Source organism: Theropithecus gelada, chromosome 10 (genome assembly GCF_003255815.1).
Source record: "Theropithecus gelada isolate Dixy chromosome 10, Tgel_1.0, whole genome shotgun sequence".
NCBI lineage: Eukaryota > Metazoa > Chordata > Mammalia > Primates > Cercopithecidae > Theropithecus > Theropithecus gelada.
Window position 1 is genome coordinate 46,025,999 of NC_037678.1, and position 120,735 is coordinate 46,146,733.

General features: G+C 46.6%; 4 protein-coding genes and 1 non-coding gene across 8 annotated transcripts; 1 reads left to right on the top strand and 4 right to left on the bottom strand.

Moving 5' to 3' along the window:
* Positions 1–41,739: 41,739 nt before the first annotated feature.
* LOC112633340 (protein FAM209B-like) lies at positions 41,740–45,375 on the bottom strand. The gene is made up of 2 exons (XM_025399918.1): positions 44,690–45,375; positions 41,740–42,090 (listed from the first exon to the last, which is right to left on the bottom strand). Exons 1-2 carry the CDS (start codon positions 45,173–45,175, stop codon positions 41,824–41,826), a joined length of 753 nt encoding a protein of 250 aa, XP_025255703.1. The 5' UTR covers positions 45,176–45,375; the 3' UTR covers positions 41,740–41,823.
* Positions 45,376–57,126: 11,751 nt separating this feature from the next.
* Positions 57,127–120,327, bottom strand: RTF2 (replication termination factor 2). 4 transcript variants are annotated; one of them, XR_003121414.1, is made up of 11 exons: positions 120,147–120,322; positions 114,985–115,079; positions 113,588–113,681; positions 110,928–111,067; positions 103,538–103,616; positions 72,951–73,064; positions 69,178–69,232; positions 68,966–69,061; positions 67,833–68,059; positions 62,308–62,324; positions 57,127–57,138 (listed from the first exon to the last, which is right to left on the bottom strand). XR_003121414.1 is itself a non-coding variant. In XM_025398347.1 (9 exons), exons 1-9 carry the CDS (start codon positions 120,213–120,215, stop codon positions 67,881–67,883), a joined length of 918 nt encoding a protein of 305 aa, XP_025254132.1. In that variant the 5' UTR covers positions 120,216–120,327; the 3' UTR covers positions 67,267–67,880. The 4 variants fall into 4 exon arrangements, 3 of the variants coding, with proteins under 3 accessions (XP_025254132.1, XP_025254131.1, XP_025254133.1); XM_025398347.1 differs by lacking the exons at positions 57,127–57,138; positions 62,308–62,324 and having other exon boundaries at positions 67,267–68,059; positions 68,966–69,058; positions 120,147–120,327; XM_025398346.1 differs by lacking the exons at positions 57,127–57,138; positions 62,308–62,324 and having other exon boundaries at positions 67,267–68,059; positions 120,147–120,327.
* LOC112632598 (protein FAM209A-like) lies at positions 59,591–61,367 on the bottom strand. Its single transcript, XM_025398349.1, has 2 exons — positions 60,683–61,367; positions 59,591–59,941 (listed from the first exon to the last, which is right to left on the bottom strand). The coding sequence occupies exons 1-2, from the start codon at positions 61,166–61,168 to the stop codon at positions 59,678–59,680; spliced, it is 750 nt and encodes a 249-aa protein (XP_025254134.1). The 5' UTR covers positions 61,169–61,367; the 3' UTR covers positions 59,591–59,677.
* Positions 86,328–93,054, top strand: GCNT7 (glucosaminyl (N-acetyl) transferase family member 7). The gene is made up of 3 exons (XM_025398345.1): positions 86,328–87,234; positions 88,877–88,972; positions 92,397–93,054. The coding sequence occupies exons 1-3, from the start codon at positions 86,328–86,330 to the stop codon at positions 92,621–92,623; spliced, it is 1,230 nt and encodes a 409-aa protein (XP_025254130.1). The 3' UTR covers positions 92,624–93,054.
* LOC112633909 lies at positions 112,621–112,721 on the bottom strand. Its single transcript, XR_003121668.1, has one exon. It is a non-coding gene; the product is annotated as a small nucleolar RNA U13 (small nucleolar RNA).
* Positions 120,328–120,735: the final 408 nt, after the last annotated feature.

Genomic DNA, 120,735 nt, shown 5'->3' on the forward strand with positions numbered 1-120,735 from the left:
TTTTTTTTTTTTTTTTTTTTTTTTTTTTTTTTTTTTTTTTTTGAGACGGAGTCTTGCTCTGTGCCCCAGGCTGGAGTGCAGTGGCGCGATCTCGGCTCACTGCAAGCTCCGCCCCCCCCGGGTTCACGCCATTCTCCTGCCTCAGCCTCCCAAGTAGCTGGGACTACAGGCGCCCACCACCTCGCCCGGCTAATTTTCTTGTATTTTTAGTAGAGACGGGGTTTCACCGTGTTAGCCAGGATGGTCTCGATCTCCTGACCTCGTGATCCGCCCGTCTCGGCCTCCCAAAGTGCTGGGATTACAGGCTTGAGCCACCGCGCCCGGCCGAAGTCCTGCATTTTGAACAGAGCCTTGAGAAGTCTTGCTTTCTTTCTTTTATTATTAATTATTATTATTATTATTATTATTATTTATTGAGACGGAGTTTCACTCTTGTTGCCTAGGCTGGAGTACAATGGCACAATCTCAGCTCACCACAACCTCTGCCTCCCGAGTTCAAGTGATTCTCCTGCCTCAGCCTCCCAAGTAGCTGGGACGACAGGCACGCACCACTGTGCCCAGCTAATTTTGTGTTTTTAGTAGAGACGGGGTTTCTCCACCTTGGTCAGGCTGGTCTCGAACTCCCGACTGGTGATCCACCTGCCTTGGCCTCCCAGAGTGCTGGGATTACAGGCGTGAGCCACCGCGCCCGGCCCGAGAAGTCTGGCTTTATACCTTGTTTTCTCTGAGCCTCAGTTTCTTCCTCCCTAAGATAAAGTAGTTAGACATTTCCTTATTTATTATAATTTTTTTTTTTTTTTTTTAATAGAGATGGGGGTCTCACCATGGTTCCCAGACTGGTCTCAAACTCCTGGCCTCAAGCAATCCTCTTCCAAAGTGCTGGGATTACAAGTGTGAGCCACTGTACCCAGCCCCTATTTTTTTTTGTGAGATGGCGTCTCAGTCTGTCGCCCAGGCTGGAGTGCAGTGGTGCGATCTCGGCTCACTGCAACCTCTGCCTCCCCGGTTCAAGCAATTATCCTGCCTCAGCCTCCTGAGTAGCTGGGACCACAGGCACACGCCGCCACGCTCAGCTAATTTTTTTTTTTCTTTTTTTTTTTTAAGAGATGGGGTTTCACCATATTGTCCAGGCTGGTGGCAAACTCCTGAGCTCAGACAACCTTCCTGCCTCAGCCTCCCAAAGTGCTGGAATTACAGGCTTGAGCCACTGTGCCTGGCCTTTTTTTTTTTTTTTTTGAGTCTCGCTCTGTCGCCAGGCTGGAGTGCAGTGGTGCAATCTGGCCTCACTGCAACCTCCGCCTCCTGGGTTCAGGGATTCCCCTCCCTCAGCCTCCCAAGTAGCTGGAACTACAGGCACGTTCACCCACACTGGGCTGTTTTTGTTTTGTTTTGTTTTGTTTGTATTTTAGTAGAGACGGGGTTTCACCATGTTGGCCAGGATGGTCTCAGTCTCCTGAGCTTGTGATCGCCTGCCTCGGCTTCCCAAAGTGCCAGGATTATAGGCATGAGCCACCACGCCTGGCCTATTTTTTTTTAAATTTTAAATTTTAAATTTATTTTTGAGACAGAGTCTTGCTCTGTTGCCCAGGCTGGAGTGCAGCAGTCAGATCTCAGCTCCCTGCAACCTTCACCTCCTGGGTTCAAGCAATCCTCCTGCCTCAGCCTGTCAAGTAGCTGGGACTAAGGGAGGTCAGACTTAACGATCCCCCAAATCTAGGATTAGGCATCCAAACTACCTGGGCATCTTATTTTCTTGTTTTATGGTAACAGTGAAGAAAGGTGTTCTTATTTATTCCTCAGAAAAATAATACCCACCCACCAAACAGGAGTTTTTACCAAATGCCGTGACAGCCGCCATTTCTTTTCTTTTCTTTTCTTTTTTTTTTTTGAGACGGAGTCTCCCTCTGTCGCCCAGGCTGGAGTGCAGTGGCGCAATCTCGGCTCGCTGCAACCTCTGCCTCCAGGGTTCAAGAAATTCTCCTGCCTCAGCCTCCCAAGTAGCTGGGACTACAGGCTCCCGCCACCACGCCCAGCTAATTTTGTGTATTTTTTAGTAGAGACGGGATTTCACTGTGTTAGCCAGGATGGTCTCGATCTCCTGATCTCGTGATTCGCCTGCCTCGGCCTCCCAAAGTGCTGGGATTACAGGCGTGAGCCACCGCCCCCGGCTGACAGCTGCCATATCTTACTGGGTCTTCACTGTGAGAGATGAGTGTGTTGCTGTCCCCATGAGTCGGAGACAGAACCTGAATCCTCTTTGGTCATATGGCTGGGAGTGCAGGAACCGGGACTTGAACTCGGGCCTGTAGACCCTGGACTTCGGTGGGAGGAGAGACCTGGATCCAAATCCTGTCTCCACAACTACATGGAGCCCTGGGGAAAGCAAGATGGAAGATGTGCAGTCCTTAGGTTTGGCCACACGATGGCAAGCTGACCCCAGGCATGCGCTCCTAGGCCTTGCCAAAGAGGCACAAATGCATGTCACAAATGTGTGTTGATCCCCCAGCCCATACCTTCCTTTCTCTCTCCAGTCCTGGATCTGGTTTTGCAGGGATTGCAATGATCTTAAAAGAAAAGAAAAGAAAAGAAGATCAGGCATTATGTTAAAGTCTCCCGGGACTTCTCATCGTATTGAGAATAAAATCAACAAGTCAGGTAAGACCTGGTCCCTGCACACCTCTCCTCCTCCACATTCTTACATGCTACAGGCAGCCTGCCTGCTGTGGGTGAGCAATGGCTTAGCTGGCTCAACTGATAAATTTGGAGGTTGGGCCCTGCGTGGTCCAGGGATTCTCCCATCCTGCCATCCTATAGTTCCGCGATTTAGAGACTGAGAGTCTTGTGTGTGCTGATAAAATTAACCACTGGCCAATAACATGAAACTCAAAGCTCTGGTTTGAGAGTGATTTCATTCGTTCATTCATTTATTCATCAAATTCTTTTTTTTTTTTTTTTTTTTTTTTTGAGACAGAGTTTTGCTCTTGTTGCCCAGGCTGGAGTGCAATGGCGCAATCTCAGCTTACTGCAACCTCCGCCTTCCAGGTTCAAGTGATTCTCCTGCCTCAGCCTCCCAAGTAGCTGGGATTACAGGCATGCGCCACCATGCCTGGCTAATTTTGTATTTTTAGTGGAGATGGGATTTCTCCATGTTGGTCAGTCTGGTCTCAAACTCCCGACCTCAGGTGATCTGCCCACCTCAGCCTCCCAAAGTATTGGGATTACAGGCATGAGCCACTCTGCCTGGCCTAATTTTTGTATTTTTAGTAGAGATGGGGTTTCACTATGTTGGCCAGGCTGGTCTTGAACTCCTGACCTTAGGTGATTCACCTGCCTCGGCCTCCCAAAGTTCTGGGATTACAGTCATGAGCCACCACGCCCAGCCATTTATTCATCAAATATTGCTCTAGCTCCTCCTCTGTGCCCAGCACTTGGGATACCATTAATAGTGGTGCAGAGAGATGTCAAGAGGAGGTCACAGCCACACTCCAGCTCCAGCCGTGTCCTCAGGCCACCCCAAATAACTGTAGTGATAACAATAATATAAATGAAACAAAACTAGGCAAGGCTGCGTTCAAACTTCCAGGAGATGGGTTATGATTTAATTTGTGAAAGGCAGAAGCCAGTTCTGTAATCTATCATTGGAATAACTGACCACTCATAGAAGAAGGAGGAAGAAGGAGGAAGATGAGGTGGGGGAGGAGGAGAAGGAGGAGGAGGAAGAGGAGGAGGCGGCCAGGTGTGAGCCACCACCCAGCACTTTGAGAGGCTGAGGTGGGTGGATCACTTGAGGTCTGGGGGTGGCACTGGAGGTGGGAGAGGCAGGCAGGGGCTGGCTGGGAAGGGTTGTGAAAACCGAGTTAAGGAGGTTAGCTTCACCTGAAGAGCAATAGGGAGCGTGAAATGGTTTTAAGCAAGGAACTGGCTTGATTTGATTTTTATTCTAGAAAGATCTCAATGGCAGCAGCATGAAAAATGGGGGACGTTGATAACTTAGAAGGCTGTCACAGTGTCCAGGCAGGAGCTGATGGTGGCCTGGCCTAGGGTGACAATGCGAGGATGAAAAAAGTGAGGTCTGAGGAGGGGAGGGTTTTGGGAGGAGGAGGAGGGAATCCAGCTTGGCAGTCGGGCACCGGCTGGAAGGTTGGCACCAGTGCCTGCTCCAAGGGAGACTGGGAACAAACCAATGTGGAAGGCCCTGGATAGTCTGGTTTAGGAAACGCCAAGTGTGGAATGCCCAAGAGACAGAACAGGGGTATCCAGCAGGCCACAGACATGTGAGTTGGCAGCGAGACCAGAGTTGCAATACGGGAGTCTCAGCTTCTAGACTGTGTTAAAAACCTTGGCCACGGATGAGATCATCCCGTGAGAGTCTAGCTAGAGGGGGACCCAGGGCCAAGCCATGCAGAAAGCCAACATTCAGAGAATAGAAAGAAGAAAATTCAGAAATGAAGATTGAGAAGAGGTGGCCAGGGAGGAGGTGGGAAAGTCATGAGCGTGTTCCAGGAGAGGAGGGAGGAGAGCATCCTGGGTCAGAGGAAGGAGGCAGGAGGGTCAGAGGGAGGAGGCAGGAAAGCCATGCACGTGTCCCAGGAAGGGAGGGAGGAGAGTGCCCTGGGTCAGAGGGAGGAGGCAGGAGGGTCAGAGGGAGGAGGCAGGAGGGTCAGAGGGAGGAGGCAGGAGGGTCAGAGGGAGGAGGTGGGAAAACCACGAGCTTGCCCCAGGAGGGAAGGGAGGGGATCGCCCTGGATCAGCTGTGTCAAGTGCAGCTGGTAAGACCCATCCCGCGAGGACATGGAAGTGCCTGTTGTACTGTGCACGGGGTATTCCTGGTGACCTTGACAAGAGTGAATCTGAGAGGAGGGGAGGGGAGGGGAGGAGAGGGGAGGGGAGGAGAGGAGAGGGGAGGAGGGGAGGGACCACAGGTGCCAAAGCCAGCTAGAAGTGGGCTGGAGAATGGACGGGAATTTAGGAAAGGAGGCAGGGGTTGCAGAGAAGTTTGTCTCTGAGGGAAAGCAGGAAAAAGGGGTGGAGGGGGTGGTCGGAGGGGTTTCTGTTTTTGTTTTAATCTGGAAGCAGGTCTGTAGGCTGCTGAGTTGCAAGGGAGAGGGAGAGATGGATGAGTCAGGAGAGGGAGAGGATCATTAGAGACTTGAAGTCCTTGAGAAGGTCAAAAGGGGTGGGATGAGGGCGCCCATGGAGGACTGGCCTTGTGTAAGAGCAGGTGTGCTGTTTCTTCACAAGGGAGGAGAAACCAAGGCGAGAAGGGAACACAAAGGGAAGAGAAGGCTGGGTTGGCTATGTGCCTGCAGCCTTGGGCCCTGGAACTGGGGGGAAAGCCTCTCGGCGTGATGTGGCTTGTCTCTGAAGTCTGAAGCAACTCGCCCAAGAGGTGAGTTGATTTGGCCCAAGAATGGAGACCCAGCCCAATGCAAATGCCATAGCTCACCTGCTTCAATGCTGGCAGCCTTCGGCCTACCTCCCTGCAAAGTCTGCACACAGGGGGTTCCACCCAGCCAGAGGGAAGCCAAACAAGGCCCTGGTGAAACAGTTGTTACCAAGGGCATTCTTTAGCAACCCTTCAGGTCTTGTCCCTGCAGACGGAAGATGAGAAATTGACAAAGGGCCTTAATCCTCCCTTAATCCTGCCCACTGCCAACCGTGAGCAAACTGCCTGTCTTGCTTATTGAGTTACTTAAGAAAAGGTATCAACTGACTTTGGGTATTTAAAGAAGAAAGGGAGGGAGGAAGGGGGGCAGGGAGGACAGAAAGAGGAGCAAAGGAAGAAGATTCCTTCATGTCAATATGTCTTAAGGGGAGAAGCTTCTGGAGTGATCCTTGTCCCATCCATCCACACACAGCCAAGCTCTGCAGCAGAGGGAGGCACTGGCAGCTGCTCGCTGGCATGGGACCACGGGCTTACCTGGGCTCAGCTTGGAGATGCATCAGTAATCAAACCCTGGCGCAGTGCCTGCCTGAGCGCTGCTCTAAGTCGGGAGTAACTATCACAAGTTCCCTGTGTTGAGCACCAAGAATCAGGTGCTTCAAATGCTTCTCAACAACTCTGCAGTTACCCCCATTCTGCGGCAAGAAAACCAAGGCTCTAACAAGGCCAATGCCTAGGCTTGCCCAGCTAGTGAGAGGCAAACCCCGAATCTGAGCTCCTCTGAAGCAGAGGGAGGCAGCTTTGCAGAGCGGTTATGTGACTCTCTGCGACGAGGCTGCCTGGGTTTGAAGCGCTCACACTTGCTGGTGTGTGATATTAGAAAGGCCACTGTGTCCTCACCTATGAAATGGGGGTATTAAAAAAACCTGCCCCATAGGGTTGTTAGGAGGTTGAAATGAGTTCACGCTGATAAAGTTCACAGAAAATATCACAAGTGCTATGTTGTGTTTGGCTATTATTATTGGGAGGATATTTCTCTGCCTCCCAATCTCCATCAGCACCCCCATATCAAGCCACACCAGATAAGCATACAATCTAAATAAAAAATGTATGCTTTCTGGCCAGGTGTGGTGGCTCACACCTGTAATCCTAGCACTTTGGGAGGCTGAGGGAGGCGGATCACTTGAGGTCTGGAGTTCACAACCAACCTGGCCAACATGGTGAAATCCCGTCCCTACTAAAAGTACAAAAATTAGCCAGGCATCGTGGTGGGTGCCTGTAATTCCAGCTACTCGGGAGGCTGAGGCAGGAGAATCTCTTGAACTCAGGAGGCAGAGCTTGCAGTGAGCGGAGATTGCACCACTGCCCTCCAGCCTGGGTGACAGAGTGAGACTCCGTCTCAATAAATAAATACATAAATAAATGTATGCTTTCTAAGAAGACATGGTTTTAAGACAAATTCCCAATAGTACAAGTAGGTTGCCACCCTTAATCCCTTCTTCCTTTACCCATAGAATTTCTAGAACAGTCAGTCTATTTGTATTCTCTTCACTTTATTGGCTTCCAGCCTTCTATCCAGTCAATACTGCAAGATCCATTGAAATAATTTTTTTTCTTTTCTTTGTGTTTTTTTGAGACAAGATCTCGCTCTGTTGCCCAGGCTGAAGTGCAGTGGTATGATCATGGCTCACTGCAGCCTCAACCAGGCTTAAGCAATCCTCCTGTCTCAACCATCCAAATAGTTGGGATTACAGGCACGCCAATACGCTTGGCTATTTTTTGTATTTTGTGTAGAGATGGTTGTGGAGGGGGGGGCAGTCTTACTACATTGCCCAGGCTGGTCTTGAACTTCTGAGCTCAAGATATCTACCTGCCTTGGCATCCCAAAGTGCTGGGATTATGGGCATGAGCCAATGCATCTGGCCCAGCTGTTCTTTTAATTGTCTCTCTCTTTTTTTTTCCCCGTAAGGGTCTGCCCTCTTTTCTCCACTTTTCAAATACATCGTAGAGATCATTTCAGTGCAGAGCCATCAGCCTCGTTCGCTCTTTCTTTTTTTTATCTTTTTATTTTTTTACAGAGTCTCACTGTGTCACCCTCAGGCTGGAGTGCAATGGTATGATCTCGGCTCACTGCACCCCCCACCTCCCAGGTTCAAGTGATTCTCATGCCTCAGCCTCCCGAGTAGCTGGGATTACAGACACGCATCACAACATCTGGCTCATTTTTGTTTTTAGTAGAGATGGGGTTTCACCATGTTGGCCCAGCTGAACTCAAACCCCTGAATCTCAGGTGATCTGCCCACCTCAGCCTCCCAAAGTGCTGGGATTATAGGTGTGAGCCACCACGCCCGGCCAGCCTTGTTCTTTCTTAAAGGGGCATCCTATTGCCCCATTGACTGGATGCTTTGCAGCTGGTGGAATTTAGGTGGTTTCCCGCCTTTGCTATTACAAATAGCATTGCAATTAATATTGTTGTAAGTAGAGCATCTCAGGCTTTGGGGGAACTGTCTTTAGGACAAATTCCTGTAAGTAGAACTGTCTGGTAAAGAGCTTTTGTAATGGGAATTTCACTTTGGATTGGTGTTGCATTTGTATTTTGGTTTGTATTGCTTCGTATTGCATTTTGCTTTGTAATGGGAATAGAGTGGAAGCCAGCTGTGAGCACACCCATCTCTGCTAAGTCTCTGGTTTCAGTCACTCAGCAAAACTGCTACTAACAGACATAAAATGGGCACTTGCCATGTGCAAAGCATGGTCCCAGCTTCTGGGCAGAATATCAGGACAAAGGGAATGAGATATGAACAAGCAAAGTGGCTCAAGAAAGGTACCAAGCTCACTAAAAACTTCCATTTTGTTCAGCCATGCACACAGGTCACCTTCTTAGTCTTAATTTCTCAGCAGCCTTTGGAATTGTGGAGTGGCACCTCTTTGAAACAATAACTTCACTTGATTTCTTAGCATCTTTCGATCGTTTACCTTTGTTAGTTCTTCGTCTGCCCAGCTCTCCTAAATATTAGTACTCCTCGGAACTCCTTTGCACAAAGTTTTTATGAGCGTCAGGTGAGATAATGAAAGAAAGTAAGATTTCATATAGGTGTGAGCAAATTTCTAGAAATGTCAGAGCATTTTCCTCTTCATCTCATCGCCCATAATTGCATTCTGTTAAAGTAAATTCGGGCTGGGTGCAGTGGCTTACACCTGTAATCCTAGCACTTTGGGAGGCTGAGGTCAGGAGTTCGAGACAAGCCTGACCAATATGGTGAAACCCCGTCTCTACTAAAAATACAAAAATTAGCAGGGCGTGGTGGCATGTGCCTGTAGTCCCAGCTACTCGGGAGGCTGATGCAGGAGAATCGCTTGAACCCGGGAGGTAGAGGTTGCAGTGAGCTGAGATCATGCCATTGTACTCTAGCTTGGACAAGAGTGAAACTCCGTCTCAAAAAACAAACAAACAAACAAAAAATAATAAAAGTGTGTGGTGGTTCCTCCTTCACTATCTCTTTCTACTGCCGCCATTGTGAAGAAGGTGCTTCCCCTTCACCTTCTGCTGATTGTCAGTTTCCTGAGGTCTCACAGTCATGCTTCCCATTAAGTTTGCGGAACTGTAAGTCAGTTAAATTAATTTTCTTCATAAATTACCCAGTCTCAGGTAGTTCTTTATAGCAGTGTGAGAACAAACTACACAGAAAATCTATACCAGGAGTGGGGTTTTACCATGTTGGTCAGGCTGGTCTCGAACTGCCGACCTCAAGTTATCCACCCACGTTGGCCTTTCAAAGTGCTGCGATAACAGGTGTGAGCCACTACTCCCAGCCTCCATTAGAGACTTCAATGTAAAGCTAGCTGGGGAAAATTTCTCCCTAGAAGCAGATGGTGTTCTAGACCTGGATGGCTTTTCCAAGATCAAGGCTCCTCTGCCAATCAGAAAAGCCTTATTCCCTCCCTCCCTCCCTCCCTTCCTTCCTTCCTCTCTCTCTTTTCTTTCTTTCCCTTTCTTTCTTCCTTCCTTCCTTCCTTCCTTTCTTTCTTTCTCTTTCTTTTTCTCTCTCTCCCTTTCTTTCTCTCTCTCTCCTTCCTTCCTTCCTTCTTTCCTTCCTTCCCCCTTCCTTTCTCTCTCTCTCTCTCTCTCTCTCTCTTTCTTCCTTTCTTTTTTTTTTTTTATTTGACGGAGTTTCACTCTTGGTTGCCCAGGCTGGAGTGCAATGGCATGATCTCAGTTCACCGCAACCTCTGCCTCCCGAGTTCAAGCAATTCTCCTGTCTCACCCTCAAGTAGCTGGAATTACAGGCATGCGCCACCATGCTCGGCTAATTTTTTTTAGTAGACATGGAATTTCTCCATGTTGGTCAGGCTGGTCTCGAACTCCCGCAACCTCAGATGATCCAACCGCCTCGGCCTCCCAAAGTGCTGGGATTACAGGCATGAGCCACCGCACCCAGCATTCTTATTCTTTTCTTCCTCATTTTTTGCTGTCTTAATCTTTTCCTTTACTCTCGAGGCAAATCCATGGGACCATACTTTATGAATGGCCCTAGCTAAGGTTTATGCTTTATGGAGCAATTATGGGGTTTACGAAGACAAGTTAGTTTCCTCGATGAAAGAGTCCAATGAGGTTTCTGGAGGCTCACCCTTGGCACTTGTGGGGTACTAGTAGTATAGAATTTGAAACTGATCTGTAAATTGGGGAAACATCTTGGATCTTGCAGTCAGCCAGACCTCCCCACTGTTCAGAGGGGTAGAAACCACTTTCTAAAAGGTAAGTGATAATACATATATTCAACAAAAACACCTAACAGAGCATCCTGCTTTAGATCTCCTTTAGATCTCCTTCTCAAGTTGGAGCCTTGTATTTGGTTTTTAAGAAAATGGAATGTTGTATCTATTTTTCTTTTGATTTTCCTACTACAGAAAGCTTAATTAAAAAGGTGACTGAAGGCCGGGCACAGTGGCTCATGCCTGTAATCCCAGCACGTTGGGAGGCTGAGGTGGGCGGATCATGAGGTCAGGAGTTCGAGACCAGCCCGACCAACACGGTGAAACCCCCATCTCTACTAAAAATACAAAAATTAGCCCAGCATGGTGGTGTGCACCTGTAATCCCAGCTACTCAGGAGGCTGAGGCAGGATAATTGCTTGAACCCCAGAGGCAGAGGTTGCAGTGAGCCGAGATCATGTACTCCAGCCTGGGCGACAGAATGAGACTCTGTCCACACCCCTCCCCCCAAAAAAGGTGGCTGATACTGTTGTTTCTTTAGACACTGCTACCAAATACACCAAGAAAATTTCTCAAGGCATGACTGAGTGCAGTGACTCATGCCTGTAATCCCAGCACTTTGGGAGGCCGAGTTGGATCACTTAAGACCAGGAGTTCAAGACCAGCCTGGCCAACATGGGAAAAACCTCGTCTCTACTAAAAATACAACAATTAGCCAGGTATGGTGGTGTGCATCTGTAATCCCAGCTGCTCGGGCCGCTGAGGCATGGGAATCGCTTTAACCCGGAAGGCAGAACTCGCAGTGAGCCAAGATGGCATCACTGTACTCCAGCCTGGGCGACAGAGTGAGACTCTACCTTAAAAAAAAAAAAATTAAAAAAATAAAAATAAAAATAAAAATAATTTGCCAATGTAACCACAACAATAAGAAAGAAAATTTCTCAAGGAAAAGGAACAGATGATGTGTTTATGGTCTCTGGGCCTCCTGGGCGGTGGATGGCCAGCTTGGCTCTTGCAAGGTTTTCTCATCATGTTCTTTTGGTAAGTCTCTATATTATACAGCCTATATTATCAGGCTAACAACAAAAACAGATACCTCTTTAAATCAGGCCGTTTTATACCCAACTATAGTCCTTCATTGCCATCAAATCCGGAATAGACCATGGCCAACTGGACTCAAATACTGATGAGCTGTCTATGTTGCCTGAACTTTTACTTGGATTAGTTCAGTTCCTACAGGCTTTTGCTAAGGAGTGCACTTCAGTCTTTTTGGTGTAACCCTCCTGACAGCCATTTTATTTTATTTTATTTTATTTTATGTATTTATTTTTTTGAGACGGAGTCTCGCTCTGTTGCCCAGGCTGGAGTGCAGTGGCCAGATCTCAGCTCACTGCAAGCTCCGCCTCCCAGGTTTACGCCATTCTCCTGCCTCAGCCTCCCGAGTAGCTGGGACTACAGGCGCCCGCCACCTCGCCCGGCTAGGTTTTTGTATTTTTTAGTAGAGATGGGGTTTCACCGTGTTAGCCAGGATGGTCTTGATGTCCTGACCTCGTGATCCGCCCGTCTCGGCCTCCCAAAGTGCTGGGATTACAGGCTTGAGCCACCGCGCCCGGCCACCTGACAGCCATTTTAATAGTCTTCTTGGTGTGCCGTATCCTCTCAGGTCTTAAATGGTTTTTTACAATCATTCATCAAATGTTGAACGGTCTCGTTTGAACTAGATCTGCAAGAAGAATTGTTCAACTGTTGTGACTTGTGGATTGTGTACGGAGACTAAATAAGTTCCGTATTTAGTCGGATGATGGTGACAGAGAGTAGTGTCAAGGTTTTGGTCAGTCTCTTAAAATTGAGACTGACCAAAAGGGAGGAAATGTTAAATTAAACTAAATTTGGCCTGAGGAGACTTCCATACTTTTGGCCTTTATGTAATGAACTGTAACCTAACTTAATACATAAATTAACTGAGAGCCTAAATTAGGAGCATATTCTTTTAACAAATAGCAGGCTGAGCTTCAGTTAGTCGCAAGCAGCCACATGTTTAAACTGTGTTCAAATAAGGCAAATGCTGAGGTGTTTCCAGCTGGGCTCTCCTTGTATACAGAAAATTTCCTTTTCCTGTATAATCATTCCTTGGTATCCCTGGGGCAGTGGTTCCAGGACCCACTCGTGGATACAAAAATCCTTGGATTTGGCCAGGTGCGGTGGCTCATGCCTGTAATCCCAGCATTTGGGGAGGCCTAGGCAGGAGGATCACTTGAGCCTAGGAGTTCAAGACCAGCATTGGCAACATGACAAAACCCTGTCTCTACAAAAAATACAAAAATTAGCTGGGTGTGGGGTTGTGTACTCCTGTAATCCCAGCTACTGGGGAGGCTGAGGTGGGAGGATTGCTTGAGCCCTGGAGGTCAAGGCTGCAGTGAGCCATGATGGAACCAATGCACTCCAACCTGGGTGACAGAGCAAGACGCTGTCTCAAAAAAAAAAAAAAAAAAAAGGGTGGGGGCAGGCACAGTGGCTCATGCTTATAATCCCAGAATCCAAGCACTTTGGAAGGCTGAGGCGAGTTCATCACTTGAGGTCAGGAGTTCAAGATCAGCCTGGCCAGCATAGTGATATCCTGCCTCTACTAAATTACAAAAATTAGCTGGGCTTGTTGCACGCCTGTAATCCTAGCTACTTGGGAGGCTGAGGCATGAGAAGTGCTTGAACCCAGGAGGCAGAGGATGCAGTGAGCCGAGGTGACACCACTGCACTCCAGCCTGGGCAACAGAGGAAGACTCCATCTAAAAAAAAAAAAAAATGGAAGGGGAAAATTTGCCCTATGGTGTTATTTATTCTCTAATGATCATTTAATAATAAAAATTATAATATTATTTTAAAGGAGTTGTGGCTATAACTCCAAAATTAAAGATTAAAAAGGGCAGCTCTGTACATTTAAACAATTAGCATAATGATCATCTTCTATCTCTTTCTGGCTTACCAATGTGTCTAAAAGTTCATGGGGAGGTGACAGCTGCATTTGACACGTCTGAGGCGATAAATGCAGGGGTATAACTAGGTCTGAAACTCCCAAGACTCCTAGGAGAAGTGCTCCTAGGAGCAGAAAGGCTCCTATTTTTCAAGTGAAAATACCACCAAGAAAACTTGGCAGTAGTCCAAGGTTACAGGGCGCAAAGACAGTAATCCTTCTTTTATAAAAATAGAAAAGCCTGAGAGGCAACACTTTCCAAACAATGACTGACCCATGGGCCCCAGGGGATTCTTGGGTGACAAAGAGCTCCGTGTCATTTGCAAATCTAGGTAGGGTTTCTACCTAAGAAAAGCAAACCCAGAGAAGAATCCGGAGAGTGCCTGGGAACTAGAAAAACTGGTTCGGAAATAGCCTCTGTCTTGAACCCTCCTCCCTGGGCATCAAGGAGACCCCCTAACCCAGCTTGATCTTTAATGGCCCTGGGCAAGCAATAAATTCTTTGCTTTCAATAAGACCAGCTGTAAACTATAATTAAAGGGAGAAATAGATTTTAGGGAGCTTTTTGCAAATAGCTGAAAAATAGCATCATGTGAACCGGACCAGGTTACAGGAAGAGACTGTGGGAGTCGTCTTAGGACAGGGCCGGCAGGATTGCACAGCAGGTGGCCTCATTTACAAGTTTGCAAAGTTGCAAGATCTTGGATCAGGAGAAATGACTTAGAAAATGCCCATTTTTCAGCCTGTCAGAGCTTAGACGCCAGGGCAGGGCTGGTAGAGAAGTCAGGATTTGCAGACACTTTTCCTATTGCTATTCAAAAGGCATCTTCTCTTGGCAAAGTCTGTTTCAAATGTCGTTACTAAGACAACTTTGGAAGCATCGGTGGAAGGGAAACAAAATGCAGCCGTTAAAAATGGTGGTAACAGCCTGGCCAACACGGCGAAACTCCATCTCTACTAAAAATACAAAAATTAGCCGGGCGTCGTGGCGCACCCCTGTAATCCCAGTTACTCGGGAGGCTGAGGCAGGAGAATCGCTTCAACCTGGATGGTGGAGGTTGCAGTGAGCTGAGATCGCACCATTGCCCTCCAGCCTGGGCGACAGAGTGAGACTCCATCTCAAAAAAAAAAAAAAAAAAAAAATTGGTGGTAAGCGGTGGGGCTTGGTGATGCGCCTACAGTCCCAGCTACTTGGGAGGCTGAATGGGGAGGATCTCTTGGTCCCAGGAGTTTGTTTCCAGCCTGGGCAACATAGCAAGACTTCATCTCAAAAAAAGATGGTGCTAAGAAAGATGTTCCTACTATATGACAGGGTTGGCAAACGTCTTCTGTAAAGAACCAGATAGCAAATTTTAGGCTTTGTACTCCATATGGTCTTAAAAGCTGCCACAAATAATATGTAAACAGTATGGCTGCTGTCACTACAACAAAGTCTAGCACTGTGGTAGAGAACAGATGGCCCACAGAGCCTAAAATATTTACTATTTCTGGCCAATTACAGAAAAAGTGTGGTGAGAAGCTCTCTGAGTACACTGGGTGGATCACAAACCAATGAAGCAGCCACCTTGAAGAAGCCCAACCCTTTTGTCATCATCAACGTGAGGGAATAAGCTCTCCACGAAGACGGAAACTACAGAACGGTGAGCCACCCAGCCTTCACCACCTGGACCAGGCATCCCCCGCAGGTGCTCTTTCTGGGAGAAAAGCCTAGATTCGGATCCAGGAGACCATGGTTCCTGATCCAGTGATTTGCTTTCTCTGGGGCTTGGACCTGGAAGATACGGGAAATGTCAGCCCATTTCCCTCAGTTGTGTCTAACTGCAAGTTGGTCTCCCTTAGAGCTGGAGGAGTTGGTTTGCTTTTGTGATCCTCCCTGATCCAGCCCCACCCGCCTCCTGAGCCTTACTTCTGCTGCTCCAGCTTTCACTTTGCATTCTCATAATCAGAGTATTTAGTGTGGTTTGTTTGTTCGTTTGTTTGTTTGAGATGGAGTCTCACTCTGTCACCCAGGCTGGACTGCACTGGCGCAATCTCAGCTCACTGCAACCTCCGCCTCCCGGGTTCAAGTGATTCTCCTGCCTCAGCCTGCCGAGTAGCTGGGATTGTAGGCGTGCACCACCACACCTGGCTAACTTTTTGTGTTTTTAGTAGACACAAGGTTTCACCATGTTAGCCAGGCTGGTCTCAAACTCCTGACCTCAGGTGATCCACCTGCCTCAGCTTCCCAAAGTGCTGGGATTGCAGGCGTGAGCACCGCGCCCAGCCTCCTGGTTTTAAGGAGCAAGACCAAGAGGCCTTTGTGTTGAGTGCTTGGGCTCAACTGTGTTTGGCCCTTCATTCCTGAGTCACATTTCCAGGGGAGCATCTGACTGGCTGCCCTGAACACTCAGCCACCTCTGATGGGACTGAGCATAGCATTCTTTTTTTTGAGACAGGGTTTTGCTCTTGTTGCCCAGACTGGAGTGCAATAGCGCGATCTTGGCTCACTGCAACCTCCGCCTCCCGGGTTCAAGCGATTCTCCTGCCTCAGCCTCCTGAGCAGCTGGGATTACAGGTGCCCGCCACCGCGCCCAGCTAATTTTTGTATTTTTAGTAGAGATGGCGTTTCACCATGTTGGCCAGGCTGGTCATGAACTCCTGACCTCAAGTGATCTGCCCGCCTCGGCCTCCCAAAGTGCTGGGATTACAGGGGTGAGCCATCGCACCCAGCCTACTCATTGTTTTTCAAAACTGAGATTATATTAAGCATTCCTTCTTACATCTTACTTTCCTTAGTTAACACTACCTTGTGGAAAGCTGTTATGGTCAGCTGATAGATAACCCTAGGTTATTTTTCCTATCCTGCAAAATATTCTAAGATACAACATTCAATCATTTCTCTATTTATAGGATTGTGTGCTTAGAAAACTGAAAACATACTAGTTAATTTTTTTAAACCCTGGAATAAATAAGGAAGTTTGATTAGGTGGCTAGTCTCAAGATAAATATACATCAAACAAGGCTGGGCGTGGTGGCTCACTTCTGTAATCCCAGCACTTTGGGAAGCGGAGGTGGGTGGATGGCCTGAGGTCAGGAATTCCAGACCAGCCTGGCCAACATGGCAAAACCACATCTCTACGAAAAACACAAAAATTAAACAGGCATGGTGGTGGGTACCTGTAATCACAGCTTCTAGTGAGGCTGAAGCAGGAGAATCACTTGAACCCAGGAGGCGGAGGTTGTAGTGAGCCCAGAATAAGCCACTGCCCTCCCCTGGGCAATAGAGCAAGACTCCATCTTAAAAAAAAAAAAAAAACCAAAAAACACACACAATAGTTTTCCCATACTGTAGCAACAAACACCTAGAAATTTAAATAAAAAAAGTTGTTCATTCAGCATGCAGACAGAAACTATGAAACACTTAGAAATAAATTTGGCTGGGCGCGGTGGCTCACGCCTGTAATCCTAGCACTTTGGGAGTTGGAGTGGGTGAATCACCCGAGGTCAGGAGTTTGAGACCAGCCTGGCCAACATGGCAAAACCCCGTCTCTGCTAACAATACAAAAAATAGCTGGGCATGGTGGCGGCCGCCCATAATCCCAGCTACATGGAGGCTGAGGCAGGAGAATCACTTGAACCTGGGGGATGGAGCTTGCAGTGAGCTGAGACTGTGCCACTGCACTCTGGCCTGGGCAACAGAGTGAGACTCTGTCTCAAAAAAAAAAAAAAAAGTAATAAATTTAAGAAGAAAGTCATGGGCTTTATGAGGAAAATAATAAAATCTTACTGAACGACATGACATAAACTAGAAACAAAAAAAGAGACATAAGAGTTCTTGAGTAAGAAAAAGTCAGAGGCCAGGCACAGTGGCTCATGCCTGGAATCCCAGCACTTTGGCAGGCTGAGGTAGGCGGATCACTTGGGGTCAAGAGTTTGAGACCAGCTTGACTATTCTGGTGAAACCCTGTCTCTACTGAAAATACAAAATTAGTCGGGTGTGGTAGCACATGCCTGTAATCCCAGCTACTTGGGAGGCTGAGGCAGGAGAATCACTTGAATCCAGGAGGCGGAGGTTGCAGTACACCAAGATCACGCCATTGCACTCCACATTGGGCAACAAGAGTGATACTCCGTCTTAAAAAAAAAAAAGGAAGGAAGGAAAAAGTCAAAACCCCATCTCTACTAAAAATACAAAAATTAGCCAGGCATGGTGGCAGGCGCCTGTAGTCCCAGCTACATGGGAGGCAGAGGCAGGAGAATTGCTTGAACCCGGGAGGCGGAGGTTGCAGTAAGCTGAGATCGTGCCACTGCACTCCAGCGTGGGCGACACAGCAAGACTCTGTCTCAAAAAAAAAAGTCAAAGTCTCCAAATTATGATATAAATTGTTAAATTGAATACAATTCCAATTAAAATTTCAATAAGATTGTTTTTCTTGGAGAGGTTGTGTTAGGCATTGAATAGTTTCCCCCAAAAACCTATGCTGAAGTCCTAACCACCAGTACCTATGAGTGTGACCTTATGTCTTTGAAGATGTAATTAAGATATCATTTAAGTTGAGGTTATACTGGATGAGAGTGGACCCATAATCCAATATGACTGGTCTCCATAGAAGAAAAGGACTATAGCACTATTCACAATAGCAAAGACAAGGAATCAATCTCAATGCCTATCAATGAGAGACTGGATAAAGAAAATGCGCTACATATAGACCATGGAATACTATGCAGCCATAAAAAGGAATGAGATCATGTGCTTTGCAGGGACAGGGATGGAGCCAGAAGTCATTAGCCTTAGCAAACTAATGCAGGAACAGAAAACCAAATACTGCATATTCTCACAAATGGGAGCTAAATGATGAGAACACATGGACACATAGATGGGAACAACACACACTGGGGCCTGTCAAAGGGTGAAGGGTGGGAGGAAGGAGAGGATCAGAAAAAATAACTAGGCTGGCTACGGTGGCTCACGCCTGTAATCCCAGTACTTTGGGAGGCCGAGATGGGCGGATCACCTGAGGTCAGGAGTTTGAGACCAGCCTGATTAATATGATTAAACCCCATCTCTACTAGAAATACAAAAATTAGCCGGGTGTGGTGGCACACACCTGTAACCCCAGCTACTTGGGAGGCTGAGACAGGAGAATTGCTTGAACCCGGGAGGCGGAGGTTACAGTGAGCTGAGATCACGCCATTGCACTCCAGCCTGGGCAACAAGAGTGAAACTCCATCTCAAAAAAAAAAAAAAAAAAAAACAGAAACAACTAATGGATACTAGCTTAATACCTGGGTGATGGGTGATGAAATAATCTGTAAAACAAACCCCCATGACACAAGCTTACCTGTATAACAAAGCTGCACATGTACCCGTGAACTTAAAATAAATATTAAAAAACAAAAGCAAAAACAAAATAACAACAACAAAAACCGAACAAACCGGAAAAGAGAAGGAGGGCCCGGGCCAGTGGCTCATGCCTGTAATCTCAGCGCTGTGGGAGGCTGAGATGAGTAGATCACTTGAGCTCAGGCGTTCGAGACCAGCCTGGACAACATGGTAAACTGCTGTCTCTACTAAAAATACAAAAAATTAGCCGGGCGTGGTGGCAGGAGCCTGAAGTCCCAGCTACTCGGGAGGCTGACATAGGAGGATCACTGGAGCCTGGGGAGGAGGAGGTTGCAGTGAGCCGAGACTGCACCACTGCACTCCAGCCTGGGCCACAAGTGGGACCCTGTCTCAAAAATAAAAAAAGAAAAGGAGAAGAGGCACAGTGAGGAGAGAGCCATCTGACCCCAGGGCAGGTGCTGCAGTGATAAGCCTACACCCAAAAAGTGCCAAGAGCTGCCAGCAACACCAGCAGCGAAGAGAAAGGCATGGAAACATCCTCCCCCAAGAGCATGTGGAGGCAGAACATGGCCCTGCTGATGGTTTGAGTTCAGACTTCCGGCCTCCAGAACTGTGAGAGGATGCATGACTGTTGTTGGTTGTTTTCTTTTTTTTTTTTTGAGGTGGAATCTCACTGTCACTGCAACCTCCACCTCCCGGGTTCAAGCAGTTCTCCTGCCTCAGCATCCCGAGTAGCTGGAATTGCAGCCGTGCGCCACCACCATGCCCAGCTAATTTTTTTTTGTATTTTTAGCAGAGACGGGGTTTCACCGTTTTGGTTAGGCTGGTCTTGAACTTCTGACCTCAGGTGATCTGCCTACCCACCTAGGCCTTCCAAAGTGCTGGGATTACAGGTGTGAGCCACCACCGTGCCTGGCCACGTGTCTATTGTTTTAAGCCACCCAGTTTGTGGTACTTTAGGGTTACAGCAGCCGTAGGAATCTAGTAGAGAATAGAATCAAATAACTGTTGAATGAAGTTAAATACCTGATTTCTTTGGGCGGATGCAAATTTTCCTCGCCAGAAAAGAGAATACAGTTGGCAGATCTTCCCCAAACCACAAAAAATTAAAATTAAAATTAAAAAAGCTGATCGGAGGGGATTATCAGCATTCTGATAATCCTGGGCTCAGAGTGGGATCCTCCCTTCTTCCACAGGATAACTGTAAAAACTGCTGCAAGAGGCCAGGTGCGGTGGCTCAAGCCTGGAATCCCAGCACTTTGGGAGGCTGAGACGGGCGGATCACAAGGTCAGGAGATCGAGACCATCCTGGCTAACACGGTGAAACCCCGTCTCTACTAAAAAATACAAAAAACTAGCCGGGCGAGGTGGCAGGCGCCTGTAGTCCCAGCTGCTCGGGAGGCTGAGGCAGGAGAATGGCGTAAACCCGGGAGGCGGAGCTTGCAGTGAGCTGAGATCCGGCCACTGCACTCCAGCCGGGGCGACAGAGCGAGACTCCGTCTCAAAAAAAAAAAACATTAAAAAAAAAAAAAACTGCTGCAAGATTTGCATCTTGGTGGGACCAGCAAGTTTCAGGAATTCATTCCCAGCAACAGTGGCTCCTCCTGCCCTGACTTCCTCGGCCACCCCAACACACCCATTCCCACCTTGTGTTCCAACACCTCCCTTTTACGTGAACGATTCAGAGAAAGATAAAGTTGATTATATGATTATCAAAGCAGAGGGAGCTGTGACCAAGAAGAATGCAGCGTCTCACAGCCACACCAAAGGATTTTTCCTACCTGGAAATTACCAGTTCTTTCTTCTCCCTGAGATTACTATGCCCTTGTTTCCCAGAGGCCTAAATCAAGGGAGCAGGTGTGTCTCCAATCACTCATTCACCAGCTGTGAGCGGGGCAGACAACCAGTGGCAAGTCAGACAAAACTCGGTGCCTGCATGGAGCATCCAGTGCACTGAAGAGTCCAGTGGGCTGAAGAGGGACACGGATTTTCTGTAAATAAACAGTATAATATCCTAATCTGATCAATGTGGAGAAAGTCAGGTGGTGTGATTAAGAATGAGTGGGGGCAGCCGGACGCGGTGGCTCACGCCTGTAATCTCAGCACTTTTGGGAAGCCGAGGTGGGTGAATCACCTGAGGTCAGGATTTCGAGACCAGCCTGGCCAACATGGTGAAATGCCATTCTACTAAAAATACAAAAATTACCCGGGCATGGTGGCGGGCGCCTGTAATCCCAGCTGCTCGGGAGGCTGAGGCAGGAGAATTGCTTGAACTTGGGAGGCGGAGGTTGCAGTGAGGCAAGATCGTGCCACTGTACTCCAGCCTAGGCAACAGAGCAAGACTCCATCTTTTTTTTTTTTTTTTTTGAGACGGAGTCTCGCTCTGTCGCCCAGGCTGGAGTGCAGTGGCTGGATCTCAGCTCACTGCAAGCTCCGCCTCCCGGGTTTACGCCATTCTCCTGCCTCAGCCTCCCGAGTAGCTGGGACTACAGGCGCCCGCCACCACGCCCGGCTAATTTTTTGTATTTTTTAGTAGAGACGGGGTTTCACCGGGTTAGCCAGGATGGTCTCGATCTGCTGACCTCGTGATCCGCCCGTCTCGGCCTCCCAAAGTGCTGGGATTCCAGGCTTGAGCCACCGCGCCCGGCCAAGACTCCATCTTTTAAAAAAAAAAACAAAGAAAGAAAGAAAGAGTAGGGGCTAGGCATGGTGGCTCGCGCCTTAGCGTGTTGGGAGGCTAAGGCAGGAGGATTGCTTGAGCCCAGGAGTTTGAGAGCAGCCTGAGCAACATAGTAAGACCTTGCCTCTACAAAAAATAGAAAACATTAGCTGGGGGTGATGGTTCAGGCCTGTGGTCCAAGCTGCCGAGGAGACTGAGATGGGAGGAACACTTGAGCCCAGGAGGTTGAGGCTGCAGTGAGCTGTGACCACACCACCGCAAAAAAAAAAAAAAAAAAAAAAAAAAAAGGGAAAGAAAAAGCCTGCACTCCAGCCTGGGCAACTGAATGAGACCCTGTCTCCAAAGAAACATGTTCATCACCTTAAAAAGAACCTCAGGGCCATTAGCCCTTCCTCTCCTAAGCTCTTGGCAATCACCATTCTACTTGGCTGCTCCATGGATTTGCCTCTTCTGGACATTTCACACACGTGGAATCATCTAGTATGTGGCTTTTGTGTCTGTTGTAGGTACCAGTACTTCTTTTTTTTTTTTTTCTTTTTTTTGAGACGGAATCTCACTGTTGCCCAGGCTGGAGTGCAGTGGTACAATCCTGGCTCACTGCAATTGAGTAATTGCTCAAGCAATCCTCTTGCCTCGGTTTCTCAAAGTGCTGGGATTACAGGCATAAGCCACTGCACCCGGCCTACACAGTGCTTGAATAATTATTCTGGCAGTGTCTCACACATCCCAAGAAATATGGAGTTCTAGGGATAGTTCATGTTTGACACATGAATGACTTTGGTTGCTGAATGAAGACTAATGTAGGGTTTCTAAATCCTGGCAAGCTTTGCACTCTGAGGAAATTTTTGTCTTTCTTTTTTTGAGATGGAATCTTGTTCTGTCACCAGGCTGGAGAGCAGTGGCAACATCTTGGCTCACTGCAACCTCCGCCTCCCAGGCTCAAACCATCTTTCCACGTCAGCCTCCTGAGTAGCTGGGACCACAGGTGCACACCAAAACACCTGGCTAATTTTTGTAGTTTTTTAGAGACAGAGTCTCACTTATGTTGCCCAGGCGAGTCTCAAACTCCTGGACTAAAGCGATCTGCCCACCTAGCATCCCAAAGTGCTGGAATTACAAGCGTGAGCCACCATGCCTGGCCTGAATATTTGTCTTATGAGACATGATCTTGCACCATCAAAAATGTTAAAGGATGTTCAGTCTATTCTATTGAAAAGGCAGGATAATACACAGTACAGTTCATAGTGCAGTTATTGTTGTATTGGCTCTTTCTTTTTTTCTTTTTTTTTTTTTTTTAGAGACAAAGTGCTCTGTCACCTAGGCTGGAGTGCAATGGTGTGATCTCGGCTCACTGCAACCTCCGCCTCCAGGGTTCCAGCGATTCTCCTGCCTCAGCCTCCCAAGTAGCTGGGATTACAGGAACCCGCCACCACGCCCAGCTAATTTTTGTATTTTTAGTGGAGACAGGGTTTCACTATGTGTTGGCCAGGCTGGTGTTGAATTCCTGACCTCAAGTGATCCTCCCGCCTTGGCCTCCCAAAGTGCTAGGATTACAGGCATGAGCCACCGCACTTGGCTGTATTGGCTTTTAAAAATATTTTTTCTTTGAGGTTGGTTGAAGTCGAAGGCCTGAAACCCGTGAATACGGAGGGCCAACTGAATATGTTGTTTAAGCCACCTGGTCACCTAAAATGATATTTTGTTACAGCAACCCGAACAGACTAAGACAACCTTCATTAGAGAATATTTTCTTCCATTCCCTTAGTTGTTGTTTCACTTTCTTTTTTTTTTTTTTTTTTTTTTTGAGACTGAGTCTGGCTCTGCCGCCCAGGCTGGAGTGCGGCGGCCGGATCTCAGCTCACTGCAAGCTCCGCCTCCCGGGTTCACGCCATTCTCCTGCCTCAGCCTCCCGAGTAGCTGGGACCACAGGCGCCCGCCACTTCGCCCGGCTAGTTTTTTGTATTTTTTAGTAGAGACGGGGTTTCACCGTGTTAGCCAGGATGGTCTCGATCTCCTGACCTCGTGATCCGCCCGTCTCGGCCTCCCAAAGTGCTGGGATTACAGGCTTGAGCCACCGCGCCCGGCTGTTTCACTTTCTTTCCATTTCCTTTGAAGCATAAACGTTTTCCATTTTGATGAAGTCTAATGTATCTATTTTTTCCTTTTTGATTTCTTGTGCTTTTTGTTGCATTGCTTTGTAATAAGAAAAAAAAAAAGGAACATTTTATGGAAAAAAAAAAAAAACCCGGCCCAGACGTACTGCAGCCTTTTCATGCAGCGACATTTCTGTCCACGGGGAGCTAACACTCAGTCGGCATTCCCACGGGGTTGACCCCTCCGTTTGTCTTCCTCTCTGGCCTCTTTCCAGGTTGCAGGAGAAGTCTTTCATGTTCTGGTGAGCCAGATGGCACAGCAAACAGCTTGGAATTTAAGTGGGATGAGTCATCACTTACAAGTACTTAGAAATTCCAAAATTAGTCCAGTGTAAGCCGTTTCTGCTTTCTGTTTTCAGTTTCTCTGACTGGCTGTGCCAACAGTGTTTGCTGACTGTAGAATAAACCCCAACACTGGCAGATGGTGGTTGCGCCGCGTGAAGTGGAGATCAGCAAACCCTGCCCGATCTAGAAAAACGTGTACCGTATGTGTTCGTAATAACAAAACATCGGGGAAACCTAGACATCCACCAGTAGGGAACTGGTTAAGTTAGGATACATGTAAACCTGAATAATAACAGCCAAATATATTGAGGGTAGAGAGTTGAATATGTTAAGCAGAAAAAACTTTTCTTCTACCCTCTTTAGTTCAGCACCTGGGATCTGCAAATTAAAGTAACAAAAGACAGATTAACAGGAGAAAAAACATATAATTTTTGTTAATATTTACATGCATGAGAGTTTATAGAAAAGAAGTAAAACTCAAAGAAATGGTTAGATTCAGGCTTATATAACTTTTTTTTTTCCTTGACACAGAGTCTTGCTCTGTTGCCCAGGCTACAGTGCAGTGGTGTGAGCTCGGCTCACTGCAACCTCTGCCTCCCGTGCTCAAGCCATTCTCCTACCTCAGCCTCCTGAGTAGCTGGGACTACAGGTGCCACCAACATGCCCAGCTAATTTTTGTATTTTTAGTAGAGACAGGGTTTCACCATGTTGGCCAGGCTGGTCTCAAACTCCTGACCTCAGATGATCCACCCACCTCGGGCTCCCAAAGTGCTGGGATTACAGGTGTGAGCCACTGCACCCGATCTTATATAACAAAGGAAATAAGGTTTGGGTTTCAAGCAATGATACATTGTAGGAAAGTAACCAGGAAGTGAGAGAACTAATGGAAGATAAGGGCTAATTTAGTAAGGTTGGCATATGCAAATTCATATCTTAGTTTAAAAAATGTATTGAGTGGCTAGGTGCAGTGGCTTATGCCTGTAATCCTAGCAGTTTGGGAGGCCAAGGCAGGAGGATTGCTTGAGTTCAAGAGTTTGAGACCAGCCTATGCAACAAAGTGAGACCCCTGTCTCTCCAAAAAATTTAAAAATTAACCGGGTGTGGTGGTATGCACCTGTAGCCCCAGCTACTCAGGGGACTGAAGTTGGAGGATCGCTTGAGCCTAGGAAATCGAGGCTGCAGTCAGCCAAGACCACATCATTGTACTCCAGTCTGGATGAGAGATTGAGACCGTGTCACCAAAAAAAAAAAGAAAAATTTGGTTAATGTTTTGAGGTCACATCACCAAATTATTAGTTATATTGGTTATATTAGTTATGTAATATATAAAACTAATATATAATATTAGTTATATAATAAACGAGTTATTATAGTAATTCATTTTCATATTTTTGTATTATAGTAACTCATTTATTAAGCATTTACTGTGAGGCAGGCATTGCCTAGGCTTGGCAGTGGAGACCCAATGGTGGTGGATTCTGCCCTCCTGAAGCATCTCCTTTAATGCTGTGACTCAGATAGAAACCCCGTTGCAATGGTAACAAATGCGTCATTAAGGGCAGCGTGTACCCTTGGTGGGAAGGAGTGGAGCTCTGGACCTTTGCACATGCTGTGCATGCTTTGTTCCAAAGTGCCCTCTTAAAGGTCTTCCCTGACCGTGAAGCTCAGGAGCCCCCTCGTCCTGGTGCATCCTTCTTTCTAGGCCGATCCTCTGCTGATATGCTATTGTATAGTCACGTGTCATTGCTGTTGTCTGCTCCCCGTTGTCTAACAGCCTCTAAGAGGCTGACAACTCATAGGATTCTATTACCTCTGCATGCTCAGTGCTGAGAGCCTGCTTGGCTCATGGGAGTCAGTTAATATTTAGGGAATGAATGGATGTCTGGCAAGGTAGGTGGGCTGGGACCAGACTGGGTGGGCAGGGTGGGGAACCCAAAGCTATGCCCACTGTCTAAGTCACACAGTTTCTGTTCTCTTGTTTTCTTTTCTTTTTTTTGAGATAAAGTCTCACTCTGTTGCCCCGGCCAGAGGGCAGTGGTGTGATCCAAGCTCACTGCAGCCTCCACCTCTCTGATGCAAGTGATTCTCCTGCCTCAGCCTCCCAAGTGGTTAGGACTGCAGGCGTCTGCCACCACACCTGGCTAATTTTTGTATTTCTAGTAGAGATGGGGTTTCACCATGTTGGCCAGGCTGGTCTTGAACTTCTGACCTCAGGTTATCTGCCCACCTCCGCCTCCCAAAGCGCTGGGATTACAGGTGTGAGCCACCACGCCCAGCCTACAGAACCACTAAGTAGCTCAAACACGATTGCAGGCTGAGGACCCCCTGAAGGGCACCCTGCACAGGCTAGTTTTCTGCCAATGGCCTCCACAGACCTTCCGGTCCGTTTCAGAGCAGTGCACAGCCTTTCCTGACTGCACGCGTGCCCTTTCTGTGAAGGAAGGCTTGTTGCCCACCACCCCCAGACTGTCAGAGCCCGCTGGGTCCAGAGTCCAAGGGTTACAGGAAAGGGGTCCCGATCCAGACCCCAAGAGAGAGTACTTGGATCTTGTGCAAGAAAGAATTCAGGGTGAGTCAGCAGTGCAAAGTGAAAGCAAGTTTGTTAAAAAAGTAAAGGAATAAAAGAAAGGCTACTCCATAGACAGAGCAGTCCGGAGGGCTGCTGGTTGCACATTTTTATGGTTATTTCTTGATGATATGCTAAACAAGGGGTGGCTTATTCATGCCTCCCCCTTTTAGACCATATCCGGTAACTTCCTGATGTTGCCATGGCGTTTGTAAACTGTCATGGCGCTGGTGGGAGTGTAGCTGTGAGAATGACCAGAGGTCACTCTTTTTGCTATTTTGGCTTTGGTGGGTTTTGGCCGGCTCCTTTACTGCAACCTGTTTTATCAGCAAGTCTTTATGACATGCATTTTGTGCTGACTTTCTATCTCATCCTGTGACCTAGAATGCCTTCACCATCTGGGAATGCAGCCCAGTAGGTTTCAGCCTCATTTTACCCAGCTCCTGTTTAAGATGGAGTAGCTCTGCTTCACACTCTCTCACGCTCCTCTCACGATCAAATCCTGGAATCAGGTCTGGCCCGTGGTAGCCATCAGTAAGTACCTGGTGAATGGGTGATCTGTGGCGAGGGGAGTGAGCTGAAGACAGCCACCTTCTGGGCTTCTGAGGGATTTGATTTACTCTCCCACGGCTCTCCTTTCACACGAGGACAAATCCAAAGTCCTTTCAGTAGCCTACGGGGCGTCTATGGTCCACACCCTGCTCCATTGCTGCTCGTGCCTTCTTTCCCTGCACTGGTGCCTCCATCATGCCAGGCTGCTCCGGCTGCAGGCTCTCTGCTGGCCCATTCCTCCTGCCATACACCCTTCCCTCCCGGTTTGTCCTTACAGTTTCCTCTCTCAGTCAGCTGCTTCTCAGTGAGCCCTTCCCTGATCACATTGTTTAAGGTTGTAAACTAACTGCCCTGCTCACCACACGCACACACACGCACACACATGCACGCTTGCACACATATGCGCACACATGCGCACATACACGCCCTATTCCCCTTCTACACACACACACGCACACTTGCACGCATATGCGCACACATGCACGCACACACGCCCTATTCCCCTTCTCCACACACACACACGCACACACGCACACACATGCATGCACACATGCCCTATTCCCCTTCTGTGCTCTTTCTCCATAGCACCTCCGCCCCCCGATAGACTACGTATTTGGCTTTTGTATTTCCTGTCTCTCTCTCTCTCCCAGGAGAATGAAAGCTCTATGCAGGCTGATGGTTGTGTGTGTTTTTAAATCTCTTCATCCCAGTGTCTATAACAGCACATAGAACAAATATACACTTATTGTATGAATAAATAATCAAATGAAAAATGTTACTTGCTAATGAAAATAATGTTACTATTACTACTAGTATTACAAATGCTAGTTGTGGCCAGAGCGGTGGCTCATGCCTGTAATCCCAGCACTTTGGGAGGCCGAGACAGGAGGATCACTTGAGGCCAGGAGTTTGAGACCAGCCTGGGCAACATAGTGAAACCCTGTCTCTACAAAAAATTAATAAAATTAGCTGGGCGTGGTGGAACGTGCCTGTAATCCAGCAACTTGGGAAACTGAGGCAGGAGAAGCACTTGGACTCAGAGGTAGGTAGAAACTGCAGCGAGCCAAGATCACGCCACTGCACTCCAGCCTGCGCAAGAGAGCGAGACTCTGTCTCAAGAAAACAAAAAACAAACTCCAAAACAGCTAGTTGTTGTGTTATTAGTCGTTTAGAAACATTCTATTACTTCAGCTTACACAACTGCTATCACAGGTCCGTCAAGCAAAATCTGGAAAAAGGTGTGCTCACTGTTCTCTGTGATGGGCTGTATCTGCCATCTAGTGGCTCTCTCTAGTAACTGCAAGCCGCATAAGCATCGGTTCTAACATTGATGCTGCGAGGTGAGCTGTCTGCCAACTCTCCAGCCATCTAGCCACCCATCAGTCTCAACACTTGTACTAGCATCTCTTGTGAGAATGCAAATTGGCACAATCCTTTTAGAGGGAAATTTGGCAATACCTAACAAAACTGCATGTGCACTTACCTTTCTAACCTACAATCACTCTTCTAGGTATCTACCCTGAAATTACAGCTTCAGCAATACCAAAATACATAGGCACAAGGTTAGGCGCTGCACCATTGTTTGTAATTTCAAATGTTTGGACACTCCCTGCGTGTTCACATCTGAGAGCACAGCTGTGTAAACTATGACACGTTCACACAACGAAGTTCTGTAAAGCTGGAAGAAAAGAAGAGAAAGACCTCTGCGAGCTGACATGGAGTAACCTCTGGACATACTGCTAAGTGAAAAGAAGCAAAGTCCAAAAGAATAGCCATAGTGTCTACTCTTTTTTTTTCTTTTTTCTTGAGATGGAGTCTCACTGTGTTGCCCAGGCTGGAGTGCAATGTTGAAATCTTGGCTCACTGCAACCTCTGCCTCCCAGGTTCAAGCAATCCTTGTGCCTCAGCATCTCAAGTAGCTGGGATTACAGGCGTGTGCCACCATGCTCAGGGAATTTTTGTATTTTTAGTAGAAACAGAGTTTCACCATGTTGGCCAGTCTGGTCTTGAACTCCTGACCTCAGGTGATCCACCCACCTCCGCCTCCCAAAGTGCTGGGATTACAGGCGTGAGCCACAGCAGCAGGCCCATAGTATCTACTCTTCATGCAAGAAAGAAGGAAATAGAAGAAAATGTATTTGTATCTGCTTGTTTGTGAAACACAAAAAGTACAGGAGGAAGAAAGCAGAAACCAAAGAGACTGGTTACTTACACTGGCTGTATGGGAGAGAGGTGGGAAGGAGGGAATGGTACGGGGAGCAGGAATGAGGAAAGAGACACTTCTCTGGATGTATCTCTCCCTGACTCTTAGGCTAATCATGATACTTCACATAACTTCACATATCCAAAAGGAACCCAAAATGAAATACAAACACTAACAAATGAACCTAACAAATAAATGAAATGAGACCCCACCTCTCCAAAAAAAAAAAAAAAAAAAAAAAAAAAAAGCTAGGCGTGGTGTTGCACGCCTGTAGTTCCAGCTACTCAGGAGGCTGAGGTGAGAGGATAGCTTGAGCCCGGGAGGTCAAGGCTGCAGTAAACTATAATCATACCGCTGCACCCCAGCATGGGCAACAGAGCAAAACACTGTCTTTAAAAAACACACAAAACTACAAACAATAACAAATAAGTAACACAACCACCTGAAGGGGCCAGAGAAGGAAAAACTCACTAACTAACTTTGGTTTTTTTTTGTTTTGAAACTGAATCTCGCTCTGTCACCCAGGCTGGAGTGTAGTGGCATGATCTCGACCTGCAACCTCCACCTTTCGGGTTCAAGTGATTCTCCTGCCTCAGCCTCCTGAGTATCTGGGATTACAGGTGCGTGCCACCACGTCCAGCTAATTTTTGTATTTTTAGTAGAGATGGGGTTTCACCGTGTTGGTCAGGCTGGTCTCAAACGCTGACCTCAAGTGATCCGCCCCCCTCGGCCTCCCAACGTGCTAGGATTACAGGCGTGAGCCACCATACCCAGCCACACTGAGTAACTTTGGAAGACAACATCATGACTGGATACTGTGAGGCTCAAGATGAAATGAGCTGTCCCCAAATATGCAATCTAGTTAATATATGTGTTCTTAATGGACTATGGGTCTGCAGTTCTTTATGTGTGTACTAGAATTGAACACTGTTTTAGGATTGCTATAAAGAAATGCCTGAGACTGGGTAATTTGTAAAGAAAAGAGGTTTAATTGGCTCACAGTTCTGCAGGCTGTACAGGAAGCATGGTGCTGGCATCTGCTGGGCTTCTAGGAAGGCCTCAGGAAACTTACAATCATGGTGGAAGGAAAAGGAGGGGCAGCTACATCACATGGCCAGAGGAGGAGAAAGGGGGTGAGGGGAGGTGCCACACACTTTTAAACAACCAGATCTCACAAGAACTAACCCACAAGAACAGCACCAAGGGGATGGGGCTAAACCATTCATGAGAAATCCACCCTCATGATCCAATCACCTCCTACCATGCCCTACCTCCAACACGGGGGATTACACTTCAACATGAGATTTCAGCAGGGACACAGATCCAAACTATATCAAACATATAAGTAAATATAGATCATTAAAGACAGGTTTCCTGCTGTTGGAGAAAGAAGTTGTAAGGAAGGGGAAGGAGGATGGCTGGAATGAACCTGAAGTGTCTTTCTAGAATTGGAGAGGTCAGCATAGGATCACGGTATTTCACATTCATATACCCAGACAGATGCAGAACCACAGCTGTGTTCGGGGAGAGGCTTCATACACCCATTTATATTTCCTACAAGATGGCCTAAGAGCAATAGCAGTCCAACAGCAACAAGCACTCCTAGTAACCAGGTCCTGGCTTCTAAACACCATTCTCCAAGAGAAGGAACCTGGCCCCTTGGGGAAGTGGCTGATTCCAGGATGAAGGCAGGCAATGAACCAGATGAGCATGGAGCATCTTGGGTTGCCAGAAAGTAAGGAATTGCTCAGAAGAGGAAGGGGCTTGCTCACAGAACACAAGTGCCAACCCAGAGGAGCTCCTAATGCCAAAGGTGGTAAGGTTGAAGCCAGAAAATAACAAAAATATCAGATTTTAATAGAATAAAATAAACACCCGTAAGTCCATACTGAAATCCATCCATCAATCAACAGCGAAGGACCAGCTCTTCCTTACAGCAGAATTCCAATCAATAAAAAATGTAGAAGGAGAGGAAAATTGAAATCACCATTAGGCAAGCACCAAACCCTGCAGAAATAATTGTCGCAGCCAAGGCCCACTGATGCATGCTCAGCTTAGTGGGTGGAAGGCTAAGGAGGCAGGATTGGTGCAACCTCAAAGTAGTTCCCCTAATGCATTTATTAACAACAAGGGGGAAAATACCCTTCCAGAGCAGACGTACATCACAGCCCAGTGAACACCAGGATCGTCCAATGAGCACAGCTAATGTTCACAGTGAGGGACACGAACACAACACGAACCCCTGGTCCGAGGCACTGAGAAGGCCACCATAGCGCTTCTCCAGTATCACTTCCACACATGCATGACCACATTCCCATCATGAAAAAACACCCTTCAAACCCACGTCGAGGGACATTCTACCGAATAGCCGATTGCTGTTCTTCATTGTACAATTGACTGTTGAACCACACATGTTTGAACTGCGGGTCCACCTCTGCTCAGATTTTCTCCTTTCTCCACCACACCTGAGACAGCAAGACCAACCCCTCCTCTTCCTCTCCCTCCTCAGCCAACTCAATGTAAAGATGACGAGGACGAAGACCTTTATGATGATCCACTTCCACTTTGTGAATAGTAAATGTATTTTATCTTTTTTGATTTATGAATAATTGTTTTCTCTAGCTTACTTTATTGTAAGAATACTGTATATAACCCATATAATATACAAAATATGTATTAATCAACTGTTTATGTTATCAGTAAGGCAGTCAGTAGTAGGCTATTAGTAGTCATGTTTTTGGGGAGTCCAATGTTAAACATGGGCCAAGCATAGTGGCTCACGCTTATAACCCCAACACTTTGGGATGCTGAGGTGGGAAGATCACTTGAGCCTAGGTGTTCAAAACTAGCTTGGGCAACATAATGAGACCCTGTTTCTACAAAAAATTTTGAAAAAGTAGCTGGGCGTGGTGGTGCATGCCTGTAGTTCCAGCTACTCAGGAAAATGAGGTGGGAGGATCATTTGAGCCCAGGAGGTTGAGGCTGCCGTGAGCCGAGATCACACCACAGCACTCCAGTTTGGGTAACAGAGCAAGAGCAAGACCCTGTCTCAGAAACAACAAAAACCAAATGTTAAAACATGGTGGCCCGACTTGGTGGCTTACACCTGTAATCCTAGCACTTTGGGAAGCCAAGGAGGGTAGATTGCCGGAGCTCAGGAGTTTGAGGCCAACTTGTGCAACATGGCGAAACCCCATCTCTACCAAAAAATACAAAAATTAGCTGGGCGCGGTGGTGCATGCCTGTAATCCTGGCTACTTGGGAGGCTGAGGTAAGAAAATTGCTTGAACCTGGGAGGCAGAGATTTCAGTGAGATGAGATTGCGCCACTGAACTCTAGCCTGAGTGACAGAGCAAGACTGTCTCCAAAACAAAAACAAAAGTTAAACATGGATTTTTGACAGCATGGGGGCTAGGGGTGCCCTTAACTTCTGTGTTGTTCAAGGGTCCGCTGTACCAAAAAACTGATCACGATCAAGGTCATACAAGACGAGGGAAGACTGAGGACTGCTCCAGGCTGGAGGAGTCTAAGGAGGGATAAGTCAATGCATTCTGGGTGCTGGTTCTGGAACAGAAAGAACATATTCATGGAGTGAATTTTATTCATGAAGGAAATTCAGATAAAATTGTTAACAGTGCTGTACGAATATCACATTTCTTGGTTTTCACGACTGTACTGCGGTTGTGTAGCCTGTTAAGTTCAGAGACAGCTAGGTGAGAGGGGCACAGGAACTCTGCACTGTTGCAACCTTTCCATAAGTCTGACAGTTTTTAAAACTCGGCCGGGCTTCATGGCTCACGCCTGCAATTCCAGCCCTTTGAGAGGCCAAGGCAGGTGGATCACCTGAGGTCAGGAGTTCGAGACCAGCCTGACCAATATGGTGAAACCCTGTTTCTACTAAAAATACAAAAACTAGCTGGGCATGATGGCATGTGCCTGTAATCCCAGCTACTTGTGAGGCTGAGACAGAGAATCCTTGAAGCTGGGAGGCGCAGGTTGCAGTGAGCTGAGATTGAGCCACTGCACTCCAGCCTGGGAGACAGAGAGAGACTCTGACTCAAAAGCAAACAAACAAACAAAAAACAACAACAAAAAATAAAACTTTATATTTTGTACCTGTTATATGCCAAGCCCTGTCCCAGATGCTGGGAATATGGCAATAAACACAATAGACACCCTCCCTGTAACAGACAAGAGAGTCTAGGTACGGTGGCCCATGCCTGTAATCCCAGCACTTTAGGAGGCCGAAGTGGGCGGATCACTTGAGGTCAGGAGTTCAAGACCAGCCTGGTCAACACAGCAAAACCTTGTCTCTACTACAAATACAAAAATTAGCTAGGCGTGGTGGTGCACACTTGTAATCCCAGCTACTCAGAAGGCTGAGACAGGAGAATCGCTTGAACTCAGGAGGCGGAGATTGCAGTGAGCCGAGATGGTGCCACTGGACTCCATCCAGCCTGGGCAACAGAGTGAGATTGCGTCTAAAAAAAAAAAAAAAAAAAGACAAGAGAAACAAAACCATTGTTCATGCTCTCACACTTACCACATTCTACCTCTGGTTACTATAATGCATATGTGTGTGTCAGTGGGGGTGTTTCCTAAACACATCAAGCAATTCCCCAATGGACACCAGCTGGGGTGTCCACTGGGGAATTCAATTCAATTCTTCCAATTCAATTCTGACACTACTTACCTGGAGATAGCATCAGATCCCACAGGATGAAGACTCAGTCCCCAAGACTGCCTCCCACTTCAGGCGACACCCACAAGTCCCAGGCTGACCTGAATCTCTAACCAACCGGGTAGAGATTGAGAGTTTTCATGACCTGCTCCTCTGGCTTGATTCATTTGCTAACGTGGCTCACAGAACTCAGGGAGACACTTTTGTCATGTTTGTTTGTTTGTTTGTTTGAGATGGTGTCTTGCTCTGTTGCCCAGGCTGGAATGCAGTGGTGCAATCTCGGCTCACTGCAACCTTCACTTCTTGGGTTCAACCAATTCTCTTGCCTCAGCCTCCTGAGTAGCTGGGACTACAGGTGCCCGCCACCACACCCGGCTCTTTTTTTTTTTTGAGACGGAGTCTTGCTCTGTCACCCAGGCTGGAGTGCAGTAGTGCAACCTCGGCTCACTGCAACCTCTGCCTCCCGGGTTCAAGTGATTCTCCTGCCTCAGTCTCCTGAGTAACTGGGACTACAGGCACCTGCCACCAAGCCCGGCTGATTTTTTGTATTTTTAGTAGAGACAGAGTTTCACCGTGTTGGCTAGGATGGTCTTGATCTCCTGGCCTCATGATCTGCCCGCCTTGGCCTCCCAAAGTGCTGAGATTTTTTGTATTTTTAGTAGAGATGGGGTTTCATCATGTTGGCCAGGATGTTCTCAATCTCTTGACCTCATGATCCGCCCGCCTCAGCCTCCCGAAGTGCTGGGATTACAGGCATGGGCCTCCGCGCCCGGCCGTCATGGTTTTTTATTGTAAAGGATATTGCAAGGGATACAGATGATCTGCCAGCCAGAAGAGGTACACAGGGCAAGGCGAGGGGGGAGAGGTGCAGAGCCTCCGTGTCCTCCCCAGGTGTGCCACCCTCCAGGAACCTCCAGATGCTCAGCTATCCAGAGGTTCCTCACACTCTGTCCCTTGGGTTTTTATGGAGGCTTTATTACATAGGCATTATTGATTACATCACTGGTCAACGGAGATCAACCCAACCTTGAGCATCTCTCTCCTCCCCAGAGGTTGAAGGGTGGGACTGAAAGGTCCAACCCTCCAATCACAGATTTTTTAACCTGCAATTAAAAAATCACAGGTTATTCCATCCTGAGGCTGTCCAAGTACCCTTAGCCACCAGACATCACTTTGGAAATTCTAAGCGGTTTAGGAGTTGGATGCCAGGACATGGGGAGGGATGAAGACCAAGTATTTATTTCTGATTATGAATTACAATATCACAGTCCCTGTCTATGGGGAGAAGGCAGAAACAAGAAATAGGTTAACAGAAAGCATAATGTCCCATAGTAATAGGTGCTGCAAAAAGAAAAAGAAAAAAAGAAAGTCGGAGGATGTGATAGGAGAGATGGGAGGGGGCCCGTTAGCTGGGTGGCCAGGGAGAGCCACCCTGAGGGGTGACCTCCGAGCAAAGACCACAGTGACAAGCCTAGTAGCTAGCAATGTGGTATCTGGAGGAAACACGCCGGGGAAGGAAGCCTGTGCAAAGTCCTGAGGCAGAAATGAGCTTGGCACATGCAGCTGGGAGGGGACTATTCACAGAGCTGGGAGGGGATTATTCACAGAGCTAGGAGGGGACCAGGACCTGTGGGCACCTGCAGGCCAAGGGGGTGGGATTGAACACCACTATGAGCACAGTGGGAAACTACAAACGGTTTAAATCCATTGTGATGCATCCCCCATTATAATCATTTGCATATTATAGGTACTTATGGTTTGCTGTCTATCTCTCCCATTAGAATATATTAGAATATAAGGTGAAATTTCATTATAAAACGTTGGCCACTGTATTAGTTCATTCTCATGCTGCTGTAAACACCTCCCCAAAACTAGGTAGTTTATAAAGAAAAGAAGTTTAATTGACTCACAGTTCCACAGGGCTGGGGAGGCCTCAGGAAACTTACAATCGTGGCAGAAGGCGAAGCAAACGCATCCTTCTTCACATGGTGGCAGTAAGGAGGAGAATGACAGAAGTGCAGAGCAAAGGGGAGAAAAGCCCTCACGAAACCATCAGGTCTCATGAGAATGCAGTCAATATCATGAGAACAGCCCTGGGGAAGCAGCCCCATGATTCAATCACCTCCCACAAGGTCTGTCCCCCAACACATGGGGATTACAATTTGGATTACAATTCAAGATGAGATTTGGGTGGGGACACAGAGCCAGACTCTATCAGCCTCTAATTCAAACTTTCAAGAAAAATTGCTGCGGGCTGAAACGCACTTACTCCATCATCCAGAAATTGTACTTCTGGGCCTTTATCCCAGAGCCATGAAGACTCGTGTCCACACGAGAGCCTGTGCGTGATTCTCTATAGCAGCTGTTTATAATACCAAAGCTTTTGGAAAAAACCCACAAGTCCCTCCATAAGGAGGTGGTTCAACAAGGTGGGGCACGTGGTACTCAGTGACAGAAAGGCTTGAACTCATGGTGTGGGTAACAGCCAGGATGGACCTCAAGGAAGTTAGGCTAAGTGAAAAGAGCCCCTCTCAAAAGATCGCAGACTGCATGATTCCACTTACAGAACACTCTCAAAACGAAATTCTAGAGATGGAGATTAGTGGCTGCCAGGGGTTAGGGATGCTGGGGGAAGGCAGCTTGGTGCACAGAAATCCCTGTGGTGACAGGACACTTCTGCATCTTTTTTTCCTTCTTTGTTTTTACGTAGCCCTAACAGAAAGATCGTTTTTTTAAAAAAAATTTTGAGGCAGGGTCTCACTCTGTTGCCCAGGCTGGAGTGCAGTGGTGCAATCTCAGCTCACTGCAGCCTCGACCTCCCAGGCTCAAGCAATCCTCCTGCACAGCCTCTTGAGTAGCTAGGACTACAGGTGCACGCCACCATGCCCAGCTAATTTTTGTATTTTTTGTAGAGACAGGGTCTCACTATGTTGCCCAGGCTGGTCTCAAACTCCTGGGCTCGAGTGATCTTCCCACCTAGGCCTCCCAAAGTGCTGGGAGGCGTGCACCACCGCGCCCAGCCCTTCTGTATCTTGTTGCTGATGGTGATTACCCGAATCCATGCAGGGTATAAAACGGCCCAGAGCTCTGCAAGCACACGTTGCTCCATGTCAACTCCGTGGTTTTGGGGTTGACTTACCTAAGATGCAACCACAGGAGGAAACTGGGAAGAGCACACGGGACCTCTCGGTGCCACATTTGCAACTTCTGTGAACCTATTATTATTTCAAAAGAAAAAGTTGGCCGGGCGCGGTGGCTCAAGCCTGTAATCCCAGCACTTTGGGAGGCTGAGACTGGCGGATCACAAGGTCAGGAGACAGAGACCATCCTGGCTAACACGGTGAAACCCCGTCTCTACTAAAAAATACAAAAAACTAGCAGGGCGTTGTGGCGGGCGCCTGTAGTCCCAGCTACTCGGGAGGCTGAGGCAGGAGAATGGCGTGAACCCGGGAGGCGGAGCTTGCAGTGAGCTGAGATCCGGCCACTGCACTCCAGCCTGGGCGACAGAGCGAGACTCCGTCTCAAAAAAAAAAAAAAAAAAGTTAAAAAAAATTACTGTGGGCCAAACAAACATGGCATGGGCAGGTGAGGTTTGGTGTCTGAGCCAATAGTTCATAGCCTCTGCTTTCAAGGGACTGGGCGTTCTCATTCTTGATCCATGGCTGCTGTTTCTTTGGTCTCATTTCTCTGGTTCAGAGACCCAGTGACTAGGTCCAAGGGCAAGGTGGACGTGTCAGCTGTGGTATCAGAAGTTGCAGATGGAAACATTTTGTGTGTTTGTATGTGTGTGTGCATTTTTAGTTGCTGTGTAAAAACTTCGCCATAAGTGTAGTGGCTTACAACAATGCCCACCTCTCACACAGTTTTTTTGTGGGTCAGGAGTACATGTAAGGCTGGCAGGGTCTCTGCTTAGGGTCCCACCAGGCAGAAATCAGGTATCAGTCATGGCTGCTCTACCATCTGAGGCTCAGGCTCCATCTTCCAAGCCACCGGTTGTTGGTGGAATTCATTTCTACAGCTGTAGGACTGAAGTCCATGCTTTCTTCCCAGCTGTCGCTGGGCTCTCTCTCGGGTCTTAGGAGTCATCCTCATGTCCCTACCATGGGACCCCCGTGGTCTCACAATACCGCAGCTTCCATCTTCAGGCCACCAGGGAAGTCTCATGGCTACTATGGGGTCTTATGTAAGACAATGTCATCATCTTCACAGCTCCCACCACACTCAAGGGAAAGATTACAAAAGGTGAGTGCCAGCGGGGGGCGGTGGCTCATGCCTGTAATCCCAGCACTTTGGGAGGCCGAGGTGGGCGGATCATCTGAGGTCGGGAGTTTGAGACCAGCCTGACCAACATGGAGAAACCCCATCTCTACTAAAAATACAAAATTAGCCAGGTGTGGTGGCGCATGCCTGTAATCCCAGCTACTCCAAGGCCTGAGGCAGGAGAATCGCTTGAACCTGGGAGGAGGAGGTTGTGGTGAGCCGAGATTGCGCCATTGCACTCCAGCCTGGGCAACAAGAGAGAAACTCCGTCTCAAAAACAAAAACAAACAAACAAACAACAAAAAAATCCCAAAAAACCAAAAGGTGAGTGCCTCTTGGGGCCATCTTAGAATTTAGCCCATCACCCGCATCCAGGTTCAGGAACAAGGCCCTGTCCAGTGGCCATGTCCCCTGTCTAATGCTCAATGTTTTGTTAGCACCAGCGCGATGCCTCCATCACCTCGTGCTGGAGCAGCCTCTTTGAAGCTGGGTCCCATTCCTGGTATTCACACCCTTGAGTGACTTGTTTCTACCCAGTAGAGCATGGCAGAGCTTATATCCATGGCTCCCACAATGACATCACATTGTGAGGTCCCTGTTGTGTTAGTGACTCGCTCTAGAATCTTACTCTCCTTATTGGTTTTGAAGATGCAAACTGCCATGACTCCTACAGCTGCAAGGGAATGCATTCTGCAGACAGTCTGAGCTGTCAGCCTGCTCTGATAAACACTTCAGGATTTAGGCAACTGCAGTGATCAGCGGTTATCATTTACATATCAACTTCTCTTTTTATTTTTCATTTCCTTCTCTTTTATTTATTTATTTATTTATTTATTTATTTATTTTCGAGATGGAGTCTCACTCTGTTGCTCAGGTTGGAGGACAGTGACATTATCTCGACTCGCTGCAACCTCCACCTCCCTGGTCAAGTGATTCTCCTGGCTCAGCCTCCTGAGAAGCTGGGACTACAGATGCACACCACCATGCTCAGCTAATTTTTGGATGTTTAGTAGAGACAGGGTTTCATCATGTTGGCCAGGCTGATCTTGAACTCCTGACCTCAGGTGATCCACCCACCTCTGCCTCTCAAAGTGTTGTGATTACAGGCATGAGCCACCGCACCTGGTCTTATTTATTTATTTATTTGAGACAGGGTCTCACTCTGTCACCCAGCCTGGACTGCAGTGGTGATATCACAGCTCACTGCAGCCTCAACTTCCCGGGCTCAAGTGATCCTCCTACCTCAGCCTCCCTAGTAGCTGAGACCACAGGCACGCACCCCCATGCTCAACCACTTTTTTTTTGTTTGCTTGTTTTTTGTTTTGTTTTTTCTTTTTTTTTTTTCCTAAACTTTTTCTCCCAAGGCTCCATTATCCAGACTATTCTGTATATTTTTTGTAGAGTTACGGTATCACCATGTTGCCCAGGCGTGTCTTGAACTCCTAGACTCAAGGGATACTCCTGCCTCGGTCTCCCAAAGTGCTGGGATTACAGGCTTGAGATACCGTGCCAGGCCTCAATTTCTCTTTTTAAACCACAGGCTGTGGTAATAGAATTTGAGTTTATGCTGTAACAGCAGAGTTGAGTAACTTTAAGTTAAGGCTCCAAAAATGACATCTAATGCATTTTAACATGAAAATATTGCATGAAATTGACTGGATCGAGAAAACACTATTTTCTAGACAACACTATGGTCTGCAAAGTGTGTCATAAGCTAGGTCAAAGACATGGGGGATACCATTTTTGAGGAATTGTGAAATCCAAATGTACAGCAGATTTTGTTCTAATTTACATCCTTGGTGCACTTGCTCTAAGGAGTTTTGGCAATTTCCCCTTTTGGAGGATCCCCATCTTTAGCTGGTAGAGCCCTGGATGGAGCTATACAAAAAAATACAGTTTATAGGCTGGGTGTGGGAGCTCACACCTGTAATCCCAGCACTTTGGGAGACTGAGCAGGAGGATCACTTGAGCTTGGGAGTTCAAGACCAGCCTGGGCAACAGACTCTATAAAAAATATCTTAAAAATATTAGCCTGGTGTGGTGGTGCATGCCTGTGGTCCCAGCAACTAGAAAGGATGAGGTGGGGCCAGGCGCGATGGCTCACCCCTGTAATCCCAGCACTTTAGGAGGCTGAGGCGGGTGGATCACCTGAGGTCAGGAGTTAGAGACCAGGCTGGGCAACATGGCAAAACCCCAACTCTACTGAAAGTACAAAAATTAGCCAGGCGTGGTGGCGGGTGCTTGTAATCCCAGCTACTTAGGAGGCTGAGGCAGGAGAATCGCTTGAACTCAGGAGGCAGAGGTTGCAGTGAGCCGAGATCACACCACTGTACTCCAGCCTGGGCAACAACAGTGAGACTTTGTCTCAAAAAAAAAAAGGAAAGGCTGAGGTGGGAGGATCGCTTGAGCGATCTGGATTTCTTCAGAGTGGGCTATGACAATAACTCACATACTCCAGTTTGCTTGAAAACACTCATAAATAATCTGGAAGGCAAAGGAAGTAATCTTGGCTCCTTTTATTTCTGCTATATCGAAAGCTGAGAGTTAAGACTCTCAAGGACCTTTACAAGAGGTCCACCTCCTACACATGGAGAAAATCATCTGTGTAGGGAGGATCCTGAAAGCCTTGTGCAAATAATGGGAGTGGACTTTGTGGTTGGCAAGGAAGGTGGCAGAGATTCAGGACTTCTCTGTCAGGCACCAGAAGTTTGGACTGAAGTGAAACAAAGGAATTTCCATGGTGTCCCACAGCTAACTGTTCTCTCCAGACACACACAGATGTGTCTACGAAACCATCAGGTTGGCTATTTATTTATTTATTTATTATTTTTTTGAGATGGAGTCTTGCTGTGTTGCCAGGCTGGAGTGCAGTGGTGCTATCTCAGCTTACTGCAACCTCTGCCTCCGGGGTTCAAGCCATTCTCCTGCCTCAGCCTCCCAAGTGGCTGAGACTACAGGCACTCGCCACCACGCCCAACTAATTTTTGTATTTTAAGTAAAGACGGGGTTTCACCACGTTGGCCAGGATGGTCTCGATCTCTTGACCTCGTGATCTGCCCGCCTCAGCCTCCCAAAGTGCTGGGATTACAGGCGTGAGCCACTGTGCCTGGCCATAGGTTGGCCTTTTAAATGAGAGGAAAGGTGGGCTCAGGGGTCAGTAGGGGCCTTACAGCCCTAAGTATGTGCAGAGTCAGCCACACTAACATGCAAAATATCCACATTTTAAATAAGTATGATAAACTACATATCAACTGATTGGGGAGCCCCTGGTTAGCACATCTGTATCCAAAACCCCAATGGTATAGAAAGCATGACTTGTTTTTCCCTTCTTTTTCTAATTTAAAAATAGTAGAGAAGGAATCTCACTATGTTGCCCAGGGTGGTTTCAAACTCCTGGATTCAAGCAATCCTCCCGCCTTGGCTTCCCAAAGTGCTAAGTTTACAGGTGTTAGCCACCGTACCCGGCCTCTCCCTTTTCCTTAATCCAACTATTGACAAATGTAACTGCTAGTTTGGAAGAAGGAAAAGTCAATACATGGAACCTTTGAAATGCAATGAGTGAAAGGACTCTTGTGAGAGAATCAGATGACTCTAGAATACACCCCTCCTAATTGAATCATTTTACCATTTAAAAACTATCATTAAAGCCGTCTTTTGTAATACATCAAAAATAAAAAGCAGTTCTGTATCTTGCACAGATAGATACTATAGAGAACAAGAGTTTGTATGGAAACGACATCAGCATCTTATCCCAGATTTCCCTAGCTCCGTCATCCACCCGTGGCCATTGCACGGAAGCACGAGCTCATCATATACTATTACGTAGCTTTTGGTGCTCTTCTTACCACCCACAGCTCTAGAGGACGTGAGAGGGGCAAAAACAAAACCATCACTGCTATGGCTGCTGGTCTCACATTCACTTTTTCTTCAAGTGAAAAAAAAAAAGAAGCAAGTTCTCAAACATGGAAGTTCTTTTCTTCAGAATACTTTTATTGATTTGCATACAGTTTGTCAACACTCAACTTTTTTCTCTCCTACTTTGACACACAAATCCATTCAGCTAGAGCTTTCTTCTCCCCATATGTCATAGATCGTGACATGGTATGGATCTGCAGGCATCTCTGACCTTTGAAGCTTGAGGTTACTGATATTGCCTGTTGCCATGGCACCTTTAAGACTCCGCACTTTGGACACAAATCTCGCAAGCTCCACCTCGAGTTCGTGTAAGGTATTGAATGTGCAGTCTTTGAAAAAAGAAGCATTTTGATTTTTCTTTAGTGGAGTGCGAAATGGGAAGCATCGAAGGCCAGGAGGACTCTGCTCCTGTCGAGAAAGATATTCAAGGTCAATAATATCACGGACTTTGCTGGTTTTGACACAGTTCCAAGAGAGTTGGGCTCATTTAAGGAAAGATGGTTCTAGCATTGGTCGAGTGCAGGCATTGGCAGACTATGGCCAAATTTGGCCCTCCGCCTGCTTTTGTAAATAAAGTTTTATTGGCACACGTTCATGCTCACTCATCTGTATATTGTTTAAGGCTGCTTCATGTTACAACAGCAGACTTGAGTAGTTGCAAGGAAGACCATACTGCCCATAAAGCTGTAAATATTCACTCTCTGGCCCTTTACAGAAAAAGTTTGCCAGTCCCTCCTCTAACCAGTTTGGGTGCAGGATCATGAAACGCTGGGTCTTTCTAGGGGAGAACACGCTTTCTTTCCCTTTCTCTTTCTACTTGAAAGAGTTGTTTATGGTCACTTTGAGGCCCAGCTGTTACTACTTTACACCTTTATCTCTTGTTTTTGTTTGTTTTTTTGAGACACAGTTTCACTCTGTCACCCAGGCTGGCATGATCTTGGCTCACCGCAACCTCTGCTTCCTGGGTTCAAGTAATTCTTTTTTTTTTTTTTTTTTTGTGAGACGGAGTCTTCCTCTGTCACCCAGGCTGGAGTGCAGTGGCATGATCTCAGTTCACTGCAACCTCTGCCTCCCAGGTTCCAGCGATTCTCCTGCCTCAGCCTCCCAAGTAGCTGGGATTACAGGCACCTGCCATCATGCCCGGCAAAGTTTTGTATTTTTGTAGAGACAGGGTTTCATCATGTTGGCCAGGCTGGTCTTGAACTCCTGACCTCAGGTGATCCACCCGCCTCGGCCTCCCAAAGTGCTGGGATTACAGGCATGAGCCACCACCCCTGGCCCGGGTTCAAGCAACTCTTATGCCTCAGCCTCCCAAATAGCTGGAACTACAGGTGCCCACCATCATACCGGCTAATTTCTTTTCTTTTTTGAGACAGAGTCTCACTTACCCACGCTGGAGTGCAGTGGCACGATCTCAGCTCACTGCAACCTCTGCCTCCCAGGTTCAAGTGATTCTCCTGCCTCAGTCTCCCGAGTAGCTGGGACTACAGGTGTGTGCCACCACACCTGGCTAATTTCTGTATTTTTTTTTTTGAAGACGGAGTTTTGCTCTTGTTGCCCAGGCTGGAGTGCAATGGTGCGATTTCGGCTCACCACAACCTCTGCCTCCCGGGTTCAGGCGATTCTCCTGCCTCAGCCTCCCGAATAGCTGGGATTACAGGCATGCGCCAACACGCCCGACTAATTTTGTATTTTTAGTAGAGACGGGGTTTCTCCATGTTGGTCAGGCTGGTCTTAAACTCCTGACCTCAGGTGATCCTTCCACCTCGGCCTCCCAAAGTGCTGGGATTACAGGCGTGAGCCACCGTGCCCGGCCTTTTTTTGTTTTGTTTTGAGACAGAGTCTCACTTTGTCACCTGGGCTGGAGTGCAGTGGCTCCATCTCGGCTCGCTGCCACCTCTGCCTCCAGGGTTCAAGTGATTCTCCTGCCTCAGCCTCCCAAGTAGCTGAGATTACAGGCGCCCGCCACTACACTCAGCTAAGTTTTTGTATTTTTAGTAGAGACAGGGTTTCACCATGTTGCCCAGCTGGTCTTGAACTCCTGACCTCGTGATTCACCCGCCTCAGCCTCCCAAAGTGCTAGGATTACAGGTGTGAGCCACTGCACCTGGACTAATTTCTGTATTTTTAGTAAAGACGAGGTTTCACCATGTTGGCCAGGCTGGTCTCAAACTCCTGACCTCAAGTGATCCACCTGCCTCAGACCTTCCAAAGTTCTGGGATTACAGGCATGAGCCACTGTGCCTGGCCTACACCTTTATCTCCTTACAGAAGTCTCATATTTTGTTGGGATGATACCATTTCCATTTAGCTCAGGAATTTGCAGTAAGTCAAACACTAGGAAAAATGTAAAAAGCAAGGGGGAACAGTGAATCTGGCCCTGTGAATAATTGAATAATTTTGACCTTCTAAAACACACCATAAGTTCTTTTTTTTTTTTTTTTTTTTTTGAGACAGTGTCTCACTTAGTTGCCCAGGCTGAAGTGCAGTAGTATGATCTCAGCTCACCACAACCTCTGCCTCCAGGGTTCAAGCCATTCTCCTGCCTCAGCCTCCCGAGTAGCAGGGATTACAGGCGCACGCCACCATGTCTGGCTAATTTTTGTACTTTTGGTAGAGACGAGGTTTCACCACGTTGGCCAGGCTGGTCTCAAATTCCCGACCTCAGGCAATCCACCTGCCCTGGCCTCCCGAAGTGATGGGATTACAGGCATGAACCACCACGCCTGGCTGAGTTCTTGAATCTATCCTACATTTGAAAAAATCCATCTAACAAGAGGAACTCTGAGCCAATAAGCTAGAGGTCATCTTCCACTGTTTGTCCCAGTATCTGTGATTCTGGGGACTATTGTCTTCATAAGGATACATCAGGATTGCCAACTTTGCCCAGGACCATGAGGTTGGTTCATTATACCCAACGGTGCCACCTAGACTCACTAGAACATCCGTTTCCCTGAGACTCCTGAGATTGAATCAATATGGTGTAGAAACATGGAACCATCCTTACCTTATTCTTCTCACTGTCTCTTTGATACTTCAGTATCACAAACAGCACAACAACAAACAAAAGCCAGAGCCATTTGCTCCCAAGCCAGCCTTGGGCATACTCTGGTAGATTCTGCCGAATCCGAAAGTGCCCTCCGCACGGCACCTTCCCCTGGGGTTCGCTAGTTTTCTCTCTCAGAGAAGAGAACATAGAGGCATAGCTGCAGGTGAGGCACAGAAGCAGGACCAGGAACCATTTCAGCGTCCACATGGTGAGCAGAGATGGGGAAGGGAGATGCTCATGATGGGTTTGCTTGCCCTCGCAACTGGGAGACTGGGCACCTGGTGCCAGGCCCTTGGTGATGTCACAGAGGCCCTGAGCTGAGGCCACCCTGGCCATTGTGATGATTTCAGAACAGAGGTTAATGGGGCTCACAGGGGTCGCCCAGGAGGAGGACTCAAAGGGAGATGGGGGCATTTCCAGCAGGCAGTAAGAGAGGATGGGCATGACGGGGTGCCAATTCCCTGCCAGGGGGCTCTTTCCAACCCTGGAGCTTTGCTGGGAGAGCCCATCATGTTTTTGTTTTTCATTTGTTTGATGCAGACATTGTGATGAGCAGAGGGAGATGCCATGTGCCCTGTGGAGCTGAATTAAATGGGAGAGAAAGGTATTAAACCACAGGCCACCTACAAACTCAGAGCCACCTATGTGGTTTTTTGATTTTGGTTTTTTTGAGACGGAGTTTTGCTCTTGTTGCCCAAACGGGAGTGCAATGGCGTGATCTCAGCTCACCACAACCTCCGCCTCCCGGGTTCAAGCCATTCTCCTGCCTCAGTCTCACAAGTAGCTGGGATTACAGGCATGTGCCACCACGCTTGGCTAATTTTGTTAGTAGAGATGGGGTTTCTCCATGTTGGTCAGGCTGGTCTCGAACTTTCGACCTCAGGTGATCCACCTGCCTCAGCCTCCTAAAGTGCTGGGATTACAGGTGTGAGCCACCGCGCCTGGCCCATCTATGTGTTTTGTTTGGCCTACATTGTTTTTAAAAATTGTCAGTACTTAAATATTGGGGGGCATTTCACTTTAAAACTCCAAATTCTGGCTTCCTTTGAAAATATGGGAGGTCCAGAAACACTGGGTCCACACCCTCATAGAACCAGTGTCTCTGCTGCAGCCAAGTGAAGCCATCCTGTCTGTGGCCATACTCCCTCCACAGTCCCCACCACTCACTATTACCTCACACCATCATTGATCGTAGCAGTGTGTGCCCACCCTGGGTTAAGAGTATACTTTGGGCCGGGTGTGGTGGCTCACACCTGTAATCCCAGCACTCTGGGAGGCCAAGGCAGGTGGATCACCTGAGGTCAGGAGTTCGGGAAGAGCCTGGCCAACATGGTGAAACCCCATGTCTACTAAAAATACAAAAATTAGCCCAGCATGGTGGCGTATGCCTGTAGGCCCAGCTACTTGGGAAACTGAGGCAGGAGAATCGCTTGAACCTGGGAGGCAGAGATTGCAGTGAACTGAGATCGCACCACTGCACTCTAGCCCGGGGAACAGAGTGAGACTCCATCTCAGGAGGAAAAAAACAAGAGTATACTTTGATTAAAATTGTGATAAGAACAGGAAGGTTTAGAGACTAGCACGAGGGGACTGCTCTAAACTAGGTTATTCAGGAAGAATTTCCAGAAAAAGATGGTTGAGTAGAGGAGGGGAGATGATTAGGAGTTGGTGGGTAAAATGGGAAGGGGCTGAATCCCCCAAGTGAATAGGAACAGCCGGCTTGACAACTGAGGCCAAGGCTGGGAATAAACCTAGGACTCCACAGTATACCAGAACCCATGAGTTCTTTACAATGACATGAAACAAGAAATCCTGGGTGCTGGAACGCACGGCTTGTACTTGTTCCCCTGGGTCATCTGTAGAGCTGTCTTCCTGAGGAAGGCTCTATTCGCAGATTTACTCCCGAGGAGCAGAACTTTATGCTACATACGAAATAATCAAGGGTCTGCTGGGCACCCTCGCTGTGGCTTAAATTGTGCTGAGCTCTGTGGAGTGACAAAGAAGTTCTACAAGCTGTAGCCAGAGGCAGTGGCTCATGCCTGTAATCCCAGCACTTTGGGAGGCCAAGGTGGGCAGATCATCTGAGGTCAGGAGTTCAAGACCAGCCTGGCCAACATGGCGAAACACTATCTCCACTAAAAATACTAAAAAAAAAAAAAAAAAAAAAAAAAAAATTAGCCAAGTGTGGTGTTGCATGCCTGTAATCTCAGCTACTCAGGAGGCTGAGGCAGGAGAATCGCTTGAGTCCAGGAGTTGCAGCTACAGTGAGCTCAGATGATGCCATTGCACTACAACCTGGGCAACAGAGCAAGACTCCGTCTCTAAAAAAAATAAATAAATTCTGCTGAGTAGTCTAGGGGAAAAGAAAAGAACACATGTGGTATAGACCCTAGCTGCTCAATGAATCCTTCTGTAAAATGATGTCTGATATGGCCCTTATCAACCCAGCAAACCCAACTTCCTCCATTCCCACCTGCCCTGCCAGCGTCCTCTCCGCTCCTCCATATGACAAACTTGAGCAAACTCTTCCCTTTGTCCTGACATCTGCCTGGACCACTTTTCCACAATCCTTTTCCTGCCTACGACTTTGTCCTCCACTCCTGCTCCTTGCCAAAATGGCATACAGTATATACTCAGTATGTTGTTGAATGGATGGATGAATGGGTGGGAGGATGGATGGGTGGGTGGGTAGATGGATGGGTGGGCTAGTGGGTGGGTGGATGGATGAATAGGTGGATGGATGGGTGGATGGTTGGATGGATGGGTGCGTGGGTGGGTGGGTGGCTGAGTGGATTTTTGTTGTTGTTGTTTGAGACAAAGTCTTGCTGTGTCACCCAGGCTGGAGTGCAGGGGCACTATGTCAGCTCACTGCAAGCTCCGCCTCCCAGGTTCAAGTGATTCTCACTCCTCAGCCTCCTGAGTAGCTGGGACTACAGGTGCATGCCATCACACCTGCTTAATTTTTGTATTTGTATTTATTATTTGTTTATTTATTTATTCTTTTTTGAGATGGAGTCTCACTCTGTTGCCCAGGCTGGAGTGCAATGGAGCGATCTTGGCTCACTGCAACCTCCACCTCCTGGGTTCAAGAGATTCTCCTGCCTCAGCCTCCTGAGTAGCTGGGATTACAGGCGTGTGCCACCACACCCAACTACTTTTTGTATTTTTAGTAGAGATGAGGTTTCACCATGTTGGCCAGGCTGGTCTCAAACTCCTGACCTCAGGTGATCTGCCTGCCTTGGCCTCCCAAAATGTTGGGATTACAGGAGTGAGTCACCGTGCCAGGCCTGTATTTTTATTTTTTAATTATTATTATTATTGTTAGTTTTGAGATGGAGTCTTGCTCTGTCACCCATTGGGGTGCAATGGCGCAATCTTAGCTCACTGCAGCCTCCGCCTCCAGGGTTCAAGCAATTCTCCTGCCTCAGCCTCCCAAGTAGCTGGGATTACAGGCACCCACCACCATGCTTCGTTAATTTTTGTATTTTTAGTAGAGACAGGGTTTCACCATGTTGGCCAGGGTGGTCTTGAACTCCTGACCTCAGGTGATCCGCCTACCCTGGCCTCCCGAAGTGCTGGGATTACAGGTGTGAGCCACCACATCCAGCCTAAGAAGATTTTTTTTCTTTTTTTTTGAAACAGGGTCTCACTCTGTCACTCAGGCTATAGTGAAGTGGCACAATATTGGCTCACTGCAACCTCCACCTCGTGGGTTCAAGCGATTCTCCTGCCTCAGCCTCCCAAGTAGCTGGGATTACAGGTACGCACACTGTGCCCGGCTAATTTTGTATTTTTAGTAGAGATGGAGTTTCACCATGTTGGCCAGGTTGGTCTCAAACTCCTGACCTCAGGTGATTCGCCCACCTCGGCCTCCCAAAGTGCTGGGATTACAGGTGTGAGCCACTATGCCAGGCCTTCTTTTGGGTTTTAATGGCGGCTTCATTAAACAGGCATGATTCACAACCATGAAGAAATGTGATTGGGCCAAAAATTGGTAAGATCTCATATTAACAGACTGGGGAACCCAGCAGGGCCTGTCCAGATTCCTCTTGGTCTCTCTGTGCAGCTTTCCTTCCTCTAGGGTATGCAACACGACCCTCTGGAATGAGGTCTTTGTCTCCCAATCAGATTAGAGTCTGCCTTGGGCAGGGAAAGGAGGACAGAAAGTCAGAGGGAGAGATTCTGTTTCCCTAGGACTACTCCTAAGGACTAAAGCGCTCCAACTTTTTTTTTTTTTTTTTTTTTTGGACACAGAGTCTGGCTCTGTCACCCAGGCTGGAATGCAGTGGTGCAATCATAGCTCACTGCAACCTCCACTTCCTGGGCTCAAGGAATCCTCCCACCTCAACCTCCTGAGTAGCTGGGACTACAGGTGCATGCAACCATGCCCGGCTAATTTTTTTTTTTTTTTTTGGTAGAGAGGGTTTTGCGTGTTGTGCAGGGTGGTCTTGAACATCTGGGCTCCAGCGATCTGCCTTCCCCAATCTCCCATAGTGCTAAGATTACAGGTGAGAATCACTTTGCCCAGCCCTCAAACATTATTTTTATTTTGAAGACAGGGTCTCACACCACCACCCAGGCTGTAGTGCCATGGTGCAATCATGGCTCACTGCAGCCTCGACCTCCCAGACCCAAAAGATGCTCCTACCTTAGTCTCCCAAGTAGCTGGGACCACAGGTGCACACCACTGCACTCGGGTAATCATTACTTTTATTTATTTATTTTTTTGAGACAGAGTCAAGCTCTGTTGCCCAGGCTGGAGTGCAGTGGTGCAATCTCGGCTCACTGCCACCTCTACCTTCTGGGTTCAAGTGATTCTCCTGTCTCAGCCTCCTGAGTAGCTGGGATTACAGGTGCCTTCCACCATGCCCAGCTAATTTTTGTATTTTTGATAGAGACAGGGGTTTCACCATGTTGGCCAGGCTGGTCTTGAACTCCTGACCTCAAGTGGACACACCACGGCCTCCCAAAGTGCTGGGAATACACACATGAGCCACCATGCCCGGCCACCACATTCTTATTAAAGAGTTGATTGGGGCCGGGCATGGTGGCTCACGCCTGTAATCCCAGCACTTTGGGAGGCCGAGGCGGGCAGATCACCTGAAGTTGGGAGTTTGAGACCAGCCTGACCAACATGAAGAAACCCTGTCTCTACTAAAGATACAAAATTAGCCGGGCGTGGTGGTGCATGCTTGTAATCCCAGCTACTTGGGAGGCTAAGGCAGGACAATCGCTTGAACTCGGGAGGCGGAGGTTGCGGTGAGCCGAGATGGCACCACTGCGCTCCAACCTGGACAACAAGAGCAAAACTCCATCTCAAAAATAAAAAAAAAAACCAGAGTTGATTGGGAATCCATGTCATGGATACACCAGAATTTATTAATTTTCCAGTCTTCTCATGGGTTGCATGACCTGGAAGAAGTTCCTTAACTCCATGTCTTAGTCCATGTTGTGCTGCCATTACCCAAAACTGGGTAATTTACAAAAAACAGAAACGTATTTGCTTTGAGGCAGAAGGGCAAAAGGGGCGAACTCTGTGTCTCCCTATGGCAGAAGAGGAGAGTGCATCCAATCCCTGAAGCATTTTACAGGGCTCTAATCCCATCTCTGAAGTCTTCACCCTTATGACTCAATCACCTCCTAAAAGGCCTCACTTCTTAATATTATTCTACTGGTAATTAAGTGCATTAGGCCGTTCTTGCTTTGTTATGAAGAGAAGTACAACCAGGCACAGTGGCTCACGCCTGTAATCCCAGCACTTTGGGAGGCACGTGCCTGTAGTACTTGGGAGGCTGAGGCAGAAGGATCGCCTGTGCCCAGGAGATAGGGGCTACAGTGAGCTAAGATTGCGCCACTGCACTCCAGCTTGGGTGACAGACGGAGACCCTGTCTCAAAAAAAAAAAAAAAAAAAAAAAAAGGCCGGGCGCGGTGGCTCAAGCCTGTAATCCCAGCACTTTGGGAGGCCGAGACGGGCGGATCACGAGGGCAGGAGATCGAGACCATCCTGGCTAACACGGTGATACCCCGTCTCTACTAAGAAATACAAAAAACTAGCCGGGCGAGGTGGCGGGCGCCTGTAGTCCCAGCTACTCGGGAGGCTGAGGCCGGAGAATGGCGTGAACCCGGGAGGCGGAGCTTGCAGTGAGCTGAGATCCAGCCACTGCACTCTAGCCTGGGCTACAGAGCGAGACTCCGTCTCAAAAAAAAAAAAAAAAAAAAAAGGTTAAACTTACAAGTTTTGACAATATCGAGCATTGTGGGGATGTGGAGCAACTTGTATACATGCCAGGCATGAGTATAAAACATCACAAGTATGTCAGAAAACTGTGTGGCAGTTTTCCACCAATGCTAGCACACATACATTCTATTCCCCAGTGAATCCTCTACTGTTCCCAACAGAAATGCATAAATACAGCCACAAAAGACATGGAACCACCACGCCCAGCACTTCCTTTTTTTTTTTTTTTTTTTTTTTTTAAGATGAGGGTCTCACTATATTGCCCAGGCTGGCCTTGAACTCCTGGGCTCAAGCAATCCTCCCTAAGTGCTGGGATTACAGGTGTCAGCCATGGTGCCCCACCAGGATATAAGGCATTTGTCAGATATATGTATTGTAAATATTGCACCCCAGTTTTTTGTTTTTTGTTTTTTTTTCTGAGATGGAATCTCACTCTGTTGCCCAGGCTGGAGTGCAGTGGCACGATCTTAGCTCACTGCAAACTCCGCCTTCCGGTTTCAAGCGATTCTCCTGCCTCAGCCTCCTGAGTAGCTGGCATTACAGGTGCGTGCCACCAAACCCGGCTAATTTTTGGATTTTCAGTAGAGATGGGGTTTCGCCGTGTTGGCCAGGCTGGTCTCAAATTCCTGGCCTCAAGTGATCCACTCGCCTCAGCCTCCCAAAATGCTGGGATTATAGGTGTGAGCCACCGCACCTGGCCTTTTCTCTTTTTTTTTTAAGACAGAATCTTGGCGGGTCACAGTGGCTCACCCTGTATTCCCAGCACTTTGGGAGGCCAAGGCGGGTGGATCATCTGAGGTCAGGAGTTCGAGACCAGCCTGGCCAACACAATGAAACCCCGTCTGTACTAAAAATACAAAAACTAGCCAGGCATGGTGGCACACACCCGTAGTCCTAGCTACTCGGGAGGCTGAGGCAGGAGGCAGGAGAATTGCTTGAACTCAGGAGGCGGAGGTTGCAGTGAGCCGAGATTGCGCCACTGCACTCCAGTCTGGGTGACAGTGAGACTCCATCTCCAAAAAAAAAAAAAAAAAAAAGAATAAGAATCTTGCTCTGTTGCTTAGGCCGAAGTCTGAAGTGCAGTGGCGATATTATAGCTCTCCGCAGCCTTGACCTCCCGGGCTCCAGCGATCCTCCTGCCTCAGCCTCTGATGCAGCTGGGACTACAGGCGTGCACCATCATGCCTGGCTAATGTGTGTGTGTAGAACTGTGTTCTCACTATGTTGCCCAGTTCGTCTTGAACTCCTGAGCTCAAGTGATCCTCTTGCCTCAGCCTCCAAAGCTTTTTTTTAGTCTTAATGATGTATCTCGGAGGGCAGGGACTCGGTATATCTCATTCACTGCTGAATGCCCAGCGCCCCTTACCATGCCTGGAACGCAACAAGCCCTCCACAAATGTTTATTGAATGAATGATTATGTTGAAGTCCTGCCTCTGGCCTTATTTTCTTCCTTTGGGCATGTTACTCCCTGTCTTGCCCATTTCACAAGATTTTGTGAAGCTGCGGAAACCACAGGATCCGTTCCCCCCACCTTAGCGTTGGGTTTGGCGGCTCTTAGGCCGCGTCAGCTTTTACATTCAAAAAAAGGCAGAGCTCTGTTCTTCCACGGGAACTTAACAGCTAAGCTCCACGTGGGCGCCCCGCCCACCTCAGGGCCCGCCCACACCCAGCCACGCCCACACCTGTCAGCTGACGGGAGGGTCAGAACCAGTCTCTAAGGGGCGTAGCCAGAACCCAGAACGAGGAAAAGGGTGGAGTTGCGGAAGCCACTGACCAATGAGAGCGCAGAGTTCTGGGCCGGAAAAGGCGGGGCCGCGCGCCGGAGAGGGCAGTGTCCACATTTCCATTGGGTTACCTGTCGTCGTCAGGGAAACGCGGTGTCCCGGAGTTGGGGGCGGGCGTTACTGGAAGGCGGGCCTTCTGGGGCCGGCTCGGCTGGGACTGGACGCTTGCGGTCAGCTGACCCGCCGCCATCATGTTCGCGGTTTGCAAGTGTCCCGGAGTGGGATCGCGGGCCATGCCTAGCGGGTCGCCGCCTCTGCCGCAGTCCTCGGACGCCGCCGCCCTGGCCTGGGAGCCTGCCCCGCCGCAGGAGCCGGCAGTGCAGCGGCCCACGGGCGGCGGGCGCGGCCCCCGGACCCCCTCACGGCGACCGGTCGCGGGTCTCCCGGGGCAAAAGCCCGTGGGCCGCCGCGATGGCCCTCAAGATGGTGAAGGGCATCATCGACTGCATGTTCGACAGTAACCCGCAGGACTAGGTCCGCGGCATCTGCAACGACAAAGGAGGACGAGGTGAGCCCGGCGCGCCACAGGGGCGGCTCGGCCTGGTCACCGCCCCGGCCCCGGGCCCAGCCACCAAGCATCTGTCTTCGTTGAAGGATGCCTGTGCAGCCCTTGGGCGTTGGAAGCCTTAGAAAGTCTACCCGAGTGACTGCCTGCATCCCTGCGTGGACAGCAAGGCCGGCCTGAAGGAGAGCAGCCCACTGATACCACAGCCGTCCCAATACCAGAGGCTGTGTCGGGCATGAGGTGCCAAGAGGGCAGGGAAGTTAAGGAATTTGCTTGCAGGCACCAAGTCAACCTCAGCTCATGTCCCTCTCCCTGGGAACCTGAGTTCTTGCCTTATTGTTACACTTTTCCAGAAGTGGTGTGGCTTCTCCTGCCTCTGGCTTAATGAGGTCATTTTTGTTCATCTCCATCCCCTTTCCCTTGGTTTTCATCATCTCAGAAGCTCTCCCTAACTGCTTTGGTTACAACGTGTAACTAACTTATGTACTCTTCAGATTCCTTTTGATTTGAGGGCATAGCTAATTATCCTGGATTTTATTTTACTGAGCGTGGTTCAGCAGATTGGAAATGTGGTTTGCTTCCTGAGAGGACTTTGCACGGGCAGGATCTCCCAGCGCCTGTCCCTGCCCCCTTCAGCGCATGTTACTGAGCAGCCTGTTCTAGGATCCTGAGGAGGAGCCACGGGGTCTGTCCAGTGGAGGACCTCACACTCTAGTCTGGGGCGTGGTTTTCGGGGGGCGCGGCTATGTGCTTGTCTTCACTGCGAAGCCCCTGAGCCTGGGTTTCTTCCTTTGGAACTGGTGTGAGTTGATAGTGCCTTCCCACAGGCATGGGCCCATTCAAGTGGGTATTGATGGTGGAAACATTTTTAGAATAGTGCGGGGCCGTCCTTGAAAGTCCCAGGCTTCCTCGTGGGCGCTGCCATTGGCCAGACGGCGATTCCATGCAGGACACGCGGTGTCTGGGAGCCCTGGCTTTCTCATCGGAAGACCATGTTTATGGCCTGGAGGGTCATTACTCAGGTGTTCACTTCTGATTCCAGATGTTGTCTGCAGCTGCTGGCGTTTCCTGGAGAGCAGCAAATGACTGTTGAATGATAGTTCTAGTGGTCCCCCCAGCGCCCCCAGAAACTCGCTTTGAAAAGCAGCTACCCTGTAGACTGCATGCTGTAGTTTCTTCCCACCCACTGCACCTGAAGCGAAGACTTTTGACAGTGTGCTTTTTCTGCAGCAGTATAGTTTCCAAAACAAGTTTCCATTTCATAATAGATTTTCACTTAAAACTTGAGTGTGGCATTATGGAAACAGGGCTTAGCAATGACTTTGAAAGCCGCCTGGAAAGTTAGTGTGATCGAGTGGAAATCGCATGAAGTTTGGGCGATCTGAGTCCAAGTGCTCCGACTCACTTAATGGGGCAGTCCACGGAGAGCCCCTGTTCTGTCTCCTGTGTAACATGGGGACATAGGGCTGAGTTGCCTCCCTCCTTGCTGAAGCTGAGGATGCTGCAGCGAAACATGGTTTTCTGGAAGAGCGAGAGCGCTCAAAGAGGTGGTTTAATTCTCTGTTTTCCAATCCTCAGGCTGTGACTTCTTAGTGGGTTGTAAATTCAATTTACTAGGTTATACTAGGTAAGAAAAAAGAAAACAAACGAAAATACCAGAGTGCAGGCACAGGCAGTAGCTGTCCTGTCTTGAAACTTTGATTTCTGCATGTGATTCTTGTGTGCATGTGTGAGCATATTGGGTTGCCATGCACAACCCATTAAAATGAGTCCAAAAAGTATGGGAAGTAGTGGTCTGATTTGCACGTGTCTTGGTCTACTTGAGTGTGCCTGAATCCTTAAGAAACAGCAAGGATGATGTTGGCAGGTAGGTGGAAATCCACCTGGGGGTGTCCGCAGTTACTAAATCTCGATAGAACTGGGACAAAAGTCAAATGATTTTTAATATTTCATTCTCAGAAGTGCTTTTCATAGTTTTGGGAAAGTTTTCTCTTTTTTTTCTTTTTATTATTTTTTAAAATCTCCATCTTATAGATGGGGATGAGAAAAATTTCTTAATCTTTATTATTATAAAATCTAGGCTGGGGCTGGGCGCAGTGGCTCACACCTGTAATCCCAGTACTTTGGGAGGCCAAGGTGGGTGGATTGCTTGAGCCCAGGAGTTCGAGACTGGCCTGGGCAACATAGCAAGACCCCCGTCTCTACAAAGAAACACAAAAAATTAGCCCAGTGCAGTAGCACGTGCTGCTAGTCCCAGCTGCTCAGGATGCTTTGGAGGGAGATTGCTTGAGCTCTGGGAGGTCGAGGCTGCAGTGAACCCTAATCATGCCTCTGCATTCCAGCCTGGCAAGAGAGCCATACCCTGTCTCAAAAAAAAAAAAAAAAAAAAAAAAAAAAGCATAACATCTACCCATACATTTAAAGCTTTCTTTTTAATGAGCTCAGTGTTATTAAGTAAAAAGTGAACATGTCTTCGCATCTAAATATCCCCACTCCTTCAAAGCAACCATTTCTACCAGTTTGGTGTCTACTGTTTTTTGAGACAGAGTCTTGCTTTGTTGCCCAGACTGGAGTGCAGTGGTGTGATCTCAGCTCACTGCAACCTCTGCCTCCTGGGTTCAAGCAGTCCTCCCACCTTAGCCTCCCAAGTAGCTGAGATTACAAGCCTGTGCCACCATGCCTGGTTAATTTTCATATTTTTAGTAGAGATGGGGTTTCACCATGTTGGCCAGGCTGATCTTGAACTCCTGATGTCAAGTGATCTGCCCACCTTGGCCTTCCAAAGTGCTGGGATTACAGGTGTGAGCCACCGTGCCTGGCCTTTTTTTTTTTTTTTTTAATTTTTTGAGCCCAGGTCTCACTCTGTTGATCAGGCTGGAGTACAGTGGCACGATCTTGGCTCAGTGCAGCCTCCAACTGCTAGGCTGAAATAATCCTCCCTTCTCAGCCTCCTGAGTAGCTGGGACTACAGGCATGTACCACCATGCCTGGCTAATTTTTGTTTTGAGATCGAGTCTCACTGTCACCTAGGCTGCAGTGCAGTGGCGCAGTCTCGACTCACTGCAACCTCTGCCTCCCGGGCTGAAGTGATTCTCCTGCCTGAGCCTTCCCAGTAGCTGGGACTACAGGCGTGCGCCACTATGCCCAGCTAATTTTTTGCATTTTTAGTAGAGTTGGGGCTTCACCATGTTGGCCAGGCTTTCTTGAACTCCTGACCTCAAGTGATCCACCTGCCTCAGTCTCCCAAAGTGCTGGGATTACAGGCGTGAACCACTATGCCTAATTTTTGTATTTTTGTAGAGATGGGCTCTCACTATGTTGCACAGGCCGATCTTCAACTTCCGGGCTCAAACAGCTCACCCTCCTCGACCTCTCGAAGTGCTGGGATTACAGGTGTGAGCTACTGCACCCAGCCTGGTGTCTGTATTGTTGAGATTTTGCCCATGCATGGAGATGGCGGGTATTTCTGAGTGTGCACGATCTTGCTCGGCATTCCAGTCATCACTGACGGCTTTCTCTGCACTTGGAGGGAGACCTAGCTTGTTATTTCCAAAGCATGGACATCCCGTAGGTTTTTTCAGTCGTTCCCCCCCTTGATGGGCATTTCAGACAGTGTCGCTCTTCACGTCGTGGAGCATTGTCTGTGCAGATCTGTATGGGACAGATCCTCAGGCAGCGTGGGGAGTCAGAGTTCTCTATGTCGCTGCCCGTCCCCCTCTTCCTGGCTTCTGTGCTTCCTGGGCTTGGTGTCACCTCCCCGCTGGTGCCTCTTGGTAACACCAGCAATGGGTCTCCCAGACCTCCAGTCACGGAGGGCAATTGACTTGGGCCTGGCTCCCGGGCTCTGAAGCTTATCACCTTGTTCACCAGAGGCCACACTGCCACGGCCACTCCACCCAGTGACAGAATACCCAGGGAGACGCAGGTAGGTCTTGAGGGGCTGTGGTCTTCCTGAGCTTCCCTTAGGCCACAGGGCCAGCAGCACAGGACGTTCTCAGGAGCATTCTCTCACTGGAGCAGTCCCTGAAAACTAGAGGCACATGCAGACCCCGCTTGGGGTCACTGCTGCTGGGGGCCTCGGATTGATCTTTCCCTTTGCACGTTTGCTGGCCCAGCTCCTGGTAGGCTGGGAGCAACCAGCTGGCACCCAGGGCTGTAGATGCATAGCTACTCCCACGGGCGTGGCCTTAGGGCAGACCTGTGTGGGGCTGCGTGGAGGCTGGGCCCTCCTCTCCTCTGCCCTGGCCACTCCTTGCTCCCTGGCCCCCTCCTTCCCGATCACAAACCTCCAGGATCCTCTTTGGCGCCTTTCTCCTTGCTCAGCTTGCCTTCCCAGGCTGATAAGTGCGCCTTCCTGAGGACATAGTCCCCTTGCCCCACCCAGGAAGATGCTGCCCACCCTTCAGGGCCCGGGGTTGGGACCCTTGAGGGGTGCCTATGCCTTTGAGGCAGGGCCTCCTTCCTCTGAGGCCCCAGGCGTCTGGGCTGCTCTCTGCCCTGCCTCCGTCTCCTGCGAAGCCATGGCCTCCTGCCTCATGGTCTTGGTCTTCCCTGGGCCCTGGGTGACTTGGATGCTTGTGAGGGTGACAGCACTGGTCAGCTGGGTGCCGGCCCCAGAGATGCCCACGCACTAATTCCTGGGATCTGGGGGCCTGCTTTCATGTGGCAAGAGACATTTTGCAGTTGAGTTAAATTAAGGATTTTAAGATGAGCCTCCTGGCTCCAGGAGGGCAGGTCACCATTCTCCAAGAAAGGGAACCTGGGCCCCTTGGGGAAGTGGCTGATGCCAGCATGAAGGCAGGCAATGAACCAGATGAGCATGGAGTGTCTTGGGTTGCCAGAAAGTAAGGAATTGCTCAGAAGAGGAAGGGGCTTGCTCACAGAACACAAGTGCCAACCCAGAGGAGCTCCTAATGCCAAAGGTGGGAAAGGTGGAGCCAGAAAATAATGAAAATACCAGATTATTTAGAATAAAATAGACACCTGTAAGTCTATACTGAAATCCATTCATCAATCAACGGCGAAGGAACAGCTCTTAACAGCAGAATTCCAATCAATAAAGAATGTAGGAGGGAGGAAAATTGAAATCAAGCACCTAAGGATGTACAGAGATGCCATCAGCCACAGTAACATGTAAAATGCCCACGTTTTGAATAAGTAGGATAAAGAACATGTCATCTAATCTGGGAGCCCCTGGTTAGCACATTTGTATCCAAAACTCCAATGGCATAGAATGAATGAATTCTTTCTCCCTTTTCTTTTTTGTTAACTTAATAGAGACGAGGTCTCACTGTGTTGCCCAGGCTGGTTTCAAACTCCTGGGCTCAGTCAGCCCTCCCGGCCGAGTGCAGTGGCTCAAGCCTGTAATCCTAGCACTTTGGGAGGCCGAAACGGGCGGATCACAAGGTCAGGAGATTGAGACCATCCTGGCTAACACGGTGAAACCCCGTCTCTACTAAAAAATACAAAAAAACTAGCCGGGGGAGGTGGCGGGCACCTGTAGTCCGAGCTACTCGGGAGGCTGAGGCAGGAGAATGGCGTAAACCCGGGAGGCGGAGCTTGCAGTGAGCCGAGATCCGACCACTGCACTCCAGCCTGGGTGACAGAGCGAGACTCCGTCTCAAAAAAAAAAAAAAATCAGTCCTCCTGCCTCAGCTTCCCGATGTACTAAGATTACAGGTGTGAACCACCGTGCCCGGCCTCTCCTTTTTTTTTTTTTTTTCTTTTTGAGACAGAGTCTCGCTCTGTCGCCCAGGCTGGAGTGCAATGGTGCGATCTCAGCTCACTGCAACCTCTGCCTCCCGGGTTCGAGCGATTCTTCTGCGTCATCCCCCTTTTTTTTTTTTTTTTTAATCCAACTATTGACAAATGTAACTGCTAGTTTGGTAGAAGGAAAAATCAATATATGGAACCTTTGAAATGCAATGAGTGAAAGGACTCTTGTGAGAGAATCAGATGACTCTAGAATACACCCCTCCTAATTGAATCATTTTACCATTTAAAAACTATCATTAAAGCCGTCTTTTGTAATATATCAAAGATAAAAAGCAGTTATCTTGCACAAATAGATACTATAGAGAACAAGAGTTTGTATGGAAAGGACGTCAGCATCTTATCCCAGATTTCCCTAGCTCCGTCATCCACCCGCGGCCATTGCACAGAAGCACGAGCTCATCACATACTATTATGTAGCTTTTGGTGCTCTTCTCACCACCCACAGCTCTAGAGGACGTGAGAGGGGCAAAAACAAAACCATCACCGCTATGGCTGCTGGTCTCACATTCACTTTTTCTTCTAGTGAAAAAAGAAGCAAGATCTCAAACGTGGAAGTTCTTTTCTTCAGAATACTTTTATTAGTTTGCATACAGTTTGTCAACACTCAACTTTTTCCTCTCCTACTTTGACACACAAATCCATTCAGCTAGAGCTTTCTTCTCCCTGTATGTCATAGATCGTGACACGGTATGGATCTGTGGGCGTCTCTGACCTTCGAAGCTTGAGGTTACTGACATTGCCTGTTGCCATGGCACCTTTAAGACTCCGCACTTTGGACACAAATCTCACAAGCTCCACCTCGAGTTCGTGTAAGATATTGAATGTACAGTCTTTGTTGAGGGAAGCATTTTGTTTTTTCTTTAATAGAGAGTGAAATTGGCCGCCTCGAAGGCCAGGACTCTGCTTCTGTCAAGAAAGATACTCAAGGTCAGTAATATTGTGAACTTGGCTGGTTTTGACACAGTTCATGTTACAACAGCAGACCTGAGTAGTTGCAAGGAAGTCCATACTGCCCACAAATATTCACACCCTCCCCAGCCCTTTACAGGAAGGGTTTGCCGATCCCTGCTCTAATCAGTTTGGACACAGTATTATGAAGTGCTGGGTCTTTCTGCGGGAGAACACACTTTCTCTCCCCTTCCCTTTCTGCCTGAAAGAGTTGTTTGTGGTCACTCTGAGGACCAGCTCAAACTACCTTACACCTTTATCTCTTCAGCACAAGTCTCATATTTTGTTGGGATAATGATACCATTTCCATTTAGCTCAGGATTTTGTAGTAAGTCAAACACTAGCAAAAATTTAAAAAGCAAGGGACAGTGAATCTGGCCCTGCAAATAATTTTGACCTTCTGAAACACACCATAAGTTCTTGAATCTTTCCTACATTTGAAAAAATCCGTCTAACCAGAAAATCTGTGAGCCAGTAAGCAGACGTCATCTTCCACTGTTTGTCCCAGTATCTGTGGATCTGGGGACTATTGTCTTCATGAAGGATACATCAGGAAGTGAATTTGCCAGCTTTGCCCAGGACCATGAGTTAGGTTCATTATATGTAACAGTCCCGCCTAGACTCACTAGGACATCCGTTTCCCTGAGACTCCTGAGATTGAATCAATATGGTGTAAAAAAAAAATGGAGCCATCCTTACCTTATTCTTCTCATTGTCTCTTTGAAACTTAAGTATCACAAACAGCACAACAACAAACAAAAGCCAGAGCCATTTGCTCCCAAGCCAGCCTTGGGCGTGCTCTGGTTGATTCTGCCGAATCCGAAAGTGCCCTCCGTACGGCACCTTCCCCTGGGGTTCGCTAGTTTTCTCTCTCCGAGAAGAGAACATAGAGGCATAGCTGCAGGTGAAGCACAGAAGCAGGACCAGGAACCATTTCAGCGTCCACATGGTGAGCAGAGATGGGGAAGGGAGATGCTCATGATGGGTTTGCTTGCCCTCGCAACTGGGAGACTGGGCACCTGGTGCCAGGCCCTTGGTGATGTCACAGAGGCCCTGAGCTAAGGCCACCCTGGCCATTGTGATGATTTCAGGACAGAGGTTAATGGGGCTCACAGGGGTCGCCCAGGAGGAGGACTCAAAGGGAGATGGGGGCATTTCCAGCAGGCAGTAAGAGAGGATGGGCATGACGGGGTGCCAATTCCCTGCCAGGGGACTCTTTCCAACCCTGGAGCTTTGCTGGGAGAGCCCATCATGTTTTTGTTTTTCATTTGTTTGATGCAGACATTGTGATGAGCAGAGGGAGATGCCATGTGCCCTGTGGAGCTGAATTAAATGGGAGAGAAAGGTATTAAACCACAGGCCACCTACAAACTCAGAGCCACCTATGTGGTTTTTTGATTTTGGTTTTTTTGAGACGGAGTTTTGCTCTTGTTGCCCAAACGGGAGTGCAATGGCGTGATCTCAGCTCACCACAACCTCCGCCTCCCGGGTTCAAGCCATTCTCCTGCCTCAGTCTCACAAGTAGCTGGGATTACAGGCATGTGCCACCACGCTTGGCTAATTTTGTTAGTAGAGATGGGGTTTCTCCATGTTGGTCAGGCTGGTCTCGAACTTTCGACCTCAGGTGATCCACCTGCCTCAGCCTCCTAAAGTGCTGGGATTACAGGTGTGAGCCACCGCGCCTGGCCCATCTATGTGTTTTGTTTGGCCTACATTGTTTTTAAAAATTGTCAGTACTTAAATATTGGGGGGCATTTCACTTTAAAACTCCAAATTCTGGCTTCCTTTGAAAATATGGGAGGTCCAGAAACACTGGGTCCACACCCTCATAGAACCAGTGTCTCTGCTGCAGCCAAGTGAAGCCATCCTGTCTGTGGCCATACTCCCTCCACAGTCCCCACCACTCACTATTACCTCACACCATCATTGATCGTAGCAGTGTGTGCCCACCCTGGGTTAAGAGTATACTTTGGGCCGGGTGTGGTGGCTCACACCTGTAATCCCAGCACTCTGGGAGGCCAAGGCAGGTGGATCACCTGAGGTCAGGAGTTCGGGAAGAGCCTGGCCAACATGGTGAAACCCCATGTCTACTAAAAATACAAAAATTAGCCCAGCATGGTGGCGTATGCCTGTAGGCCCAGCTACTTGGGAAACTGAGGCAGGAGAATCGCTTGAACCTGGGAGGCAGAGATTGCAGTGAACTGAGATCGCACCACTGCACTCTAGCCCGGGGAACAGAGTGAGACTCCATCTCAGGAGGAAAAAAACAAGAGTATACTTTGATTAAAATTGTGATAAGAACAGGAAGGTTTAGAGACTAGCACGAGGGGACTGCTCTAAACTAGGTTATTCAGGAAGAATTTCCAGAAAAAGATGGTTGAGTAGAGGAGGGGAGATGATTAGGAGTTGGTGGGTAAAATGGGAAGGGGCTGAATCCCCCAAGTGAATAGGAACAGCCGGCTTGACAACTGAGGCCAAGGCTGGGAATAAACCTAGGACTCCACAGTATACCAGAACCCATGAGTTCTTTACAATGACATGAAACAAGAAATCCTGGGTGCTGGAACGCACGGCTTGTACTTGTTCCCCTGGGTCATCTGTAGAGCTGTCTTCCTGAGGAAGGCTCTATTCGCAGATTTACTCCCGAGGAGCAGAACTTTATGCTGCATAGGAAATAATCAAAGGTCTGCTGGGCACCTTCGCTGTGGCTTAAAGTACTGAGCTCTGTGGAGCGACAAAGTAGTTCTGCAAGGCTATGGCTGGGGCGGTGGCTCATGCCCGGAATCCCAGCACTTTGGGAGGCCAAGGCATGCAGATCACCTGAGGTCAAGGAGTTTGAGGCCAGCCTGACCAACATGGTGAAACCCTGCCTCCACTACAAATAAAAACAAATTAGCCAGGTGTTTTGGTGCACACCTGTAATCTCAGCTACTCGGGAGGCTGAGGCAGGAGAATCGCTTGAATCCAGGAGGCAGTGGTTGCAGTGAGCTGAGATGATGCCACTGCACTCCAGCCTGGGCAACAGAGTGCGACTCTCTCTCAAGAAAAACCAAAAAATAGTTCTGCAAGACTATTCTAGAAAGCCAAAAGGGGAAAATGGTGTTGGGCTGTGCTGCACAGTTTCTTCCTCCCTGAGCGTGGTACAGTGTCGGCTGGGGCTTGGGGCTTCCTGCCAGACACTGTCTGGGCAGGACGGAGAGATGCAAATCTCCGGGTTGATCAGAAGATGGGCACTTCTCTGCTTACGAGTGCCCACTCAGCTCGGCAGCTACTGCCTGGAATTACGCCCACTGTAGAGGCAGCTGCCCTGATGACCAGGGCCTTGGGCCACCCTGTGACCTCAGTTTGGAGGTCTGTCCTTGGCATCATGCTGCTCCCTGTCCCCAGCCTTCCCTATTCCAGCAGCTTTGAGGGATGGCTAATTATTTTCAGGGGCCCCCTGTGTCATTTTTTTAGAGATAGGGTCTTGCTGTGTCACCCAGACTGGAGTGCAGTGGAATGATCTTGGCTCACTGCAGCCTCAATAATTTTTAGTTTTTGTTTTTTGGTAGAGACAGGGTCTGGATAATTTTTATTTAGTTTTTGGTAGAGACAGGGTCTCCCTGTGTTGCCCAGGCTAGTCTCAAACTCCTGGGCTCAAGCAGTCCTCCTGCCTCGGCCTCCCAGAGTGCTGGGACTGCAGGCAGGAGCCACAGCGCTCAGCTAGCCTGTGTCTCAAGTCGGCTGGGAAGTTTGGTGGCTGTGGAGCAATGGAGCAGTAAGGGGCAAACAGACGTGGTTTACAGGAATGGCCCCAAACAACAGAAATGCTCGGTTTTGCCACGTGATTTTGTTATTTGGAAATGTTCACATCTTTAATGGGGAATCACTTTTTCCTATATGTATTCAAAAGTCTAGAGCACTCTCCCATAGAGCAGAACCAGTGGGAAAGCAGATCAGATCTTTGAGCCAAACTTCTGTCTGGACTGTGGGGTGGGGTGGCATTCCTTTCATTCATTTTGGCATGGCTTTCATTTCATTTATTGGAAATGAAGTGCTGTGGTGTGGCGGGAAGTCAGGGTCCCCGAACGGAGGGACCAGCTGAAGCCGTGGCAGAACATAAATTGTGAAGATTTCATGGACATTTATCACTTCCCCAGTCAATACTCTTATAATTTCCTATGCCTGTCTTTAATCTCTTAATCCCATCATCTTTGTAAGCTGAGGATGTATGTCGCCTCAGGACCCTGTGATGATTGCATTATCTGTACAAATCATAAAAGGTGTGTTTGAACAATACGAAATCTGGGCATCCTAAAATAACAGGATAAGAGTGATTTTCAGGGAACAAGGGAGATAACCATAAGGACTGACTGCCTGCAAGGCTGAGCAGAACAGAGTCATATTTCTCTTCTTGCAAAAGCGAATAGGAGAAATATCGCTGAATTTTTTTTTTTTGAGGCGGAGTCTCGCTCTGTCGCCCTGGCTGGAGTGCAGTGGCCGGATCTCAGCTCACTGCAAGCTCCGCCTCCCGGGTTTACGCCATTCTCCTGCCTCAGCCTCCGGAGTAGCTGGGACTACAGGCGCCCGCCACCTCGCCTGGCTAGTTTTTTGTATTTCTTAGTAGAGACGGGGTTTCACAGTGTTAGCCAGGATGGTCTCGATCTCATGACCTCGTGATCCGCCCGCCTCGGCCTCCCAAAGTGCTGGGATTACAGGCTTGAGCCACTGCGCCCAGCCTGAATTCTTTTTCTTAGCAAGGAACAGCCCTGGGAAAAGAATGCATTCCCGGGGGGAGGTCTCTAAAATGGCCGCTCTGGGAGTGTCTGTCTCATGCTGTCGTAGATAAGGGATGAACTATGCCCTGGTCTCTTGTAGTGCCCCCACCACCGGCTTGCTAGGATTGGGAAATTCCAGCCTGGTGAAATTCTAGTCAGACCAAAATTCTAGTCAGACCAGTTGTCTGCTCTCGAACCCTGTTTCCTGTTAAGATGTTTATCAATGACAGTGCATACACAGTGGGACAGGAAACCTCATCAGCAATTCTAATTTCACCCTGGACTTGTGATCTCGCTCTGCCCCCATGTGCCTTGTGATATTTTATTGCCTTTGAAGCATATGATCTCTGTGACCCACACCCTATTCGTACACTCCCTCCCCTTTGAAAATCGCTAATAAAAACTTGCAGGTTTTGCAGCTCGGGGGCATCACGAAACCTGCTGAGGTGATGTCACCCCTGGAGACCCAGCTGTAAAATTTCTCTCTTTTGTACTCTTTATTTCTCAGACCGGCCGACACGTAGGGAAAATAGAAAAGAACCTATGTTGAAATATTGGGGGCTGGTTCCCCCGGTACTGTGGGAAATTGAATAGATGCTATTTTGGAGAATTTCAACATCTTTTCAATTTTCTCCTCCCAGCTCCCTCCTTGGTGGAAAGCAGCTCGGGTCCTGGGGGTGGACAGGGGAGGACAGAGAGCTAGGAGATGCTCCACTTTCTCTTGGGCACAGCACCTGAACCCGTGGTCTCGGCGCCCTGGGTGGGAGGCTGCCAGAGCTGCCATTGATTCCTTCATTTGGTAAGGACTGAATGGGGAGAAGGTGCGGTGTGGCCAGGCAGAACTGCGATTCACCTTGTGGCTTTGGGCCTCAGACACCTCACCTATGAAGTGGGGGATGGCCATCTTCCCATCACACTGGGTGGCTGGGGAGTCCCAGGGGGAGAAGCCTGTCAAGGGCTTGGCTGTTCAGTGAGCCCTAAAAGCAATGCGAATGATCAGCCCTCCCCAGCCGCTGGTGTACTGAGGCCTCATGCCCAGCAGGAGCACAGATCATGGATACCTTCTTCCCTCATGCTGGCCAGGAGCCTTGAAGAGTGGTGCCTTAGCAAAATGTTAAAGGCTGGCTAGAAATCTCCAAGGAAGCCCTGATCCCTCCTGCGTGGATAGTCCTGAGGGCAGCTGGAGGGAAGCCCACAGCCTGTTTATTTCAGAGAGGCCCAAAGCAGAGGACTTTGAGATGCTGAAGTTTTCGTGTTGAGGATGCTGTGACTCAGTTACCAGAAAAAACTGGACACAGTCAATAAACTCAATGCAAAATAAAACTGATTCAGGCTAACATTAAGAAAACTGAACCTGGTAAAAATAATGGTCATTAAAAGAAAAAAATGCCTCACGATGGCAGAAGCTATAATTAGTAAAATGTGACTAAAAGGATTAAGTTTTCTCAGTAAAATTAAAATAGGGAAGAAGAGATAGTGATAGAAAATAGTGTTATCCAATTGAAGAAGGAACTGATTGTTGTGAAAATAACACAACAGGCGGGGTAGCTCACGCCTGTAATCCTAGCACTTTGGAAGGCCGAGGTGGGCAGAGTGCTTGAGCCCAGGAGTTTAAGACCAGCCTGGGCAACATGGCGAAACCTCATCTCTACAAAAAATAGAAAAATCAGCCGGGTGCAGTAGTGTGCACTTATAATCCCAGCTACTCGGGAAGCTGAGGTGGGTGGATCACCTGAGTCCAAGAGGTCAAGGCTATGGTGAGCCATGATCATGCCACTGCACTGCAGCCTGGATGACAGAGTGAGACCCTGTTTCAAAATAAAAAAAATAAAAAAAAAAAAAAAGAAAAAGGGAAATAAAAACAATAAGAAAATGGTTGAATTTGGCTGTATAGAAAATTGGGGAAATTAAATGGCTAATTCAGGTTTGTTCTGGAAAAGTCCATGACAAAAATTCATCACTTAAATGTAATTTTTATTAAAATGCTCTATACTCACAATGTGAAAATATCCTTGGGGCCAAACTTTCCCATCACTGTGAAGCCGGGAATCACACAAGGTTTGAGAAAAAGCAGGGCCACACATGGTTCTCCCTTGCTGACCTCTCCCTGGAGTCCTCCCGACGTGTCTGTCTCCCACAGAAGCTGCCTGCTCACCTCCCACCATTCACCTCCCACAGGTCCTTCTCCTGCTTCTGAAGGAAACCCAGGGCCCCGGGGTCTGGTTTAGAGAACCAGTCACTATCTCAGTCATACCACCGTGTGCAGAAAGCCACGCAGAGGCCTGGGACTCTTGGTTCTTCATTAGGAGTCTCATGAGAAGTTCCACTAACTACTGACGTCAACACACATTATAGGCAGATAAAATGCACCTCTTTTTGGGTACAATTCTCCCTTTACCATCTGCTGGAGGAGAGAAGGGTGGGTTCCTCTGACTTCATGGAATGACTTCTATAATCACCAATGCAGTGGCTGCAACGTTCTTACCCAAGCATGAGCAGAAGGTAGAAAAGATAAAAACACAGAGGAGAGAAGAGGCAGACCAGCTTTATTTTTGAACCCAATCACTGGGTGCCCAACTAAGACTCTGCTATCTTCAAAATGATGAGATGGGGCAGACTCCCCTAATAGTGTTTAGCTAGACCAACAAGGATCCTGGCTCCTCCCAGGGCTGTAGCAGAGGGACGAGGCTCTTCAAAGCTTCTAGTGGGCACAGTGTATTTGAAATCCATCCTTTCTAAAGCCCAGTTTCACTTGGCCTACTTAATTTATTGCTGGTAGCAAAATCATTAGAATTGTAGTTAATACGTGCCAACTCTGCACCAGTGAGGACTCTGGAGTCTCTTGTTACTGCACGCATAAAAAGTGCAGCCCACAGGGCTTCCTGGCCGTGGAAAGGACCAAATGCACCTGCAGGTGGAAGCAAGCGTGACCTCGGGCCACAGTGCAGCCCCTCCCACGTCCCCCCTGGAACCCACACGCCTCACAGCAAGAGTAACCACACCATCTCGAAGGCTGGCCAGGACAGCTTTATGACACAGAGCTAGAGAGAACACACAGCAGTGCACTCAGAGGTGCACAGCGACCTGCCTACGTGGAAACTGAACAACCTTCGGGGGCAGGAGCGGTGGCATTGTGGGCTTCAGAAGCAGTAGGACGTGTGGGTGACCCAGTGGGCGGACTCCTCCTTGGAGCGCTTGGCGGAGCTGTGAGTGGTAAAGAGGGACTTGTAGGCCTCGGATTCTTCACTGTCAGCGATGGACCTCTTTGTGGCTCCACACAGAGGCTTCCCAGCTTTTCCAGAAGAGCTCTCATTTGTTGCTAGAAAAATGAAGAGTCAGAGTCAAAACTGTCAGGGTTGGGATAAGGATGACTCTAAACTTCGCATCCTCAGAAGGGAAGCGTGTCAGTCACTCTGTCCCAGACGTTCTCTTGCTGGCTGTGTGAGTGCTGATGGACATCATCTTAATTGCCAGCTCCAGCAAAGCAGACACAGCATGACACATCTATCATTTACTGTCCCACCAACTACTTGCTCTGTCGCAGACACTGGTCCCAGCCCCACAAATGACTTAGGTTGTCCCAATGAGGCAGGGCCTGCGTTCCAGGGGAGGAAACGGGCACAGGCACCTGAGTGGCCATCCCATGTAGAGCTGGGATAGGAGCCTGTCAGCCTCCCTGGATGCTACTTAGAGCACAAGATCACACATTCTTAACAATCAATCTGTATTTTTCTTTTTGTGAAATAAATGCTATTTTCTTTGAGTTAAAGAGAGTGAGTTTTAGGAGAAACTTTGATCCTTGGTCAAGAGGCAGCAGAGAGGGGACTCTGAGAGCCACACGTGGAGCCCACGAAAGCCCCAGGGGTAAAGAAAACTGGGAGCATTCCCCGCAGGCCCTGAGCCACGGTCCCTCTGACAGTCTCTGTAACATCTGAGCCAGTTCTCAGCACAGCCTTTTTTGCTTGGCACCAGGCACTTGCTTACTCGAAGGAATCTAAACAACTAGCATTTGTGCCCAGACCCCATCAATCCTGCCAGGGCTCCTGATGAGGGTGTGTTCAATATTTCTTAGTTACCCCCCTAAAGAGAGTTCAGTGCGCTCTCTGGAGACATGACACAGGACAGGCTTGGATTTCCCATCCGCCCAGTCCCGTGAAACCTGGACTCAGCCACCTGGGTTTCCAGCCTTCTCGAAACAGCTCCCTGTAGCTACAACAGGACCCACCTGTGCTTTTGGGAGCCAAGTTGTTTTTCTTCTCTCTAGAATCAAGGCTGGTTTCTTCAGGCTTCCCTGTCTTAACTTTTGATGGCCCTGGGGCTTCTGTAAAAGAAACAAAGTAGGCAAAGCAAAAACAATGCAAAACAAAGCATGAACATATTAGCAGACTGCCTTAGAGTCGTATTTTGCTAAAACAAGGATCGCTTGAAGGATCTTACCTTCACTGACATCTGGTTTTGAAACAGACTCTGCTGCCTTGGGTTTCTTTGTTTTCTATAAAAAGAAAGAATGTTGGAGGACGTGCTCAGATTCACTCCACTTCATCGTCAGTATGGCTGCCCATTGTCCTGGGGGCCCTGTCTGACAGGCCAATGCCTGTCACATGAGACAGACAGTCACCTGAAGAAGGCTTTTGAGGTTCCGTAACTCCTGAGCGTTCATCCTCTGCATGTGACTCCAGTCGTGTACTTCTGCCTCACACAAAAATGTATCTGCACAGAGCTGCTCACTTTTATATTTACATCTCCCAAATCACATTTGCAAAAATTTCAAATGAGGCTGACAGATTTCAGTAATAAGGGCCAAGGTTGATGGTGACAATTGTATACAAAAGCACACTTAAATGAATAACACAGAGTATATATGGGTATGTGAAGTCCAGCCAGCATAAACACGAACTAAATCTTGCACATTCCACTAACTTTTTTTCAAAGTTGTCAAACTGCTTTGGTATTTGTTATTCAAGTATAAGGCCTTGAAGTTTACATTAAAGACAGTTGAGCTAATTCTTCTAAACTCAAAACTACTCCTGTCAGATTTCCAGACACTAGAATGCTGTTACTCATAATAGTTATTTTGATCAGCAATAATAAACCATTCTACAGTTACACAGCTGTGTTGGAACTGATTTAATTGTAGAAATGACACGTAGGACTATGGTCATTCAATTTACTTTAAAATGCAATTTCCTAAGCATCCAAAAGGTGGCACTAAAGATAAGCAGCCTGATTACTTCAGCCATCCCCCAGCACCGAGCATTAAAGACAGACCTCTCAGGCCTTGAATTTGTAACACATACATGCAATGTGATTTATAACAAAACATAAAGATCTTCTGCGCATCTCACACCTGCAATGCGAGCACTCACATCTGTGAAAACTGATATTTGGGCCTTCAAACAAGTAAGAGACCACTGTTTATTTCTAAGCCCTCCATTCATGGCTGAGGTTATTTGAAAAGCACAGGCAAGAAGGAGTTAGACAGGAAATGTTGTATCTTGCTTCCAGCTGCAAGTGTATTTGGGAAATATTGTGGTATCCTGGCAGCAGTAGCTGTGAGGTATTTCCGGAAGCTCTGGAGAATATTTTGCAGAGAAGGGCATGTTAGTCCCACTGTTCTTTCAATTAACTTGGCAGGAAACCTGTGACAGAAAACTCACGAAAGCAAAACGGTCAAAGGGAACATGAATATTTTTAGTAGCTTCCTTTAAAATGCATTTTTTCCCCGTTGTGTGTGCGCGCGTGTGGGGGTGTGTGTGTGTGTGTGTGTGTGTGTGTTTGAGACAGAATCTCACTCTGTTGCCCAGGCTGGAGTGCAGTGTTGCGATCTTGGCTCACTGCAACCTCCGCCTCCCAGGTTCAAACAATTCTCCTGCCGCAGCCTCCAGAGTAGATGGGATTACTGGCGCACCCCACCACATCCGGCTATTTTTTGTATTTTTAGCAGAGATGGGGTTTCACCATGTTGGCCAGGTTGGTCTCGAACTCCTGACCTCAAGTGATCTGCTTGCCTCGGCCTCCCAAAGTGCTGGGAAGACTGGTGTGAGCCACGGCACCCAGCCGCCCTTTTGTGCTTTTCAAAACTGAGCTTGATCAATGGTAGCAATGAAGAACAGGGAGATGGCTTTTGGCAACTGTCCTTAGTTAAAAACTCCTCAAACTTAGTTTCCCTCTTTTTTTCCCTCTTACAATAATGAAATCATAGTAATTTAGAAAACCAACTTAGATTTAACACATTTTATATAAGATATACATGTATTTACTTTTCAACCTTAACACAGCATTTAAACAGCCAAGTGGCCTTTTTTTTTTTTTTTCCTGTCTGTCAGGCTGGAGTGCAGAAGTGCGATCTCAGCTCACTGCAACCTCCGCCTTCACGGTTCAAGTGATTCCTCTGCCTCAGTCTCCCCAGTAACTGGGATTACAGGCACACGCCACCACACCTGCCTACCAAGTGGCTCTTTAAATAGTTCTTATGAATGTTGTATTAACATCTTATAATATTGTTCCATGGAGTATTTCTACTGGCATCTGAATTCAAAGTTTGGGCACAATTCCTTGAACTACAGAGCCATTTTCAGACATTAGTTTCTACGTAAAGTAAGATGATGAAAGGAGAAAATACAAATGCTTTTGGCTCTTTCTGATCATTCTGGATCCATGCGTAATGATAATACTGCTACCATGTGCTCAAGCCTCGGCTTCTTTAAGCCTTACAACCATGAATTACACATTATTCCAGGGTGATACGGTCCTGTCTTATCTGTTACGGTTTTTTTTTTTTTTTTTTGAGATGGAATCTCGCTCTGTCTCCCAGGCTGGAGTGCGGTGGCGCCATGTCGGCTCACTGCAAGCTCCGCCTCCCGGGTTCACACCATTCTCCTGCCTCAGCCTCCCGAGTAGCTGAGACTACATGTGCACGCCACCACGCCTGGCTAATTTTTTGTATTTTTTAGTAGAGACGGGGGCTTCACCATGTTAGTCAAGATAGTCTAGATGTCCTGACCTCGTGATCCATCCACCTCGGCCTTCCAAAGTGCTGGGATTATAGGCGGGAGCCACCGCACCCGGCCTGTTACGATTTTTTAAAAACCCCAAACCTCTGAAAAATCTTCAGGTACTCCATCATTCTCGCCTGAAACTGGCACTGGTAAAACGCATGCCCACGTGAGGGCAGGCAATTTGTTTCATAATTTTATGTCCTCAGCCTACTGGAGCTCATTTTCTAGTACTTCAAGCATTCTTTTGCCTTAGTTCTGATCACATAAAGTTTTCTCCCTAGCTTATCCTGAACCTAACTTTTTTTTTTTTTTAAAGAATAAGAAACTTGCCACTCACCAAAGGCATGTATTCCACAGCTATCATCTGTAAACATGAACACGTACTGCTAGATGGGGAATCGCCAGCGCACGGAAGAGCTCCTGGCGGATGCTCTGTCTGAGGCCTGCTCACTCTGCCACGTTACTCAGCAATGGCTTCCCTGCTTCTGGGTGCCAGGCTCCCTCCCGGACGCTGAAGCACCACGCTCCATAAAAGACCCTCCCTCTCCCCGTGAGAGGGCTCAGGAAGGTGAAGGATTTGGCCCCCATTTTTGGGAAGGCTACTCATTAGCTCCTTGCTATTCAAAGTGCGACCCTGAGTAGTTGCATCCACATGCCCTGGGAGTGGGTGAGACGCACAGGCGCCCAGGCCCACCCAGGCCTACTGGAGCCCAGACTGCCAGGGCACTCCCAAGCACATTCCAATCTGGGCAGCAGGGGAGCCTTATATTTGCTGGAATGATGGTGACTTTTCATTTTTCCTTTGTTTTACAAGCTATGAGACCCGAGTATAAATCAACAGCAACGGTAAGTGACAGCAGCAGCAATAGTGTAGCTGCCTTTCCCCAAGGGCTTGCTGGGGCCATGTCACTGTCAGTGCTTTACGGCCATGGTCTCTGGAGCTTGCTGACAGCTCCATGCCCTCACATGCTATCACTACCCCACCTCACTGATGAGGAAACTGGGCGGAGAAGAGCAGAGCTGCTGTGCCCACCACAGCCAGGCAGTGCCTGAGCCACAGCTGGAATCTGCTTCTACAGTCCAGGCCCTTCTAGGTTGTAAAAATTGCCTTGATCATGCAAACCCCTAAGTAGCTGCCAGCTCAGTTCAGTGGTTTGCAGTTGGCTCTGGAGAGGAGATGGGTGCTGGGCGGAACCTGAAGACTCCCATTACCTTTTCCAGCTTCGCTCTCAGCCTTCTCTCCTCCATCCTGGCCTTCAGCACATCCACATCCTCCTTGGTGCCATTGAGCACGATGACATCATCCTCCTGGAAGGCAGCCCCACACTGGAGAGGGCAAACAAGAGAGGGCAGATTCCATCACCACTCAGCGGGGAGGTCATGTTTCAGTCCCCTACTCTCAGCCCCAAGCAGTGGCCCCCAGGCTCCTATTACTGGCTTTCTGGTCAAAGCCTTGGTTTGGAAAGTTCCTGCACACAGCAAAGGGTCAGCGCGGCAGGTTAAGAGTGCTATCACTTGCAAGGCTGGTGTCTGGGAACTTGGATTTTGGGAGGGTTCCCACCATTTTTTAACTGACAAGAGTAGCTTGGCTCACGTGCCCAGACCGTTTCTATGAACAATGTGGTCTATGCTGACACCTGCCCTCCTTATGGGAGTGTGGAATTCTGGAACATGCTAGGCCAAGGGTATAAAGCCGGCTCTCAGCCAAAACACCGGGTACTGAGTCTCTCATTTGCTTCCCTGGGCGAAAACATCACACGTGTTGCAGTTTCGTTGCGGGGGGGGAGTATTCACTTTGTGCAACCCCTTGAGGGAGGGAGTGTGCATAAGGAAGCCCCACGTGGATCCTTCCAGACTCTGCTACCTGCGCCTTTCCCTTAACACCCAGCTCCGTATCCATACCACACTGCTGCAGTGAATCTTAGCTGAGTACAACATATGCTAAGTCTCGAGTCTTTCTAGAAAACCCCCAGGCATGACTGCAGCCTTGGAGGTCCTCAACACACTCCGGCAGAACAAGACTGCGAGCAGGGCCCAGGCCACCCTGACAGCATCATGGTGGTAGAAACGCACACCGCACACACTCAAAGGCATGCCCACACTCACAGAACTGTCAGTGAGCGAGCCACCTCGGCAGAGGCTCCCTGTGACCATGCCATCACTGGTGGGATCCCAGCACTCTTTCTGTTTGCTCCATGGCACTAATCATGACCTGAAGTCTCATCTTCATCACTTTGTCTATGTGGTCTTCTTCCCTGTTGTGGCCCCAGCAGCTACCCAGTGCCTGGCACAGCAGAGGTACCCAGGGCTGGGGACAGGAAAAACGGGAAAAAACGAGAACCAGGAGTGGAGGTTCCCAGTCGTGCATTCTGAATTGAGATTTCTGCCACCATCTGTCTAGGCCAACTTGCTCAGGCCACACCACCTCTCTGGGCCTCAGTTTCCTCAGCTGCAAAAATGAGGGGGTCTAAGACTAGGCGTGGTGGCTTATGCCTGTAATCCCAGCACTTAGGGAGGCCAAGGTGGGTGGATCATCGTTTGAGACCAGCCTGATCAATAGGGTGAAACCCTGTCTCTACTAAAAATACAAAAACTGTGTGTGGTGGTGCTGGGTGTGGTGTGCATGCCTGTAGTGCCAGCTACTTGGGAGGCTGAAGTGAGAGAATTGCTTGAACCTGGGAGGCAGGGGTTGTGGTGAGCAGAGATTGTGCCACTGCACTCCAGCCTGGGCGACAGAGCGAGACTCCGTCTCTTAAAAAAAAAAAAAGGGGTCTAACCCAGGTGCAGTGATGATCCCGCTCCCTAGTGGACATTTGGCGATGTCTGGAGACATTTTTAGCTGTCACATCTGGGGTGCAGGTGCTACTGGCATCTTGTGGGTAGAGGCCAGGGATGCAGTAAGCATCATACACTGCACAGGACGGCCCCCAACAGAGAGTTACCCAGCCAAGATGCCCCTGTGCTGAGGTTGAGAAGCCCTGGACTAGGGTTATAAACACCTAAATGTAAAAATGGAAAGAAGAAGAATTTATAGGAACACGTGTTTTATAACTAGGGTAGGAAATGTCATCTAAAACAGCAGTCCCCAACCTTTTTTGCACCAGGGGCCAGTCTCATGGAAGGCAATCTTTCCACAGATGGTGGGTAGTGGCAGGGAAGGTTTTGGGATGAAATGTTCCACCTCAGATCATCAGGCATTAGATTCTCATAAGCAGCACGCAACCTAGATCCCTCAAGTGCGCAGTTCACAACAGGGTTTGTGCTCCTGTGAGAATCTAATGCCGCTGATGGAGCCCCGGCACTAATGTTCCCTCGCCCGCAGCTCACCTCCTGCTGCGCGGCTCGGCTCCTAAGAGGCCACGGACCGTCACTGGTATGGGGGCTGGGGAACTCTGATCTAAAGCTAGTACAGTTAATAAGTTTTACTATGTAAAAAAATTACAAACTTTTACATGACAATGTCACAATAACAACAAAAAACATAAGCCAAAGGCTAAGTGAAATATTCGTAGCATATATAACATTCAAAGGATTAATTTACGGAACATACTCATAGTCACGTAACTTTTTTTTTTTTTGAGACAGGGTCTCACTCAGTCACCCAGGCTGGAGTGCAGTGGCGCCATCACGGCTCACTGCGGCCTCCACCTCCCAGGCTCAAGCCATCCTCCCACCTCATCCTCCTGAGTAGCTGGGGCTATAGGTGTGCGCCACCATGCCTGGCTAATTTTTGTACTTTTTGTACAGACAGGGTTTTGCCATGTTGTCCAGGCTGGTCTCTAACTTCTGGGCTCAGGTAATCCACCTGCCTCAACCTCCCAAAGTGCTGGGATTACAGGCGTGAGCCACCACACCTAGCCTCAGTTTAAAGATTTCATTGATTTTACCCTGAAGCTGGTAGGCCCTGTGTTATTTAAGACACAGTCCTCTGCCCTCTATGAGTTGGGTGGCCAGTTTTTAAAGATAAAAAATGGAGAAGCAGTGAGCTTACCATTACCATCTTGTCTATGAAACTTCTGTTCTCCCCTACCTGAGGAAGTCTCTTCAAACTTTTATTTACTCTGTAGCTAACTCTTAGAAGAGCATTCTGGGTTTCTGTTTTACATCTTCTGATCTCCTAAACCTTTTCTTAGGTGTGGGGGAAGCAGAAATCATGTTCTGTCTCTTAGCTCACAGTACAATGCTCAGGACATAGAATGCTAAGAGCCGGCTCTAAAAGGAACAGCTTCAGCACCACGTGCATTTGTTACCTAACTCACCTTTTCAAAAAACAGGCTTTCTGAAATCTCATTTACATAACACAGTAAAGTGTACAATTCAATGGCTTTTACTATAGAGCTGTGCAACCATCACCATAATCTAATTTTAGAGTATTTTTATCCCTTCCAAAAGAAATCCCATACCCACTGGCGCCCACTCCATTACCCTTTCCTCAGTCTTAGGCAACCATTAATCTACTTTCCATGCTACAAATCTGCCTCTTCTGGACATTTCTATAAATGAAATCATACAATATCCGTGGTTTTTTTTGTGTGTGACTGGACTTTAGCATAATGTTTTAAAGATTTATCCATGTTATAGTATGGATCAGAACTACATTTCTTCTTATTGCCAAATAAAGTTTCATCTACGAATCAGCTGACAAAAGTTGTTTCCACTTTCAGACTAAGAAATTCGCATGGAAGTCTTTTGTGGACAGTTGTTTTCATTTCTGTTGGGTAGATACCTAGGGTTCGGATGATTGGTCATAAGTTAACTTTATGTTTAACCTTCGGAGGAAATGCCTTTCCTCAAATGATGAATTTCCAAAGTGGCTGTGCCATTTTACATTACCACCAGCCGCATCTGAGGGTTCTCATTTCTCCGCATCCTTCCCAACACCTGTCACTGTTTTTCTTTTCTTTTTTTTAAATTTGAGATGCAATCTCACTCTGCCGCCAGGCTAGAGTCCAGTGGTATGGTCTTGGCTCAATGCAACCTCCACCTCCTGGGTTCAAGCGATTCTCCTGCTTCAGCCTCCTGAGTAGCTGGGATTACAGGCACCCACCACCATGCCCGGCTAATTTTTGTATTTTTAGTAGAGATGGCGTTTCACCATGTTGGCCAGGCTGGTCTCGAACTCCTGACCTCAGGTGATCCACCTAACTCCCAAAGTGCTGGGATTACAGGTGTGAGCCACTGCAACTGGCCGTTTTTCTTTTTAGTTATAACCATCCTAATGGGTGTGAAGTGTTGTCTCATTGTGGTTTAATTTGCATTTCCCAAATGACCAGTGATGTTGAGCATCTTTTCGCGTGCTAACTGGCCATTTGCATACTTTCTCTGGAGCAATGTCTGCTTAAATCTCCGGTCCATTTCTTAATCGTATTATTTGTCTCTTTGATGTTGCATTCTAAGAGGTCTTTATACGGCATATTCTGGATATAAGTTCTGTCTTAGTCCAAGACTGTTACGACAAAATATCTTACACTGGATAATTATGAAGTTTTTTATTTTGATGAAATTGGACTTACCAATTTTCTCTCTTATTGCTATGTTTTTGGTGTCATATTTAATAAGTCATAGTCTAACCCAAGATTGTGATTTACTCCTGTGTTTCTCCTAAGTTACAGATTTAGGTCTGTGATCACTTTGAGTTTATTTTCATATTCAGTGTAAGGTAAGGGTCCAAATTCATTCTTCTGCATGTGGATATCCAGTTACCCCAGCACTATTTGTTGAAAAAACTATTCTTTCCACCATTGAATTGTCTTGGCCCTTTTGTCAAAAATCAACGACCATACATGTGAGGGTTTATTTCCAGATTCCCCATTTTATTCCATTGATGTATATGCCCATCCTCATGCTAGCACCACACTATCTTGATTCGTGTAGGTAACGTGACTTCAAAGAGTCACATATTGAGTGGATCAACCAAAATTTATTTTTCTAGTATCTCTGAAAAACTCTTATTAAATGTTGTAGTCACAGATATTTGAAAGTATGCCAGATAAGGTCTGTTGTTAACTAAAATATTTAGTTACTCAATAAGACACTGCCTTTGAAAAACATCAAGGTAGGCAACCAAATAATCAACAAAATTCTTTAAATAACTGTAACAGTAATTTTAACAGACCTACTGTGCCTAGAGCAATAACAGACATACTATGCCCGGAATCTCTTTTGTAGAAAACATTATCAGCACAAGAAAAGCCGTAAAAGTACTTTTTTTCCTGAAGTTGCCAAGGATTTTCCAGCATCTCCCAAATGCACAGAAGATACCAACAACCATTTGCTGACCCTCCTCAGCCCGTGCCTTAGCTGGGTTATTTAATGCAGTTCTTGTCTCCAAAAGTGATTTTCAGGTTAAGATCAGCTTTTTTTCTAGGGTGCGTCTGGTAAATTTTCATGACTGAAGACACCTTTTTGACCCACAAATCCCTGAGGGTAGTGCCACAGAGAAATTACATGAATGACTGAAGCAGGTGCCCAATCTAGCATTTAACTGGTACAGCCCTTGAAGAAAAGGAGCTTGTTTTTAGCCATCATTGTAGAGAGCTGGGCCTACAGGAGTAACAGCCTGCTCTGCTACAGGAGGTCCCCTGGGAAGTCTCACGCTATGGGAGGTCTGAGTAGAGCTTTCCTGTGGCTCTGGAAGATGGTCTCTTCCTTGGAATGAAAAAGAATCTGCAGGAACAGAACCAGGTGGTAGTTAAGGCCCAGTGGGGCCTGGAGCCACAGCTATGGCATAAAGGGCCAAGGGGTGAGGAGGAACCCAGCGTCTGCTCCCTGTGGGTGCTGCCCCCACCTTTCTTTTTCTCTCCTCTCGGGTTTCTGCTGCTGCTGCTTTCTATCACTCCTTGCTGCCCCTCCTTCCGACAGTGTCGGGGTGAGCGGTCTCCTTCCTCTAGACCAGGCTGTTCAGAGGCCATGGACCTTATTCTGCATACAGGTGTGCTGTGTTGTGCCCAGACTTATTGTACTTTTAAAGTTGAATCAGCCACTGACAATAAGAAGTTAGGAACCCCTCACATTAGAAATTGAGTAATCTTGCTCTTTCTCTCAAAAATTGAAAAGATCCATTAATCCCAAACCCACACCCTCAAGGGCCTCAGTGGCTTGGACCTTGGTAGGAACTGCCCCTGGAGACTGGGCAGAGTCCTCCCAACCGCTAGGGGCCCCATCACTTGTTCTGGGTAGGTGCTTGACCCGAGAAACCTGAGTGCAATGGTTCATCCCTGAAGGATGAGGGAAAACAAGGGCAGGGGGCTGCCGCAAAGTCACAGCTGGTCCACAGGGACCTGCTCCCCACCTCTTTGGTAAATAACATGTATTATACCAACAGAAAAAACACCCATATCTTCCTGCTAATGCATTTTTCTTGAGTATTGTTATTGTACAGTAGAAATTACATATCCATTTAAAATTTTATCTTCATTCTTTTTATCGCTTGTAACTCAGATGTCCAGAGAATGGGGGAAATGGTTAAAAAAATCATGAAATACATTCCCAAAAAGGAAGATTATATCGTTAAGAGTTTGGGGCAACGTAGAAAATGCTTATCATAAGTTAAAGGAAAAAGTAAACTAGTAATTGTATATTTATATTCATATGCCCTCTCTGGATGCTTTTCAAAAGTATTTTTAAAAAGGCCAGTAGGGAAAATGCCAAGAGGGGAACAGTGGTCAAATTAGGAGCAATATGCTAATGCATCTAGATATTTATATCACTTTAACAAATGGAACAGTGGCTTCCCAATCTTTGTCCTTACCAATAATATTAGCAATGAACAGCTGACTGCATGCATCTCTGACCTAGGAATTCCACTTCCGAGACGTGGTCATTCTCTATCACGGAATCCTGTTTTTGTTTCCTGTGCAGTACCCTATGGCTTAGAGTAAATGAGTGTATGTCTGCATGTTTGTAGTGACTTTTAAAACAATGTGTTTCCTCCACTACACTGTTAGCCCCAAGCAGGAGGCATTTTGTCTTCATGTTCCATGGTGGGAGCCTAAGGTTCTGCCCACAATGGATACAGTGAACAACTGCTGAATGAATGAATAACAGAGCCTAAGGAAATATTTCAAAGTAGGATAAAAGGAGATGAGATTTTAAAGCCAAGCAATTCTCCCAAAACCTTGCATGAAAATATACATCCCCATCAATGAGCGTCCCCATCACACCATATGTTTTGAAGAAAAACTTATGCTAATCTGAATGGCAAGGGAAACAGCTCCTTTTTGGCTCAGATTAAGAGACATAAAAAAACCCCACTGCATTCACAATACCTGTTTCGTAAATTATCCCTATGTCCTTTTGTTTATTAGGGATTTCATTTTTTAAATGTTTTAGTCAATCTGTATAAGAGGTTTATACATCAAGCTGATTTACCCTTTGTCCATTTATTACCAATAGAAATGGGTGGCACAGCTCCTCTAGTACATTTGCTTCTTGTGCTGGCATTTCCCGCAGCAATGTGGAAGTGTAACATTTAATGTGGGCAACACTCCCCAGCATTTCCTCAGCTGCTTCTTCCACTGCTGTTTGGCTTAGAATGGCTTCCTCCTTCCAGATGTAGAATGTAAGACGAGGTGAAACCCAGCACCAACCCTCGACCCCCAGGAATGGGCCAGTATGAACAGACCTGCCATCTAGTCCAGGTGCACCCACAAGACAAATATTATTGTTATTATTATTATTATGAGATGTCACCTCACTCTGTTGCCCAGACTGCAGTGCAGCAGCACGATCCTAGCTCACTGTAACCTCAAATTCCTGGGCTCAAGCAATCCTCCCACTTTAGCCTCCTAAGTAGCTGGGACTACAGGTGCGCACCACCTTATCTGACTGATTTTAAAGAATTTTTTGTAGAGACAGGGTCTTGCTATGTTTCCAGGCTGGTCTCAAACTCCTGGCCTCAAGCAATCTTTCCACCTCAGCCTCTCAAAATGCTGGGATTATAGATATGAGCCAGTGCACCCAGCAAGGACATGTTTCAAAACAAGCTTTCACAAGATGCAGGAAGAGATGGCACAGCAAGACCTCACAAGCTGGCAATGTGACTTTTCCACACATAAAAGGACCTGACCTTTTCTGATTCTTGCTAGATAAAATCAGAACCTTAACTCACAGACTCTGAACATCACACAAACAAAATGTATGGGGTCTCCCCACTGGAAGGCCACATGAATGGCGCAACCCCTGAAGATTATGGGGACCACATTCTGTCTGTTCAATGTTTCTAATACTCTGTGCTATGGCAACAACATCTGTTCTGCAAAACAGCAGCATGTATCTCAGAGGCAGCCCACGAGCAGGCGAGGAGAATCTGTATTCATCTGACCACACATCCCGCTCAGGCGTCAAGGCACACAGAAGATAAGAAATCTCTACGGTGTGTGATCTATGTCTCTTGGTGCCGATATTCTTAATAGAGCTGTCTGTGGCAAGCCTGCAGAGAGTACCAGCAAGCAGAGAACCTTTAAAACCAGAAAAGGAAAGGATGTTAAGAAGAAAAGTACCCAGAGGTGGAGAAAGAAGGGAAGAGGAAAGCCTAGTGAAGGCGTGTCAGACCCCACCTTCACCACGTGCTATGGCGCAGACTCACCCTTGGGGACGCTGCAGAGCACAGAGAAGACTCAGGCCCTGCCTTGTGAAATGTCTGGATCTTTCTGAATGCTATTTATGGAGAAACGGGATTTTTAAGTGACTTTTATTTATTCCCTTCATGAGAGAGGGTCTGGTAACTAAATCATGCCCCCTGTATTTAAAATCATCTCAAGACTCTGACCCATGAATACCACGATTTCATCCTTGCAGTTTTCTGAATGTGAGTGGCTGTGCGCCCTTCATCTGGGTCAGGCGTCTTCTGTTGTCTCATTTTGTTTTTCAGGAGGGATCCGGTCCCAAGGAAATACTCAGAGAAGCAAAAGCAGCAACGACTTTTCAATCTGCAGGTCAGAACTAACAGGAATTAAACTCTCCAGGGACAGACGGCAACAAAACCTGCCAGGCAACTCTACTCAAGTGACTGAAACAGGCGCTGCTGCTGGGGAGGAACCGATGGGAGAGAAAGGCCAGGCTGGGCCCTGACACCACCAGGACTCCCACTCCAGGAACCAGGGGGCTTCTCCTGGTAAGTGTCTCAGTAGCTTTGCAAGACCCACCAATGGCAAAGGTTAAGCAGATAGCTGTGTGTGTGTGCGCACGTGTGCGTGTGCATGTGCACGTGTGTATGTGTGTGTGTGTATGTGTGTGTGTGTGGGGGGGCAGGGTCTCACTTCTTTGTCACCCAGGCTGGAGTGCAGTAGTGCAATCTCAGCTCACTGCAACCTCTGCCTCCTGGTTTCCAGTGATTCTCCTGCCTCAGGCTCCAGAGTAGCTGGGATTACAGGCACACGTCACTATGCCTAGCTGATTTTTGTATTTTTGGTAGAGATGGGGTTTCACCATGTTGGGCCAGGCTGGTCTCAAACTCCTGACCTCAAGCGATCCACCCGCCTCAGCCTCCCAAAATGCTAGGATTACAGGTGTGAGCCACCACGCCTGGCCACAGGTGCACTTTTTGAAGTAAATAATGTTTTTCTTGGCTCTATGTTTTTAAAATATTAGAATATGAGTAATATTTGAAATGTAGGTGTTGCAGGTGTCTTTTTCTCTCAAAAATAGCCCCCACTTTTTGTTTAAGCCAAAGAAAATAAAAGTAGAATATTTTCCCAGTATGGCATCAACTAGATTTTTAAATATAAAATGCTACCATTTGTTAACTCCTTACATGAGAGGCAGATTCAAGATCATGTTCAAATCCTCAGCTCTCATTTTGTAAAATAAAATGTTCTACTTCTTTGGTTGTTTTGAGTGGATATCTTAAAGTTTTCTTCTTTCCATCAAAATGGCTAAAATAATTTATACATGTTTTAGGAATAAGCTTTTTGTAAAAGGCATCCATTTTACCAGACAGCTAGCTAGCTTTTGAATGCAAAATTCGTCCAACTCATATTATCATCTCAAATAACTCAGGAAAACACTGTACTAACATTGAGGCTGCTCTGGACAGCATTCTAAGCTCCGAGAGAGAGAGACACCACATTTTCGTTGTGCGGCTACAGGGTTAAGACAAGGGAAGAGAGCACCTGCAGTTACAGTTTCGGGGCCGCATTACTCCAAGGGTGAGCCAGTGAGCACGGAGCAGCTCCTAGGGCCAGGCTCAGTGTGAAACTCACATCCTTCCCTCCTGCACCTCCTCCCAGTGTCCCTGTGAGGCAGACACTACCATACACCACGTCCGCAGTCAAGAACATGGACACTCAGGGAGCTTCCATTACTTGCCTGACAGATTCTTAAGCGCTAGGGCTGTGAGCCTAACACCAGGGCCCTGATTCAAAACCCATTTCCTGAAGCTAAATATGAGGTTCCTAATAAGGTAAATGCAATATTGAGCTTCCCTCAATCCCCACCCTTTTTTAAAAGTAAAGCTCTCAGAAACTTTCTTTGGGTGCTAAAAATCAACTGCTTATGCTGGTTAAATTAATGTTAATGCTTTAAAATAATAATATTCTAGAATATATGGCAAAAGATTTTGAGTTCACCCTTAAAGGTTCCCATCCATTATCTATTTACTCATAGGAATTTCCTTTAAAATATATACATATAAAAAATTCAGCAAAAGAGTATATATGGGATGTTGCCAACTCACCCTAAAAAGTCTCTACCACAAATGAAATCCCATCCTAACAAATTCTCAGAGACTATATCCTTCAACGAACTGTTCTGGAGGTAATGTGATATCAAACCCATATTGCTGACTTTTGCTATTGGCTGTGAAGGCTTGTTGGGAGTTGGGAGAGGAAGACTGTAGAAGAATTACAAGAAAAAAAGAACACAGGCACTGGCTCTAATGAGAAGAGCAATGTGTTCTGAAACAACTCCCTGGAAGTACTTGAACCTTGGCCTCAAGACAAAACCTTGGCCTTTGAGGTTGGAAGCTGTTTTGTTCCACTGTACACTATATACATATAAGGCATGCATTATTATGTTTTTGGTACCATTGTTATGTTTTTGTCTCAAAGGCCAAGGTTTTGTCTTGAGGCCAAACCTCCGCCTCAAGAGCGAAACTCCTCTAAAAAAAACAAAACAAAACAACAACAACAAAAACCCAAAATAGGCTGGGTGCAGTGGTTCACGCCTATAATCCCAGCACTTTGGGAGGTCGAGGGTGGATCACTTGAGGTCAGGAGTTCGAGACCTGGCCAACATGGTGAAACCTCATCTCTACTAAAAATACAGAAATTAGCTAGCGTGGTGGCACATGCCTATAATCCCAGCTACTCAGCAGGTTGAGGCAGAAGAATCACTTGAACTGGGGAGGCAGAGGTTGCAGTGAGCCGAGACCACACCACTGCACTCCAGTCTGGGCGACAAAGACTCTGTCTCAAAAAACAAACAAACAAAAAACAAAATAAAAGGACAACAGACAAAAAACAAAAATAAAACCAAACGCTTCTTCCTATACTGAAGTCATAATACAGAGGAAGATATGACAAACTACGGCACATGGTTTATCGTTAATCAAAATTCTTACAGGAGAAGTAGTAAAAAGCTTTACTTTCAAGAACATTTTTCTTTCCTATTCAGTTTCTATAATCAGGTTTAATTTATTTTAGAAATCTCACATAAAATGTATAAATTATGATGGTTTCATGTTTATAAAGATAAGTATTACATAATTTATAAGAATGTCTTTAAATTAGGCTATAAGGTTTCATGTTTGGGACAGAAACCATTTACTGAACCAGTGGAACACACGCAGCCTGACATGCCTCGGCAGTGGTGCTTTTTATTTTGGAAGCATGATGGGTAGAAATAAACTGTACAATGAAAATAAATACAACAGCTTTAAAAATCCACGGTCAATGTTAATAGTTTTTGTTGGCTCAGAGTTTAAGAACACAAGGATAACTAAAAATGCTGCCTGGTTGAGGCGTTATCCAAACAGCATTTGTAAAAATGATGTGGAAAGGCAAGGAACCAGTGTCCAACCTGAGCTCAAACACCAGTCACATGTATATGGGCTTTTGAAAAATAGGAAATAGGAATAACATGCAACTTTTTTTTGTTGTTGTTTTGTTTTTTTGAGAGGGAGTCTTGCTCTGTCGCCCAGGCTGGAGTGCAGTGGTGCAATCTTGGCTCACTGTAAGCTCTGCCTCCCGGGTTCACGCCATTCTCCTGTCTCAGCCTCCCGAGTAGCTGGGACTACAGGCACCCGCTACCATGCCCGGCTAATTTTTTGTGTTTTTAGTGGAGATGGGGTTTCACTGTGTTAGCCAGGATGGTCTCGATCTTCTGACTTTGTGATCCGCCTGCCTTGACCTCCCAAAGTGCTGGGATTACAGGCGTGAGCCACCACGCTGGTCAACATGCAACTTTTAATGGAAACCAAATCAAGATTCATAAACAAGAAAAACAAATACTTTCTAACAATATAAAGCTTGACATGTTACCTAATCAATCTTCTTCCCTAAATTCCAAAGAATGATCCTTGCATGTAATAATTACTTAACTGAAACCTTTTGGTCACTTTTTGCTACTGCTACACCTATTCATGTACCTCTGTAGACTCAAGACAGACAACTACATGATTATCAAATAATGTTATTAAAGATATCTTTTTTTAAATCTATGACATCTTTCCTAAAAATAATTCAGAAACTCTTTTCTTTCTTTTGGGAGATAGGGTCTCACTCTGTCACCCAGGCTGGAGTGCAATGGGATAATCAGGGCACCACCACATCTGGCTAATTTTCAAATTTTTTATAGAGATGGGATCTTACTATGTTGCCCAGGCTAGTCTTGAACTCCTGGGCTCAAGTGATCCTCTGCCTTGGCCTCGCAAAGTGCTGAGATCACAGGCACGAGCCACTATGCCTGGCCCAGAAACTCACTTTGACAGGTTTAAGTGTATAATCATAAAATTCCTCTTAATTTGTCACTTCTTTTGTTGGAAATATTTAGTCTTATATGCAGAATAATGGCATAAAATGAACTTTGAATAATGCAGAACAGGACAATGTCTATGTCTAAAATAAATATTTGAGATTTTTCATCTCCCTAAATAAGGGCAATAACATGAAAATACGCTCAACATCATTAGTCATTAGGGAAATGCAAAGTAAAACTACAGGAAACTAACATTACACACTCATTAAAAGGTAAAAATTAAAACATTTGACCACAGCAAGTATGCATGAGGCTATATAATAAATGGAACTATCATACATTGCTGGTACAACCACTTTGGAAAAACAGTTTGGCAGTTTCTTAAAGAGTTAAACACACCCTGACAAACTATAGTGACAGAAGGCATACTGGCAATTGCCAGAGATGGAAAGAACAGATGAAAAGGAGCATAAGAACACTTTGAGGGGTGAGGGAAATGCTTGTTATCTTCATTGCTGTGATGGTTTCATGGGTGTGTATATGTAGCTTAGTGTACTTCAGTAAAGTTGGTGGGGGAGAGTTACAACACCCTAAATTGTCTCTGTTGTTCTTTTAGGAAGCTTAAAGGAAAAATACTCAAATTATGGTAATAAGAATGCCCTTGGAGCTCAAGATATGAGCCAGCTTCGAGTCACAAAGTCTGGACTTGTCGTGAGCGCAGTCATTTGCATCTTCATTTTTCTTTACTTAAGGAATCCAACTCCTGCGGAACCAGAGGAAGAACCTGCCCATTCAGAAGTAGTAGAATGTGGCTTTTACCCAGATGAACTGTGCTCCGCTTTATTTGAAGGGAAAGGGGCGGCCCCCCAAATTGCAAAATTTTGCAAAACCCCTCATAAATCTGAAATACATGCTCATTTACACACACCAGGAAACTGCTCCAGGATTTCTCAGGGGCTGCATTTCATAACCAGACCCCTGTCTAAAGAAGAGGGTGATTTCTCTTTGGCATATATTATAACTATTCATAAGGAGCTGGCCATGTTTGTGCAGCTTCTCAGAGCTATTTATGTACCTCAAAATGTTTATTGTATTCATGTTGATGAAAAGACCCCAAAGAAGTATAAGACTGCTGTGCAAACCTTGGTTAACTGTTTTGAAAACGTTTTTATTTCCTCCAAGAGACAGAAGATGGCTTACGCTGGCTTTACAAGACTACAGGCAGATATTAATTGTATGAAAGATCTAGTGCATTCTAAATTTCAATGGAACTATGTCATCAATCTTTGTGGACAGGATTTTCCCATCAAAACCAACAGAGAAATCGTACACTACATCAGAAGTAAATGGAATGATAAAAATATCACTCCTGGAGCAATCCAACCACCACACATTAACAACAGATTCAAAGACAAACCACCCCATAACTTAACCATTTATTTTGGAAGTGCTTACTATGTACTTACAAGGAAGTTCGTAGAGTTCATACTGACTGACATCCGTGCAAAAGACATGCTTCAGTGGTCCAAAGACATCCGCAGCCCAGAGCAACACTACTGGGTGACCCTGAACCAACTAAAAGGTAAGAAAGACCCACCGATATGGATGTCTGTGCAGTCAGCAGCAACAGCAGAAGATTTACTTATTTATTTTGAGACGGAGTCTCACACTGTCACCCAGGCTGGAGTACAGTGGCGCAACCTCAGCTCACTGCAAGCTCCGCCTCCCGGGTTCACGCCATTCTCCTGCCTCAGCCTCCCGAGTAGCTGGGATTACAGGCGCCCACCACCACGCCCAGCTAATTCTTGTATTTTTGGTAGAGATGGTGTTTCTCTATGTTGGTCAGACGGTGTTTTGCTATGTTGGCAGGTCTCGAACTCCTGATCTCAGGTGATCCGCCTGCCTCGGCCTCCCAAAATGCTGGGATTACAGGTGTGAGCGACCTCACTTGGCCATAAGATTTATTCTTAACTGAAGATTTTTTCAATTCAGCTATGTTTTTTTTCGCTTTGTAAATGTTCCACATTTTGCCAGACCTTCCACTTAGTGAGACAGGAAGTTCTCTGATTTTAGGGGTCTGAAGTTAGCTGAAAGATAACTTCTTATCTTTTGTTCCCTCTCTAGAAAGAAGTACTGGCATTTTGCACTTCCTGAGACTTTGGAAAATTCTGGGCATAAATCTTTAGAAAGTTCTTCATTTATTTGATAAATACTACTGGATAACTACTAGTGCCAGGCATTGTGCTAAGGGCTCTGTAAGATGGAAAATATTAAAGCTAGTAATGATTTTGTGGCAAATTTGATACTTCAGATGGGTTGTCTGAGAGGCAGAGGGAAATCAGATACCATGCTTTAAGTGGACTTCAGTATTTTCTTTTTTTTTTTTTTTTTTGAGACGGAGTCTCGCTCTGTAGCCCAGGCTGGAGTGCAGTGGCCGGATCTCAGCTCACTGCAAGCTCTGCCTCCCGGGTTCACGCCATTCTCCGGCCTCAGCCTCCCGAGTAGCTGGGACTACAGGCGCCCGCCACCTCGCCCGGCTAGTTTTTTGTATTTCTTAGTAGAGACGGGGTTTCACCGTGTTAGCCAGGATGGTCTCGATCTCCTGACCTCATGATCCACCCATCTCGGCCTCCCAAAGTGCTGGGATTACAGGCTTGAGCCACCGCGCCCGGCCTGACTTCAGTATTTTCTTTGTAAAAGGTGGACTGGCTCCTATAGGGAGTGTGGCTTCAAGCCTGAACAATAAGCTCATCAGCCTAGAGAGTGGTGCACGATGAATCCAGTTGACGTTGGTTAGGATTTTTTAACATAATCTCATATACATTGCAAGTTCTATTTTCAAATAATCTCCAAAGGCTGTTACAGAGAAAACAAACACAATCCAAAGAACCCCAAGAGAATCACAAACGGCACTCTGCATACAAGGGAGTAACAAGGGATGGAGAAAGGGCTGAAAAATGAAATCCAAGTACAAAGACGGCGATCCCCAACCTTGGTCCACCTGGATGCTATCGCCAGTGTAATACACACTCCCACCCCCAAAAGCACTAGCCTTTGATCAAATGTCACAAGTGAAACATTTCAAGGAAGGTTGGACTTTCCCTTCTACTTTTCTCATTGACTACCTCATCTAGAGGAAATGGAAATGACAGCACAGAAGAACTTGTACTAAAAGAACTGGGAAGCAGATTCCACACTGTACGCTGGTTTTGTTTGCCTCTTAGATGCTCCAGGTGCTACACCAGATGCTGGCTGGGAAGGAAATGTTCGAGCCATTAAATGGAAAAGTGAGGAAGGAAATGTTCACGATGGATGTAAAGGTAAAAAGAAAAACAAAACAAAACAAAAAAGGCTTGAAATTGTACAACTATAAAACTGCTGCCTCAATTCTAGTGGGAAAGACCGAGGACCATGTTTAAAGTAATCTGGAATTAGTGATGATCCAATCAGCATAGGTTGAGTCAATTTTTTAAAAACAATTTATATAAGATTCATACAAAAAAGTACACAAATCACAAAAAGTATAGGTTGATAAAATTTCCTAAAGTGAATATACCCTCTGCGGCAATAGCTAGGCCCTGCGTGTGTCTCCACACAGCTTCCTACCCAGCGGCAGGAACTAATGCCCAGAGATACAGTAACTGATTTTAACAGTGCTTTTGGGTAGGGACCTCGGGTTTGAATATAGTAGACTAGATATTAAAAATAAACTAGGTTTACCCAGTTTTTCAGCTGTTTAAAAGACTGGCCTAAAATAGACTGGAGACAAACAAAAAATGTAAATCAAATACCAGACTAGTTCAAAGACAAGTAAGTCCCACTGCCAACGGGCACAGCCACCCTCCTGACGCAGAGGTGCCAGGTTAGAGGGCTGGAACCATTTTCTAGTGAAGTGGTTTTTTCAAAAGTAGATATGATTCAATTAGGGATCCATTCACATGGTAGAAAAGCGACAGGTAAACAACAGGTTAACGAGCTCTGCCCTTTCTTTAGAAAGCAGCGACTCCCTGTCATTACACACGGGGGTTTGTCAGGACTAGACAGTAAATGCTCAGAAAAAGCAGGGGGCTCGGATTCTTCCTGAAAACAGGAGCCCCTCAGGTGTGCACACGGCATAAGAAGTCATGACGGGTTGACACTATCAATAATACCTTAATGATTCAGAATTCTGAATGAAATCGGAATGTTTCAACAATGTCTGAAAAAAACCCTAGTTAGTATAAATCCTAACAGAGTCCTCATTCCCTAAAAGTAAACACTTCAGAAAGTTCTTACTAGCTTACTAGTTCACACTAGCTTCAGTATGAAAACGGTTCTCACAGTTAGGCAGTAGCGTGGCCATCCGTGGCCAGCATTCAGAGTCAGCACCCAAAGTAGGACAAGCCCTGATGTGTAGGGAAGCGGTAAATCTTCCAGGGTCCTGGCGTTGGGCCTGCCCTCAATCCTCACAACAATTCTCAGGTAGAAACAATTATTATTCACCCTTCCTACTGATGTGGAGCCCAAGGCTCAGGTAAACGAAGTCAATCCCACAGGCAGAGGGAGGAGGGGCAGCGCTGGGGCTCAGACTGGGAGCAACCACCTGCCGCTACTACAATGGGCGAGCTCCCAGCCCCACTCTGCATGCAGAGGGACGGCTATCCCATTAGAACCAGCAACAAGGAGTTTATTTTTAATCACCCCAAATAGCATTAACACAGCTCTGAAAATGGTCCATTTATTTGTATTCCCTTCCAGTTCAACTTCATCTGTGTCTAAATGGCACAGCTGTATCGTTATAATCAACGTGTAGCTGAGCTGCTTTTCACTTATGTCCTAAGTTTCTCCCACTGATAGTCTTCACATTTGTAATCTTTTTTTTTCTTTTTTTGAGACAGGGTCTCGCTCTGTCACCCAGGCTGGAGTGCAGGTGGTATGATCACAGCTCACCGCAACCTCCACTTGCTGCGCTCAAGTGATCTTCCCACCTCAGTCTCCCAAGTAGCTGGGACTACAGGTGTCAGCCACCAAGCCCAGCTAATTTTTTATTTTTATAGAGATGGGGTCTCACTATGCTGGCCAGGCTGGCCCTGAACTCCTGGGCTCAAGTGATCTTGCTGCCTTGGCCTCCCAAAGTGCTGAGATTACACACATGAACCACTGCATCTGGCCCATATTTATAATTTTAAAGCAGTTAAATGTAACTCTACTGAGATTCTACCACATTGTAGCAAATATGTCTATCAGGTAAACTTTTTAAAATCATGGTAACAGCTGCCACTTATATAGTCTTACAAACAACACTGGACATTTTGTGCATACATCTCCCCTGCCCTTTTAAAAACAGTATTTCCTTAAGATAGGTTTTGTTTTGTTTGAGATGATGAAGTCTCGCTCTGTCGCCAGGCTGGAGGGCAGTGGTGTGATCTCAGCTCACTGCAACCTTTGACTCCCTGGTTCAAGCGATTCTCCTGCCTCAGCCTCCCGAGTAGCTGGGATAACAGGCACACGCCGCCACGCCCAGCTAATTTTTGTATTTTTAGTAGAGACGGGGTTTCACCATATTGGCCAGGCTGGTCTCGATCTCTTGCCCTCATGATCCACCCACCTCGGCCTCCCAAAGTGCTGGGATTACAGGCGTAAGCCACCATGCCCAGCCAAGATAGGTTTTTTAAAAGTAGGATTACTGGGCTGGTGTGGGGAAAGAGAGCAGGAAGGAGCTGGGCAGAGAAAGAGCAAGGTTTCTGAAATAAACAGACCTTCCCTCTCACACACACGCTGAGGCCTCACTTCTCTGTTTCCTCACCTGCAAAATGGGAGTGATGATGGAATCCACTTCAGAGTGTTACTGTGAGAATTAAAGGGGAGAGCAGAAAGAGCCAGACATGGTTGTCAAAAGCACATAAAAAGTGTCACTGAGTCTCCAAGGAATCCAGTCACCACTGGATTCCAACTCTAATTCCCACTTAAAAAAATTTTTTTTTTTTTAAATTAGAGACAAGGTCTCACTCTATTGCCCAAGCTGGTATCAGACTTCTGGGCTCAAGTCATTCTCCTGCCTCGGCCTCCAAAGTGCTGGGATTACAGGAGTGAGCCACCATGCCTGGCCTGTAATTCCCACTTCAATGTTTGTATCAAATGTTCACTCTGAAAAACAAATAAAAAGCAGTGCCAGGCACAGTGGATCACACCTGTAATCCCAGCACTTCGGGAGGCCGAGGTGGGCGGGTCACTTGAGCCCCAGAGTTTGAGACCAGCCTGACCAACACGGCGAAACCCTGTTTCTATAAAAAATACAAAAATTTGCTGGGCATCGTGGTGCATGCCTGGGGTCCCCCCAAAATATAGAAGCAATGACTTACTTAAAAATCCATACCATTCTTATGAACTACTTACAACCAATGAAAAGACTTAGAAGTTTACGGAACTCAGAATCTATCGGAATTGAGATTTTACCAGGTACATAAGTGCTAGCTCATCTCCCTTGTGCCCTTGGTAAGCTAAAATTCCATGGTATTCACCCAAAGCAGTAACTAACAAAGACGTTAGAAATCACTAAAAGAATGAAAGCGTCCCTTTCCACCGTAAGTTCAAAATTCAACATAAAAGCCCCTGTCAAGGCACTCATGGAAATGCTGTTTGATGTGAACTCTGGTGAAGCCGAGGCTCACCAGTGACACTGGACAGAGCACGCGCCACTTTCTGCGTGTGAATAAAATGGGTGAGGAAACAAAGGCAGCTAGGTTTTTGTGTTTCTTTCTGCAGGCCGCTACGTCCAAGACATCTGTGTATATGGACCAGGAGACCTGCCATGGCTTATTCAGTCGTCTTCTCTGTTTGCCTACAAATTCGAACCCTCGACAGACCCACTTGTAGTTACCTGCTTAGAGCGGCGGCACAGACTTCAAGTGCTGAGGCAGGCAGAAGTTCCCATAGAGCCACACTGGCATTTTCACCAGCAGAGTCATTTCAACATGAGACTGAACTGCTAGGGACTGTTTGCTTTCTTACTGAGTGGTATCATTCTGTTTCCTTGACTTGAAACAAGAGAACATCGAACCAAAGAAAGTGGGAAGATGATTCCTTGATTCAAATTATTCCTAAAGTGAATTCAGAAACATGCTATTGACGAGACTTTACTATTGATTACAGCCCACTTTTATAGCTTTGGGAAAGAAATCACAAGACCAAAAAAACTCAAGCTACCACTGGTGACATACAGCAATGCACTTAGAAGGCCAACTGCTTCAGTAAAAAGCTGCTGAAAACCCAAATTCTGCAAACACCTGCATCCAGGCTCAAGCTGAAATAGGAACGACACAGCCCGTTTTGAAGACTCAGATATCACTGTGTATGAGATACTAAGAAAGAACAAACTCCCAGTGAAAATGAAAATATGCTTATCTGAAACAGTCCTCACTGGCTGCGAGCCATGTAACTCTGTTCTGGCGGTCCTAGAAAAATACTGACGAGCGTATTTCTTTGGGTAAAACGGAACTCATCTGAGTAGAAAACACACCTTGTTAAAAAGGGTGCCCCAAGTGTCTGTGGTCTTGATGTGTCGTCTCCTAGCACCTTCTGTGATGGTGGACATTCCACAGTTGAGCTGTCCAACGCTCACCACAGCCACAGGGGCTCCTGGGCATTGCAGGCATGGCTAGAACGACTACAGAAGTGAATCTTTCTTTCTTTCTTTTTTTTGAGATGGGGTCTCACTCTGTCGCCCAGGCTGGAGTGCAGTGGCGCGATCTCTGCTCACCGCAAGCTCCGCCTCCGGGGTTCACACCATTCTCCTGCCTCAGCCTCCCGAGTAGCTGGGACTACAGGCGCCCGCCTCCGCGCCCGGCTAGTTTTTTTTGTATTTTTAGTGGAGATGGGGTTTCACCATGTGAGCCAAGATGGTCTCAATCTCCTGACCTGTTGATCCACCCACCTCGGCCTCCCAAAGTGCTGGGATTACAGGCGTGAGCCACCGCACCTAGCCTGTGAATCTTTATTTTTATTTTTTAAAAATTAAGTTACATTTATTGATTTATTTTTAAGAGGGAGTTTTGCTCTTGTTGCCCAGGCTGGAGTGCAATGGCACAATCTCGGCTCACCGCAACCTCCGCCTCACAGGTTCAAGCGATTCTCCTGCCTCAGCCTCCTGAATAGCTGGAATTACAGGCATGCGCCACCACGCCCAGCTAATGTTTTGTATTTTTAGTAGAGACGGGGTTTCTCCATGTTGGTCAGGCTGATCTCGAACTCTCGACCTCAGGGGATCTGCCCGCCTTGGCCTCCCAAAGTGCTGGGTTTACAGGTGTGAGCCACTGCGCCTGGCCTTAAGCTCCCTATAAAGGGGCATGTGTGGCTAATGGTACTATGCTGAACAGCACAGATCTGAGACATGAATGGCCGCGATTATCTCTATTCACAGATCTGGGTTTCCTCCCTTAGAAAGTCCACAACTTTGATGCTGCTGCTGCTGTTGTGGAGAACTTTATATATATCCTCCTTCTCTAAAGCAGTTCATACGGCATCACATGAAACAAGTGTGTGACTATTAAATAGCACAACATACAAGAGATTTAAAAAAGGGAACACAGGAACCAGAGGAGAGGAAATTTAAGAAAGATAATTCCAACGCAAAGTGGAAGCACCTCAGTAAATGGAAGCTTCCCATGCATAGAAATGAAGTCTAGTCACTGTGTGAAATAGCCCTGGGAAAACATCATAGCTAGACAGAAGGAAAAGGGATTTGGAAGGCAGATCCCACACATCAAACATCAAGGAACCACAGAAAATTAACACCTTTGTTTAAACAAACCTTTCTTTCCCTTGGATATCTAATCCAAGGAAAGCACATATGGGAACTATTAAGACTTTCAAAAAGAACACAAGAGCCCCATGACAGCACGCCACCGCCTTCCTACACATTTTTACAGGCAAACACAGCACCTCCAAAGGTGATAGCTGGCTACATGCTGATGGGCTGTTCATTCAGAAAGCTCAGATTAGCCACGATTATGTCCCCGGTAATTTATAACTCAATAGCAACTGAATGTAAACCCCATTAAAGGAACAATAAAAAAGCTTACATCTTTCAAGTTACTTAAAAATACCAGCCTGCCTTCACTTCATTCCAATGTTAACCTGCGGCACACCCAGTCACATACTGTGAAGAGGCCCGTAAGAGCACCCGCCCACCAGCACTGTTGGGAGGACATGGGTGCTCCTGGGTGGGGAAGCGCTCAGAGGAATGTCTAACACTTTTAATGGATGAGAAAATCAAGGCACAGGGGGACGATGGGATGTTCCTGGGACCACACAGCTGGGAAGGTGGGGCTGGTATTTGGACCAGGCAGCTACACTCTGCAGTGTGACTGCTGAGTCCCAGGAAGCTACCCCACCTTACCTTACACAAAGAAGCACAAATTGAAACAAACACCTGCCCCCAACATGCTTAAATGCTATAATGAAGATGTGTCCTGAACAAACATATCATTTCAGTACGGCCAGGCATGGTGGCTCACGCCTGTAATCCCAGCACTTTAGGAGGCCAAGGTGGGCAGGAGTTTGAGACCAGCCTGGTCAATATGATGAAACCCTGTCTCTACTAAACATACAAAATAAAAGAGGCGGAGGTTATGGTGAGCCGAGATCACACCACTGCACCCCAGTCTGTGCAACAGAGCAAGACTCCGTCTCAAAAAAAAAAAAAAAAAATCATTTCAGTAACAGCGGGATAAAGTAGAATAATAAAAGTACACTAAATGCACGGTGGAATGCAGCAGCCTGAGACTGGGCTTCAGTGGAGAGTGGGGACAGCAATGGAAAACAAGGCCAAGAGTCAGAGAGGTGGGGAGGCCAAGAGTCAGGGAGGCCGAGATACAGTTAGGCCAAGAGGCAGGGAGGCTGAGAGACAGGGAGGCCGAGAGGCTGGGAGGCAGGCAGCTGTGACAGGCCAGGGAGGCCAAGGGAAAGCAGCAGCCTCCGTGACCATGAAAACAAGAAGCCTAGGCTCTCTCTCCTGATCAGACCCTCAGTGTGTTCATGGGTAGAGTAAAAGAACAAAATTAACATGTGAAAGTTTAAGGCTGCGTATTCTGTGTCTTATGTGATTCCTTGAGGCTAAATATTCACAGAGACTATAAAGATGGCAGAAGGCTAAGATAATCTGAAGAAGGCCAAAGCCTGAAAACCAGAATCAGCTGCACTGACCACTTCTGATGACACTCCTTTTCCCTAACTTAACTTTTTCTTTCTGCTCCACCTCCTCCATGAAAAGCAGGTAGACAGTGTGAGCATGTATTTTTGGACTTCTGACTTTAAAACATTTACACATCCCATTCGCCTATCTACAAAGCCTAAATAAATGAAGCCACAGAGGTAGCAAGTCCAATGCTACTGATCACAACTTCAGTACTCTACATCCGCAGTGTTTTTTTTTTTTTTTGAGACGGAGTCTTGCTCTGTTGCCCGGGTTGCAGTGCAGTGGCGCGATCTCAGCTCACTGCAACCTCCGCCTCCCGGGTTCAAGTGATTCTCCTGCCTCAGCCTCCCAAGCAGCTGGGACTACAGGTGCGCACCACCATGACCAGCTAATTTTTTTTTTTTGAGATGGAGTTTCGCTCTTGTTGCCCAGGCTGGAGTACAATGGCGCAATCTTGGCTCACCACAACCTCCGCCTCCCAGGTTCAAGCAATTCTCCTGCCTCAGCCTCCTGAGTAGCTAGGATTACAGGCATGCACCACCACGCCCGGCTAATTTTGTATTTTTAGTAGAGATGGGGTTTCTCCATGTTGGTCAGGCTGGTCTTGAACTCCCGACCTCAGGTGATTCGCCCGCCTCAGCCTCCCAAAGTGCTGGGATTACAGGCGTGAGCCACCGTGCCCGGCTAATTTTTGTATTTTTAGTAGAGATGGGGTTTCACCATGTTAGCCAGAATGGTCTCGATTTCCTGACCTTGTGATCCGCCCGCCTCAGCCTCCCAAAGTGCCAGGATTACAAGTGTGAGCCACTGCGCCCAGTCCTGCATCGGCCCTTTTCAAATTTTACTGTGCATACAAATCATCCAAGGATCTTGTTAGAATGCAGATTCTATTTCAACTGATCTGGGGTAGGGCCTGAGAGTCAGTCTTTCTTTTCTTTTCTTCTCTCTCTCTGTTAACTTTTTATTTTGTTTTTGTTTTTTTTGAGACAGGGTCTCACTCTGTGTCACCCAGGCTGGAATGCAGTGGCACCATCACAGCTCACTGCAGCCTTGAACTCCTGGGTTTAAGCCACCCACTTGTCCTAGCCTCTCAAGGACTACAGGTGTGTGCCACCACGGCTATTTTAAAATTTGTTGTAGAAACAGGGTCTCCCTATGTTGCCCAGGCTGGTCTTGAACTCCTGGCCTCAAGTGATCCTCCCACCTCAGCTCCCAAAAAGCTGGGATTACAGGTGTCAGCCACTGTGCCTGGCCTAGAGTGGGCATTTCTTAAAAAATAAACAAAAAAATCTCTCAGGTGATGACAATATTGCAGGTCTGTGGGTCATGCTTTGAGTAACACGCCCATCATTTATTTGGCAGCCTGTAATTACTCCAGTGTAGTTCTTCGTATTACAAGAAGCACACAGCACAGTAGGGAATACAATTAATTGTTTTGGCTAGCGATTTGTTTCTAGTAAACACAAAAACACCTAGCAACAATGTCTCTTTGGACCCTGTTTACTGAAATCAATGTGCGTACCATGTGTTTTAGAACATGGCACCAAAGCCATTTCCAACCCTCAAGTCTCTTCCAGTGAACTGAAAAGCCAACTGTAGGTGAAACCGCAGACCGAAAAGTGGAGAAAATGCATACCCAAAATACCACTGGGGTTCCTGACGTTCTTACAACACTGGCTTCTCTGAATTTTAGGCATTACCGAAAAAGTGAAAATATTTGTTTTAGACTTTGACTCCCTTCATTCATGTTTTGTGATGCACTACAGTTCCTGAAACTGCACCATCACTTTTCTTTTTGGCAGAGTTTGGCAGGAATGGTTAGTGTTCGCCTCTTCTTACTGGGCATCCAGCTAGACTACATTTCCCTAGCTACCTTGCAGGTGTGGCCATGTGACTGAGTTCTGGCCAATATAACATGAGTAGAAGCCAAGCGCATCCCTTCCAGGCCTGGTCCATAACAACCTCCTAAAAGAGATGTTCTTTTCTCTTTCTGACCAAAACAAGAGGTCAGAGCTACAAGACAGCAGCAGCCTGAATCTTTACCTTTGGAAGAAGGCTGTCCACTGGAACTTTGGGGTTGTTTGTTGTAGCAGTTAGCCAACCCTGACCAAAATACAAGTTAGATTTTCCCTATAGGAAAATCTGAAATCTGAAATGCTTCCAAATCTGAAACATTCTGAGTGCTAACTTGGATGTCACAAATGGGAAATTCCACACCTGATCTCATGTGATGGGTCACAGTCAAAACTTTCATTAATGTACAAAATTATTAAATATATTGTATAAAATTACCCTCTATATGAATAAGGTGTATATGAAATGTAACTAAATTCAGTGTTTAGACTTGGGTCCCATCCCCAAGATGCCTCATTATGTTTATATAAATATTCCAAATCCAAATAAATCTGAAATTCAAAATACTTCTGGTCCCAAGCATTTCAGACAAGGAACATTCAACCTGTACTTAGTATTATTAAACTTCAGAAATTTGAAATTAGAAATTGGAGTTTGACTCTTGATAAAAGTATATGAATTCGCCATTTATTTCCTCATTTTATAATGTTATTGTTTAGAATTTTGTGTCTAAATAAAAAGCATCTGAAAATTTACTATAATTCCTTTGTTTTAGATATTAGAATCTGAGGGTTAAAGAGGTGAGGTGATATTCCCAAAGCCAGAGCTGGTGTGTGTGTCCAAACTGTTGTACTGGTTGTGCTATGGTTTGGATGTGTCCACTAAAGTTGATGTGTTGGAAACCTGATCCCTAATCTGTGGTGTTGGGAGGCAAGGCATCATGGGAGGAGCTGGGGTCATGGGGACACTGCCTGCACGAATGGATGGATGTGGGAGTGGGATCCTTAATAAAGGACAAGGCGGGCTCCCTCTTATTCTCGTTCTCTCTCTCCCTCCTTCCTTCCTTCTCCGTGTGATGCATTCATCATGTTACAGCCCAGCAGAAAGGCTCACACCAGACGCTGTTGCCTTGATCTTGGACTTGCCAGACTTTGGAGCTGTGAGGAAATAAATTTCTGTTCTTTATAAATTACCCATTCTTGGGTATTCTGTTACAGCAGCACAGACCAGACTAAGGTTGCATGCATAAATGAATGATTCCTACTCTAATGTGCCACTGACTGTCCCATGCTCTCTACTTTTTTTTTTTTTTTTTAGAGAGAGCCTTGCTGTTTTCCAGGCTGAAGTACAGAGGAATGTTCTCGTTTCATTCAACTCGCACCTTCCGGGTTCAAGCGATTCTCCTGCCTCAGTCTCCTAAGTAGCTGGAACTACAGGCATGCACCACCAAACCCAGCTAATTTTTGTATTTTTAGTAGAGATGGGGTTTCATCATGTTGGCCAGGTTGGTCTCAAACTCCTGACCTCAAGTGGTCCACCCACCTCAGCCTCCCAAAGTGTTGAGATTACAGGCATGAGCCACCGCGCCGGGCCCCACGCTCTCTGATTTTATTACAGGCGTGAACCACCGCGTGGCCCTGCGCTCTCTGATTTTCTTTTCTTTTTTTTTTTTTTTTTTTTTTTTTTGAGGGGGGGTCTAGCTTTTTCCCCCGGGCTGGGGTGCAGTGGCCAGATCTCAGCTCACTGCAAGCTCCGCCTCCCGGGTTTACACCATTCTCCTGGCTCAGCCTCCCGAGTAGCTGGGACTACAGGCGCCTGCCACCTCGCCCGGCTAGTTTTTTTTTTTTGTATTTTTTTTAGTAGAGACGGGGTTTCACCGTGTTAACCAGGATGGTCTCGATCTCCTGACCTTGTGATCCGCCCGTCTCGGCCTCCCAAAGTGCTGGGATTACAGGCTTGAGCCACCGCGCCCGGCCTGATTTTATTTTCTAAATTGTGTATTACGGGTTGAATTACATCCCCTCGCAAAAATCCCTATGTTGAAGTCCAAGCCCTAGTACCTCAGAATGTGACCTTACTGGGCAACACAGTCACTGCAGATGTAATGAGTTAAGATGAGGTCATTAAGTCGGGCTCTAATCCAGTATTGGGACTGGTGTCCTAATCAGGGAAAATTTGGACACAAAGACGGACATGACAGAGGGAAGATGATGTGAACAGGGCGAAGGCCGGCTATAAGCCAACGAGAGGCCTGGACCAGATCCTTCCCTCAGAAGAAGCTAACCCTGATGACACCTTGATTTTGGACGTTAGTCTCCAGAACTGTAAGACAATGAATTTCCGGTAATCATCCAGCTTGGCTACTTGATTACAGCAGCCCCAGCAAACTAGCAGAGTATTCAACACAGCTCTGCAAAGGCAGCTTTGATGTACAGCATACAAGTAAAAAGCATTCATTATCTCGTTCATTCATTATCTCGTTCATTCTCTGTTGGCATCGGATTTATTTTTAAGACAATTTCCTGAGGTATTCCTGAATTTCAACCCAGTATCCTGTCCTAACTGCAGAAGGTCGCAACAGCCAAGGCGGCCTCCATGAGGAGCCAGGAGGAGCCTATGCTCCTGTTCATCACCTGGTCTCTACTGTCGCTGTGCAGTCCTGACACGGCCCTGTTCCTCTTTCCTCCTGCCTCCTTCCCTTCCCTTGAAGTGCAAGGTACAGACTGTTGAAAGCTTACTAGCTTTCAGTAAAATTTCCCAAGCATCAACAATGTGATGTCAGAGTTCCCTCGTAACGCTGTGTTTCCATGGAACAGAATCAGCTTCTCTGTGAAGCTCGGCAGACAGTGTGATTTTACTGCACACACGTCATCATGGTTATTAGTATGGATGTTTTAGGCCAACCAACGCAAAGGACAACTGTGCACCCATCTAAGAGACGGGTACTATTATGGGCGTAAGAAAAAAACTGGATTGCTTTGGATCAGTAGGTCCCCCAAGCCTGGTTACCCATTACAATGATTCTGAGAACTCTTAAGAACTAGAACTCCTTCTCCTCCTTCTGGTATTCGAAGGTTTCCCCAGTCCAGTCCAACTCACACCTCGGCCTCTCTCCCTCCTCCCGTACCCCACCCCACAGTCCTGACAGGACCAGGCCTGGATCACACCTGCCGTTCATCTCAGTATGGCTGTCCGGCTGCTTCCGCCCACGAATACTGCTGCTGCCCCTCTTCCCCCCACTAACCAATCACAGTCCCAGCAGGACTTACAACAGTGTTTTGCAAACTTCAGCCATTCCCCTGCTAACTGCACTGTCAATATCTTAGTATTTTTATTTAAATCTACCCATTGTTTCTAGTTAATTTTAACCATTAACTTTATTATTATTATTATTTTTTGAGATGGAGTCTCACTCTGTCGCCCAGGCTGGAGTGCAGTGGCACGATCTTGGCTCACTGTAACCTCCGCCTCTCAGGTTCCAGCAATTCTCCTGCCTCAGCCTCCCGAGCAGCCAGGATTACAGGCGCGTGCCACCACAGCCAGCTAATTTTTGTATTTTTAGGAGAGACGGGGTTTTGCTATGTTGGCCAGGCTGGTCTTGAACTCCTGACCTCAGGTGATTCATCCACCTTGGCCTCCCAAAATGTTGGGATTACAGGCGTGAGCCACCGTGCCCAACCTAACAGTTAACTTTATATTCCTAGGATAAATATATAAAAACAGTACTCTTTGCCATAAATATAAAGTTACCATAAAAATGCAGAGAATACCAAACAGTTTTGTTAGATCCTGCCTGCTAAAGCTCTGAGCTTAAAGTCTACTTTCTTAGGCAGTCAAAAGAGTGTTACAGACATGTGAGGATCAAAGGGAGAATTTCCCCTCAAAGCAAGCAGAAGGTCTGAAGGATAGCAAAATGGGCGTCACTGTCCTGCCAGACAACGCCTTACAGAGACACCCAGTGCCTGGCTGTGCGCCTCCCCAGGGCAGCACCGCTACCACCAGCAATCTCTCCATCCCTGGGAGTGCAACCAATAACCATGCTCTTCCTTTGAGGCCCAGAACAAATGCCCCTCCCTTTATAAAGCCATTTCTCACCAGCAGACTAAAGAAGGTTCTCTGGCCCCTTAATGCCAGTATCTTTACCATCTATTTGGTACCTGGCCTCAAAAAGCAAAGTAGAGCATGATGTTTCCTATAACTTATGATTCCTGCAGGACCGCAATCTCCCTGAGCGCAGGAACCGTGTCATCCACACCTTACTTGCCCTTGGAATCTATGTCATCATCTTAATACGGGAGACATAATAAATACTTCTGGCTGAATATCAATCGATTCCCAAATGTCTTCTTTGAATTTCTTTTCTTAAAAGAAAGCTTAATAAGACAGACTCCTCATTCTAAGAAGCCTTTATTCACAGTCACCCCAAAGTGGACACAACTCACCGCTCCCACTGACCTCTTCCCCACTTACCTCTGCCTGCCTCTGGGCCTAGACAACGGGAGCCACCCAGTGTCCTCCTCCACGGCTAGGATTTTTAGAATAAAACTAATGCACATCCCATCTGGCTTAAAGCTGCCTTCTGGCTTCCTGCTGCTCTTAGAATAAAATCTGTAAGCCCCAACGTGGCCCCCAGGCCCTGCATGAGATAACTCCTGCCTAACTCTTCAATCTTATCTATTCCCCTCGCCGGCCCTCCATTCTCACACCTTCTGTTCCCTGAACTCGCAAAGTCCTCTATCACTTCTGAGCTTTTGCACATGCTGTTCCTGCTGCCTAAGAGGCTGCTACTCAGGCTGTGCGCAGCTGGCTCCCTTGTGCCCTGCAGGTCTCAGCTCAAACCTCCAGAGATGCCTCTGCCAACCACCACTATGCCAGCCTCTCTCCCTTCAACACATGGCCTCATGTCTTTCCTTCCTAGCATCGGTCACAATCGAGTCTGCCTTGCTCATCTAGCTGAGTGTCTCTCTCTCCAATCAGGATGTGGGATGCAGGAGGGCAAGGGCCTTCATGGATCTTCTTCAGCATGCTATCCCACAGATCAGTGCCTCGAAGAGGCGCTGGCCCCTAACCATCACTTAATGAAAGCTGCTGGCTTTCACAACAGGGAGCAACAACACAGTGGGGAGGGGAATGAAATACAAACAGGGCTGATACAGGAAAAATACAGTCAGAAGCTGCTGGCATCAATGACATTAAATGAAGCAGCACGCTTTCGATGGGTCAACAGTACACCCAAGACACACACACATTCTGGCTTCAGCAGCAGCAGCGCCATTAAAGCAAAGCATCAGTATTTCCTCCACATGAGCTGAGACTAGCTCTCATGTCTAGTTACTTGCCAACCACGTGACTATTTACTGAGGGCATGCTACATGCCCTGGAGAGAATAAGTCCTGCGGATAAAGAGATGAACAAGCCTTGTTTCCTACCCTCGAAAACTAAGTCCGGTGGGGAAACAGACACACACATATGCAACTACATGACGATGGGAGGAGTGAGATAACCAGGTGCTTGGGGAGTGGAAGGAGATTTAGCACCAGGGAGTCACAGAACAAGTAAGAACTATAGAACTGAGGCTCACGGGGAGCAGGCCTTCCAGGACAGCAGGTCCACTAGAGGAAACTGAGGCAGCGGCACGTTCAGGAAACAGCCCTCGGGTGGTCTGACCCGGACTGGCAGGCAGTGGTCAGGTGATAAGAGGTCACTGGGGTCTGTACTCCAGCTACCAAGAGCCATGGAAGCAGAAAAGCAACTTATGAGAGCTGATTTCAGAAAGAACAAAGGGAGGGAAAGAACCCTAAACCATCTGATTCCTCAGCTATGGAGAAGGAACAAATGGTACATGTCAGGAACTCACCGTGTGGCAAACTTCCGCTTTTATCTCTTTCAAGGCTCGCTCAGAAAACACACAGCCGCAGCACCGAAGGAAGCAGAACCTGGAGAAACAACCCAGTGGGGAAATGACTGTATTAATCACATGATCAACTCACATTTATTCGGTTGATACAAAGGCCACGACCCACAAAGATTAAAATGGTTACATTTCACTCCATTAAAAAAAATCAGTACGTTCTCATAGAAAAGGGCCAGAAAAAAAAGAAAGAAATCAGTTATATACAAAATAAAAGATCAAAACTGAAACCACAACCATAAAAAGTCAAAAGAACAGGAACTCAGGGAGGAAATATTTCCAATAAATATAAGATTCAGAGCTTATTTTATGAATATTCAAAAAGGTCTTAGACAGCAACAGCCAACATCATAATAGAAAAATGGCCAAAGAGGACTGACATGCAGTTCACACAAAAAATATATAAAGACCAAAGGATTCTTAACCTCAAATGTTAAAAGAAATGCCTTTTGAAACCATGACACATCCATTTTTTATCTATGGGGCAGTAATTCAAGAGATTGGGGCTGGGCACAGTGGCTCACACTTGTAAATTACAGCGCTTTGGGAGGCCAAAAGTGGGAGGATCACGTGAGGCCAGGAGTCTGAGATGAGCCTGGGCAACACACTGAGAATCTATCTTTAAAAAAAAACTTTTTAAAAACTTAGCCAAGTGTGGTGGCGGGCTCCTGCAGTCCCAGCTACTAGGGAGGCTGAGGTGGGAGGATGGCCTGAGCTATGATAGTGCCACTGCACTCCAGCCTAGGTAACAGGGACAGATTCTGTCCCTTTAAAAAAAAAAGAAAAAAGAAGAAGAAAAGAGACTGAAAGTATCCAGCTGGAAACTGAGGACACAGGCACATTTGCTGTCAGGTGGATACAACACAGTACAATACTTTATGAAGCCAATTTGGCAGTACCAAATAAAGTGTGGCTTTTAAGAATTTCTCCTACAGAAACATGCCCACAAGTGTGCGAACATACAAATGTGTGTCTAGGAAGTTGTGTAGCATAGCAAGGTAAAAAGGAAAGAGGAAGTCACCTCCATGTTCCTCAGTAGAGAAATGGTCAAATAAATTATAAACACCCAAACAGCTATTAAAAAGAAGGTAAATCTGTACTCAAGGTCACGAAAATATGTCCAAGGTAGACAGGGTAGAAGGAAAAAAAGATGTTATTAAAGCCATATAATGTGACCCCATGATAGTTTGGGAAGAATATATGTTGATTTCTACATCTACATGCAGAGGCGTGGAGAAGCGTGGATGTGGGTGTGTGGTGGGGGGAGGGTGGCATTAAACATCAAACAATGAATAATGCCATCACCATGGCTGGAGAGCAGCATAAAGCACTTTAACATTTCACTTTAGGCATTCCTTGAAAAACGCCACAGGACAAATTTTCTCTAATTTCCCGGGGATTATAGCAGACGCAGATTGGCCTAACCAAAATCCAGTTCATAACACTGCACTAAATTCAATTAATGTTGTTTAGAATTTTTAAAATCCTATTTTATAGATACTTACAAATTATTAGGAAGCTATTTTTCTTTTTACAAAGGCCCAATGTTTTTATTACAGTTACAGTTTATTGCTACTTTTCTATATATTTAAATCTTCATTATACAAACTTTATTAAATACAGCTGGTCCTCTATACCCACGCGTTCTGCATCTGTGAATTCAACCAACCCGGATCAAAAATCTTTGGGAGGAAAAATGAATGCATTTGTACTGAACGTGCACAGACCTTTTTCTTATCATTATTCCTTGAACAATACAGTATAACAACAATTTACACAGCATTTATATTGTATTAGGTATTATAAGTAATCTAGAGTTGATTTGAAGTATACAGGAGGATGTGTGTAGGTTATATGCAAATACTGTACCATTTTATATCAAAGACCTGAGCATCCATGGATTTTGGTATCCACAGGGGATCTGCGAACCAGTCTCCCACATATATCAAGGGATGACCATATACAAACTAATCCAATCATCAATTTCAAGTGTGGAGGCTCTTATCAATAACAGATGAACAAAGCCAAAATAAGCAAAGCTCAATTCATTGGGTAAGAGAAAAAGGAGAAGAGACTGACCAGCAAACCAAAGGAGAAACAACAGAGGAAGCCACAATCAGAGCAGCAGGCTGCAGGGGACTCCTACTCGAGACCCCACTGTGGAGCTCGTTTCTGCTAAGTTCCTCTTCTGGGGTGAGCTACAGTTTTCTTAAAAACAAGTGGGAAGCCAAACACGAAAGGTTACATATTGTATGATCCTATGCATATGAAATATCCGGGAAAGGTAAATCCATTGAGACAGAAACAGACTGGAAATGGGGAGTACCTACGTAGTGGGCAGAGGGTTTTCCTTTTGGGGTGATAAAAATGTTCTGGAACCAGATAGAGGCGGTGACTGTACAATACTGTGAGTGTACTAAATGCCACTGAAACATAGACTTTAAAATGGCCAATGTTATGTGACTTTTGCCTCAAATACAAACACGTATATGTGTGTGTGTGTATATATATATATGCATGCGCGCATGCGTGCACACACACACACACACACACACACACACACACAGAAGTGGGACATGGTTAGGTAAATGAGTCTGGTTCCCCAGAATATGTCCTACTTGACCCCAATGGTGGTTTAGAGAGAGCCCTAAATGGTTTAAATTCAGATTATTTGAAGAAGAGTGTAGTATTTAAAAGCAAAAGTCCTGGGTCCTAAACTGTACTTCTCTCCAAATCCATGAAGCCCCTAGTTGTTCCATTTCAGAACAGGACAGTTAGTTGCCCCGGCGGAGTCTGCCACATGCAACGTTCCTTGGCACACTGAGAGGGTGTCCACGAACCCCTGTTAAATAAACGGACACCAATGGGCCAGAATGCTCAAGATTAAATACTGCTGGTTCAATAAAACCGTTCTTACTTATTCGAGATGCTTTGCCCCACCCCTTTCCTGAATGAAAGTAGTAAAAAATGCTACCTTTCAATATGTCATGTGTTTGATAGAAGATTCCAGAGGGCAGTCTGGACTACCAGCTACTAAGGATACAGGCATACCTTGTTTCATTGCACTTTGCAGATACTGTGATTATTTTACAGACTGAAGGTTCACGGCAATCCTGCATCCGGCAGGTCTGTCAGCATCTTCCCAGCAGCATGTGCTTATGTCATGCCTCTGTGTCACATTTTGGTAATTCTCAAATATTTCAAATGTTTTCATGATTACTACATCTGCTACGGTGATCTGTGCTCAGTGACGTTTGATGTTACTTTTGTAATTGTTTGGGGTGCCAGGAACCACACCCATAAAAGATGGTGAGCTCAATTAATGAATGTGTGTGTTCTGACTGCTCCATGAACTGGCCATTCCCCCACCTCTCTCCTTCTCAGTTCTCCCTATTACTGCGACACAACAATATTGAAATTAGGCCAATTGAGAACCCTACCATGGCCTTTAAGTGTCCAAATAAGAGGAAGAGTTACACGTATCTCACTTTAAATCAAAAGTTAGAAATGATTAAGCTTAGTGAGGAAGGCAGGTCCAAGATAGGCCAAAAGCCAGCCTCTTGAACCAAACACTTAGCCAGGCTGTGAATGCAAAGGAAAAGTTCTTGAAGGAAATTAAAAGTGCCACTCCATAAACACATGAATGGTAAGAAAGTGAAACAACCATATTGCTGATAGGAAGAAAGTTTTAGTGGCCTGGACAGAAGATCAAACTAGCCACAGTGACAGATCCTTAAGCCAAAGCCTAATCCAGAGCAAGGCCCTAACTCTCTTCAATTCTAGGAAGGCTGAGAGAGGTGAGGAAGCTGCAGAGGAAAAGCTGGAAACTAGCAGAAGTTGGTTCATGAGGTTTAGGGAAAGAAGCTGTCTCCATAACATAAAAGTGCAAGGTGAAGCAGCAAGTGCTGATGGAGAAGCTGCAGCAAGTTCTCCAGAAAATCTAGCTAAGATCATTAAAAAAGATGGGTACATTAGACAACAGATTTTCAGAGTAGATAAAATAGTCTGTATTGAAAGAAGATGCTACGTAGGACTTCTACCACTAAAAAGGAGAAGTCAATGCCTGGCTCCAAAGCATAAGGACAGGCCAACTCTCGCTAAGGTCTAACGTGCCTGGTGACTTTCAGCTGAGCCAACGTTCATTTACCGTTTGAAAACCCTAGGGCTCTTAAGGATGATGCTAAGTCTACTCTGCCTGTGCTCTCAAAATGGAAGAACCAAGCCTGAATGACAGCACATCTGTCTATAACATGGCTTATGGAATATTTTAAGCCCAATGTTGAGACTTACTGCTCAAAAAAAAAAAAAAAAAAAAAAAAAAAAGATCCCTTTCAAAATACCACTGCTCATTGATAATGCACCTAAGTCACATAAAAGCTCTGATGGAGATGCACAAGGAGATTAAAGTTATTTTCATGGCTGCTAACACAACCACCATTCTGCAGCCCATGGATCAAGGTGGAATTTTGACTTTAAAGTCTTATTATTTAAAAATACATTTCATAAGGCTATAGCTGCCATAGCCTTCTTCTGCCATTCCTCTGATGGATCTAGGCAAAGTAAATTGAAAACCTTCTGGAAAGAATTCACCATTCTAGATGTCATTAAAAACATCTGTATTTGGCTGGCTGTGGTGGCTCATGCCTGTAATCCCAGCACTTTGGGAGGCTGAGGCAGGCAGATCATCTGAGGTCAGGAGTTTGAGACCAGCCTGGCCAACATGGTGAAACCCCGTCTCTACCAAAAATACAAACATTAGCCGGGCGTGGTGGCGGGTGCCTGTAATCCCAGCAACTTGGGACGCTGAGGCAGGAGAACTACTTGAACCCAGGAGGTGGGGGTTGCAGTGAGCCGAGATTGTGCCACTGCCTTCCAGACGGGGAAACAGAGCCGAACTCCATCTCAAAAAAAAAAAAACATCAACTGTGACTCATGACAGGAGGGCAGAATATCAACATTAACAGGAGTCTGGAAGAAGCTGGTTCCACCCCATGGATGATTTGGAGGGTTTCAAGACTTTAGTGGAGGAAGTAATGCAAGTGTGGTAGAATAGCAAGAGAGTGAGTGAGAAATGGAGCCTGAAGATGATGGAATTGCTGCAATCTCATGATAAAACCCAAATGGATGAGGAGTTGCTTCTTATGGATGAGCAAAGAAAGTGGTTTCTTGAGACGGAGTCTGCTCATGGTGAAGATGCTGTGAATACTGTTGACGTGATAGATCTGAAATATTACATAAGCTTAATTGATAAAGTAGTTGCAGCATTTGAGAGAATTGATTCCAATTTTGAAAGGTATACTATGGGTGAAATGCTATTAAACAGCATCACATGCTACATACAGAGAAATCTTTCGTGAAAGTCAGAGTCAATCGATGCAGCAAATTCTATTGCTGTCTTACTGTAAGACACTGCTACAGCCACGCCAGCCTTCAGCAACCACCACCCTGATCAGTTAGCAGCCATCGACATCAAGGCAACATCGAGGCTCCACCGGCAAAGATGCTGACTCACTGAAGGTTCAGATGATTGTTAGCATTCTTTAGCAATAATTTTTAATCAAGATAAGTACTTTTTTTTTTTTTTGAGACGGAGTCTTGCTCAGTCACCCAGGCTGGAGTGCGGTGGCGCGATCTCGGCTCACTGCAAGCTCCGCCTCCCGGGTTCTCGCCATTCTCCTGCCTCAGCCTCCCGAGTAGCTGGGACTACAGGTGCCCGCCACTACGCCCGGCTAGTTTTTTGTATTTTTAGTAGAGACGGGGTTTCACCATGTTAGACAGGATGGTCTTGATCTCCCGACCTCGTGATCCGCCCATCTCGGCCTCCCAAAGTGCTGGGATTACAGGCTTGAGCCACCGCGCCTGGCAAGATAAGTACTTTTTTTTTTTTGACATAATGCTATTGCACACTTAAAAGATTAGAGTATAAACATCTTTTTTTTTTTTTTGAGACAGGGTCTCGCTCTGTCACCCAGGCTCTGCAGTGGCATGATCATACCTCACTGTAGCCTTGAATTCCTGGGCTCAAGCAATTCTCCTGCCTCAGCCTCCCAAGTAGCGAGGTCTATGGGGCATGCTACCACGGCTGGCTAATTGAAAAGAAATTTTGTTTTGTAAAGACAGGGTCTCACCTTGTTATCCAGGCTGGTCTCAAACTCCTAGCCTCAAGCAATCCTCCTGTCTCGGCCTCCCAAAGTGCTGGGATTATAGGTGGGAGCCAGCATGCCCTGATAAAGATAACTTTTATACGTACTAAGAAACCAAAATTCTCTGTGACTTGCTTTACAGTAATATTTGTTTTATTGTGGTGGTCTGGAATAGAATGCACAATATCTCTGAGGTATACCTGTACTTCTCAAAAGTGGGGGAAAGGGCTTAACACTTTTGCTTAGTGAGACATCCTATGAAAAAGCATGTACTAACCCATTCAACTCTTCATATTTTTGAAAGAGGAAAATATACAGGTTGCTTACATTTGCTACACAAAATCTCAACCATGAGATTCCTGGTGCTATAGCCAGGGAATCTGTTACATATTCAAGGTAGGTTACCATTTTTTTGAGCCTTTGGTTGACTGATTAACCACAGGTTCCATAACTCTGCCTGCTGCTGCATAACTTTCAACATTTGTGACCAAGTGCAGTGGCTCCCACATGTTATCCCAGCGCTTTGGGAAGATCATTCAAGGCCAGGAATTTGAATCCAGCCTGGCCAACATAGGGGGACCCTATCTCTACAAAAATAAAACTTAGTGGCTGGGCGTGGTGGCTTATGCCTACAATCCCAGCACTTGGGGTACTTGGGCAGGAGGATCACTTGAGGCCAGTAACTTAAGACCAGCCTGGGCAACAAAGTGAGATCTCATCTCTACTAAAACCAAACCAAACCAAACCAAAACAAAACAAAAAAAAAGGATACAAATAAAACTATAAAATATAATAAAAATTAAAAATTAGTAACTAGAAGGAAATGGGATTTGCTTGATGGGAAATATTTGCCCTTTGCTTTCTGTCCCACAGGAAAAGATGATCTAAGAACTAAACTCAGGTTTCATAAGCGTCACATGAGAACTTTTCAGAATCCCACTTCACTTCAGGTTTTGTTTCCCTACCTCAAGAACAGAAGGCCACAGACTAGGCTAGGTCTTGCAGGAAGTCCTATAGCAATGGCTGATGGAAATGAATGTGCTCATGACCGAGCACCATTTCCTCTAAGACACTACCAAACCAAGGACACCAGAAAGAAAGCCACATGATTGCTAAGCTATGGCACCACTGCTACCAAGACCGGCATTATTCCTCCAGCCTCCCACATCATCCGTCCCAGGTGCGTCACTAACCTGTGTCGGCCATTCATCTCCAGGCCCACAACAGGGCAGATGAAACGTGCCCGCTGGAGGTCATCATGTTTGTCACCTTTAGTGTTTCCTTTATCCCCTTCCCAGGCAGGATTATCAGAAAGCTTCAGCTCTGTCACATTCTGGGAAAAACCATTAATATTTTAACAATTCATCTGATAAATAGATCATCCTTTGCCTTAACCACCTAAGTCAACAAATTGTTATTTTAGCCCTTCCCATCAAAATCTCTTCCCCATAGTTACTTTCCTCTGGTCCATAAGAAACACAGATATAATTTTTTTTTTTTTTTTTTTGAGACGGAGTCTCACTCTGTCCCCCAGGTTGGACTGCAGTGGCCGGATCTCAGCTCACTGGAAGCTCCGCCTCCCGGGTTCACGTCATTCTCCTGCCTCAGCCTCCCGAGTAGCTGGGATTACAGGCGCCCGCCACCTCGCCTGGCTAGTTTTTTGTATTTTTTTTTAGTAGAGACGGGGTTTCACCGTGTTAGCCAGGATGGTCTTGATCTTGTGACCTCGTGATCCGCCCATCTTGGCCTCCCAAAGTGCTGGGATCACAGGCTTGAGCCACCGTGCCCGGCCAGAAACACAGATATAATATTAAACCATAAACAGAAAACAGAAAACAAGGCTGGGACATGGTGGCTCACGCCTGTAATCCCAGCACTTTGGGAGGCTGAGGTGGGCAGATCACCTGACGTCAGGAGTTCAAGACCAGCCTGACCAACATGAAGAAACCTTCTCTCTACTAAAAATACAAAATTAGCCAGGCATGGTGGAGCACGCCTGTAATCCCAGCTCCTCAGGAGGCTGAGGCAGGAGAATCGCTTGAACCCAGGAGGCAGAGGTGCAGTGAGCTGAGATCGTGCCATTGCACTCGAGCCTGGACAACAAGAGAGAAACTCCATCTCAAAAAAAAAAAAAAGAAAAGAAAACAGAAAACAAGATCTTTTCAATTCACTGACTAGCAAGTAAATTAGTTATTTCTACTATACAAATTTTTTTAACTTAAGGAAAAGTACCTTCTCACATAAAAAATTACTCCACTAAGAGAAAGTTTTGCATGGGTTCCACCCAGAACGGAATGCTTTCACTCCTGAGGCTGCTTCATGTTACCGACCATCTATATTTATATAATTGTTGAAAAAAGCAAAACAAAAAAATATATATACATAAAAATCATTGAATAGACAGTAAAATCTGAGGCCATGGCCTAAAAGCTAAGGCAGAATATTAGTCAGAAAATACTGTCATACTCCAAGACACAGCCATTCAGGTTTTCAAGAATTTCCAACTTTACAAAGAATTTGATACAACAGCTCTACTTTCGCATTCAAGGCACTTCTTCATATTTAACGAGACCATTTTGACTTCAACACTATAGAGAGCAGCTGAGTGTTTCCAAAGGCAAATCACCATTCATCCAATCAGCTTCCTGGCTGAGAATCAGCACGTGTCTCACTGAGTTCTCCGCTCCAAGTATTTGTGGACTATCAGCTGACAGTAATGACAATCTTATGTATTAGCATTGTTTTATTTGTATCCTTTTTTTTCTTTACCGTTGTAATTTCTTGGAGATTTTTTCCATTAAAGATTCAACCACATAAAACTGAATATTACATGTATTTTAAGTATAGAACTGTAAGAATTAATTTCAATAACTGCAATTTTTTTCTCATCAGATGGGTAATGTGCTGATGTCACAAGGTTTGAGAGAGGCACATCTTACACATGCAAGTGAAAACCCAATCATAGCACTTATGAACTACTAAAGAATCGTCCATCACATTTTTGATGTAAGACGATTCATACTATCACAGGTTTTTCAGGAATAAATTCTCTTCCACAAGGTAAAAGACCATTAAAATCAGAATAATTTCTACAGCGCTATCATTAGCTACATTTCAGAATTACAAATTTGCCTGAAACGAACATATCCTGTAATCAATCCCAAGAATTGGAACAAAAAGCCTAATATAATAATACAAAAGAAAGAAAAAGAAGGCAAAACCTAGAGCCTTAGACTGGGAGTTAAGGGATCTGGTTCTGGTTTAAGTACTTCACTAGCCACGTGGCCTCAAGTAAGTCATTTACAGTGAGACGAAGGTTTGACTAGCCTCATGGTTCTCAAATTCTTCACTACCTTTCTTTTCTCCCACTGACCACATTTAAAAAGCTGTGTCCTCTCAAGAAACTTCCTTTATCAAAAAAACTTGTTTTTTCAACTTTTATGGAAGAACTTTAACTGTCAATCAGAACCTCTAATCACCAGATGGTAACCACATGATTTAACAGTGATCCATAAAATTCTCTAATTCTACAAAAGTACCTTCCAAACCCAAAATCCAAGTAGGTGAATCTTAATTACAAAAATAATGCCTCCCAACATTAATACAGAACATCAAAATTTTCAAAGCACAGCACACAGGTGAAATCACAACAGATTTATACTGAAGGAAGTACGCATGGTGGAACTCGTGGCTTGAGATTTACGTGACCTCCCAAGATCATACGTGTATTAGATGGCCAGGTGGGAATGGAATCCCAAATTTCTGAGTTCAGTCTTTAACGTGTATAAATTGTATAAAATACACCTCAGTCACTTTTCAGACCCTCACAGCACTTCAGAATCACTAGTGTTACCTTAATGCTTTTAATGTGAGATGCTGCTTTCCCAAGAGCCTTTTCTGCAGATTTGTCCAAGAGAAACTCAATGACGGCATCTTTGTTATAAAGTCTGCAATAGTAAGTATTAGAATATTACGTCAACAAGCAACTTTCAAATAACCAAAGGAGGAAGAATAAACTGACCACAATCCAAAAGTCATTTACATTTGATAAGAGAAATGCCCTGAATTATTAAAAAGTAAATTTAACCCTGTTTCAACTATTTCCGAGCATACAAAGAAGGAAATTATTTATTTATTTATTTGAGACAGTGTTTCACTCTTGTCGCCCAGACTGGGTGCAATGGTGTAATCTCGGCTCACTGCAACCTCCGCCTCCCTGGTTCAAGCAATTCTCCTGCCTCAGCCTCCCAAGTAGCTGGGATTACAGGCGCCCACCACCATGCCTGGCTGATTTTTGTATTTTTAGTAGACACAGGGTTTTACCTATTGGCCAGGCTGGTCTCAAACTCCTGACCTCAGGTGATTCGCTTACCTCAGCCTCCCAAAGTGCTGGGATTACAGGCATGAGCCAATGCGTCCAGCCAGAAATTAGTTTAAATCAAAGGTGGCAAACTGGCAGTTAGAAGGCTGAATGTAACCTGAACAAGGATTTTTTTAATTGGGAAATTTAATGTATAAGTACACATTTCCTATTTTTCTTTAAAAATTAAAACCAGAAGGTGTGGAATCACTAGGCCCACATCACTGAGCTGTACAAACTGGCTGGAACTGAGTGGCAGCTCCCGCTTTGGACAGGACATGGACTCTCCAGTATTCTCCATTCCCCGCCATTCTCTCCTGTTCCTCGCATGGCTCCTTCATGTGTTTATGCTTATCACTTAGCTTCTATTGGCCCCTGAGTTTGCTTTTTTTTTTTTTTTTTTGAGACAGGGTCTCACTCTTGCACAGGCTGGGGCACAGTGGTGGAATTATAGCTTACTACAGCCTCAACCTCCCAGACTCACAGGCTCCTCCTGCCTCAGCCTCCTGAACAGCTGGGACTACAGGAACATGCCACCATGCCAGGCTAATTTTATTTTTTTGTAGAGGTGTGGTTTCACTATATTGCCCAGACTAGTCTGGAACTTCTGGACTTAAGTGACCCTTCCTCCTCAGCCTCCCAAAGTGGTGGGATTACAGGTGTGAGCCATTGCACCCAGCCTGGCCCCTGAGTTTTCAAACCATGGATTAAATAAACCAAACTGACTAGAAGAGTGCAGAACTATGTTCAGAGACAGGGAACGATAGCCTATGCCTCACAAATCTGCTTGGGATAATTCACGTTTGATGAAGGGAAAACTGCATTTACACATAGAAATTCTCCTCAAAATCACTTCATAAACTCATCTTCATTAACTGTAAAAACCATACCTGCCAAGTTCACAGGCAACTATTGGTCGTCTTAGTATTTCCTGACTTAGAGTACAATAGTTCCATTGGGCTACTAATTCAGCATCTTTGTCGACCTAATAAAAAACAAAAAAATTCAATTAATTTTCATCTCTGAAAGACACATGGTTCACAATTCTACATATAAAAGTAGATTCGGTAATACCATACTGTAATGATTTTTCTTTTTTAAATCAAAGATAATGAAAATGACATAGGAAGTTGGGTTTTGTTTGTTTTTGAGACGGGGTCTCACTCTGTTGCCCAGGCTGGAGTGTAGTGGCACAATCTTTGCTCACTGCAGCTTCCACCTCCCGGACTCAAGCAATCCTCCCACCTCAGCCTCCGGAGTAGCTGGGACTATAGGTGCACACCACCACGCCTGGTTAATTTCCGTATTTTTTGTAGAGACGTGGTTTTGCCATGTTGCTCTCAAACTCCTGGACTCCACTGATCCGCCATCTCAGCCACCCCAAGTGCTGGAATTACAAGCATGAGCAACTGTGCCTGGCTGAAGTCAGGATTTTAAAAGTCACAAGTAATTGATACTAGATCAAATAAAGGCCCATCAACATATGACATGTACAAAGAAAAAGAGTTTATATAAAATTATTAAACTATTCATGCAAGCCACATACAAATATTAACATCTGAATCTTCATAATAAATTAGGGAGGCCATACAAAAGTACAAAAGAGAAAAACAAAGTGTGTTAGATTAATTTCTAACAATGGGAAAGCCCCCTCAGTTATGGCAGATTTTAAAGACTTAAGAACTAAGAAGACAAGCATTTTTAAAAAAAAGTTCAGAACAAAGACTACATAACACTTTATAAAATGTTCAATTTAACAGAAATAAGTGTTTTGGGGCTTATTTACTAAGGGATACATCAAACTTTATCCACAGTATGAAAATCCAGACATAAGACCCTCCCTGGCCCTTGAATGACATTTCCACATACATCATATTCCATGTCCTACTCCTTCCCATTCCTGTTTTCCCTTCACCGTTAGACTGCACCACTCTTCCCCAGTCTGTCTTCACCGTTAGACTGCACCACTCTTCCCCAGCCTTCACCGTTAGACTGCACCGCTCTTCCCCAGCCTTCACCGTTAGACTGCACCGCTCTTCCCCAGCCTTCACCGTTAGACTGCACCACTCTTCCCCAGTCTTCACCGTTAGACTGCACCACTCTTCCCCAGTCTGTCTTCACTGTTAGACTGCACCACTCTTCCCCAGTCTTCACCATTAGACTGCACTGCTCTTCCCCAGCCTTCACCATTAGACTGCACCACTCTTCCCCAGTCTTCACCATTAGACTGCACCGCTCTTCCCCAGTCTTCACCGTTAGACTGCACCGCTCTTCCCCAGTCTGTCTTCACTGTTAGACTGCACCACTCTTCCCCAGTCTTCACCATTAGACTGCACTGCTCTTCCCCAGTCTTCACCATTAGACTGCACCGCTCTTCCCCAGTCTTCACCGTTAGACTGCACCACTCTTCCCCAGTCTTCACCGTTAGACTGCACCACTCTTCCCCAGTCTGTCTTCACTGTTAGACTGCACCGCTCTTCCCCAGTCTTCAAATGCCAAACCTGAATAATTTAACAGGACGGCACATTTGGAAGAAAATAGGAAGAGAAAAGAAAAGGAGACAACGAAAACAATCCCGCTGAATTTATTTTATTAATTTATTTTTTGAGACAGGGTCTTGCTCTGTTGCCCAGGCTGGGCTGCAGTGGCACAATCACAGCTCACTGCAGCCTCAATTTTCCTGGGCTCAAGCAATCCTCCCCCTTAGCCTCCAAAGTAGCTAGGACCACAAGCAAGCGCCACTATTCCCAGCTAACTTTATTTTATTTTTCTGAAGAAATCTCCCTGTGTTGCCCAGGCTGTTCTCCAACTGCTGGGCTCAAGTGATCCTCCTGCTTCACTCTCCCCAAGTGCTGAGTTTACAGGTGTAAGCCAACACACCTGGCCCTCTGAATTTAATTTTTAAAGTAAAAACTGCTTAAGCGCTTACTGTGTGCCAGGCACCGTGCTAAGCAGTTTCCATGACTTAACTTTTTAATCCTCAGAAAAACCCTATGAGTTAGTATTTTCACTTTTGTAGATAAGGAAAGCGAGGCACCAAGAGGTTAGGTTATATTCAAAAAGCACCTCAGAGAGTTGGGGACAGGGAGAAAAGTGACAAATCACTCCTTATCCAGGCCTTTAAAACTTGGTTCCCTCCAAAAAGCAGTAAAAAATGTCTTTACCAGGGTCTCTCTTCTTTTCTAGGGTCTTTCATCTTCTAAGTTTTTACATATCTGTGCTGGAAAGACAAGTGTTTTTTGGTTTTTTTTCTTTTTTGAGACGGAGTCTCGCTCTGTCGCCCAGGCTGGGGTGCAGTGGCGCTATCTTGGCTCACTGTAAGCTCCGCCTCCTGGGTTCATGCCATTCTCCTGCCTCAGCCTCCTGAGCAGCTGGGACTACAGGTGCCCGCCACCACGCCCAGCTAATTTTTTGTATTTGTAGTGGGGACAGGGTTTCACTGTGTTAGCCAGGATGGTCTCGATCTCCTGACCTTGTGATCCGCCTACCTCGGCCTCCCAAAGTGCTGGGATTACAGGCATGAGCCACCGCGCCCGGCCAGACAAGTGTTTCTTCTATACTTTCACTCACAACACTCAATACTTCCAGAACACTTCTGACAAAATGTATGGGATTTTCCCCACACCAAGCAATTCTCTGATAGCAGCCAGATGTCTCACAATTAAACTCAACTCTGATATCACCTATTTGGATATGGCCTCAGATCCCAAAGTTTAAGGGCTCAGTCCCATAATACTGTCCCCTACCCCAACTTTAGATGCTAATCACAAGTTCAAAAGTTGTCACCCGTGCTTCTGACTGTCTATAAATCAAAGGCTACCACAATCCCCCACTCAGGTTTGATAATCTGCTAGTGTCTCACAGATGTGGGAAAACAGTTCAGTTACCATTGCTGACTTATTACAAATACATTTTAAGGACACAAATAAATAGCAAGATAAAGAAGCACATAGGGTATAGTCTGCAACGGTCCAAAGTGCAGGGCTGTCCCCATGGAGCTGGGGTGAGTAACTCTCCTGGCATGTGGATGTGGTTGGCAACCCAGAAAATCTCCAAACCCTCAACTTCTTTATGGAGACCTCCCCATGTAGGCATGATGGATTATTAACTCCATGCCCAATTCCTCTCCTCCCTAAAGGATGGGGGTGAGGTGGGGTTGAAAGTTCCAAGCTTCTAATCTTGGTTAGGTGTTTCTGGTGACCAGTCCCCATCCAGGAGCTCACCAAGAATTGCCTTATTAGAACAAAAGATGATCCTGTCGCCCAGGAAATTACAAGGAATTTAGGTGCTCTGCGTTAGGAACCAGAGCAGATTTCACAATACTGATTTGAAATGTAAGCTCCACCAGGGCTAGACTCTGTCTTGTTCACTGCTATATCCCTGGGGCCTACAACAATGTATATATGGTAACCACTTATTAAGCATTTGTTGTGTGAATAGTGACAACAAAAATCCATCCTGCCTAGGCATTCTGGCTTTTCTGAATCGTTCTTCCTTCTTTTCTACCCTCTTCCGACACCTGTTTCTTGTGAAGCCTTTCATTAAGCTACTCTTTTTCAGCCCAAGGCACAAGAAAACAAAATTGAGCCAAACACTTTTTTGGTAAAAGCCAAAAAAGCACTCATGAATGCTAATTATCCAGCATTAGCCTGTTTAAATGTAGGTATGATCAGAGGATACACTTCATCCTCTTGGGTATGCATTCATTCTCACATTCACACATGTATTTTAGGTGTCTATTATGTGGCAGACACATGGTAGGGGTTACAGACAGGACACCCAAGGTTCCTGTCTACGTGGGAAAGAGACAATAAACAAGTAACACAGTGGTAGGCACTGTAAAGAAGAGAAGAGACAATATTGGAAGTGAGCCACATTTCAGCTACAGTGGACAGATAACATCTGAGTAAAGAACTGAATGAAGTAAAGAAACTCATCATGTGACAGTCTCAGTGAAGAATATTTCAGATGGATGAATTCACACTCCAAGTTGAAGAACAAGAGGCCTGTTTAGCTAGAACAGTATGAAAGGGGTGGAGAGGGGCAGAAGATGAGGTCAGAAACACAGGCTGGGTCTGCTCACAGCGCCTGATGAGATTTTATTCTTAATGTGATGGGAAGTCACTGGAATGCTTCAAATGCAATAGTGACGTAAGGGGTTTACCTTTTAAAACAAACTCTCTGGCTTCTGAATCAGAATACATGAAGTCTCCACGTGTGCCAGGCACTCTACTAGGTGCTTTACAAATATTTTATCATTAAAAAGTAATTACTAGTGCTAACTTTGAAATTCCGAATAAGTGGATGGGAATCCTGGCTTCACTACCTACCAGCTGTGTGATCTTAGTCACTTTAATATCCCTGGACTCAGTGTCCCTGTCAGTAGCAAAGAAATTATTATAATTTCCTCGATTGCTTGTGAGATTAGGGATTACTCACTCATGTATTTATTCAGAATATTTACTGTGCCAGGAACTATGCTAGTTGCAGAGAAAAAAAGGGGCAGCCTCTGCTATCAAGAACTTAACGTCTAGCGGGGAAGACTGATACAAATCAACCACGAACAGCCGTGTGCAGGGTGATAAGACAGTCTATAAAAGGATGTGGTAAGGGAACAGTTTGGGAAGGCTTCTCTGAGCAAATGAAGTTAGTGTATACAAAACTCAATATACACTAGGTATTTGTATTATTGCTACTAGCCGCAGGTAGTGTTCAAATCCTAGCTCTGCCATTTACTAGCTTTGCAACTTTCTCCTTTTGAGCCTCAACTTCCATGTCTGAAAATGAGGATGACAGTATGTAGCCACAGGGCTACTGTGATAATTACATCCGATATCCCCTGTTAAGATTACTGTCCAGTGAATGGCAATAGTCAGCACTCATTGAATGTCCACTCTTAATACTGTTGTTAATTTTGAGTCCTGTGAATGGAATAAAAGACCGCAGCTAGGTCTGGAATCCCGCTGGCTCCCTCTTCTTACTTCCTCTCGTTTCCTGGGGTCGTCAAATTCCCACCATCCCCGGTCCCCAACAGCCCGCCCACATCACTGACCTTCTCAACTTTCTTCGGCCCCTTCACCAGTTCATGCCTCTTGGGGATTGTTCCCCCGTCGCAACCCATCGCAAGACGGGAGTCAGAGCCGGCAGCAAAGTCCTAAAGCTGCCACTTCCGGGATTTCTGGCGCAATCCTCAGCCACTTCCGGCGCACCGCCGTGACGCAGCACGCTGGTCGCGACGCAGCGGGGCGGGGCGGCACGCTAGTTCCCACGTAGCGGGGCGGGGCGGGGCCGGGCCGTTGCCAAGTGCCGGTTGTCATGGAGAGCGTCGCTTGGAGGCTGGGCGCAGGCGGGTTTCCTCTTTCCCGTGAGACCCTGGGTTTCTGCTGCACAATCGGAATTACTCGCCCACGCTCCGGGAGGGCAGCGAGGGCGTGGGCGGCCCGTGCGCACCCACCGCGCTTTGACCTCTTTGACCCTATCCCACGACAGCTTGTGTGGCTGCGGAGCGGGCACATCCCTGGACTGAGAGCGCCTTGGGAAAAAGGGCCGCCCTCTTGTTTCTGCGATTAATGATGCCTAAGAACGGAATCTGCCGTATCAATGGACATTTTTGTGTTTAAAAGGAGAACGCATCTTTATTG

Excerpts from the sequence above, each read along its gene's own strand:
- GCNT7 (XM_025398345.1), top strand. The coding sequence starts at position 86,328 with ATGAGCCAGCTTCGAGTCACAAAGTCTGGACTTGTCGTGAGCGCAGTC. Across the intron at positions 87,235-88,876 it reads GACCCTGAACCAACTAAAAG|ATGCTCCAGGTGCTACACCA; the intron begins GTAAGAAAGACC and ends TTTGCCTCTTAG. Across the intron at positions 88,973-92,396 it reads TGTTCACGATGGATGTAAAG|GCCGCTACGTCCAAGACATC; the intron begins GTAAAAAGAAAA and ends TTCTTTCTGCAG.
- LOC112632598 (XM_025398349.1), bottom strand. The coding sequence starts at position 61,168 with ATGCCCATCCTCTCTTACTGCCTGCTGGAAATGCCCCCATCTCCCTTT. Across the intron at positions 59,942-60,682 it reads GAGACAATGAGAAGAATAAG|AAGCAGAGTCCTGGCCTTCG; the intron begins GTAAGGATGGCT and ends CTTTCTTGACAG.
- RTF2 (XM_025398346.1), bottom strand. The coding sequence starts at position 120,215 with ATGGGTTGCGACGGGGGAACAATCCCCAAGAGGCATGAACTGGTGAAG. Across the intron at positions 113,682-114,984 it reads GTTGCCTGTGAACTTGGCAG|ACTTTATAACAAAGATGCCG; the intron begins GTATGGTTTTTA and ends TTACTATTGCAG. Across the intron at positions 103,617-110,927 it reads GAGATGAATGGCCGACACAG|GTTCTGCTTCCTTCGGTGCT; the intron begins GTTAGTGACGCA and ends TTGTTTCTCCAG.
- LOC112633340 (XM_025399918.1), bottom strand. The coding sequence starts at position 45,175 with ATGCCCATCCTCTCTTACTGCCTGCTGGAAATGCCCCCATCTCCCTTT. Across the intron at positions 42,091-44,689 it reads GAGACAGTGAGAAGAATAAG|GAGCAGAGTCCTCCTGGCCT; the intron begins GTAAGGATGGTT and ends CTTTCTCGACAG.